Consider the following 123,575-nt stretch of genomic DNA (forward strand, 5'->3'; position numbering starts at 1 on the left):
ATTAATTGAGCAGCATCAGGCAACAAAAGACAAATGACGGGGGTTATTTGATTTCCATTAGGGATTTACTGTATAGTTTGGAATATGCACTACGGGAAATCACAGTGGAAATATTAGCTGTAGCACTCGAAATAGCACTTTAATAGGAGTACCAGCCAGAAATGAATGACAGTATTAGTGACAGTAATTCCAAAACAATCATATTTTCAGTGGTTTAGCTGTTTTATTTAGTTTAGAGAGTTCCTCTGCCGCCCCAGTACAATGGAAGTATAAATGAATATTACGTTTTTTATTAAGAAGTAGTCCCCATGAAACAGGTAAGGACATTTCTCTGGATTATAAATAGCAGTGGATTCCAAATCGGTGTCGCCATCTTGGCTTTTTGCAACCAATCAACGGAAGACTTCACGAGGTAGCCCGCTCTAAAGCATGCCTCGCTTTATGGTCTATGTGACTCTAAATGGGACCATCATTTACAAAAATGAACATCATGCTGTACTGAAGAAGACTTGAAACTAGTGATTGAGAACATAAACTCATGTGTACAATGTTTACTGAGGTAATAAATCAAGTGAGAAGTAGAGTCATTTTCTCATAGACTTACATACAATCTGACTTATTTTTGCAACCAGAGGAATTGCCCCCTGATGGCCATTAGAGAGGATGCAGGTTATAGACACTTCCACATTTGCTTCGCTTGTCAGAACCGGAGGTTGCCACCTGAGGGCAACAGGCAGAGGTGGGTGAACCAGCTGCTGCAAGGCCGGGAAGCTCAAGAGAAGTTGCTGTGACCCTATGAGGCCTACAGAGGAATAATGCTGTTCAGACCTGTTGCTGCCCAAGATTTCAGAATGAGACTTCTCCTTAAGCAGGACTTGGACTGGATCAAGTGGAAGATAAGGAAACATGTTTTATTTCTATGTAGATTCCTTTCCATGATGTTGTCAGACATGTATATATACAACAATCGTAGCCTGTTGGCAAAAACAAGTACTTTACTGAAAGTATTGTTACATTGACGCTGCGCAATTGCCCTTGCAACTTGTTGCGCAGCAGCTGGTTACAGCATTGTCCCTCAATAGTGGATCAATTAAAAAAATGTGACTTGTGTAAATTAGTCACTTAAACACACAAACATGTGAAAATAAGGTCCAGGTTGAAAAATACTAAAGGTACCAATTAAGGCCATTTTTTATCAGTATCTATTCTTTCATTCACCACATTCCCAAAACTCTTTAGCTTTAGCATTATTTCTGTTACATTATTATTATACGTTTGAGCCTATGTTGACCTTGTACAAGTAGTCTTTTTCCTTTTTTTAATCGATGATATGCAGGAGAATGGATCTGGTTTTATCCAAGAAAACATTGTCTGTCTATACTGTATATACACCTGTCTGGTGGTATGTTTATGCATGTGTGAATTTCACTTGCCCAGGTCCTTCCCATCCATCTTATGAGGCGCCTGCAAATACTGAGGAATGTAGCAAGGTCCTGCAAAAGCCTCCCTCTCTCACTCACACACACACACACAAACCTCTTCCAACTTCTTGCCCATCTGAGAGACAGCAGTTTTTCTCCACCCACCACAGCTCAACCCCATCTCACAAAACCAAGAATTACCCCCGGACAAAAGACGACAACTCGTACTCAATGGGTAGATAAGACTTTTGGACGAGCTCCTCGGACACACAGATCTGCCCATTTGTCTGCAGAAGCGATCCGGCTTGAGATGTATTGACTGCAGACTAAGCAAACAAAATCAGACAAGTAGCTAGCTGGAGATGAGGGAAGGAACCTGCTCTGTGTTTTTCCTGGTGATTGGGGTGACCTTGCTCAGTGGCCTCCGCTGCCTGGGTGAACACAAGTCTTTGGATGGCAGCATTGTCATCGAGGACGTGGAAAGGTCCATGCCCCCACACCTTATCTTTATCATGGTGGACGACCAGGGTTACGGAGACATTGGCTACCATGGCTCAGATATCCACACTCCTATGTTGGACCAGCTGGCAGCAGAGGGGGTGAAACTTGAAAATTACTACGTTCAGCCTATCTGCTCACCCTCTCGAAGTCAACTCATGACAGGACGGTAAGTAATTTCCTTATCAATACATCATTGTTACGATGGGAAAGGATTCAGTTACTGCATCTGTTCTCATATGATAGAATTATGCATGGACTTTATAGGCTTTTGTCTTTTGCTGACATCCCTAAAGGGAAATTCAGTGATGGGAAAGGCCGTAAAATAAAAGTACCACCAGTAGTGCCAAGACCAACGATTACATTGTGTATATTATCCAACCACTATAACGAAAGACACCCAAAATCTGATTAAAAAAACGTAATTCACGTTTTACTTGAATAAAATCCTGTTTTGAGGCTTAAAGGGGCAATTTGTTTGATCATGATATTAGCTACAAAAGCAGAAATTATCTGTTTCATTGACTTTTCAGTGTGTAAACTGTTGGATGTCACAGACAGCTGTCTTACATCATAGCCATATCAATCTGATAAGCTACAATTCATCTAATCTTTGCAATCCTCAATAGACGCACTGTAAAAAACACATCCTGGCAAAGCCCCTTGTAGATCTAAGTCTGTTCTGTTGTTTGATCCTGCATTTGTATTATCTCAGTAGGAAGAGTGAGCTGACACTGACATGTTCTGAGTGCAGATTAAAGTATTTTCTGGCAGAAATGTTGCAGTTAGAAAGTACGAACAATAAAAAAGTAGATTAACAACTCGTCATCATAAATTCATTCTGTAAAATCTTTTGACCATCTCGGCTTGATGATGTGTAACAGTGTGAGAGTATCCAAGTGTGAAACATTTCCTAAACAATCTGTGAAATGTACCATTGTTGTGTTATCATATATATCATGACACCATCTTGCCAGCTACCAAATTCACACTGGACTGCAGCATTCGATCATTCGATCACGCCAACCCCTCTGCCTGCCTCCGGACATCCCCACTCTGCCAGAGCGTCTTGTAGACGCTGGATATGCCACATACATGGTGGGGAAATGGCACCTGGGCTTCTGCAGGCCGAGCTGCCTACCCACAGGACGTGGCTTTCAGAGTTTCCTGGGCACACTGACTGGCAGTGGAGACCACTTCTCCTATCGGAGCTGTGACGGAGCCGAAGCTTGTGGATTTGACCTGCATGACGGCGACAGGCCTGCCTGGGAGATGGCCGGCAACTACTCCACTCTGCTCTACATAGAGAGGTGATCATCAAGGTTTTGATTAAATTAAACAGATTCAAACATACAAACAAAAAAAAACAATTTAAAAAACTTCCAATGTTCCTTTTTGTCCAACCAGAGTGAAGCAGATCCTGAGGAGCCATGACCCCAACAAACCACTCTTCCTCTATCTGTCTCTTCAGGCTCCCCATGCACCCTTGCAGGTACCGGACCATTTTCTGCACCACTATGATTCCCAGGGCAATCGCCTCAGGCGCCACTACGCCGCCATGCTGAGCTGTCTGGATGACGGGGTTGGACAAGTGGTCCAGGAACTGAAGACTAGTGGGCTCTATCAGAACTCAGTACTGATCTACACAACTGATAACGGTGGGCAGCCACTCTCTGGAGGGAGCAACTGGCCGCTGAGAGGTGGCAAGGGGACCTACTGGGAAGGAGGCATCCGTGCTGTGGGCTTTGTCCATAGTCCCCTCCTGAAGAAGAAGGGTAAGGTCAGCAGAGCACTGATCCACGTTTCTGACTGGTATCCCACATTACTGGGACTGGCCGGGGCCTTGCAGTCCCACCATGGCCTAGACGGTCACGATATGTGGGGAACCATCAGCGAGGGCCTTCCCTGTCCTCGCACTGAAATCCTTTTCAACATTGACCCAGTCTCCAGGAAGCCTGGGGAGCCGTATGACAAGGCGTTGGTACTCAATGGATTTGGGATCTGGGACACAGCCGTAAGGGCAGCGATAAGGGCTGGGGACTGGAAGCTATTGACAGGAAATGTGGGTGACGGGGACTGGATACCACCACAGGCTCTTCCCGTTGGTCCAGAACGGTGGCAGAAACTCGAGAAGCGGCGCAATGAGCTGGGGAAGTCAGTTTGGCTGTTTAATGTCACTTCTGACCCTTACGAGAGGTCAGACCTGGCGGAAACTCATCCAGAGGTCGTGAAACATCTTCTGACAAGACTGGCAGAGTACAACCAGACAGCTGTGATGCCAAGGAATCCACCAGATGATCCTATGGCTGACCCTGAGCTCCATGGAGGGGTGTGGAGCCCCTGGCTGGGCCTGGAGGGACAGGAGGGGGATAATGGAGAGAAGGACGGTAGGAAAGAAAGGATGGTGAAGATTAAGCAATGCAGAGTATGTAAATTAAAAGCCCTCTTCAAGAAGGTGGGGTCACGCCTGCAGAGGAACACCCTGTTCTTGTAAATGCCTCATCTAGCAACATTAATAACACTAAAGGTATGGAAGTATGCTTCGAATGAGCTAGGTTGTACAAAGTGTCGTCTGAACAAAGGTTTTAATACCTGGTCATTCACCAGGGGGCGGGGGTGGGGGGGGGGGGGGTTTCGTACACAATAATGTTCAATCATCTGAGAAGGACTTGAAGCATACTGACAACTTAACCAGGAGGAAGTTAAATGGGAAGAGAGATGGAGACAAATAGAAATACAGACCAGCAGACAAGCAGGCAGGTCAGATAGACACGACAGAGCCACAATCAAACATTGAGGGTCAGCAGATAAACAGGCAGCCTGATAGAAAAGCAGACATGGCTGTGTGGCCGGCTGAGCAAGCGGACTCACTCACTGTCCTGCAGCCAAACTGCAGCAGGGTGACTTTGGGCCGTCGTTGGACAGCGTAGGGAGCAATGTGTGTGTCATTTTGCATGTAGGCCTGTATTCAAGAATAGTTTGATTCATACAGATGGAGTGCGTGCATGTGGAAGTGAGGCCTGAAGAGATGAGAAGAGGAACGGAGGGTGACCTCTCGATGTCTCATCTCCTAATCATCTGAGAGGATCCTTGAGTTTAAAGGATGACACAAAGACTCCCACAGGGGTTGTTTTTGTCAAATGTCGCCTTGTTCTTTTGTTTAGAAGTCATAATGTAGCTCACTGCTCTGTCTTTGAAAGACCTCAGACCATCACGTAATGTCCAGTCCATCCGTAATGACTAACCGACAAAAGCTCGGTCGCTGATAGCATTTTGTTTCTGGAGTTTTAAATGTTACTCATCTACTGTGTTGTAAAATGCTGGAAAACTGATTTGGATCTCAATAAAATCATGAACGCAAACAATCGGCATTGACATTTCATGACTTCACACTCTGCAGAAAGACTTTTACAGGTCCGTAACTTGCCAATTTTCTAACATTTTCTAAGATGCTTCCTGGCATGGTTATAGGTAAAATAGAGAGTTTCAAATTAATACATAATTAAAATGAATTGCTGGTAGTTTATTTTAGTCAGTAGCAGGTCACCAGAACATGCAGAAATGGGAAATTTGTCTTCAGGGAAACATACAATTCAAGATATATAGAGAACATTTCAAACAATACATTCATGATAAATTAATATTAACTTGTGCTTAATCAGAACTTTCCTAAAGCGTGTTTTTCACAGGTTTCCGTGCTTGTTGTGGTACACCTGTAAAAAATGTACTTTTCATTAGAAAATGTGCTTCTGCATCTGCATGCACATATTGAGAGATACCGTCAGCCCGACCCTATCTCCAGGCAAGAACGTCCGTAATGGACAATGCCGCAAAACGCTGGATTACGTTTTTTTAAATTCTCACAGTCTGGAATATCTACGCATAGCATCTGCATTATGGTTAAGGTTAGTGTAAGGTGTGTTCGGCGTGCAATGCTCAATCAGTGAAGTATTTTTTTTAAGGTTAGGGATCTATTATGGTAATTGCTTTAAAAAAAAACTAATTAATTGCAGGTCTGAGACAAGATGCCAATCAGAGAAGTCAGATGTGCCACACGCCCATTCACCACCCCCACCATTACTACACAAAGGGCACATTACTTTTTGTGTTGGCACATTGACAATGGACCTAAAATCGTAAGTTGCAAACTCATCCAATGTGGATATTTCCTCGGGATGCTGGGCTGCAGGAAGCCACACTTTAAGCTAATGCTGTCTGATTAGGTGTGATGCGTCTGCCTGCTGGTGAAACTGCTGCTGCACTGCTGATGTAGCTTAATAGGAATGAATCATAGGTGGTGTTGCTTGGTCACATACAGCACACAGTAAACAGCGTCAGTATTGATAGGTACTGAGTGCAGAAGCTCATTCCTAATCTAAGTGTGTGTGTGTGTGTGTGTCTTTCGGTCTCATTTTGCTCCTCATCCTACTCACTTGTTTGTGCTCATTTGCAAGATCGAGTTAGAAGCATGAGACATGTTTCTGCACAGAGGTCTGTGTGCGTACAGTTAAATAAAAAGAGGGAAGAGAAGAGTTCCCCGGGGGCTGCAGGGGGCTGTCACGTCTGAAAAGCTTGTAGATCTGATTAAAATATCTTGTTCAGTGAAACTGCATACATAACACACAGCGACTACTAGGATAAAGTGAAAGTTGGGAAATCTTCAAGTTTAAAGGATAAGGCTTTTATGAGTATTGACTAATCCCAAATCCCATCAAAGGGCCGATATAAATCGTAAAAGAAAAGAAAAAATCGCAGTATTTTTTGGCTTCCCTACAGTCTGTGGCTCTCAGGGACTCATTTTAATCTCAAATTGGGTGAGCGAATGAGTATTGACACTACCAGTCACATGTCATTTGTTTTTGTTTCTTGAGAAGGCCAAGTTTCACAGACAAAACGGTTCGAAAGGGGATAACGGTGAACATTTCAATTTAAAGACACAGTTGTCGGATATAGGGGTACCAGCCAACAGGGCACCGCTATTCTGTCATGAAGTGACCACTAATGAAGTGTTGGTGTCTCGAGGGGTTGTCCCATTTCACAGGGCAAGATTTCAACCATCACCCCTTGTAACTGTTCTGAGGGTAAAGTCGAAAATGAAGGGACACTCACAACAGCGGTTGGGTAAAAATAAGAAATGGGATTGGCCCTTGTTAGTAAAGAAAGCGCGATAGAGATAGAGAAATTGTACAGGGCTGCCAGTCTTCTCTCGAAACACAATATTGCTAGAGCATTTTAAAAGTTTCACAAATTCAAATCACTTCTGTGAACTCCATCTTTATGAGAAAGACTGGAAATCAAACATGTGTGGGGGGGGGGGGCTTTCTATTCTCAAAGAATCCATCTGCACAGAGATCATGACTTATATAGCATCACTTCAAGGAGCATTGCAGCTGAAGGCACTTTGTCCCTTTCCACACACACAGAGAAAACCTCACACCACCACAACTGGACCTCGGTGATGAGATTTGATGAGACCGCTTTGGGTGAACAGTAGGAATGTTGCTCAGAGTCCCGTACATGTGAAGACAATCGTTAGATGCCCACACATCTGATTCCCAGTATACTGTGATGGCCCGCAGAAATAAGGCACCGTCAGATTATATAAATCACGAAGGAGGTGTCACACAAATACACACACGCACAAACACACACACAGATGAACACGTAGTGCTATCCAGTACGTGGGCGGGAGCTGTCATATCCACTGTTGGATAAGCAGCTGAAGGTAAGGCCAACTTCAGATCTTGAGATTCTTTGGTGAAGTCGTGAAGTTAAACACAAAAGGCTCATGGAGCTGTTTTAAATATAACTTCATTTCCTTGAGTTGGACATTGTGTTCTAGATAAGACACACTGAAAGTAGATGCAGCCCTTTCTCTACACTCATTCAGTGAGACAGAGAAGCGTCAACGACGCAATCGTTAGACTCAATCGAGAATGACAGAGGTCCCTCCCTGAGATACACACACACACACACACACATCTCAAATCCATGAAAGTCATGTGATGTTACTGGTCAGCGTGAGGGAGGAGAGGCTCTCTTTAATTAAGATACGTCAGAACATGCAGCCGTGAGCCAAGTTGAAAACATTCCTGCAGATTGAGTCATTCCCCTTCGGCCTCTGTGGCTCCACAACACTGCTGTCACAGCGTCATCGCTGCATGGACGTTCAGCTTGTAGCATAAGAGATGATGATATTTTCTATCTCATGCACAAGAGAGAAGTTATCATGTGCAGCGTGTCGGTTTTGTTGTGAAGACAATTAACAACCGTATCATTCTTATTAGTACATGATCGTCAGCGCATACCTTTGCACGACTCCAACGTGAGTACAGAGTGCAAGGCCTCTAATGTGTCATCATATTAAGCTTCATTTAACACTTTTATCATATGTTTTGTATGTAAAATCAATGCAATATTTATTTATGTACTGTATATTATTTAACATTACCTTTAAGCAATGCTGATGTGTCATCTGTCTTTAGCTGTAGACTCGCTACGCACCCACTCCTGGCAGGTTGATGCTAATGTTAAATAATGCAGTGTCATGTGATGAGGCGAGTACAGTACAGTGAATCATTACTTATGAGAGGCAATTACCCACACCAATATGAAGCCTGTTGAGCCTGTATGAGTGTGTGTGTGTGTGTGTGTGTGTGTGTGTGTGTGTGTGTGTGTGTGTGTGTGTGTGTGTGTGTGTGTGTGTGTGTGTGTGTGTGTGTGTGTGTGTGTGTGTGAGAGGAAGGACGTTTTATTTGATGTATGTTTGTCCCTCTGCTGACCTCCTCACTTTACATCTCATGTATCACTTCTTCCTCCCTATATGCACCACCGGTAGCAGATAGAGGATCGCGAGATTTATAATAAGGCGAAATAAAAAACGACTTCAGTCACACAAAATGATATCCACTTTTTCCAATCGTTCCCCTTTTCTGATGTAATATTCAGCAGCAGCGTTCCATTTTCAGGCTTCTTAAAAATAGCTGACTGAAATAAAATACTCAGGTTTAAATGGAAACCACTGTTTTGGGGAAATGTCCTCAAAGCTCATGGGGATACATATCTCTTGACAAGGGTTTTGCAAGTAGAGTGCCGCTGCACCAGCTTGCCCAAGACTCGTCTGACAGGCTCATCACCAATAAACACAGCAATTCAGCACTTAATACCTCTGCACCCTCGCTAATTAAGCTTCAGAGCGGCTCCCTGTAGTGACGGCAGAAACTGGTCGCACGGCTCCTGTGTTCACTGCAAACACGCCATTAATCACAATGCTCTCTAAACACTGTGCCAGATATACACTCACAGTTCGGAGGCAAGGCACAGAGGAAAAAAAGGAGACGCACATATATGCATTTACACATATTGAACGTGTTAAATGCATTGTGCTGACCTTTTAGTGTCCATGTCATCATCTTTCAAGAATGCTGGCAACAGGAAACAAGAACAAAATGTAGCCACACAGACAGTCTGTGTGATGATTTTATTTCATTTTCTCGTAAAACGATGGTTGAATTGAACATGAGTCAAAGACAGCATTTAGTAGCTGTTCTGGAGCTTTTGATCCATATCTGAAAGTAACAGATGAGAAGTCCTCAACGGATTGTTTTCGGCGAGTTAAGGCAAACAAGCTGTATAAAGACCACTGACATATTATCACCTTACTGTGTTGGAGTGGAAAACTCATTTCGAGTTTGAAGACCAATAGTCATGTCTCTTTTTTGGGTTCAACGTTATTTATACAGGTTTGCTGTCACAAAAATACAGAAATCCGAATGCTTGAGTAGACAGGACATGAGTTTAACCCCTTCCCCCATCACCAGGGCTGACAATTAGAATACAAAACTGCAATTACAAAAATATACATGTGTCCAAAAATAATAGTAAACAGAAATAAAATAAATATATATAAACAAAATACATAAATATATACTGAAAACAACAAAATAAATGTAAATAAATAATAACACTGATGATATTAATATGATTCCACAACCAATTTAATAGAATTAGTGACATTTATAGCTCTTACAGTCATGCACATAATCGCTGTCATAGTGCATTGCTTCTTCCCTTTAAAAGCTATAGTGCATCCATCAACAGTTGTGAAAAACTGATTCATGCTGGAGATAGAGTTTTTCAACATATGTCAAATGATGACCAGATTTTGTCATATTTCTCCTCTGATACACGTACCTAACCTTCTCTATTTACTCTCTTTTATTTGGTCACTAACAACTCCTGAGGGACATTTCCAGCTCTTTAGTTGTTAAATGCTCCACTCTGTTCACCAGCTATACTTGCTCACCAGTCTGCAGTTTGGTGTTGGGCAGGTGGTGCACGGTGGTTTTTCAAGCTTTTTTTTAAGCCGGAAGCGATGTTGATGAGAGCAGTGACAGTGAACCACAACAGTGGGCTGTGAAACCAAAGAGTGAGCTGAAAGACAATGAAACACTCCGTAGAGCTGGATGGGAACAGATGAGAAGTGACACGGTTTATATTAAAGGTAGTCATTTGACACATTGTTAATGTAAATTCATTGGAGCAGCTTTAAGAAGCCATCTGCATGAAGATCATGCGATTAGACTGAATTGCTCCAGAAAGTACTTTTTTCATCATATAACACAAAAGAAACACATGATTATTTAAAATGCAGATCAATGCAGATCTATGCAGATCAATCAACGCATCAAAAAAGAGTGTTGACATACAGTAAGCTCGTCACATTACACTGTGCAGCTGTAATCACCCACAAACACACACATATACTTAAACATGGTGCCAAGAGGATATATTAATACCCTTCATGAGATATTCATGAAAGCTCAGATAAACCTTTACAGTGCAGCAGGCCGTTACATAACGCCTATAATTCCCTGTCTCTTATACAATGATGCTCCAGTTTACAGTTTAAATCCCTAAAACTGCGTATGAGTCGGACCGAAGCCTCGACTACCTTAACAGATGTCTGCAGGCTGCTCTAGATAGTGAACTGCAGGTAATCAGATATCTGCTCTCAAACCTCTCTGAGAACTGATTCATGTCTCTGTTTTGTATTTATTTTAGGTATATGTTTTTTTTATTCTTGGTGAAATTGTGTTTTTATAAATGACAGTGGGGATGATGCACTGGTCCTAAACAAATTAGGGCGACGTTTATGATTGTGAAAAGGTACAACACATTTTTTTGGATGATGCTGATGAGAGAGGTATTCATGAAGAATCTTTGAAACAAATATCTAATGTTGAGTCTTTACAAATCCTCAGATAACATTTCAATGAATAAATCCCCAAACTTTACTGTTTTCAAAACAAAACACCATTACCAACAGCAAACTGGACCCCAGTGAAGCACATTGGCACAGTTTACACTGCATGTCTATATTGGACGGCATCTGTGTTTGAAACCTGTAAAACTATTAAAAAAAAGTTTAAAAGAAACATAAAATTGTTTACGTAGCAAGAGTTTTAACAAGGCTGAATGAACCTACTAAGAAGATTTGGATACGATTTTTGTTGCTGAATCTGAAATGGTTCATAAAAGGGAGAGAAAACAAACAGAATATGTAAAATCTAAAATCTAAATACTGAATCATTATTGTCTCGTGATGTCACATCTTAATGGTGACTGATCATCCATTTATCGGAAGCCCAGATCAGCAAATGAAACCATTTTACCATAATTCTGTGGCCATGCAGCTCATTGCTCTGTGCCGATATTAAAATATTGCGGCATCCCATCTCTCTACATGGCTTAGTCTTCGAAGGATGCCGGTCTATTCAGCTGTTCTGGTGTCAGCTTTACCTCTGCGCAAATAGGTCGAAGGGGGAAGGGAGAGACGATGAAACTGAACCTGGATCTGTAGCTCCTGGTACACCAGCAAAGATCTCGCGTGGCTTACATCCCACCTCCACTGCTGCTGCCAGAGAGGAGAAAGCAGGAGGGGGTCTCACTCTGCCGTTATCTCTGGTTTCTGAATTTTTTAATTTAGCACCTTTATCAATAATTTGATCTTTAGGTTATTTTAGAAAATAAGTTGCCCAACTAATTAGTCTTCATATCAGCATGGCTTACATGCTGAGAGACTATTTCAGCTCGTTGCACGGCTCTATGCAGATGTCGATCGCTCCACCACTTGGGTCCAAACTGAAATATCCCCACGAATTGCCATGAAATTTAGTACAGACATTTATGTTCCCTTTAGGATGAAATGTAATAACTTCGGGGATCCCTTCACTCCCTCTAGTGTCTCCATCAGGTCAACATTTTTATTTGTCCAATACTTTGGTGTATGAACAAACACCCTTGGAGTGCCTTGGATGTCTTTCTTTGTTGTAGACTCCAAAGAACACTTTTGTTCGTTGAGTGACCAAAGAAACAAAATACTTTTATTGATTTGTTTTATTTATAAAGCAAATATGCACACCACATTATTTCACCTGACTTTAATACACTTACATTGTAAAAAATAAAAAAGGAAATAAAGGATCAAATAGAAAATGTTACAGAAATGTTACATCAGGTCAGGCATAGAATTAGATGGCTAACGACTAATACAATTTGCATTTATGTTCTCTTTTCAAACAGAGTGGCTCATGATCCTAATAGAGGATCTTTGTTACTACGGCTAGGCTGCACTCTCTCCTCCCTCCCCTCCCACTCCCTGCTCTTCTCTCAGAGCTCGAGCCTCTCTTCCCCCTCTCTGCCTTCACGAGTTCTCCTCTCCAAACCTGCGCGAGGCGGCCACTGAAGCGCGAGGCGATTCCCCCCTCTCCCCCGAAACACTTCTGTCAACATGTCTACAGTTGTAACCTCGACCAGATTCACAGACGAATATCAGCTGTTCGAGGAACTCGGAAAGTAAGCGACCGCCGCTCTTGTTGCATTCAGTGTGTGTATGTGTGTGCACGTTTGTCTCCTCTGCTGCTGCCATTGTGCGCGTTTACTTCAGTGTTGACAAGGCAGGAGAGGGGCTGTCAAAAACATGGAAGGGTAGGATAAGCGCCTCAGCAACAGCACGCTGTGAGCAGGTTTCCTGTTAGCACTACAGAGGCTCGTGTTTAGCCCTGGGTGTGTGTAAACAAGGCGTATAGCTCCATTGTGGCTCCCTTTTTGTAACCCGAAAAATGTGTGAAGCATCGGCGTTGAGGACCAACTTGTTTGTCAATTTAGCTGCAGGTAGCACGCGTCGAAACCTCGTTTTGCACGCACCCCATCCTCCTCGCGCTCCTCTTCAATCATTCAGCTCTGTGTTTTTTTTGTGCATTTCTAAGCAGACTGCAGGGCTACTGTGTGTGTGTGTGTGTGTGTGTGTGTGTGTGTGTGTGTGTGTGTGTGTGTGTGTACGCACACACAAAAAAGGAAAAATACTGTGGCCGTTGCACATTTTGTCTATGCGCACCACACACATGTACTGCAATTGAGGATTCAACCATTAAAGGACACACATGTTGCAGTGTGTATCCTGGCTACGAAGCCACTTTGTAACATCTAATGTGCGTGCGTGTGGCTAATGGATCCGCTCCACCGTCTAATACAGCCGACAGCGGGACTTTAAAGGAGGCGTCTGTGGAAACAATGCTACGTTAATTCTACCTTTCAGTAGCTTCACTCTGCTGTACTCACGTTTCCTTCCTGTGAACTAATGACTGGGTCCTTTCACAATGACCCCCCCCCCCCCCCTCTCTCTCTCTCTCTCTCTCTCTCTCTCTCTCTCTCTCTCTCTCTCTCTCTCTCTCTCTCTCTCTCTCTCTCTCTCTCTCTCTCTCTCTCTCTCTCACGCACTAGTAGCCAGGACCTCTTCTCACATCTCGCACATATAATATCAGACTGTATTAATTATGCATGTGACTTCCCTTTCCCCTCTCTTTAGGTGTATGTGATTCATGCTTGACCCCTCTGTGTGTGACAAGTTCATGCACTCTCCGATTGCCACACACAGACGTGATGGAGGCTTTTATGTTTTCAAGTGATTCCACTGATTTGTTTCTTTTTTTTTTTTTGTTTCCTCCTCCAGGGGTGCCTTCTCTATCGTCCGCCGATGCATCAAGAAGTCCACCGGCCAGGAGTATGCTGCTAAAATCATCAACACAAAAAAGCTCTCGGCCAGAGGTAAGCGCAGCGGACAAGGCATTGTGTCGCTCGGCGTTTGCGGTCGAGGAACAAACGTGAAGTTATGCGAACTGAAAGCTGACGACGGCCAGGCTGCTGTAGCCGCTCGGTGGTGTCTGTTGGGCTGCGGGTTCGTGAGTTTGTTTTCCTGAAGAGCAGCGATCACAGGCGCTCCGTCCTCTCCATGTCAGCTGGGATTCCTGAAGAGCTGGAGTCCTTTTTGGCAGAGCTGTGCCGTGAGGTTCAGTGGCTCTTTGGCAGCTGTCTGCAAAACCATTTTTGGTTCGTTATGGTTACCGTTGGTGCTTTCTCATCAGCTCCACCTCAGCCTAAAATATCCTCCGCTTTCACAGCAGCTCGTAGGAAGAGACGGCGGAAAGTTGTTGCTTTAATAGTGTTGGCCGTGGTTTGTGTTGGCTGTGATAACGGCGTACTCGCACAGCTGTGCGTTTGATTTCCTTGAAACCTTTTTTTATGGGAGGGTGTAAATTTGTGTATCTGTTGTGTAAAATTCACTGCAGATAAATGAAAACATTCATAGATGTTATGTTGCTCCTTCAAACGTGGGATTTTAAAACACGCCAACGTTACTAAAAACAAGCCAAACTGAGCCAGAAACACGAGCAGTCAGAGGATCAACCCCCCCGATTAGCCAAATTTACTGAGTGACTTCCTGGTTCAACTTTGACCTACTGTAACATACTCACCATACGTGTTCGTGCACGCAGCTTCCTTTAGCTCCGTGTTTGTGCCTCTTGTTTTCGAGTCACAGATGCTTATAGATATGCGACGATGAAACACATAAATTGGGGTTACCGTAAGTATTCCGGGCAATGAGGGATTGTTGCCATTAGGGCTGCCATTTAAAATAACAAATCACGTTTGATTGTATTCAAACTAAAGTCTAAGTTGCTCACACTAATTCAATCACTACTCATGTTGCCTATTCTAAGATTAAATTGAGTTTTGGGCTGCCTGCTATTTCTGCATGTATGTGACTTTCGTCTGGTGTAATGTGGTTTCCATGTTCCGTTGCGGTCTCTGTTGCCGCGTTTGAGTGACAAGCTAACATTACAAGGCAGTTTCCTTCACAAAGTCAGCTAACAGCCAGGCAGTGCATTTGAAGGGATGGCTGAACGGATTATCACATATTTTATACTTGTTTTATCCCACTTTTAAATATTAGTTGGGATTTCTGATAACGAGTGACTGTTAGAAATGAAGCTAAACTATAACAATAAGTTGCAATAACCTGGATTTGTGTGGTCAGTTCAGAATTATGACGTTTGTATGTGTTTGCGTTCACATGCAGCAGTTTAACACATGTTGAAATATCGCCGCCTGTGCTTCAGTCTTTGTGGCAGATTTGTTGTCGTTGTCATTAGTCCGCCTGTTGCTCTGCCATGTGTGTCATGGCGTTCCTCCTGCCATGTCGCATGTGTTTGGCTTTGCACATGAATTCCATTAATCCTTCACTGTGCGTGCGTGCGTGCGTGCGAGGTTGCATCAAAGGTTGTGTGGTGATATGAAGTGCAGATCGGTGCCAGTTCTGGACCGATCCGGCTGCTCTTTTCTCCGGGGATGCAGAGGGAATTGCTCCGTCTGAACCTTCTGTTTCTCTCAAAAACCCTCATTCTTATGTTGTTTCCTCCCTTCTCTGTAAACAAAAGATTGATTTGAGGAAAGATCTTGAAACCTGCATGTGTGTGTGTGTGTTTGTGAGGAAGGCTGCGTTGGCAGTGGTCCGGAGCTAGTAACCCGGCAACAGCAGGGGTGAAACTCCTCATCCCATAGGCTGTGTGTGTGTGTGTGTGTGTGTGTGTGTGTGTGTGTGTGTGTGTGTGTGTGTGTGTGTGTGTGTGTGTGTGTGTGTGTGTGTGTGTGTGTGTGTGTGTGTGTGTGTGTGTGTGTGTGTGTGTGTGTGTGTGTGTGTGTGTGTGGTGGTCAGAGTTATCACACAAACGCATAGACGACTGCTCTTTTCTCACTTGAAGCACAGTTGCACACATTCCCTCTCACCCACTTAACGGTTCTCACTCAGCCTACGAGGCCTGTCAGTGAGTACAGCTCCTCATTGTGAAATACACACACACATTAGTTTCTCCTTTAGTGCTCGTTGTCCTTAATCAGAGCTGAAATGTGCTGGTGCTGTCAATATGCTGTTCACAAACACAAGAAGCAACCCGCTCCACACACACACACACACCATGCCTATAGATCTGAAAGAAAGGCAAGGAGTGTGTCCCTAGGACAGGCACCTTGTGTTGAAGAATGATTCTGGTTAATTATAACTCGGGTCTTCTTTTCGTAGTTGCGGTTATTGTTCTATTTCATAAACCACAAAACACACTACATCGTGATCGTGTGCGGGATTAAGCCGTATTCTCTTCAGCTCAGGGAGGGCACATTGGCTGGCGGTGAGCTCAGCGATTACGGCTGGGTCATGTCGCGTCACATGCAGGCGCTCCAGCAGATACTCACACATGCACACGTCCACATAGAATCTATCCAACAGTAAATCAGTAAAGCCGCCTACCAGCACCTCTAAAGTTCACTCATTAACCTGTTATATCTTGTTTGTTTAATCTCTACAAATAACAAAGAGTTAAAATCACAATGGCCCATTTTACTGGGGGTTCATTCTTGGCCAGTCACAGTAACTTCCTGGAGTCTCTTCCTCCCCGCAAAACGTCGAACTGTCATTTTAAACTTTAAATACTGTCTACTCGGATGTGTCTGTGTTCCTGCAGTCCAATGGTTACTGATTGTGAAAGCTGCTGGTACTGTATTACTGTATTTTACAAGTGACCGTAGCATGAGTTTACAGAAGTAGATACTGAGCGTTGTTGTGAGCTGGAAGCAGCAGTGATGGCTCGATAAGTCGTGGGAAGCAGAAGTTAAGAAGGGAAGTTATGCTCATAAGTTTATGGTACATTTACTTTGGTGGCGGAGGGCTCTCGTATGCTTCGTGCACACTCTGGTGATAAGGGGAGATTGAAGGAGACGGTCATTTTTTGATGAGCCAGGACTTCTGCACATCTTATGCAGAGGCTTGAATCCAGTTTGCACAAAGATTAAGTACCAGAAGGTTTCGAAGGTATTTTCATATCTCTTTTCTGACAGGATGTCTGTTACAGTAGCTCATCTCATTGTGTATGAACCAAACCTCGTATATCTACACGTATATTAGCAAGTCAGCATTTGCTTTTTGCCCAGTTAGCTTTCATCTGCACATTTCCATTTAAGGGAGCTCACTGTCATCACTGCCTCTTTCATCTTCTGCTTTTACTGCGTCCACTGATGATGTTGCAGTACTTTTTCGAATAAATGTTCTGGTTGAAAAAATAAATAACACAATTCAACAAATGCATTTGGTTTTTAGAGCTTTTTTTTGCCTGCTGTGGAGGGAAACGACACTATGAGAGTGAACCAGAACAGTGAAGTTGTGCGTGAACAGCCAACAATGAGCTGAGAGTCGTGAGCTCAAACCACAATTTTCCGTCCTCGTGTAAAAACATGGCTGTAGGGGTGGCCGATATATCGAGTATACGCGATGTACTGCAGCTCGTACGGATGAGCGTCTAAGAACTGACTTCAAAATAAAAGCTTCCAGTGAACATGATTCACATTCAGTGAATCAGTCAGTTTGACTGACAATAATAAATAAATTAGTAAAATAAAAATAACAAAATTAATTCATATTAAATAATAACCAACATGTGTGCTGTCTCTACGGGCTGCGTTAAAGGAGGTGTGTTGCTCCAGGTACCAGTAAGAAGATAAAACACAAGCTATAGGGAAGCCGGTTATATTTATATTGCCATGGCTAACACCGCACAGTAGTTTATAAGAAGATATGAACTGTTTTACAACTCTGCAAACAGATAACAACGACGAGCATCCCCCACCCCACATTTGTGAGGTAAACAATAGAACCGGCTGGTTCACTCTCTGAAGTAGCTTCTTGGAATATGTACCTGCACATCTGATTGACTAAAGTAGTCCCTTTCCAGATGTCACTGCTTTGCATTGCTGCGGAGGATCTGCTTCATCTTCTTGCTGGAGCGTGATGAAATGATTGAAATGAAGGTGTCTGAACACGGCCTCTCTTCCCTGACCTCTTTATCACATTATGAATCCTTCTAGGTGTCCTCTGCACGTTTTAAAATTATCTATTTGGCTGCAACTAATTATTGGTTTATTTACCAATTATTTTATCTATTAAGTGTTTAATTATTTGGTCTTCAAGAGATCATAAAATTAGATCCACAACATTTTCCCAGAGCCCATGATGACGTTTGTTTTGTCCGACTAACGATCCAAAACCCAAGAATATTCAGTGTTCTATCACAGAGGACAAACCTGCCAACACACTAATAATCGAGCCCCTACACTTGACTTTAGACAAGTTTGAATTTTTAAGCGCTGTAATACAGAAATGACAAACGCTTCTCAAGTGTGAATACTCTCTGCATTCCTCAGCAGTTAATTGAATATCAGCAAATTGAATTCAGGCACAGTATTGAATGTAGGTCACCGGGCTTTTGGCGGCGCTCAGAGCCCAACACGCATTCACTGTAGTCATGCAGTTACGTAGTAAAAGGAGGAAATTTGACTTGAAGTGTTAAAAATCAGCTTCAGCTGCAGTGTGGCCTGCTGTGGACCGCTGGATTGGTCGAAATAGGAGCGCCTCTGTCGGACGCACGACTCAAAAACCCGACGGAAACACTTTCTCTGTAGAATCGCTTCAACACCCAAGGGAAGCACTGTTGATCGGTGTGATCCATCTCAACGGTGTTTCGAGCTATTTTTAGCTACAATTATGTGTCACGTATTGTGTGTAACTGTGAAGGGAGTGTATTTTTAGTTGCACTGTTATTAGGTAAGGCCTTGTGATGTCAGGGGAGGAGAGAAGGAGGGGGAGAGGCTGGCGGCCCGCTGTTGAATTATTGAGGTGCGAGGCTGCTCCGCTCTCACTGAACATGGACACGAGCTGAGGCCCGGACCCTTAAAGTCCCTTTCTATGCTTCCTGTCTTTATCTCGTGGCCTTGCATGTGTCTCGCTCAGCCACATTTCCTATCTTACTTTTGTCTCTTTCGCTCTTTCACCACCTCTTCCTCCCTCTTTCTAGTCATCTCTTCTCCCCTCTCTGCAATGCTGCCACATTGCAGGCCATGCAGACGACGTGTGTGTGTGTGTCTGTGTGTGTGTTCTCTCAAGCTTTCGGTTGGCTTCTGGTGCGCTGGCCGCTGGAGGCTGATTGGCGGAGGGCAGATAGACGTAGCAGGAGCAGCGCGGTGAATGTTTCATGGGACCAACTGTGAATATTTGATGAGCGGGAGAGAGCTGTATATGGAGAGAGAGCGAGTGAGACGGTCAGGGTTATATGCTCCAACTCGCTGTAACACATGAATGGTGTTCGTCTTCCCACAGCATGCAAACCTCCTTTTCTTATGAAGGCTTTGAAACAACACAGTGTTGTGTGTGTGTGTGTGTGTGTTGGAGTTCAGTGTGTTTTTCCAGGACCCTCCTATCATATTCATCTTGCCCTCCTTTTCTCTCTTCTCTGCTCATCGTTGTCTCCCCGGTCCGAAGCGCATGGCATCGTGAGTGAGCCAACTTGAATAAAAATGTTATTTGCCATTTACTTTAGTGCTGGACACAGACACGGGGCTGATTGTTACTTTTCAGGGGATTCATTTGTCACCATAAAGTCAACCTACAAGTCAGTCTGACTGCAGCGAAATGTAACTAAATAAAGATTACACACACTCTCCTGTGATTATTACGTCTATGGCTGTTGTAGAGTGGATTTAGTCTGCGCTGCCTTTGTCAACGTTGAAAGGAGTAATAAAGTTTGCCGTCTTGGTTCGGACTTAAGAGCCTCCGTGTTGTTTTTTAAATATAGGTGGAACTCAACCAGTTCTGCACAACAAGATTGGTTGATGCCTTTATTGGCTCAGAAACATAAACCTCATTCCGAAAACAAATTTGTCTTTTTTTTTCCCACTGTTGAAATATTCGCACTCTGTGTGAAAGTATTCCTGACAAAAACAGCAGGTTGAAAAAATACATTGTGGTGCGAAATAATTGCGCGAAAAGAAACACCACAGGGGTGTAAAGGCCTTAAAGCTGCAGCTAATGATTGTTTAAATCTTGTATTCAGTTATTCTGCTGTGTGGGCCATAAATGGTCAGATAAGGATAAAAAAAAAAAAGTACAGTTTCTGTTGACAAAGTTGACATTAACATTTGTTTTTGTCATTTTGTCTGACGAACCCCCAACATACAGAAGATTCCAGGAGCTGTGCCAAACTACACAGACTGTGTGCAGATGCTCATACTCTTGTTTTCTGTTGTATTGTGGCTCCAACACCTTGAACAAACCTCCATCGTGTTCAGGAAACTTGCTCACTTCTGTCACCACTTTCTTTGGTTGTGAGCCGACTATACCGTAAACGTGTTGAGGAGGTACAGCACCAGAAGTGGTTAGATGTTTCTGTCGGTATGTGAGATCACACACATCAAAACTCCTGTTTAGTGGTGAGATGGATGCAGTAATTACACTTTGCACAGAGTTTTCACACCCCCACAGAGGGTCCAAATGCTCTCAGCTGACACTGAAGTGTCTCAAACATAGCAACAATAATAAGAAAAGAGCAAATACAGGCAGAGGGCCGGGTCTCTGCAGAAACAAACACCTACACACACATCTAATGGGTCATAAGTGATGATTAAGAGGCATTATTGAGGCCCCTTGCCTTAATATTCGAGACTCGCATCAAAACAGTTGCTCATAAAAGTAGTATAATAGTATAAAAGTGTCCCGCCTTTGAGTTGGAAAGCGAGGGAAACCTGTTTACAGGAATGTAAGTGAAGCAGTGCTGCTGTTCTTTAAATGGAGAGGTTTTTAGTGAGATTATTTATTGCGACAGTTGGAAGCAATAAAGCTGGGCACACACATGGGAGGCGTATCCAGCAATAATGTGTGTGTGTGTGTGTACATGTGTTTCAGCTGGTCGTCCATGAACAGAGACCGGATGATCAGATTCATATTTCCACATTTTTACCGGAACGTGACTGTTTTATAATATTATAACCAGAAACACACACCTGCACACATGGTGTTGGTTCAACCTGTCTTTGCACAAAGCCACTATTTTGTTTGACCAGCCGAGCACACACACGCGCACACACACACACACAGAGTTTATTCTTTCTTTTGTGTCAATAGTTTCATTTTAACAATTGACACGCTCTTAGCCAAGTTCAAATCGTTTGATAATCCCCGCTGAAAGCTGTAGTCGACAGCTTGTATCCCACTAAATGTGCTCGATGGAGCGTGCGGGCGGCTACATCATTTGGTTGAAGCGTGCGCTCCTGTTGACTGGCACGCCACCAACACAGTCGGTGCGTTTGTGTCTGCTTCCAAGGTTACAATCAAATCAGCCTTTCTTAACAAAAGTCTCCTCACAGTAAGCCCATTAAGGGCCTGCTGCCTTGACACAGTTGTGTGTGCGGTTGTGGGGGGACGCAGCAGGTTTTGTGAATTGAAGCACAACCTCCACTTGATCATTATGATTACAGAATGAGCTGCCACAATAACACGGGATCACCCTTTGCAATGATCCAGAACTAGGAGCATTCTAGATTGAAAAATATCATATTTTTCTCCTTAATTTGATAAAAAGTTGGCATGTATTGAATTAATTCAGTACTAGCCATAGAATGAAACACTTTTTATACATCTTATTGTGTCCCTTGCTTTCATTTTGGCCCTGCAGGATGACCAAACATTTTTAAACATGGCCTCAACAGCTGAGCAATAGTCCTGAATGGAAATATAAATAAACAATAATTGTTTAATTAAATCGCTGGCAAGTGACTATGATATATGGAAACGGACTAATCCATTTCAGCCTATGCAGCAATAAAAACAACAAACACACACACTCCTCGCAGTAAAGTGATAACAGCACACACAGCTCATTGCGTACACAAAGCGGCGTAATCCTGCCCCGTGTCAAGTCAAGCCCATTCAACGATCCTGTGTGTTGAGGCTGATCTTTGCATGTACGGGCATGTACAGGCCCGGTCTACATGTAGAGTAGACCGGGCCATTTTCAAATAATGTCATTATTTGCTTTTGACGAGGATTAACTCATCCAGGCTGCACACCGCTCAGCTGTCAGAGCGTGATCGACGTCAGCTGTCACTCTGTACACAGCATTACTGGTCGCATTAAGTCTGTGTTGAACTCTGGGTGTGTCGCTTCATGTCTTACCAAAAGGACTGGCAGTCCCAACACACAATAGAGGCCATTATCCCTTCTCTCGGGAAATAACCGTGTGTGTGTGTGTGTGTGTGTTTGAACAACTCTCAGATCTGGTCATTGTCAGGGTTGAAGCATGTCTCCCTGGAACAGCCGCTCATCAGTGATTAGTTATCACTAAGCGAGGATCAAGGCTGCACTCTGACACATCAAGGCCGGGAACCCGCACAGTGTTATTTATGTGCTGGAATAAAGGTGCCAGTATTTGCCTCCAGATCTATTCTTAGGAATAGTTTGGGTGTCATCATCATCACGCGCATTTTTCTTGAGCGTTTTGAGCCATTAGCTTGTTTACTGAGAAATGAACATGCAGTATTAGAAACACTGCTGTCATACCTTAAGTTCACGTTGTTCAAATATGGCCAGCACATACAAATAATGTTTGGTTATTAATAAAAGACAAATAAAGAAACCATCGTGGGATGGTGGAAATATCTGTGCTCATTAGTTCACATGGTAATGATTCATCACTGCGCTCACTTAACATTGTTGAACTAAAGAAAGCAGAACCAGAGATACGTGTTTTTTTTATTGCATGCACCTTACCGCCATCTACATTACCCACAATGCAACCCACTTGCATGCAGTTCAGGTGAAGATGTGTGTGCGTTGTTGTATTAGCAGCTAATGTAGCCTCGAGCCTCCAGCACAGATGAGGAGCAGGATACAGACGATGAAATTCATTCGGCAATTTGCTTTGACTTTTTTGGGACTTTTTTTTTGTAAGTTGTTTTTTTACGGTCGCTTGAATCAATAAAACGTGCCCGTCTGTAGATGATTCACATTAAACGCCGATCGCGATGGGAGGGACTGTACATTCTGAGCTCCTGGAATGCTGTTAATGTTAACCTGTGCAGGACGTGTTGAGTCTCATTGATCGGAGTTAGTGCTCTGGAAATGTACATTACACAGAACTTATCAAGACAAAAGGTAAAAATAGATGAGTTGTATTTACAGCAAATTAAAACGGACCAGGAAACAGGGAAGACTCTAGCTCAAATATAATGAAATAGTAAAGTAAAGGAGGACGAGGACTAAAAGAGTCAATTAGAAATAAAAGCCTGTTTAAAATGAGATGAGCTCTTCAGTTGGGGTAAATTGAGGCCTCTGCCAGTATTTGAGAAGTCCTGCCCATTAACCCTGACATAATCAATGAAGAAATTCTCTCTAAAACGAGTCATCAAGCCTTTGAATCTGTTCCCACTGAAGGATGTCTGAAACAAAAATAGTAACTTATTGAAAGCGTCAAGACTCTTGACTCGATGCTTCAAAAACAGCTCATCTTTAGTGAACTTGAAGTGTTTTTGTAAATATCGCCCCGTTAACGTGATGTAATAATATGGGTCCACAGCAGCTCATGCTTCTGGCTACAGAGCCATACAGGCTGCTTTGTGAAGATGAATGACTCAAACCATGCCTGTACTAAAATGGCTTCTTAATTTAGTATAAAGATAAACTTTTGAACTTTGAACTCAACCTAATGAACTCTGTTGATCTAAACTAGCGTCAGGGTCACGGCTCACTCGGCTCTGATGCCGATAAGCTTTCAAATGTGCTTAATGCTTAGTTTGGCACGATGAGCTGGCAGAGCAGTTGTGACGAATCTAATGTGCCTTTAATCTCACGACGTGTTTGTTTAGCCTCAGTGTGGTTGAGATAACGAGGAGAACACGGGACTTAAGAAGTGTGTAGGAAACCACACGTGCTAGATGTGTTGATTCTTCTGGGGATGTTGTGATGTCACTGTTTTCACGTCCACGAGTGAAAGGACCGCCAAACGGGACAGATTTTCTGATCCATTATTTTAAAAGAACAGGAAAAGGGGATGTTAATCCTTTTTTTAAATAGTTGGCCATTCATTTTCTGTTGATTGACTGATCGACTCAGCTCGAGACTACTATTAATCAGACAAAAGCAGCTGTTTGTATTGCTCTTAACGTCGGTGGATGTTCTCTCTGGTTGTTGTGTGACAGAGTTACCGGCAGCCTTTCAGGCAAATGTCAGGAGCCCCAAAATAACCTCTTTCCATCGCGATACCTTCCTCCTACTGGTGAGTGCTTCTGTTACTGCTGCCTGCGTCACGCGGCGTTACACTCCCCCAGCTTTGAGGATCATGAAGCAGAGTCCACACCCCCCTCTGCTGTCTCCCCGCAGGAGGAAGTCTAAAGGACGTGAAGCTGTTCTCATATTAGTTATCCTGTTGGTCAGAGTGAAAGTTTCTGGCAGAGACGCACAGACTCTTTTCACAAACAACCTGATGTTGGTCTCTCCCAGCAGGTCAGCTAAGATCTGATTAGGCTTCATTTAATTGCTCAACCTAACACACACACACACACACACACACACACCGACTGAAGACATGCAGACCATAATGCAGAACAGAGAACTTTATGGTTCAATAGAAGGCTGCAGTGTCACTTCATGTTTTGGTTGAGCAACTCTGATACCTTTCAGACTCACACACACTCTCACACACGCACTCATGCACTGTTATTTTTCATGCTGAATTTGAGAACAGAAAAGCATGAAAGAACATTGACTGACAATATAACTCTTCAAACTGTAAACGCGCAACTTGTGATCGGAGTGAAATTTGAAAGGACTGGGAGCAGTTCTGAGGTCCGAAAATTTAAACTTGAATGACAACATTTTGCAGACGGAGCATTGAGAGAGAAATTTGCTGTGGAAATGAAAAAGTGATTTTCCACAGCTGTGTAAAGCGGTTATGAAGCAAAGGTGAGGAAAGCCTTCTTAAAAGTAATGAAGGCGGGTTGAATTCTGCATCCCTGTATGCTGTAAACCCAAATCCTCAAGTAGCGTGTTCATCTCAACATACCGGTGTGTCGCCAGGTGAGAAAATGCTGCCGTTGGCTGCCTCTTATGCCCTCTGAGCACAAGGGATGTTGGGGATCAGTATCCAGAGAGAGAGAGGGGGCTGGAAACTGGAAGCTGTTAAGCTTGTTAGCATGCTGATGTTAGCATTTTTCTCAAAGTACCTCTGTGCCTAAATACAGCCTCACAGAGCTGCCAACATGGCTGTAGACTCTTGTCTTGTTTGGTTTTTTTGTTGACTCGGGGGTCCAGTAGAGCAGAACTGGTGTCTGTCTGTCTCTGTCTAATTAGCATACTGCCGAGCACACAGATGGAAAAAAAAGTGTCTGTTCGGGGTTGTACAAGGTGATGGTTCTTGAGGATTGTGTGCATGTCCTGACTGGCTGTAAATAGTTGAAAGATGGAGGATAATGGAACAAGTATCAGCTTACTACGACTGTGTTGTTGTTTCGTGGTTATAGCTGCAAGTGTCACATTACGGATTTCAGAATCGTGACATTATCAACACCACCTTCATCGTTCCCCTTATCGTCGTCTTCTTCTCGTCGTATTTGCATCGCTACGCTGCGGGCTTTGAGTCTGCGACACGAGCCTCAGCTTTAGCCCACTGACACCAGACTGACCTCTCTCAGCGCCGGGGCGTCTGCCTTGTTGAAAAGCTGCGACAGGACCGGAGGTGATCGGTGTCAGAAACTCACCTCCGCCTGTCTCGTTTCGCTGTACGCCTCCATGTGTCGGTCTTTCTCTGCGTCTCCGTCTCTCACTTTCTGTGTCATTGTGTCTCTGCCTCTCTGCTTGGTGATGCAGGGCGGGCCGGGTCAGTGTGATGCAGGGCTGTAAGCCGGAGGAGGATTGGATCTATTTATAGTCTCGTCTGCTCTCTGGGCCACGCTGACCCGAAGTCTGTCTGTTTTTCTCTTTCTGTCAGTCCGTTATTCATTTATCTCATATCAGTTGGTTTTCCTTTTATCCTGTTCTACCTGCAGATAGAAAGACATTACCCTCCAGTGTTTAACAAGCTCTACCTCTAATTCTCTTGCACACACACGCACACGCACACACACACTTCAATAAAATGTTCATGCAGTTTCCTTGCTTTTCTTGGGATGTGATTAAAAACTTGATTTCCCTGACAAACACTGATCCGAGAGAGATGCAACTAACATATGTACTTTAAAATTATGGATTTATGCTCATTCAATTCATGTCTATAAAATGTTGAAAATTATGCCAAATCCAATCACAAGATACTTGAGCTCACAGTAAGACACTTAACATTAACAATAACATTTGTCAGGCCAGCAGTCTAATGTAAGTAATCACAGCAATGAGAGGAAGAAAATGTATTTTAGAGCTTTTTAACCAGTGAAACTTTAGTAGTTTTAATATCTTTGGGTTTGAGGCTTGTTTGGTCTTTCGCAAGAGATTAGAGGGCATCGCTTTGTCACTTTTGGCTTTGAGAAGTTGCCATCGGCTTTTTGCCGATACCTTTCTTTTATATGGTCGCAGCTCCGTAACCCACATCAGATTCAATTCATCATCACTATCATCAAAAATGTTGTAGCTTTGGTCAGAAACGGTTCCATCCAATGTGCTTGTTTCTGAGAAGGACTCCGGAATCAGAGCGTCCAAAAGGTAGGTGTGTGTGTGTGTGTATGTGTGCTGGTTGTGTCCAACCAGCGAGTCGTCATGCTGATGTCTTGCTATGCTTATGGTGCAGGTTGCCAGGTGTGCTCCAATCAGCAGATGGAGGATGGTACATGCCAGCCGAGGTCTTTTGTTGACTCTGCTTGTTCTCCGGCGGCCCCTGAGGAGAGGGCACTTTGACTCTGACTGACACCCCGACTATCTGAAAGCTGCTGGTGGCAGTTCAAACCTGTGTTTTCCTGCTATTAACATTGCCAAGTTATCTTTTACATTTTCTTGGAAATACTCGGTGTATGTTCTTTGGTTTTTATGGAGGAAATATCTGGTTGACAGGAGGTTTGGTGCAACTGGAAGTATAGAAGAAGAAGAACACGTGCTGACACCTGCATGAACGCCAAATTCAGACTTTACAGTTATTGCGTCCTGGAACGATCGGATGACGAGAGTCTCATTTAAGTATAACCTCTGCTAATGACCACTTGTCACGAAATATAGAAAAATAATGTCAGAGATTGTGTGGCTGTTTTTGGGTTTGTGTCTTTTTTACTCTGTGCTCAGTTAGTTGGCATCTAGTGTAAAGTATTGTCTGCATCTTTCCCTGAATCTGAATCAGTTTTATTGGGCAGATATGAGTATAAATACCACCAATTTGACTCTGGTCGTTTTTGTTCTCATTGTATTCACACAGAAATAGAAATGCAGCTAAAAACAAGGACTACCTCAAACATTTAAACTATTATGTGCATACCAGTAGGTGAAAGAAGATATATATATATATATATATATATATATATATATATATATAAAAAAGTTATACATTTATAGATATTACAACAAGCAACAACATTTTCTGTAAAGTATAAACAATAACACTGCAGTGCAATGTTGCAGAGTGGAAATCTGCTGGAATACATCAAATATAAACTGGCAGATGTTAATGGCTGTACTTGGGTGGAGGAGTTGTGGATCATTCAAACAGTAGTGGGCTGAAAGAATTCATCCATCCATCAATCCATTCAGCCAGTGCTGCAGTCTGCTCAGAGTGTCTAGAGATGATGGATAAATGAATATGTTGAGCCACGCCGTCACTCATCACTCACTCCAATTGCGCTAAGTGCTGTGTGTTGTGCTTTACGGAGCAGACAATATGATGTCAGCACGTCTCTCTGGAACGCTGTAAAAGGGGGGTGGGTGTGTGTGGGTGGGTGTGTGTGGGTGGGGATGATGAAGGCTCTTTCACTTTCTACTTCAAATCCTACGAAGATAGTTAACAAGGAACTTGCACACACCAGTTCTTCCTCTTTTGTGTTTTCCGGTGTAGCCCACCGCACTGAGAACATCATTTAAATGAGATCATTTGGCAATTTTAATGTAGTTTTAGTCTTAAAATGATTGAAATGTTTTTACTTGGTACTGTGAACTTCTGTTTCAGCTTGTGTCCAAAACATTGTTGTTTTTGGTTCTAGTGAGTTGATTTAGCTCCAAGATGATTTTGGACATTGTAGTTTGTGGTGCTGTTGAATGTTATGGCATGCACAGAGACGTTTCTGTTATTTAGTTTACCCTCACTGATATAAATATGGTGGACAATGTAAGAAGTAACTGTTTCAAAACTAGTCCAACAAGATGGGATGAAGCCTCTGTTCGTTTCAGGTCAATGTGCTCAGCTGTGGCTAAATTGTCACAGTCAGCGATAGTGTCTATAATCTGAATTCCCGGCTGATAAAAGACCATCTGTAAATGTTCTATCGTGGTGCCAGTAAGTGTGCAGTAACAACCGAGTATGTATTGAGGAAGTGGATCAGATGGTTGATCGCCAGAGCAGAGACATTGCCAGAAATGTCTCTTTTATTTGAAAAGAGCACCAATAGTGAAACTCAATGGACGAATGGTGTAATCTCACACTCACTCTCAGCGACTCAGACTTTCGCTTTAACAAGACTAGCCCCCGCTTTAATGCGGGTCGAAAACTAGTATCTCGTTTAATTAAAACAGTCTACTGCGCTATTTATTGTTGATGATTTAGTCAACTAATCGATGAAGTGATTTCAATGACAGTTCCTCCTCAAATAATCACACTAAAGCACCACTTCATATCTTGTGTTTACCAGAAATGAGTCATTTAACATAAAAAAATAAGCATAAAACTGATTTTAATATTCTTTTGAAGTTGACTAATCGGTCATTTCGATCTTAGTCGACGAACCAATGTAGTTGAGCAATGTCATTTGAGGCCCTTTAATGCTGCTCTGTTGCTCTGATATGTTGTATGTATGTTTAGATTTATTATCAACTCACCCTTTGTCCTGATTGTATAAAAAAACGTTATAGTTTTGCATAAGGAAGAGTGGAGTGCTATTTTTAACAGTGGTACCTTCTGTATTTGACACTGATCATCTTCTGCTAATCTTCAGTCATTCCTCTTGTTTCTATTCCTCTTTCTACGATTTGTCCCTTTTTGAAGCCTTGTGCTTGTTCTCTCGTCTTTCTATTGAAACTCCTCAGTCATTTCTAGTTCCTCTAAGCAGCAAGCTGCCAGGACTGTCTGCTATCACAAGCATAATAAAGCCGTCATCTCAGGCCAGCACTGAAAAGTAATACTGTTTTTGCAGGCTGATCCAACTTCTAAGAATACAGGCCGCCAAAATAGCCCATTATGGCTATTGATGTCTTGATGCCTCCGTGTCCTCTCCTGCAGGAGCTTGTTGGTGGTGAAGGATTTAATAGGAAATCAATGCACAAAACGTTAATGGCGCCAATCATAATCGATCGTCAATCAATTTATGAGCTAATTGACGTCTCCTCTCATTGACCGAGTCTCACTGCTCCTAAAAACACTCTTGAAGATGTAGCACAGATCAGAACCAGCAGCAATTAGGATACACATAACATCAGCTGTATGCTTGTAATGCTAGCTGTCCACCATGAATACATATTAAATTATTACTGAGGAGAGACCACTTATGTCAGTTGTATGTCTCTGCCTCATGTTGGCCAGTGCCTTGTGTGATACATAAGCGTCGTTTCATTTTCATACATTTTGAATGCCTTGTATGCACACAAGACCACAGATTACATATCTATGCAGTAGTTTACATTTCCCGCTGCCTCTAAAGGTCCCTCAGTGTTTACTGTGAAGGAAGGAAGTATTCCACAACCAACCATTTAAATGGGCTGATAGCATTTTAAGCAGGTGGAATGTCCAGTGCCATTCCCGCTCTGTCACACACACAAACACACATACACACATGCATACAGCCCCATCTGTCCCCTGAGACCAGCAGGTGGTGGGTGGCAGGAGTGTCCAGTGTGAACTAGACCTCTGACACCCTGCAACAGGAAATGTTGTCCACTGTATCCATCTGCAGTATAATGTCCTACAACCAATCTGTCTGTCCTCAACGTCCAGCTACACACAGACACACAGACATCCTCTCCTCACCATTAGAATCATTATCTGGACGCTGATTATATTAAGGGCGGACCCACAAGACTAATTCCACTAAGTGCAAAAAGTGTGTGTGTGTGTGTGTACAGTATATAGCGGCCTGTCTGTCCACTTGTGCAAACTTCTATTAGTTGACAATCTCCGTCTCCGTCTTTTCTGTCCTCAGATCACCAGAAGCTGGACCGGGAGGCCAGGATCTGTCGTCTGCTGAAACATCCAAACATAGGTGAGTCATTTTTGAGAGCCAAGTGGATTAGTGGAGCGGCTCTGCTAATTCAGAACATCGGCCGTTAAGGAGTCACTGCAAAAGCTATTTTCTGTAGCGGCCTGCTGGAACATGTCATCGGCACAAACCCATGATTAGACGCATTTCTCATAAAATTCGGATAGGTCATAAAGTATCTAAAACAAAGTTAGGAATGTTTTTTGAGCGGTTAAAGAAAGCCTGGGGTCTCCAGTTCCAGCAGTGGCTGTTGCACTCATGAAGGCAAACAAGCTACTTTAAAACCATTAACGTCTGATTACCACAGTGTGCTCTCACTCTCTCTTCTCTGAGTCACAACTCTGTCAAAATCTGGAAACTCCAACATTATGCACATAGGTTTAGATTCAGTGTGGCTTACACTTTCCCGGTATATTATTACTATATGTCCATCATGAATAAACATGCATGCACCTGCAAGAAATCATGGAAGAAAAGATCCAAAGATAAGATAATCTGCTGATTGTTGTCTGTACGTCCATGTGTTTCAAACAGGAACTTCTAATCGATAATTCAGCTAATTTATAGGTGCAAATTTGCCAAAATGTTGCTGAGGCAATAGATTGTCAACTAGGCAAAAGGCTGTTAATGTCTTCGTACATCTGTGTTAAGTTCGAGTCTCATACATCATAATTGGATATACCAAGTGTATGTAACACTTGAGTTTCATGACGTGTGTGTGACACCTGTGTGTGTGTGTAAAATCCGGACAAAAGGCAGTGGCCCCTTGAGAAAGGAAGGAAATGGCAAAGTATCTTTTTGGCAGAACTACCAAGTGCCTTATCATAGTAGTGGCGCTCAGAGTGAGCTATACTCTCACACACACACACATGCAGGGTGTGATAACAGCATAATAGGTATGGTTTCATTCATTCCCTCTTTCTTCTTCGTCCCACCTGATTCCTGCCCCGTCATTGTCCTACGCTGCCTTTCTTTTCCTCCCTCGTCTGCTCTCTTCTCATGCCCTTCTGAAGGGGAAGGCACGTCAAATTCTCTTTTCTCTAAATGTAAGCCATCTGAAGCAAGAAGAGAGTCGTATCCAACATTTTCAGGCCTAATTCAAAGCACTCGAGCGCCTTCGCCCAGGATTTTAATCTACCTTTGAGGTGACTCGAGAGCTGCCGGTTAAAAACTGCTAATGGTAAAAGTCGTCGTTGTTGGCAGGAGCATCTCCTGTGTGAAGAAAAAAGAAGCTTTCACCGCTCTGTGTACATCGATGTTTGCTGCCTGCTTTAGTGCTTCTGTAACAGAGAGAAAACCTCAAATGAAATGACCAGTATCACATTAATTATAGATGATTAAACTATGGCAACCATTCTGTCAACTTTATCATCCAAAAGCTGATTCCTGGTTGCCAACACGCCAGGTGGCACTCAGGCTTTAGAAACCTGCTGTCGAGCCCTGGAGTGGATCATTTCTGCTCAGGGAAAGGGCCGTGTATCTCCTGACCTTCTGGGTGTTTAATATGATTGTGTGAACATACCATAATAATACTGCACTGACTTAAGAGAAGTGTGGTTCTTGTGCTTTGCTCCCACTGACCAGTGATCAATGATGCATTGATCGTCTGCCTCATCAACAATAAGTAATCATCAGGAGCTTACAAAATGCAGGTTTTTCCTCAATAACGAGCTACATTTAAACAAATGACAGCAGCGTAACCTAAGTCAAGTAAATCATTCAAATCATAAATTAAGATGCGCCTGTGTCAACAAATGGTTAAACTAGATAAAAAATATCATACACAATAATTCTGCACAATTTACAGACTTGCAAGAATTAAATTTGACGAAACGTAAGACGATAAAACAAAAACTCCGACACTTTTCCTTCCCTGTCTTGTGAAGAACATATTCATGTTATGTACGTTGCAGGTATCGAGCAGCTTGATTTGATGTCTTGGGGATGCATAAATAATATATATGTCAACTTAACACTTTATTCTCTGAAGTATTCTTCAACGGTCTAATCTGATAACTGGTTGTTTCTACAGCAGTATTGAGCAAGAAAACTCAAGCCGACCATCAAATGTCAAAGTAACAAAGTGTTACTGGGATTAGCAACTGTAATGTAATTACTGACTTTCAAACTGTAATCCCGAACCCTACTGTAACGCATTACTGTGGGATATAAACCACACACACACACACACACACACACAGAGAAGAGTCATTCCAGGTGGTGTCGTCTTGACCTAACGTACTGATTTCTAATTCAAGTCTCTCTCTTTCGCCCTCGCTAGTACGACTCCATGACAGCATCTCAGAGGAAGGCTTCCATTACCTGGTTTTTGACCTGTAAGTGACCCACATTAACACACACACACACGCGTCACAGGTTGAAGGTGGAATATTGCTCCAGGATGAATTGCTTCACCCAAGCAAAAAATAAATTGACATTTCTGTTTTCACCATTCGCAGCTGTACAGTATTTGAGCTTTTCCACTGAACTGCCATGATGGGAAAGTTCAGTCTACTCTTAAATTAAGCCCTATTTTAATCACACAAAGGTGTTCATTGTGTTACCAGTTTTTACATATTATTATAAATTTCATTCCCAGCTTCTCATCTTGTTAACCCCACAAATAGAGAAGACGGGAACAGTTGAGTCGAGCTTCCTTTTTCATACTGTGAGTTGCTTCAGGAAAAATGTGAGAGAAAACCTGAAGTCTTTTTTACATCCTCTCTTGTAATAGCACATGTTGTTCATTAACACAGAACATGATGGATCTATGAGGACGTGTCACCACTAACATCAACATAAATCAATGTCCTTTCTCAAAAGGAGCAGAGAACCAACCAGCTCTCTGTTTTGTTTGTGTGCAGCGTCACTGGAGGGGAGCTGTTTGAGGACATTGTCGCGAGAGAGTATTACAGCGAGGCCGATGCCAGGTACAGTATGTGTTATGTGCAACTGGTCATCTTTCCTGCTCAGGAAGTTTTTGTGGCTGACGCAGTACAATTTCAGGCAGGGAAAGTAGTTTGGTGAAAGTGCAAAATGTTTTTCCTCTTTAAATCTGTGCTTCAGTAAAAGAAGCAATGCTTTTGGTTTGTGGTACTTCTCTGAGGTCTATTTTTGACCGTGTGACTCAGGGCTTTTAAATTTAATTCCATTAATGACTAAGCTGTCCCCAAGTTTTGAAACATTATTTTGGGCCTGTTGTCAGAAGTTTGGCCTGTTTGTCTCTCACTAAACCTGTACTATTAGAAGCCATGCCGCTAATAAACAAGGCAAAGCTTTCACGCTGGCCAAGTAGATGTTCTCAATGGAGACACCTTAAGAGAGAACAGAAGAGAAGTCTGCTTCAAACACTTTCCTTTTTTTAAGCTAACAGGCATCATGCACAGGGGTGAACAAAGTAGAAGCATGGGCACTCAAAACTTCTGCCCACCTCTGACTCAACATGACGACGTCCTCCTCAGGTTTCTTAAGTGCCTCACCTTGCAATGGTAGTTAAAGCCACATGTCAATCACAGATATTCCTGTATGGATTGAATATTTGACGAATGAAAAGTATAGACTATTCTCTGGTGTTATTCAGATCTTAAGTGCAAAAGATTAGATTTTCTGAGAAACATGAGTTGGTATGTGCTTTTTATTGTCAATTTAGACAGAGTAATTGTGTATCAGACGATATCTGGATGTATGATTCCATCACGATATGACTCCATTGAAGGATAATAAGTTATCATATTGAATTAATGCCCAGTAAAAAACTAGTCTAGGCTATCAGGCTCTAGCTTTTGGTTGTCTAGAGGATGGACACACAGGATTAGTTCTCTTCTGATATTGATCTCTACATCAAGGACCAACTAAATTAAAGGAAAGAGGAAGGAAAGGCAGGAGAGGTATGAGAAGTGCAGACGGGGCAGGAGATACAATGTGAGTCAGGACAGCAGCAGCAGCAGTAAGTAAGGGCACTGCAGCTGCAGAAACAGGGAAGAGAATAAAATGTGGAATCCAGAATCAGCCTAATTTGAACACAGCGTCAGCAGCGTCTCTCTAAATCTGTGTCTGTGCCTCCTCCTGACCCTGACGTCACCTTAACTCATGTCAAGTTCAATTTAATGTACAAAAAAATAATAGTGCGTTTTAACTGAGCATCAGACCAGCAAAATTGCTGATATGTTTAGGACAAGCTTACATAAGAACCCCCCCCCAAACAACACACAAACACACTGCCCGCTACACATCCTTCCACACATCCATTCACATACAAATGCACCAAACTTTTCTCCCACATGCACCTCTTATCCTCTTGTGCAGCAACATGCAGATCACAAATGGTGTCCGTGTGACATTACAGGGCTCTCTTAAGCTCATGCACGAGTCATAAACATACCAGTTGTTTTTATGAGTGGAGTGTGTCGCAGTGAGCGAGAGGAATTTATCTCATGTTGCAAGTCACAGCTGGCATGTCGGAAATTTGGTGAAACAGGCACCTGGCTGCAGGGATTTGCTCCCATTCAGCCACAAGAGTATTCGGGTCGGGTTATGCTGGAACAGAAGTAGTTCATAAGAAGTGTTGTCCGACCACGTTTGATAATCAGAAGTATAGATGGCTCAAATTCAGCAGGCTGGTTGAAAGGCCACCCAAAATAGAGACGCATGAGGTACGTTATTGTTTCAATTTGGAGAAAACAATGCATATTTTCAGACATTAGTGGTGTTGTACTATGAGAAGAAAGAAGAAGAAAGAACGTACTATGTTGTTCACCTGAAAAATGACAGATATGGTTGTGTAAAAAATGACAAAAAGAAAGCTAGAGAGAGAAGTTAAAAACCTGCGTAGTTTCTCACCGCCACACACCCAGCCAGTAGAGGCGTGAGGTGGGTGTGAGTGTCGGATTGTCTGTTTTGGAAAGTTACAGAAACGGTCTGTTGTTGATTTGTCATATTTCTTTGCCTTTTCTTGTCTTTTCCTTCATTCCTTCGCCTGTGTCAACACAGAATTCCTCTGTGTTTTTGATCTTGCTGGGAAAAGTTGAACATAAGTTGATTTGGATTTTAGGAAGTCTCTTTTCTGCTGCCTTGACCTTTCATTTTAAACACATAAATAAAAAGAAACACATTCAGCATTCAAACTGTACCCAAGGGACCAAATTGTGTTGAGTTCAAACATTTGAAAAACCTCCCTCAACGTTTTACATTCCACTCCTTCAGCCTCTTGTCATCCAGCTGTTGTGGATAAACAGATGTGTCTCTCCTCTGCTTCTAATCCCTCTCCGTCCCCTGCAGCCACTGCATCAATCAGATCCTGGAGAGCGTCAGTCACATCCACCAGCACGACATCGTGCACAGGGACCTCAAGGTGAGTTGTCATACACCGGCGGTGAACACGTTCTCGTTATTGCGCAGAAATAACACGTTGTGAATAAAAAGGCATTTGTGTGGATTCACAACATGTCTGAACACACTCGTGTGCTCGCGCAGACGTCACAGCGTGACGTTAAGAACCCCTTGGCCTCATCCATCCCTCTCTTCACCTGATCTTTTTTCTATTCCCATCCTCCTTTACGTCTGTGCCCCCTCCCCTCTATCCCCTCTTATCCCCCACTTCTACTCTCGTCTCCTCTCACCTATCTGTCCCCCCCCTCCCTCTCCCCCTCCTCCTCCTGCCGAGGAGTGACGAAAGCAGACCAGCTGCTATTAATAGCGGGTCGGTGGATGAGATGACGGCCAGTGACGATTTTCCCTCGCAGCAAGTCTATTCACCCCGAACAGAAACCAACAGCACTGTGACCTCCTCAGCTGTGTGATTTCAGTTTACTAATATGGGGAATGAGGACAGTGAAGGGAGCTGAGATTGAAACACCTGGATAATTGCACCAGATTTCTTTTACTGCCAGTCCTTTACGTTAATGGTTTACTTAACAATCTGGTCTGTTACTTTTATGTGACAGTGCAAAATTAAACCATTATTCCAGGGTAAGTAAGACGAACGTGTGCGAGTGGGGTAAATGGATTTGTATTGCTTTTCATTGATTTTGAGTTTTAAAGAGACGATTATGATGACAGATGGTGGACAGAGGACAGAAATTAATTATCGGTACATTGTTAATGTACAACTCTCTTTTCATGTATTCAAACTGCGTCTGTGCTGCGTCATTCTGTGCAGCCAAATAATGTTCCGACCCAACAAAACGTATTATATTCTCATCGGGCTCCCAAAGTTTCCAAAAACACTAAATATGCCAGGTTGAATTTGGGGGAAAAGTGTCTGCAGTACATCTGGAATATTTCCCATTGATGAAATGAAGCAGCATAAAAACATGAAGTCTTGGATTTAATTTGTATGTTCATGGATTCTATTTTATATTTTACTCAGTTTAAATATTGTGATACATAACATTATATTGCATGCATGAGGCAAATGTTTTTGCCCAAATCTACTTAAAGGAAGTGCATTATTTCCGCGATGGCTTCAGTGAAGAGCTGGAACAGGCTGATACAGAATATATATCAAAACTCAGACCGACAGAGTGGAATAAGTTGATTTTCCAATTTTAAACCTGCAATAACTTGTAAACTCTGTGTTGTGTCTCAGCGCTTTCATCGACCTGGTCTCCAGCAGCAGCAGGCGGCTGTGTTCAGTGAAAAAGCTCTGATTAATCAGCGGTCCACTACCTGTCCAGCACACAATGACAAAGTTAGCGACTAGCTGGTGAACGCTGCTTACGGCTTTAATTTCTCTGAGAAGGATTCTTAGTTACCGAACAAACCCTCCAATCATCTGACAGCTAAAGAGAAAGCACCATCCTCGGGGTAAAGCTGCCAAAAGTCACGTCTGTATTGGAGCCATAAAAATGACTAATAATGCCACAACGAGAGGTGTGACCTCACACACTGCACGCACACATATTTCTGCCTCCCTGTCATCTTGGGAGGGCCACTCGCTTGGGGGGGGGGGGGGGGGGGCGTAAAAACAAGAATTAGAGAGAAAGAGTTGAGCGCTGTTGGCTGGTGGCAGGCTGAGTTGCCATGGTAACTGTAGGGTGAGGTCACCCGGCTGCTGCAGTGCCAGCGTAGGGACTCATTATGCCACCTCCCATCTATCTGTCTCTCTCTCTGTCTCTCTCTCTCTCTCTCGCTCTCTCTCTCTGTCTCTCTCTCTTCTTCTGTTGCTTTCACTCCAGCTCTCTGTCCCTGTGCAGTTCCCCCCCCCTGTTTTCTCTCTCTTTCCTATTGTTTCAGCTCTGCCCCGATAGGAGAGAGGGAGGGAGGGAGAGAGAGAGAGAGAGAGAGAGAGGTGGACCTAGTCGTTGTGACGCCACCTATTGGTTTGTGTACTGCCGTTTTGAAGCCTCGAGTTCAGCATTTTGCCGGCTGGGGACGAGTGACATAGAGACGCCGTAGTGACCTGTCAATCACACGGTAGCCCCGCCCTAAAGCATCTATTTTACTCTAAATGGGGTCATAATTTACTAATTTTGTCTTGAACAAGACTTGAAATTACAATGTTTACTGAGGTAATGAATCAAGTGAGAAGTAGAGTCATTTTCTTATAGACTTCTATACAATCAGACTTATTTTTGCAACCAGAGGAGCCACTCCCTGCTGGTGCCTTCCAACCTTCAGAACCGGAGGTTTCCGCTTGCTCAATGGTCTCCCAAGATGAAGCTGCTGTTTGGGCTCTGCTTTTTCTTATTTCTTCGTTACTGAGGAAGGGGTCATCTGTTGCCTTTAGACATGCAGCCAAAGAGGAGTCTGGTGACCTTCCAGCTTGCATTTACATCTGGCTGAGAGACAATCGTAGTGTGAGCCAGACCACCCACACATTTTAAATGCTGAAAATGATGGCAGGGGAAGTCCAAAAACACAAAAGCCGAAGGAGCATTCAGGAACATCGATCATATCTCAGAAGGCACCTTTTTAACGTCCATGATTTATTATTAAAATGTACATGCATGTGACAACATTTAAAGTCTGTGAGGCAGTATGGTTCAGGGTGGGCATAGCAGCGATCTGTCAAACCCAGGACCTTCTTGCTGTGAGGTGAATAAACTGGCCAACCAGACATTATGTAGGAAAACCTAAACCGGGTAAATCAGCTGTGCAGTGCAACTATATCAGTAACTGACCTTCTGTCAAATCACACTTGACCTGATACATTGCCTCAATTTCTTCTTCCTCTCACCTCCAGTGCCATGATATAAAGAGATGCAAATGAGGAAGCGGCTAAGAAATCACAGTTAATATGACCCTTAGCGGCCAAGACGGCGAAATCACAGCAAATATGTCTTTTGCATGACTGTTATGAGAAGGACAATGTCAAAAACGCCGTGTCAAATTCAGTGACAGCTGACTGAAAAGGCCTTTCCTTTGCTTGGCCGAATCATGCCTCATTACTACTGTCTGTCATTGAGCTCCTGCAGCTCATCCAGTCATGCGGACACATGGGACATTTCCTGGAGGAGGGTACATGCTTATCTCTTTTGCCCTTATTATAATTATTTAGTTTTCCCTATTTTTGCTCATATCTTTGCTAAAACCTATTTTCCTATGCAAAACATAGTTTGTCCAACAATACATTTAACAACCTGTTCTCATTAAATGACTTGTCTCTGAATATTAAAGAACCTTTGGGGGTTTTTGAGTGTTTGCCTGAGAAGAATTTAAATGAACTTGTCTGTATGTTTAACATTTTACAGACAAAGTAATTGACAACGGTTGCAGCCTGAGTGAAAATATTTCTCCCTAATGAACTATTTATCTGTGTGTGTGTCGCAGCCTGAGAACCTGCTGCTGGCCAGTAAGATGAAGGGAGCCGCGGTGAAGCTTGCAGACTTCGGTCTTGCCATCGAGGTGCAGGTAGACCAACAGGCATGGTTTGGTAAGAAATAACACTTCAGTAGAATGTGTAACCTTGTTATCTGTCATGATCCCACACTATTCACTTTCAGCAGTAGTGTTTGCTTCAGCAGGAAAATCCCCATCACTGCTTGTGAAATAAGGAAGTATTAAATGAGTGTCGAGCTGCTGTTTGTTTCAGTACAGTGTGATAATAAAATGCTCTATTTTTGTAACTGTGCAAGAGAACTTGGTTAATAACGGCATACAGTCAAGAGAAAGTACTTTGTATTGATACAAAGATCAGAAAGGCTTATGAACCCATAATCTTGTGTTGCATTTTCACAGACCGATTTCACACTAGTGTCTTTGTTTTTTTTCCAGGTTTTGCAGGAACTCCAGGCTATCTGTCCCCAGAGGTGTTGAGAAAGGACCCGTACGGCAAGCCAGTGGACATATGGGCGTGTGGTCAGTCAGTCTACCTTCTGTCTCTTTGCATGCTGCTGCATTCATATGCTCACTAATAGTATGATTATGCATTTGATATGTTTTTAGTATATGTTTTATAGCCGGTATGTTCATATAGAGAGTGTGTGTGTGTGTGTGTGTGTGTGTGTGTGTGTGTGTGTGTGTGTGTGTGTGTGTGTGTGTGTGTGTGTGTGTGTGTGTGTGTGTGTGTGTGTGTGTGTGTGTGTGTCAGGTGTGATCCTGTACATCTTGTTGGTGGGCTACCCTCCCTTCTGGGACGAGGACCAACACAAACTCTACCAACAAATCAAGGCCGGTGCATATGACGTGAGTACTTCTCTCTCATGATCATGTAGTTGCCTTCCAATGTGTATGAAAAACCATTAACATGACATGACCACGGTGCAGGATAAGTCAGTGTAGTGTTGTACTAATGCACATTATACTGTCTTTGGCATTACAACAGGTAAATATAGAGAAGTTTTGAGTTTGCAGTAATTGGGTAACCAGGGGAATTAGTAAAAAGGCTCCGGTTTCCTTCTGCCACGAAGATGAAGGCCACTATTTGAGATTTACAGTAATCGTTTCATCCATTAATAATTGAAAAATATTGTTTAGTGCAGCTTTGGTAAATGTCCTTCCTTTATGGAGCTCATATGTGCGGACTCATCCCAGGTCGGCTGATTGAGTGTGTGTTTTGTAAATGGATCCTTGAAGATGAGTGCTGAGGTTCGTAGAGTCTGTCAGAGCTCCATCTGTGTTCATTAAACTTGAATTCTAATCCATAATCTGAATCATCATCTATGTGAATGGGAAAACAAGTGCAAAGAGAGACAAATCATTGCACCATTCCACATAGGACGCATGTTCTAAAAGAAAATAAATTCAAATGTGTGTGTTGTAAACAGACGATGAGGACAACTCTGTTTGCTATTTGTTTTGTGCTTTACAGTAATAATATGAATCTAATAATCGTTTATTGGTTGTCCACTAGTGTGTATTTAATGCTTGATTCTTTTCATCGCCACAACCTTCCTTGTGGTTTGTGTAAATCCCACCTGCTCTGCAGAGGATTTCTCTGCAAATGTAAATTGCGTGATCTTAGTAAAGTCAGCAGAATAGATAACAAACCTCTGTTAACAGGTCTTCTGCTATTATTTGCACTTCACTAAATTTATGCAACGAGGAAAGACAGACGCACCTTGCAAACACTCGCACAGTATTTTACTAAATATACTCTTTCAGATCAACATATTATGGGCAAAGTGAGAAAAGTGCGTTTTAAATTTCTATTTCTTTTAATCCACATAATGACAGTCTACTCTGGTCTAAATACCAAAATAAGGTCCAGTCTCCAGATGTCCTGTTGATGCATGCTGCTCCTCTCTGCTTTACTTCCTGGTGTTTTAGCACATTTTGCAGATGCAGGGCTCCTCAGGCTCTGCAAACTGTCACATTTCTTATGAATAAACAAAGAAAAAACATATCTATGTGTTTGCATATGCATGCATATGTTAGGCCAGAAGGATAAAATGTTCAATGGAAGCATAAGAACAGGGATTCACGCTCTTAACACTTGTTCCTCTCTTTCAGTTTCCTTCTCCAGAGTGGGACACAGTCACCCCCGAGGCCAAGAATCTGATCAATCAGATGTTAACCATTAACCCTGCCAAAAGGATCACTGCCGACCAGGCCATCAAGCATCCCTGGGTCTGCGTAAGTCACACTCGTCCTCTTCAGAAGAAATCTTTTCCAGCATGTCAAAAACACACTGCTGCAGATGTTCCTGCCTCACAGAGGCACATTGTGAAACACGTTGAGCATTTCATTTTTGGCATTGCTTTACAAAACAAAAGCACCATCACATCTCATAGGCTGGTGTTAAAATCACGGACTGCTAAACATATTATGTCGTCGAGCAGAATTAGTAGTTTTGAGTTGAGTGAAACTCATTTTAAGCCCCTCGGGTCATTTATCTCACACTACATGTGAGAGCTTTAGACAACATTTGGATGAAAGTGAAACGTAATACCATGACCACAGGAATATGTGGTTCAGATTGGCAGACAGGCGTCCATTAAACTCAACAAACAAATAAAGAAAAATAAGAGAAGTATAGTGCGAGAGGCTGCTGGCTCTGATTGTACTCTCTCACACACATTTTATTACTCAAAATAGAGAAGTGGGTATCTCCAGAATACAGTAAAACTCCTATAAATGTATTTTACGACCAATACTTTTTATTCTGTCAACTTTTTTGTTTTTGATATATGTGGTTAGCTTTTTGAGCCTTGGCTGCCGAGTGAGAATAAAAGCATACACGGGAGCAAATTAGAGTTGTGGTGAATTCAAAACGCGCCATTGTTGCGGTGCCATAGTTGTCGAATTCATCTGAAAAGTGATTTAGATGTTTAGAAGAAACAGGATGCACAACTTTGCACTATTTTATAGGATCCCTCGTCATTTGGAATCGATTATAAAGGAGTGAAATCAGTGTGTTTCCATCTACATTGACACGGTGACCCATTGAAGTTAATCTATAATGTTCTCTCTCTTCTACATACAGCAACGCTCCACTGTGGCCTCCATGATGCACCGCCAAGAGACTGTGGAGTGTCTGCGCAAGTTCAACGCCAGACGGAAACTTAAAGTCAGTGTGGACACACACACACACACACACACACACACACACACACACACGTCCACCGTACACAAATCCTTATGCTGTATATTGTTGTGTCCCTCTAGGGAGCTATCCTCACAACAATGCTGGTGTCCAGGAACTTTTCAGGTGAGCTTTGGAAGTGGTGCGAATCAAAATCAACAATCTTCATGTGCCGACAGACTTCAGGTCCTGATGCTGTTGATGACTCATATTTGAATGAAGCCGTACAAACAAGCACCGTGATTTCGAGAAACTGAGCAGTTTTGTGACAGAAAACAAATCTGTTTTGTCATTATATTTAATAATCATAGTGATAGTGATGTATGAGCTTTATAGGTAATCACTTATTCCTGATCTGAGATCTCATTGAGGCCAAATACGAGTTGCTGTTCTTCTACTGTTCCCTAAATAGCATATTTTTTATTCTTGTTCACTTTTGCTCGTTGGCTCTGTCTGCTGTTTTGATTTTGCACTTCAGGGGTTTGGCTTGGATTTCCTCCTTGTAAGCAGTTTGGTGATCGAAACACAGTTCACTTTTGATCGAACACCCAATTTGTAGGCTAGACGATGGCCTTCAAGCTAATGCTTTCATGCGACTGGCCCTGTGTTTGTATGCGTTCATGTAAGTAAAGCAGCTCCTGTGGATCACAGCCAACTACTTTCCACGGGCAACATTGATCTTAACTGAAGAAAGCAGGCGAGCCAGACCTCTAAAATGCTTGATACATAACTGCAGGCATGTTTACCGATGAGTGTCAAAGGAGATAAGAGAAGTATGCTCGTATGATCCAAACACTTTCTGGAAACCCCTGTTTTGTCATTCTTCTGTAAAAGTGAATCAAACTTTGGGAAATACAGAAAATACAAAAGGCTGTCAGGCTTTAGTGAGCCTCTCGTCCCACCTGTGCCTCCACATTGAATCCCTCTCTGTCCAATAGTGGGACGGCAGCATACCAGCCCTGCCGCTACCACCAGCACGGCCGCAATGACACAGGAAGGTACGTCTGCTTGAGGGGGCGTTGGTGTCAGGCACTGCCAACTTCGTACTCGGGCTTTTGGAATGTGGCCTGGGCTGCTTGAACCCTTCCACCTGCTGCCTGCTGCCTGCACACTGATGAACCACTTCTGAATGGTCGTCATTGCACTGGGGCATCTTAACGCACACACACACACACACAGACAAACATGTAAATAGAAACAACAAGCAAAGCTCAGCTCTTGACCTCGCAGTACTGCTGCGTGTCTTGATGCTTTAATGAATGGAGTTCCTCTCATGGACTGGCTATTTAATTTCCTGTGTGGAAATCAACAGCCATTTAACTGCCACCCAGCATGACCCTCTGACATCCCTCCAACTACCGCAGCTGCCACACAGCGAAGCTCGGTTTACACGTCTCTGCATTAACACACCTTGTGTATGCTGCATATCTTTTCGTCTGCAGCATAAACATTTTAACCTTTTTTTTATATTACAAATACAAAAAACAGACCCGCCAGCCTTCAACCGTCTGTATCCACAGTACCCGGCTGATGCCCAGTCGATGGCTGCCTGTGCTCATGGCAACCTTCCCTCCGCATGGCTCAGGCACTAACAGCCAGCCAAGCATGTTTATGAGCGTATAGCGCAGCACAGAATGCCAACCTGCATGGGAAGCTGTATGAACAGAATGCACAGTGTCCTTTGTGATCTATTCTTCTTTGTCTCCTCTCCCCTGCCTGCTCTGTTTTATTTGTGTGAAGAGAGCCTAAAGGCGTCAGTATGCTTCAAACTTTGTAGGATCACCAAACAGACTCTAAAAACCACATCCCCTCAGAGATTTCCGACGTTTAAATTTAATATTTTAATATTTTTTGTTACTTTCTGAAACACTTGGTATAAATAAACAAACTTTATTTTCGGCTTGTGGACCTTCCATTTCACAAAGATAAGTATGAAAGACTATAAATCCACATTCTGAAACTGACATTAAAAACATAATTCTTCACATCTTTGTCACCTTTTTTTTATACAACAGTGTTATGTACGGTATATTCATTGTGAGAGTCTTAAAAACGTCAAAGCTGAGATGAAATAACATTAGAGCGATGAGATGCATTTAAAAAGCCAAAGATGAAATGTGAAGACTGGATGAAATATTCCCATTAGTTAGATGGCACAACCGCGTCCCATTGACCGATACTGTGCTCCGTTATTCATCGATGTCGTCCCGCTCCACTGAGGCAGGCTTTCACCGTCGTACAGACTAGTTTGAATGCAGCATACTGAAGCTGCTTGCTTAAAGGCCGCTCATTGAGGGATTAGGGTTTGATCGACAAGTGGATGCTGCTCCGATAAGTTGTTAATAACGGATTTATCTTGAGACTTGATTACAATTGTTCAATTTCTTTTTTTTACTGAGTTACATACAGCGTAAAATTGAAGAACTTGGTTTTGAATTTTTGAGAGGATGTCCTGAACTCTGTTTAATAACTGTTGGGAATGAATTCCTCGGCTCCTTTTTAAGAGAGACTCTGAAGTGGATGCTGCATGTTTTTAAGCCACCGTCATCGCATGAACCCACCAACTCTGTGAAAAGGATCTAAAGAATGCCATTCAACACACAGTGAAAGCCTGACGAGTGTTTGTGCCAGTTTTCAGTTTTGTTTTCCGTTCAGATGTTAAGGTGCAGGTATTAAACACATCACTGTTTTCTTGCCTTCTTCATTGCCCTCCTTCCTCCTTTATAAATGGAAGGTAAGGGAGGATCATTGGAACATGTCTAACACAAAAATGAGTGTTTGTACAATAATTTGGGTGTGCTTATTTTGAATCCGTTTGTGTGCATGCTTGTGGACATTTTATTCAGTTGTGTGTTGGTGTCATAAATATGCAATAATATGTATAACTGTGTGGTCAGACGTTCAGTTGCATGCACATGCTATAATGTGGTCATGTAGGCTAACATGGACTGGTTACATTACAGTGGGCGGTGTTTGACCTGCAGAGTGTACGTCAACAGTTTGAATGTTTGTCGACTTTCTTTTTCTAACTGGCTTGTCTAACGCTGAACCAGGATCAGTTTGTCACTTATTTGTGGTGCTGCTTATGTTGTGTACTTTATGGAACTGTGCTGAAATTTATGTTGGTGTTTTGTGGGCAAAGAGAAACGTTCAAATACATTTTCTTTAAGTTTTTTACAACCAGGAAAATGTTTGGCTGAATACATGTTCATAAAAAGAGAAAGTAAAGGGAAACAAACTCGTGGTCAATCAGGAATGTGAGATAATCGGTCAAATTATTAGATTGGACTTCCTAGAATTTTCAAACTCATGATTTTGACCATGTATCTATGCATAAGTTTAACATTTTTTATGTATCATAATGTTGATTTTTTTAATGTACTTTTCACAGTAACGCAAACATTGTTCTCAGTATATTTTACAAATTCTATTTTTCATAGTTTTTGTTTTTTTCTCTTTTTTTAGCGGGTTTCTGATTCCATACAAAACATCAACAATCTCTTTTATTGGACTATATGACGAAATCAGCAAACGTATATTTAAACCCAAACATATAAAGAAAACAACATGAATTTGCGCCAAAGCTGTTATTTTAATTGTAATAATAGAAAATGTTTCCAAACTTTTAATGTTTTTCCCCCCATTTTCAGTTTGCTATTCATCTATACAGTCATGCATTTCTTTAATCATAATTGGCCTGAGTTTGCCCAGTGGTGCAGGAACAATATGTGGAAACGTTTGTTGGACTCCTACTTCTCAGACTGTCCTTACTGTCTTGTCTCTCTTTCTTTCAGCATGCAAAACCTTACTAAACAAAAAGTCTGACGGTGTGAAGGTAAGTTTCCTGACCCGTGAGGGTTTTATTGACTTTACTGCTTCTGTCTCTCTCTCTTTCTGTCTTCTGCTGTCTCTCTTTCTGTCTGTCACCCTAACAACTCTACTAACATGTATCTTTAATATTATGAGTATGTGGAAAAGCATTATGTTCTTTTAGTTGGATTACCTTTGTGCTCTGGTGCTCTATTGTTTAAGATGTTTGTGTTTTAGGGAAATGGATTGATAAGAATAAAGGTAATACAGATGTGATATTAAAGTGAAAGTAAGCGACATAAAAAGACCGATAAGCTTTTAAAATGCTGTTTTGTTTTCTACCGCCAGGTTTTCTGCGATTCACAGCGATTCGAGCAACCGTCATGTCGTGGTGCTCACTTTGTTTTAACCGATGGTCGGCGTCAATGCATGCAGTGAAGCGCCATGATCAACAAGGGCCAAAATAAAATCCCCAGTACATACAGTAACTTAAACAATAACTAAACCCCCAAAACATTCGACAAATAAACTGCACGTTCAATGATTTAAATCCTTTAGGTGTCATTTACATATTAACTTCCTCTATTGTTTTTGCAGCTAATTCTTTTTTCTTTTTGTTTCTGCTGAAGCCCTCTTAGTGTCCCTTTCTCTCATCTTTGGTCCTGTGTAAGCTTGTGCAGCTGTTTTGTTTTTCTCTCTTTCTGGGATCAATCTGGCAGCTTCACTTTTTTTACTATTTTGACGAGTTCCTTGTTTCCCGATGACCCCTTATTCTTTTCCTCCTCTCCATTGCTGTCTGTCAGAAAAGGAAGTCCAGCTCGAGTGTTTGTTTGATGGTGAGATCGGCTCTGTCGTTTTCGTTCATTCTTTGTCTCTCTTCGTCTTTTCGAGGCTTTATTCCCCCCTTCGGTACTCCCTCTCTGTTTCATCTGCTTCTTCTTTTCTCCTTTTGGGCAGAGATGTATGAGGCTTTTGGTCTTGTTCGATTTCTGTTGGATTTCCTAACTCCATCCCTGCATCCCCTTCTGCCATAAGCGCCACCAAAACCATTGCAGCTCCTGACAAATACCACACACACACACACACCACTCACCGCTTTCCAGTGTTCTTCTTCTGATGTCTGAGATCAGGCGTTTTGGCTTACTTACCAACATCCCTGACCATCACAGGACTGAGCGACATTTTAATCACTGTAAACATCGATATACAATCATTTTCCCTTTTTTTTCAATTATTGTATATTCATTGTACCCCCATTATTTTTCATTGAGAACTTTTTTTTTTCTCCCGCTACCTGTAAATAGAACGTCTGTCTTAGTCCCCTGCAGATAGTCAACACCTTAAATTACTGACAGTTCAGGACTATGTACAGATTAACTGGTGTAGACAAAAAACGTAAAATACATTGGAATTTAAGGTCATTTGAGTATTTCCTTAGTCATTTGGTCTATTTATCTTATCTACTGCTAGAAATATAAGCCTATAAACAGTACGGTTTGGTATCTGATACAATACACAAGTTTCAGTACTGATACCAAAATGATACTTATTTAGATAACTTACTTTGAGAAATATGGTTTTTGTTTTGTACAGCTGAGAAAGCTCCCAGGGCTTTGCTCCTAACCTTTCATTTACCATTCGTCCACCTCTTAGCTTTCCTGTCGGAGTGCTGATTAGCATTGAGGAAGCTCTTCTTTCTCCTTCCCCTGCAGTTAGCCTGAGGATGAAGGGAGAGGCCAGCTCAAACCGTGTTTTCTTGTTCACCTCACACATCCCATTTTCAATCCGTAGCTACAATCTACACCTCTGTTGTGCAGCTCAACCGCTATCCTTGGCTTGCAGGTTCCAACAACACAAGACAAAAACAATTGTTTGAGTGAGCAAGAAATATAATAATACATAATACATTCCAAAAACACTAGATCACTATGACAAAAATAATGTCAACAACAACCATTTTCACAGGCGTTCAGAATAATACGAAACACTAAACTGACCTAAAATCAGTGGAGTTCCCCTTTAAAACATAAACCATGTTTTGCAATTTTTGTTGAACTCATTTTGTAGTTTAATTAAAACATGTTGCATATACTCTGGCTCAGCAACGTGTACCACTGCACGTGCAGCGAGATGTTCATTCAGTACAACAGAAACAGGCTGAAGGTGAACTTAGCAGTTGTAGTCGTGCTAAACTAGTTTTGTTTGCTTTAATATTATCCTCAAACTATATTTAGCACGAGCCAGGAGTGGGAAATAACAACATATCAGAGAAAAACCTGTCGTCAAGGCCTTTCACTGCATGCACAGACCTGAACTGGTAACAATTATTACAAACTTATTATTGCCTGACTCGCATATTTTGGCTGTGCTTCTGCCAGAAATGGTTCACCGATTTCTGGTTCGAACTTGTGATTATTTTTGATTTAAAAACAAATCCCAGCAGATGTTGATTCACCTATTTGTGAAAGTGCTGGGAAAATCCTTAAAATCCAATCTGAAGATATGTTCACTGTTTTAAAAAAAATGCATGTGCTGACTAACTGTTCTGTACTTTTACTTTTGTTTTAATGTTGTCAAATGTCTGCAAAAGTTGTAGACAGTAAATGCCGGAACACAGCAGGACGCTGGACTCAAAGAGTCCTTCAATCACTCGATACACAGCTTTATAATAGAAATATAATAAGTCAGTACACGCACATAGTGGTTTAAGCAGGACACTAATCTGTTTCTACTAGTTCCTGGTGATCAAAAGAAGATATTATTTTGAAGCTACATGCACTTAGGAGAATACAAGAACAACTGCCCTTTGTAAAGTGCACAAGGCAGCAGGGTTCAGATGATTGATGCAGATCTCCAAATAAACCCGTTTAGCATTGAACCCCACTCCCACATTGTGGCGTTTTAAATTCTACACACAAAATATGTGCATTTTATATTGGCCGTGAAATGGCTCCGTTCGTTGTCGAGCCGAGGTTCCCATAGTCTGGTTTATGGTTCAGGAGCAGTGGGAGTCATTCTGTGTTGTGTTTCTTTGCCCCCAGTCGCAGGGAAACAACAGTAAAAACAGTGTAGTAAGCAGCAGCAGCACCAAAGACAGCAGCATGTCATCTTCAGCACCAATGGTACCTCATCTCTATTTGCTTTCTCTCACATTGCTTTTTTTTTTTTACGGCATCATTTCATTGTTTACATCTTTTCAATGTTCAGTTCAGTCTCCTCCCCATCTTTTTGTGTCACACCCCATGTAAAGGGAAATCTTTTCTTCTACTTTGTCCCCTCTCTCGTGCCTCATCCTCTGCCTCTGCTTCTGTTTTGAACACAAACTGTGGTGTTGGACGTGGATTTGATGACTTTAAAATTGAACGACTGGTTTGTGCCTTGGAGTCTCTCTCTCCCGGCTTGTGGTTTACCCAGACCTCCCGTGGACACACCCATATATATATATATTTGCACAGTGCACTGACAGGTAGACGAATGGCTTTCATTTTGCGGAACAACAGCAGGCCCTTCAATCATGTTCTGCTCAGCCGTTTCCTGGTGACTCATTGTTGATGGTTTGCCTTTTTAAGAAGAACAGGTTTATGTCAGTTTTTTGGAAAGCCGAGCTCAAGAAAGATTGAACCTCTACTACATCAAAGGACATTTTGTTTTTTTCCAAATTGCTCTTTGATATGTGAATCGTGAATGCCGAGGACTTCTGGGTAAACCAGGAGCTGGAGAGGACGGGTAACAGACCACCGTCATGATTGTGTGAGGACGCAGCCCCTGTGTTCATATATGAAATGGGATTCAGCCATATATACTGTACAACATTCAATAAAGCTTGAACAATGCTTTGCCCAGGTTTCAAACATGCTAATGTAACAACGTAAAGCCAAACCTCATTTCAGTGCATCAGTAAAGTCTGTTACTCTTTTAGTAACTGGCCACTAAATGAAACACTGAGGGAAATCATTGAGCACTAAGCTGAGGATTGGTTGATCCCTCATAATTCCATATGTCATCGAAGGGGCTGGATGTTCTGAAGTTGTAGTTCCTGGATGTTTGGTCCAGTGTTGATTGTGTATCAGGAGATGGACGGACTGACCAGACCCAGTACACTGTGGGTTTGTTTTCCAAACAAGGAAAGCGGTACTTGGAGCTCTAGAGCTTGCTTTGTGCAGAACGTTTCTGTGGCAGGGCCACGGTTGAGGATGAGGAGTGGATACACACAAGCACACAGGCTGCCATGCTACATGCAGCGTTCATGCCATGTGGACTGGGAGGCTGTGATGGGGAAAGATTCATACTGTCATCACTAGGAAGTGTGCGTGGCATCAGACTACTCAGGATGGTGGTTGCTAGTGTTGATATTAACAAGTGTAATGTATGCACTGAATGAAATAATCTATTTTTATTTCTTTATTCACCAAATCTTTCATGAGCTCAGAAGAACAGCCATATTTCCAGCTTTGTGGCGACGCACCTCTTAGCTAATTCAAGAGGCTTTTTGAAAAGTGTGTTGAGTTTTAGAATTCGGACATTTTTCGCCACATAAAGGAAGCTCTTCAAACCCAGCACATCTGGAGATATGGAGGTATGAAGGTTTGTTTAGCAAAGCACAAGTAATACAACAAACTTCTTTCGTGGAGTACTTGCTCCCCTAAATCATTAATGCATGGTGTATACATCAGAGCTTCCCAGTTGTAACGTCCACTTGGATGTTGAAGCAAACATTTCAAACTATAGAACAACTTCCAGGTGACATGAACGCAGCATAACATCTGCACACACGTGCACATCCAGTCACTCACAGAAGCCCTCCTCAGTCGAGTCCCGAGCTGGTGAATCTGTGTTTAGCTGTTCCAAGTCTTCATGTTTTCCTGCATTTTGGAGACTCTTCACGTCTCCTGTAGGCCACATTGCTAAAGACAGACTGACGCTGAGCACCTTGACGTCTACAGCGACATATTAAATCCACATAAATGCTCCTCGGCCTCTGTACTGTAGCTTCTGTGCTTTGTTGTTTTGGTGTGCGCATACGCATCAGTTTTGTATGTTTGTTGTCACTGAGTTCGTTGGTGTTCCCTGGTGCCCCCTTACACCCCCCACTCTATCACCTCCCTGCATGGTAAAGTGTCTCCGACCTTCCCCCAGGAAGCCCAGACAACTGTCGTACACAACCCAGCTGACGGCACCAAGGTAAGCCTTCCTTCTCCCACCACTAGCCACTGGCCGCTAACACTCGCAAGTAACTCGTGGAGGACTTTCTCTAAATGTACTCCATACATCGCTGTCAACTGTAACTATGTTGACTCTGTGCGTTTCATTGTGCTCCTTATGTGAGCTGGCCTCTGTCGGTGTATTTCATTCCGTGTCTTCCTGTTTACCAGGCGGGTCAAATCCTGTGAACTCCCCAAATCTGGAAGCGGATGAGTGTAGCCCCTGCTTGTAGTGAGGGTAGCTCGCTTTAATCACTGTGAAGGTGCACTTTCATGGAGCCACTGGAATACATGTAGAGTTTCAGTGTTTTATTATGATCAGTTATTTGATTTTAAAAAGTATACTGTTCTGCTTATCCAGGATTTAAATGAACTGGGATAACAAAAAGGGAAATTCATAATAAAAAAAATAATATTGCAAATCCATTAAGTCCAACTGGTCAAAACAAATTCCAACTCCGTTGGTTAAATGTTGTTCTTACACATCGACACCTGATTTCGACTGGTTGGACTGTGTAGTGTGTACAAGATCATGGAGTTTTTATATTTGAAAAGGTTTGATCAACTGATTGCAATAACGTAAACACACAAATGGAAAATGTTACTTTTATTCAATTCAATTTTCTACAATATTAATACAGCCCAATATCACAAATTAGCCAGAGAGGGCTTTGTAATATGTCCAACATACTCCTCGGACCCTCACGTCGGATAAGGATGAACTCGCACACAGTGTTTTTTAAGTGTAAGGAAAAACCTGAGCCTGAAGAGCCAAATGTTCTTCAACAAAATGAAACAATGTACATAAGCACTAAAAATAAGCACGCATTGACTATCCGGTGAGGCTCCTCGGCTGTAACACACTTTGGGAAACCCTGAAAGATTATGATTAAACGCTGTAAAGTCACATTAGTTTATCTGGTGGTGTCCTTCAGATGCATCCAGTTCATTTTGAATTCATACGAAAAAGAAAATCCTAAATACACCGTCTTTACCAGCAACACGTGCAAACTGACGAGTACATCTTCAGAAAAGCATGTCGGACCTTTTACTCAAACGGGAACCCTCCACCATGCTGCTTGTGCTGTTGAGAAATACCATTATCACTAGAGATTCAAATGCCAGTGCTGTTCCACAATTATCTTTACATTCACACCTTTATCACAAAGACTTGCTTCCACTCTGGGAGCGGTTACACACCAACGTGCACTCACGAACTCCTTCCTGTCACAATTAGTCACACGATTACAGGTTGCCCACACACACTTTGCTGCTCTTCTGTGTGTGGCTCTCTGCGCTTCCCCTCGCTGCTGTCCCGGCTGGTTTGTGCTCCTGGGAGGGGGTTGTCCGTCTGTCCGTCAGGTTGTCTTTGTGTCCATATGGGCAAAGTGTCCAATGCTTCCCAACCCCGTCTCACGTTCTCATAAAAAAAACGATTTGTCTTGCTGTTTCTCTCCCCCCCCTTCATCCATCTTTATCTCTTTCTCCCCTAACCTCTGTCTGACAGGGCTCCACAGAGAGCTGCAATAACACAGAAGAGGAGGAGATGAAAGGTAGGAAAGGTACTTATCCAACTTTCACCTACTCTGCACGTCTCTCTTTGTTCACTGTATATTTTGCCACTGTGTCGATAGAGAAAGATGACAACATATTTCTTCGCTTCGTATTCGAGGTGCTGCATGGCTACTGGGTAGAGGTTTAGGGCGACTGTCAACTCAGCCTTACTCAAGGTATCGGAGGCTTGGAGATCCAGGAAGATGAGCGGTTGAAATACGACAGACGCCTTCGAGCGTCACAGTAAAGACACATTTGACGTGAAGAGTTGGATGAAAATACGCTGCTTGTATGAGGGCCGATAACGGTGTTGCATAAACTTTTGCTGTTGTCTCCATTTACACCGTGTTCGATTTCTCCAGAGCCAAATGGCAAAACCTCTTTGCCTCATTTCCATTGTTGGTGTGCATGAGTGCATACATGCCAGCATCACACGCCACTTAAGCCTTTAATTAGTCGACTCAGCTTAATGTTTGCAGGCGAATGAAGTAGGACAGAGCTACCGCCAGGAACACGTTAATCCAGTTACTTAAGGCAGCTTTCTGTGGGTTTACCAGTCCTTGATCTCATGGTGGATAATCACTGACATGCAATCGAGAGGCCGTTCTGAGTTTCCCTGTAGTTCAGCGCGCTCATTCATACAACTTCCTTTAGATGCATGGATTGCATGCTAAGTGAATGTAGCATCATTTATCTTGGCTACTCTGAAGTACAAACTCAACCGGTGCGAGGATGCATCAACTCCTCCATGGAGAAAATCAGAGTGAAGGAAAGTTCTCCAAGATGAAGCGCAGAACGTCTTTTAGATACAAACAATTCTGCAGCTCACAAGTGCTCTGCAGCTTGTTGCATCGGCTGATCCGAAGTTTGGGTGTAAATTAGCACTTACTCCTCGCTCACTACCTCACGAGAGCTTCCTCAGTTATTCAGTTTGGATCACACGGGACCTGAGGGGGTTGCTTTCATCGGGTTTGCTTGTCCAGTCTATTTGTTTCTTTCTGGTGTCTGAATCAGCTGGTTTTGACAATTTCCGTCTGTGTGTGCAGTTGGTTTCTACCTGACTGCTCTGTATTGATGCGGCTTCTTAAGCGTGTTCTGATGAGTAAATCTATTCCCAAATCTTCTCTCTGCTTTACTTTTTTTCACGTAAATTAAAACGGAATACTTTTGGATTGTGCTCGGACGAAGCATGTCATTTAAAGACTCGTCGAGCTGTGGGAACGTGTGATTAGGGCTCCTGTGATTAACAATTTATCTGCTGATCATTGTCTCAATCGTTTTGTGTGTAAAATATCAGAATAAAATGCCTGTTATAGTTTTCGACAGCCCTCGGAGATGTATTTAAATATCTTGTTGTCAGTCCAAAACCCAAAGATACCCAAAGTTTACTCTCATAAATAACAGAAAAAAAGCAAATCTACATATTTGAAAAGCTAGTACTATCAAATGTTTGGCATTTTGTGATTAATCAATTATCAAACTGGTATTTATTTTTTTACAGATTAAACAATCAATTGAATGACAAATAGGTTCACTTCTAAAGAGTGAGGACTCTTATGATAGTAAGCTCACTGCCAGTGTGCATCTGTTTGTATTTGTGTGTCTGTCTTCGGATGGGGGGGGCAGTGGCTGCCTGTGAGTCTACTGGTTCAGACAGTGCAGTGGTAAGCCAGTGCAGCGCCACTGAGGAGCAGACCCAGACCCTGTCTCCTCGCTGCCCACCACCTACCTGTAAGTCGGCAGCAGTTTACCTGACTCACCTGTCAGCTCTTCTCTCTGTGTCCTGACCTTAACCAACAACAAATCTACCCTGCAAGCAAAACAAACTCCCTTCTCCTCCACTCTGTCCTCCTGTGCTGCCATCTACTGGCACCCAGGCCTGCCTACAAGCTACTGTTCAGTCTCTACACTCAGTGTCTGGAGGCTAATTTCCTACAATAACTGCTTCGTCTACTGTGTGCAGAACAAACCATTTTATAAGCCATGCATGTGCTTATATACATGGCGTCTCAGCTTTGCTAAATATAACTTTATTTTACTGGGATGACTGTGCCTGCCTGCAGCTGGTCCCCTGCAGGAGGCTGCTAGCAGCCCCAGTGTCCCTCAGACCAGTCCAGCTCAGAGCTCCTGTCTCGGTCCTGAACCAGAGTCTGCTCTGGCGCCCCCCGCAGGCGTCAGCCGCAACCTGCAGCAGAGTAAGTGCCGGGCAGGTTGTGCAGTGCTTGTGCAAAGGTCTGTTCTAACTTTCCGTGCCACCTGATGGCACAGAGTTTGAGGATTTATGAACACGGAGGTACATGCAGGTGTGGAGGGTTTGTCAGCCGTCTTTTCTGGCTCCGCAGCTGCATGTACAGTGTGTGTGTGCATGCAGTTTGTGCATTTCTGGTGTGATGTTGTGCTAATGAATTTATGCCAAATCCTCAGAATTTCTGCTGTATCTGAGTAATTATTGGCCCGCTCCCAAAGAATTAGGCTTTTTTTTTAATTCATAAAGTGTGTGTGTGTGTGTGTGTGTGTGTGTGTGTGTGTGTGTGTGTGTGTGTGTGTGTGTGTGTGGTGAAAGATATTTAGAGTTGCAAAGAGTTGTGAACAGTTATCTTTTATTTTTGAATGGTCTTCCATTCAAACCATTCGTTTGCCCACATTTCAAGCTGTGATATCTTGAAAATAATGCATTGAGTGATCAGGTTAGTACATGATGATTATGTTTAATAATAGTGTTATTAATTATTCAACTCAGCCAAATCTAACAAGACTATGGATGGACATTGACAAACCTCACTCATCATTGGGGGCAATGCAACTCCTGCCTCAAGGTTGTTCGGCGATGGTTTTACAGAAAACACGACTGCTTGTTAACTACGACAACTAATGTGAAGAAAAACATCTTTTGTTTGTTTCTGGGTGAAACCATTAAAGGGTTAAGTTCAGGTTTCAGTGTTGCACATTCCCTTGATGTTGTGTTTAGTATGAATAGTGGACATCGTGGTGTGTTTTGTACAGGGTGACTTCAAATGTCACCGTCATTGTTACCAGAGGCAGAGCCCATGTGATGAACTCATTTCAAATGTCAGAGGTTTCAAGGAAGTTCAGGCAGAGCACGCGGAGCGGGATCTCTATGTTCAGCCTCCGAATGATTTCTGACCATCTCAAACCTCTTCTGCTTGTCTTCGCCCTCCTCCTCTCCGTCTCTCTATTCTCAGCTCGTAAACAGGAGATAATAAAGATGACAGAGCAGTTGATTGAAGCCATCAACAATGGGGACTTCGAGGCTTACACGTAAGTTTGCATATGCAATTCAAACAACACAAGTCAGCGTTGTTCGAGGCTGAGTTTTGTGCCTTTTTGAAGGCTCTTTGTCATTTCCAACACAACAAAAACTCTTAATTGATTCCCCTGTGAAATACATACATTAATGTACAATGCTTGTTTTGGGATGAACACACCTTGAAAGCTGTAATCTGTTCTGCAGGATCTTAATCTTAATTTATGGTTATGTATCTCCTTTGACAGGAGGATCTGTGACCCTGGACTGACTTCCTTTGAGCCGGAGGCTCTTGGAAACCTGGTGGAGGGCATGGACTTTCACAAGTTCTACTTTGACAACCGTAAGTTGCTCAGTGTTGTTTTTTATTTCTAAAATCTAAATTAAGACATAGAATTTGGGGGAGAATACAGATTAATGAGAGTGTTGCTGTGGAAAGGAAGAATTGACTAATTGTTGCATCTTTGACACTTGATAGTCATCAGAAGTCCATTTACAACTGCTGAACTGCACTTTTCCATCTCCACAGTGCTGAGTAAAAACAGCAAGCCAGTGCACACCACCATCCTCAACCCCCACGTCCATCTGATCGGGGAGGATGCCGCCTGCATCGCTTACATCCGCCTGACGCAGTACATGGACGGCCAAGGCCGGCCGCGCTCCTGCCAGTCGGAGGAGACGCGCGTGTGGCACCGCCGCGATGCCAAATGGCTCAACGTGCACTTCCATTGCTCAGGAGCACCAGCTGCACCCCTGCAGTGAACTGAGAACCCAGGCCCAGGTAGGGTGACACCGCCTCCCTGTTATCACACTCTGCAGTAAGAGTTTCATGCTGCATGTAAGGATTGTTGTAGGCCAGGAGATTTGATGACTGGCTGCCAATTCAGGGAGCCACCATGTGATTTTTATTATGTCTTTTTCCGACATATTATAACATTACTTCATTCGACATACCATAACATTACTTTATTCGACATATTATAACATTACTTCATTCGACATATTATACTGTGACATTTTATGGCTTTTTTTTCGCCGTACTATCATCAGATTTTTCTTTTGTTTTAATTTTGAAATACTAAACCATGACATGACTTTCAACATACTATACTAGACTTTTTAGGGCATACTGTATTATGACTTTTTATTTGCATACTGTATTATGACTTTTTATTTGCATACTGTATTATGACTTTTTATTTGCATACTATGTTTGACTTTTTTGGACATTTTTGTGGAATACCATACTTTTCAATTACATTTTTAAGACATACTCTACTATGACTCTTATAACATTTTATTGCCATTCTCATCACATACTGTACTCATATTCCTTATGACATACTGTGCCTTTTAAGTTACATTTATATAGCCTTCTATGGCCTTTTTATGCTGCTGTTAATCATTTTTTGTCGTTTCCAAAGCTTCGAATAGCACAAACAAGATTCCAGTGACTGATATCTCAAAACCTCAACATGTAAATCCTAAACCATCTGCATTTAGCTCCACTTAGGGCAACATGTTCCCACTAACCTGTTCCCACTAACCTTTGCACTCTTCCTCCTCCAGCTTTGCCTGAACTCTAAAGCTGTTTGGAGCATTTATCTCCGTGGTCGGATTGGTGCCTGGATCCTGACCAGGAAGAAGCTGCTTGGAAAGTTGTAAAAACATAAAAGTGGGCGAAAACACACATTATAAATTTAAAAAAATAAAAATAAGAAGCCGATTTCAAAAGCTTGCCTGAAAGACCGATCACACAGACCAACACCAATCCAGTCCAACCCTAGCTATGTGGTGTTCGGGCCCGGCGGACCTCAGCCCCTTCTTGCAGATGGTGCATGCTTCTGGTGGCGACAGAGGGGCGATGGGGCGATGCTGTCCTTGGTCTTTGTCTCCCATGGCCTTTATTTCCCCGTCTGTTTTGTCTGCTATCAGGAAAAGTATTAACTGTTCTATAAACAGAAAAAGTACACTTCACACACATAGTGAATAGAACGGGGGGCAGCAAGTGTAATATTGGAAAAATGTGATTTTTGTTTTGGAGAGAGCAGCAGAATGTTCACTGCTATAATTACTGTTTGTTTCACAGTTCACGGGTATATCTGGCTTGGGTTTATGGGAAGTAGAGCGACTAATATCAACGTAATATCAGAATTCAACATCCATTTTAGGTGTCAAAGTTTTAAAGGGGTTCTTGAAAAAGGATACATTTTAATCAAAATAGGGCGATTTAGTTTGATAGTATTGTGTATAAATAGGAGAAAGGGGGAAACGGGATCTATTTTCAGGGTGTAAGGAAGCCAGTTAAGCATGCGTGTTATTTTTTATTTATTTGTTTTGCCTTGAGGTCCCGAGGTGTAAATACCAACACAAATATTCTCTCACACACACACACACTCGCCCTGAAGTTGCAGAAGGCCTCCGTGTGTCTGCGCTGCAGTGATTGGAGTTGAACACTGAGAGGCGCCATCCATCAAAGTCTAAAGCTCCGCTCATCTCTGAACTACCTAATCTGAAAGCATGGACGCACTCTCACGGCAACGTTGTACTTTTCTTTCCTCCGTTTTTTGTGTACTCTTGACGTGAAGCTTGAAATATTTAAACTATCTACTGGCCTGTACTGTTTTTGCACAGACAATTAGGACTCGATGCTGTTGTGTTCGCTCTCCAGAGGGAGCGAGCCTTTCTGCAACTTCAGGTTGCGCTCGCTCAAATTTCTTTTCCCTCGTCCACCCTCCCTCTCCCCCTCTACTTCCATCATTCCTGCCTCTTATACTCTCCACGTGCTGCGCTTGGAGCCCTATTACTGTCCAAGTAGCAACTCGCCGTGTAATGATGATGTCACCCTTATGCCTGTCTCTCGTTCTAAAATGTGTGTGTTGTCCGTTTTGGCTTGCTGTACTTCTGTGTGGAGTCCTGGAATTATCAAAAAAAAATAAAAGCATGTTAAAAAGGGAATGCAGCTGAAGGATTGAGACTAAAAAAGGGCATGATGGGAAGAGGGCTCTGCCGGCTGCGGGACCTTCGCTGATGGCAATCAATGGATTTGGTCCTTTTTGTCACCGTTTGTTGTAAATGTAACGGTTGTTAGTGTTTTGATGTTGATATTTTTATAGTTGTTTAAAAGCCAGATCTGTAAGAAAAATATGGGCGACTGCCACAACCCTTTTTTACCGTCCCTATTGCCCCCTCTCTCTCTCACACACACACACACACACACACACTGAATGCTGAAACCTTAAGACCAAACTACTTATTACACACCTGTGGCGACTTATATTGGAACTCACATCATTATAAGCACATGAGATTCTCCCTTTAAAGAGGACAAAAGATATCTCTGTGTCAATGGTTAAACTTCACAGCACTGTTTCTTCTCTGTGTCGTAGAAACGTTGAGTGTGTGAGTGTGTGCCACGCTGCTCCATAGTAACTCGTGCTCGTCACGACGATGCTCCAAAGCATCGCACACCTTTGGCTTTGTACGTACACCGAGACAGTCGAGCAGATTTTTAAAAATATATGAATAAAACATTGTGAATCACATGCGAGACCCGTCCTGCTGTATCAACCGGCTGTGCTTCTTTCGGAGTGCTGTCACATCTGACATGCCATTTTCTTTGTGTATTTCCACACAGTCACGGGGATGTTTTTGAATGGAAAAGTGAGACTCAGTTAAACTTTACGCGTTACCTTAAAGACGGGAAAGTGATCTGAGGGAACAACCAGCTCCATTCTCAGTTTGCCGAAGTATTTGGACGGTTGGATCAAGTTGAAAATTGTATTTTTGATCGATCAATATGAAGCCAGAATCGATCTTCACAGCAGACATTCTGACAAAAGAAGAAAAGCCCAGTTGTAAAAAATGACTAACTTTCTGGGATAGTATGTTGTTAGTTACACGCGTGCTTTTCTTGCCATGAAAATTCAGACTTGACAGATTTTGACCAAAGAACAGGCTGTTGATGCAGTGAGCCCACTCACACTTTTCTTTTTTTTTAATAGCTGTGGGACAGTGATTCCCAACCTTTTTGGCTCATGACCCGTTAAAATCAGGCAGTATCTACTAACAGCTGCTCACCACATGTCAGATGAGCAGGTATCATTTTAGAGGCCTGAAAAAAAACGACCACAAATTACATCAATATTTCTTCCTAGCCTATTACAGGCACACTGTGGAGTTGTTAGCAATAGATGGAGCAAAGTTCCTCAGTATTCCTGCCAAAGGTCACACTATTCTACTGATCTACAGACAGCGACAACACGCAAGGAAGCGATGAGTCATCAAAGGCAGTAGAAAAGACACCTTTCAGACGTAAATCATCCAACGTGTTTGTTTGCCCTCAAAGATAAAGACAATGCAGAAGCATTGTTTGCAAGAGAACTCCACAGAGCACCTTTAATCACCTCCGATTTATCTCGGGGGGGAGGGGCCATTGTATTTTGTTATCTCCTAATTGTTAAATTGAATTACTACAGAATTCCTAATTTTCTGATTTATATACATCAAATACTTCATAGTCTTTCCAGGTAAAAAAAACAACAAGTTTTATGCCACAATTATATGTCCATTTGCTCCTAAAAATAGAAAAGCATGGCCGGACGACAGAGTGACCTCCCTGCTTCAGCTAAAGTCTCAATGAGATCCATTGTAATGTAATAGATTATCTAACGTGACAGGGTATCGACTTTTCAGTCTCACTAATGTAAATGGGGAACGTGACCAAAAATCAGATCGCCTTCACACAGTAACCATCGTTCACAGTAGATCAAGTAGCGGGCCGTCTGTTGTCCTGCTTCATATACATTTGAATAACTCCATAGTTAAAATACTTTGGCAAATGTCATTGGATGCAAACAGAACCTGACTGACCTGAGGGGAAGAAAACATCATTGGAATGTTGAAAAAAAGGATCATTTAAAAACCACAATCTTAAACATCAACACTATATATGCAGTTCTACAAATGGAGGAAATATGCACGTCTACTTTCTGGTAATTCACTGTTTTCTTGATAAAGAAATGGAAATCTATGTTACTTGCATCCTCGAGGTTATGAAATGGCTCCGTCTGAGAAATTGAAATCAAGCGATGTTATCTCACAGTAAAATGCATCAATGATTAGAAAAGAGCCTTCGCTTGTATGTAAGTGCGTTTATTGCATCGTAGCCTTATACTAAAGGGGCTACGCGTGTCTATACTCTGAGTTTCATTTGGATGCTGGATTTTTTTGCATGATCATACAGTAAATAAACATACATTAAAAACGATCAGGTGTTTGGATGGTTGTTCTTCATAGCTTTAAAATTTGTATTTAATAAATATAGCATTTCAACTGGCGTCCGTTTCTCATGTTGCAGCTTAAAAATGTCCTTGTGTGGTGAATGCGGTTATTAAAGTATAATTATTTACAGCCGTTTGAAATTAAGCATAAAGACAATATACTTACATTACATATTTGAATGCTATATATCATAAGATGTGTAATATTGTCTGTTTAAATTAAGAGCAAACGTAAGGTTTTATTTTAAACGTGAGAATGTACAAGACTGGAATATAGTGCATATTATAAGACTGGACTTAGTGCATTCAGCATAGACTGATGTGTGATATTTGAAAATTGAACATTTGTCATAATATATTGATTCATATCATTTGGCATAGCTTGAGTGAGAACATTTGTTTGGTAAGAGGGGGAAAAATCGTCTTTAAATGTTTATTTTAAAGTAAGATTGTCCCTCTTATGCTGAGGATTTTCCATTCACACAGAACAATATTTTGTCATATTCAGACTTTATACTTCACTATCAGTGCAGTACTGACAGTCACCTCGAGGGAGTGCCACAGACCAACCTAAACCTCACAAGGCAAGTGGCATCTCATCAAACTTACAGTGAGCATGTTCGCAAAGCAATAGAACTTGTCTTCTCTTTAAAAGGTGTAATAGCTTCATTTTTAAGTCTGTCCTAAAACAATCCGGTGCCCATTTATGCACTGAAAATTGGTTTGCTTGCCGTAAACATTCCTCTTCATGCCGGCCATTGACAGACCCCTTTGTAAGTGATGGCATACAAAGTCCTGGAAAATGTATATGAAAGCGAGACAAATCAATCTGGTATCTTCTAATCTGAAGTGGTGTTACTGCAGAATGTACTAATGTAATTGTACTAAGAAGGCATTGACTTCAGGATCAATGACTGTAGATGTTGTCCAACGTGTGGACACTGGCATGTGACTATGGTCTTAAGACAGACTGTGAAGAGTGGTTTTATACCCGATTCATGCCGATCTCTTTCCTCCCTCACTCAGACAGGACACGGTGTGGAACAAAAAAAAGAATACATCCGATTCTGCTTTTTCTAACCATCTTATCGTGACTGATATTATAGTAGTGCAAGGCTAAACAGGGGGAGTACTCTTAAGTACTCTTCTTTAACTGGGCTCCCTCATCAGACAATTAGAAACACCTGGTAACACTATTAACACCCCGAAGGCCTCAAAAACGACCGTAGAAATGAATCAACATCTCTGACAATATAAACAAAGACCCAACAAGGTAAGCTGTTGACATAATAGCTGTAGATGGTACTGCACAGGTGTACACACAGTGACTGTGTATTGCACAATAAGTTCCTGAAAATAACATGTTCTGGGCGGGTTCAGCATACAAAACACAAGAGCCAAGCGGTAGTCTTGATGAATTTTAATTACATCATATGGATTTATGTAAAAAGTGGAAAAGGAGGAAAAACACTGGGTTTCATCATCACCATCATGTTCAACACAGCAACAGAAACCTGCACGTACTGGGCAGGTTACAGGTCACCTATGCTGCGGAAGCAGGAAGTAGATACACGATGCTGCGGAAGCAGGAAGTCCACTTTAGTGTACTTTTACCGGTTTCCTTCTCAGAGCAGGATGGGAAGCGACAAATGAGATGGTTTAGTGAGACTTCAATGATTTAAGCTAAGATGAACAGTGTGTAGGGTTTGTGTGTGTGTGTGTCGCATTAGCCGTGGCTGCCAACTATAGGTGACCTGGAACACTCCCATGATTAGTGTCTCTCTCAGGTCACACAACCTTCACTCATGATTGGCAGTCAATCACACAGCCGCCATGGCTTCATGTCCAAGTCCATTCGGCAAATCCCCGCTGATCGCTGTCCTCTCTGATTGGACAAAGGAAGGAAGTGGGGTGATTGGCTGATTGATTGCCCCATGCAGATTGTGATCGTCTGAAATGTTTTGGTGCCGACATGCTTTGAAAAATGTTTTGTTTGAGCCTGACTGAATGTTGTCCATGCTGCCCATTCACAAAAAGACGTTTTATGATCATGGCGTTGGGCAGAAGAAGGTCCGGCTGAGTTTGAAGTTGCACAGAAGATCCAAAGCGGAGTCATCGGTCTGCTTTAAGATGTGTGGACATTGGCACTTCATCTTAGTCCGGAGAGACTAGCGCACATCTAGCAGTCTGTCACACTGAGGGACGCGTGGCAGTGCAATCTGCCACAGCTTTAGTCCTTATACAAAACAAAAACTGTCAAAGCAACATTTTCTAGGATTTTTCCGTTTCCTTGATTCAAGGAAGAAAAAGAAAACAGAGAAGGAAGCCACGTTTCTCTACTGTAGTGTGCTGGGGTTTAAAACAAGAGGAAACTGGGATATACAATCTTTTCTCACTGTAGACGGTCTCAGCAGATTAACTCTACTAGGCTTCAGACACACAGCTCCAAGGCCACCGTTCTCTCTGAAACCCAGGCAAGCAAAGAAGAGTGGAAAGACTAGAAGAAGAAGAAGTAGACAGATTAGAAAGTAAAGAGGAAAAGTTGAAAGAAACACAACACAGAAGAAAAAGAGAAGATTTAAAGTCAGAAATTGTATCAGCAGACAGTGAAATCTGTGAGGAGACAGAGGGAAGCAGCCAGCCTGGATCTACATGCATCATCAAGGGAACACGAAGGGGGAAGGATTTCAGCGCGACACTGAAGCCATGCAGCAGCAACGAGCAGCAAAGGGCCAGCTTCTGTTTCACCAGGAGGAAACAGTCATCAGTCACCTGCAGCCACAACACCAGGAGCACCATGGAGGAGGGATACGGGGAGGTACCGCAGAACTCCTCTTGTGGGGGGAGATTTGGGGACACAAACAGGCAAAGGCTTCATCCACTGAGAGCGACATGGCTGAACATCCCATATGCCATGCAGACCAGGGTCCCACCAGGGTCCCATCAGGGTCCCACCAGGTCCCATCAGGGTCCCATCAGGCTCTGTGAACAGGCGTTTGGCACCACGGGGACGGTGGAGTGACGGACAGGACAGTGACGGGGTGGGGGGGGGCTTACAGAAGCAAAGCATGGCAGGATGGACGACATCTGTTACACCATGTTTTACGTTCCCATGGAGACAAGACCGAACCCCCACCCCCCACACCCCGAACCCTATTCCTCCCGCTCGAGCAGCACTCACTCACCACGCGCTCGCAGCATGGTAGCAGACAGACGAGGGTTTAGCAGCTTTGCTGCGGCTCCCCGCTCCTGCTTTTAGACTTTCTGCCCTCCACATCTGTAGGACAAAGGCAATGTTTATGTTACATCTGTAGACAAGAGACACCAAATGTACCTTATACCTGCATGTAGATAAAAAAAAACACATTAAAGCAACTTCAGACCAGCAAGTCCAGAGTACAAAAGCAGAAATAAATAAAGGCTGGAGAGGCAGACGGCTCTGCTGGTATTGGCACAGAAAGCTGCGCTCGTCTTTGATTATAACTTAATGATTACAACAATCTGTACAGTCAGCCAGTCGAAAACACACAATCAGATATTATCCAGTCTCAATTTGTGGTGCGTCGGGATGAGTAAACAAAAGTTTCCAGATACCAAAAAGTAATGATGTTCGCTTCATTCACAAAACAATCTGAGCACTGAAAACTGTTCTTACTGTATTGACTTCCTGTTTCAATAACTGATAAAGGGCCGACAATAACTGAAATATGATCATCACCAACGTCATCCTCCTTTACCGTCACCGTCAATTTCCCCTTAACCAGCTGACCCTTCCCCTCAGATTATTTTAGGAATGAAGCGTCATCATTTTGTCACCAGCCCAAGACGTGAGTTAAGACCCACGTGAGCAAAACCTGCAGCGCAAAATGCTCCGTCAATTAATAATATCAGACAAAAAACAAAATACAGAAAAAAGGTGTCAAATGTACAGAAACAGACCAAACACCACGTCAATACGAAACAAAAAGATAAACATGACAACCATTTTGATCACAGCAATCAAAATGAGCGTTTTAAGGTTGGACAGAACAAAGCCATGCAATTTAGTGGATGATGTTTAAAAAGCAGTGAAGAAGACACCCAGTCGCCCAAATATCATCGAGACATCATCATGAACAGGAAGTGGAAAGTGAATCGATTATCTGACACGTTGAAAAGACATTGCAGCTCTGTGACATTAAGATTTTTTAGGTATTTGCTTGAATGGATCCTGGTGACAAGTTCCCTGAATCTCCGTTATTATACTCACTGTTAACTGATATAAATACGAAGCCTCAACTGTGATAGAACACGCCCTAAACGGCAGATAATAGTACAGTGTTAGCCAGTGACACAGGTCTGATGAGGAAACAATAATATGGCTGTTGGATGAAAGAACATTCATCAAAGTCCCACCTCAGAGAAAAGAACCAGGCAGAAAACAGGAGGTGGCGAAAAATAATAACAAACCGATTCACTAATCGGCACCACGGCAAACAGAAAAGAACAAAAACACCACGTAGAGATAGGGCTCCAATAAATACATGCAGAGGATTCATCCATCCTTCCTCTTTCCCCTCTTTACGTCGAGTTTGGTAGAAAGATCGGCCGCAACCTCCCCGTCATTCACACACAGCCGTACTCATACCACAGGGACTGCTCGTCCTCTGGGCTCAGTGACTGGTCCAAATCATTCTCACAACTTGGACCAACGGCCTCGCTGGACTCTTTCAGACTGGCCGGGCTGGATTGCGTCTGGCCATTTGAGTGGCTGCAAGGATCCGGGTTTTGGGTAGAAACATGGTCGGGGATAGGAGGAGGGTGCGTTTTATTTGTAACCGGAGGCCCACTGATGTTGCTGACTAGGGTGGGGTTTAGAGACAGGAAGGGGAGGTTTTTGCCCACCGACTCACTAAAGATGGAGTCCATGAACACAGACTCTACGGTGAAGGATGGGCCGAGGAAAGACTCGAGGGTGGAGAGGTCGGGATCCTCCAAGCTATGGCAAGGTAAGCTGAGTGACTTGGGCAGGGGGGTGGCGGTGGTAAGGGGTCCCTTTAGGTTGGTGCTGTTGGGGTGGTACTCACTGGGTGTAGGCTGGGAGCGCACCCCAGCCTTGGTGGAGGCAAGAGGCGCAGCAGCGTCGATGGACACCGGCTGCCGGTTGTCCTTTGAGAGCAGGTCGTGGATGCTGGTGCGGCGCGAGGTGCCCTCGGCGGTGGAGATGACGCTGCTGGCACGCGGCAGCGTGGTGGAGGAAGCCAAGTCCAGGCGTCCGGACACGGACGTGGCTTTGCTCTGCGACGCCAGGCTGGAGCGGACCGGGACGGAGCCTCTCACGCGGGTGCTCTCCGCCTTGCGCAGGGTCGGGCGGCCCGGTAGTCCGGCGGCTCTCGGTGGGCGATCGGAGCTGAGCGGCGCCGCCTTCCCACTGGATGAGCGCAATATGCCTCGGCTCTTTGTGGGAGGGCGTTCTTTCTGCACGTGCTCAGAGGCGGTGGAGAGGCGCGGAGAGTCTACGGTGAGGTTCTCCTGACTGCCAGACTGCAGAAGACACAGCAAAGAAACGGTGGCAAGTTCAGCCCCCAGTTGAGCCGCACAAATATATCGTTTCATCACCGACACCATCTTAAAGTGTTTTTCTTTTGAATAATTTCTTATTTTGCTCTTAAAGTGGACCAGATAGATGCATTTACCTTTAAAATGTAGCCTGCTAAATTGAGGGTGAATGAATATTCCTGTATTATTTCAAGAGCATTTTAGATTGCAGAAAAAAAAACGAAAAAAAAAACATTCAGCTTCTGTCAAATATGGTCATAAAACAAATATCTTTGGGTTCTGAACTATTTCATCTGGATGTTTTCAAACAAACAAAACCATAACAGCAACATTCCACATCAGTTAGAAACCTCACCTCTGCAGGATCAATACCCTCATCCAGGAACTGCTGCAGGGACAGCACCTCCTTGACTGGGGATCCCGTCTTCGTGACCTGGGTCGGGCCGGTGCCGGCGGCGGCGGCGGACGGGTCGAGCGACCTGCGCAGCTGCAGGGGGCTCTGGTGGCAGAAGCGCGAGGAGGCGGGCTGCTGGACGGGGCTGCTGCCGCTGCTGGACCAAACCTCCTGGTCCAAACTCAGGCTGAACTCTCCGCTGCTCTCACTGTGAGGCCGGCTGAGGCTGCCGTTCAACGCGCCTGTGAGAGGGACAGTCCAGTGATTAGAACACTGGGAACGTAATCGATGATCTTTAATGACCTTTTTCATTCACCACTAGGAACTGCATCAGGATCACTCTTCTACACTGCCTACTCTTTCACAATATATAGCAATGATAGAATTCATTTTAAAGCAAAATGTAAAATGCACACCGTAATATACTGCTTTGTTATTTGCTTTTGTCATAACTGAAGTGTGTTATAGCTTTATTGCTCTTTTATAACATCTGATGCCTTGGAAATGAGAGAAAATAAGCAGATTTTAGGAACGTGTTGAACTTTCAATAAGCTGTCAGTTGTAAGTACATCAAAACCTACATTGAATATTAAATAGATCCATGACGCAGGAACGGTGCACCTCCCACCCATGTGTCAGTATGTCAGTGAAACATAAGACTAAGTGTAGCTAGCACCAAGGCTCTGGATCATCCTGATATATTGATTTTGAATAAGAGAATGATTTTTTTTTTTTGAAGTGGAGAGAAAAAAGTAACCCTTAACTTTTTTAAATCAGGATGAACGGACTTCACAGGAGGACACATTGAAGTAGGTTTGAGTAAAGGCATGAAAGAAAAAGATAAAAGGGAGCAAAGGAGGAATGTTAGTTGAGTTAAGGGAAGGAGCAGCATACCTTTGCCCTCCAGAGGAGAAATGAGGTGGGAGTTATTGTTACTATTACTACTGGTGGTCCTGTTGCTATGGAGACTGGTGGGTCTGCAGGCTGGGTAGGGAACACACACACACACACACACACACACAGTTAGACTATATATACATGCACGAACACAAAGAGTAACACGAAGGTGCTCGCTGACGGTTTGACAGAACGTGTCCTGCTGGGGCAGCAGATGGCACATGCCAGGCAGAGGGACAGGAAGGGTGGCTCAGTGCCAGGCTGCAGCACCAATATGTCCAGTCAGCAAACAAAGAAGCTGCTGTGAGCGGACATGGACGCTCAGATCCAAGGACCAAGCCACCTCAGTGGAAAAAGGGACCCGGTAGAGATAATACTGATTAACAGCGGGCGGCAGAGTAAGATTAGTAATGGAAAGAATAAATGGGCGGCTTTATGTGAAACTGAGGGGGAGGAGTTGAAAAGGAAGAAAGGAAAGAGAAGAAGTGGTGACATTGCTCTTCACAGGGACAGTTTCAGCTGGAAACCAAGCACCGCGAAATCATTTCCTCAGGACACGGGTGTCACCGAATTACCATTTTAAATGAACGATTACGTCACTGATCATTGTCACGGTTCTGTTCATGTCTAGGAACCAGCACATTGTGGCCGGGAGTGGGATTCAGTGCCGAGTAGTGGTCGCTTATAACACACACACACACACACACACAACTCAACACATGTGGCACACGACATGTTTGAAGGGTGCGTCACACTAACGGGGTTTGCGCATATCTCTCTCTCTCTCTCTCTGGTGCAGGAAGGCAGCCCATAGATTAGCAGTGGGACCGATGATTCCTTGTTTGAAAGGCCGGCTGGTGTTAAGAAGCTGCTGAAATGACCTTTTTCTTTACTAATGTCAAGTCTTACCTTGACTCTTGGGGTCATCTGAGGAGCCGGCAACATCTTCACAGGAGGCATCATCTGTAGGGACACAGAAGAGTGGTGCTACAGCGGCTTTCTTTCACTTTGATGTAACACAATGTCACCAGCTTCATATCAATCTTCACACCAATGAGTCCAGTCTACTGAATAAGGGAATAAATAAATGTATAACAGATCTGCAGATCCTTTTATACCTGAAATCTGGTAAAAAAGACACTCAATATGGCCGTTTCTCCCTTCCCTCACAAAAAATAAAACCAGCATCCTGACCTTTGACCTGAAGCCGGTGCTTGGCCCTGCTGTGCCTGGCACTGGGCAGGGTGAGGGCGGCGCAGTCGATGGCGTTGGTGGAGAAGGCGAGCTCCTTCATGCGCTGCCCGCCGCGCCTGCTGCTCACGGTCATGCCGGCATCTCCGGCCTCGGCGCCGTCCAGGTTATCAATGCTGCTCGCCCACTGAGCCCCGGGTCCGCCCGCCACCGCCATGGTCTGCAGCAGGTCATTCATGGCTGAACGGACCAACGGAGGGATGGAAATTAGGCCCAGACAGGAACATCAGCCATCCACCTCAGTTCATGCTCGTTAAGCTTTTTGTACCCAAAAGAAGTGTTAACTTTGACTGAACGTGATGGAGACGTTTGTATCTCTTTAAAGATAATCACTTGAGGGTGTAAAATGGCTTAAGGGTTAAAGAACAGTTTCATAATCACTAGTACCCTCCTACAGGCTACTGGAGTAGTTTCCACTCCAAACGTAGATATAAAAGATCATAACGGTTAGTTCAGTGAAAAATGTATTTTGTAGAATACAATAAAATCAAGTCTAGCCTTTTTGGAAATGAAGGCCCGTGCAAGCAAACAGTATTAAAAAAATACATTTTAAAATGTCACTCAAAGTGCATAAAGATGGCAGCAGCTTTGGCATCCTGCAGATACTTTTTTTTAAAGGCGATAGATAATATCTGAGAAGGCCACCGTCTTTGTGCACTTTGTTTACGGAGCCGTATGTGATGGTGGAGAAGCATGGAGGCATGCAAAGCTGCTCTGAGCAGCAGCAGAGTGAGAACAAGGCGAGTCCATGTCAGCAGAATAAGATCTGAAATGCAGCACACCGACAGAGGGAGAGAGGGAGGGGGAGAGGGAGAGAGAGAGAGAGTTACAGACAGAGTAGTGGCTCCATTTCAAGTCCTCCATGGTGAGTGCGAGTTGAGGCGATCAGGCGGTTATTATTTTCTTTTCAAGCCATGCTGTCATCAAAGATGGAGGCAAACGCACCACAGGCGCATGAAAGGCAAACCCTCAGTCTCTCTCACCTGACCACACACCCTCATACACACACCACACACACACGCACACACACTATCAGAAACAAAATGAAACCACAGAGCACACAAAGCTGCCCGACAGGTCGCCTGTTGCATAATGATTCCCACAGTGACCACACTGAAAGATGAGGCTTCGGTAGATGACTCAGGACCAAGAGAGATGAAACGGCATCACACAACAAGAGACACATCTACAGAAAGACGAAATTCTTGCTGTCACATCCGTTTTTGCACGACTGCTTTTTTTGAGGTTAGCCCTGATGTTTTTTGTGCACCTTTGCTTGAAGACAAAGTAAATAAAGTGTGTGTTATTCGCTCATCTGCCAATAGTGGGAACAAAGTGGCACTACACTGGTGAAAGCAGAGACTCTACAGGAGGGAGTGGAGGTGGCAGACGCAGGGCGGAGGAGGTGACGGAGAGCGAGGGGTTACTGGACAACAATCAGAAGGACAAGTCACTGAGGTCACCAGATGCAGCAGCATGGGGCTACAGTGACTGTGGATCATATTTTAAACTTGAATCGTTGGTAAATCTCGTGCAGACGTCTCTAAAATACATCAGATAACCGTCAGATAAATGACTGCAGGCATGAGTAGGTTTAAGAGCTGTGACTGAAACCTGAGACGGCCATACGGCCCCCGTCTCGCCCCGTCACACTGCAGCCAACCGTGAAATCAGTGACCGTTCCTTCTTTGTGTCTCCGAGTGTGGCGATGAGAGGGAGAGGAGGCGGAGGAAGGCTAGCGCGTGGCGGCTAACGGGGAAGTCTTACACATGGAGCGCCGGTAGATGGCCTTGGCCTCGTCTTTGTCCTTGGATCTGTTCCTCATGAAAGGCAACCTTTTTAAAGCTGTCGGGAGCGCAGCCAGAGACAGACGGACGGCCAGGGGGAGAGAGAGAGAGAGAGAGAGAGAGAGAGAGAGAGAGAGAGAACGAGCCCGGGTGAGGAAAAGAAAAACAAAAGAAAAAGGAGGGCAGAACAGAGGGATGTGGTTAATGTTCTCACGAAGAGAGCCAGGGGGGAGATGCAGAGAGAGAGAGAGAGAGTTGAGCCCTTGGACACTCAACCGGACAATAGACAGACAATGCAATAGACACAAACACTACAATACATGACTCAGAACTCGGGGTGGATCACATGATTACGAAGCATATTGGATTTATCATTAAGGTGTTTTAAATCCATAAAAATACACTTCCTTCTTCGTGTTTCATGGAAATACCGTTTATATAATACAGCAGCAATGCTACATTAATGTAATGGACTTATGGAGCATTATTATAAATATATAAATTATAATTCAGTCTCCATTTATAATATGTAAATGCTTGTTCAAGAGCTTTTTGGATGGACTGAGATCCCTCCCACACACCTCTTTAAATCCTGAATAATACATTTAAGGGCAGACTTCTGTGCAGAGACACGTTATGCAAACAAACATTATTCAAACACACTTCAGCACATTTTATCTGCACACGACAACACACACACAAGCCACTCTCTCGTGTTAATGGTCATGACTCACGAGCGTTGTATTCTGCATTACATACTGTACACAACTGTCAACACATCACCACCGACATGAAACACGGAGGATGAAGAATATTAAACGGTGCAATCAGGAGAATGCAAAGGTCAGAGGGCAGCACCAGGGAGGACTGCAGTGTTTCCACAGACATAACTAACTTCATCATAGCTTAACTGCGTGTGTTAGAGTTCACTCACTTATTATACTCGCTTTTTTTACACTGGTAATTCGATGATGTAAATACTAGCCCATGTACAACCTGTATCCTTTATTGCATTTGTTCTACCAAATCCAGACAAGCAGGATTTTAACTTGCATCGGCTGAAAGTCAGCCACAATGCATTGCACCTTTTAATAGCTTGGACGCTACGCTAGAGGGCCATTCTTTGTTATTTACAGATGAACTGCACAGATCAGCAGGTTGAGCCTCAGATCTGTTGGGGAGAAGTAAAGAGTGTTTTACAATATTTGAAGCACATGAGATGCGCTTGATTATTGACATCCAAACACTGTTGAAAGAGTACTCCTCCGATTCAGCGCCGCACTCCACATGTTCTACTTCCCTGCCAAACGTGGCCCCTACATTACCCACAATGCAAATCAACTGCGGACAGGTCGAAGAGTCAGTCTTGTTATGTTAGAAGCCGTCAGTAAGATCACTTCTTTCTAACTCCACACCACCACATTTTCTTTCATTTTGTCATCTGCCCCAATGCTGAATATCGTGACATAAAGTAAAGCAATATATCAGATTTCACACAGGTCCCACTGGAGCCACTAAAGGCTTTCTCACACATGCAGACCTGTAAACAGACCCTGATGTGTTAAAGTGGTGGAGTCCCCGTTTAAAATGTAGTGTCACGAACCCATACACGCTATTCTTAGGACTAAAATTAAGTGTTTAATGGTCGTGTTACATAATAACATCAGGCTGCAGAAATCAAGCGCACCCACTGTTCAAACACAGGAAATGCCTCCACTTCTGGAGATTGAGAGTCAACCCTGCGGTGCTGCACAGCTCGACCGTAACCTCCAGGACATCGGAGTGAAACAGACAATGGACTCACACAAACATGCCCTGTGAGACGCAACAGTCGGGTCACAAACCCCGCCCTCCCTCCCCATCCGCACCATACCATTGGTGGAACCTTGCACCTGGGCATTGGGCTGCTGCCCTCTCCTCCCTTTGCAGAGAGAGAGATAAAGAAGCAAAGGAGCAGTTAGGGGAGGAAAGAAGACCCATTCAACCACTCAACCAGTACACAACTGTACAAACCAACACACACCAAGTGTTTTGTGACGTATTATTATGAGTCTATTCAACTAGTTGGCAACTACTTTCCTCACAGCCTTCTTAACATGTGCGTTTGTGTATGAAATATAGTGTGAGTATTTGATCAGAGGGACTTCTATGGTGCATTGTTTGGTCGGGTAAGTGTTTGTTTCTATTGGTCTTTATCTTGAGCAATGCGAGACAAGTTGCTTCTGATTCGTGGGTCTACATCTGTGTGTGTGTGTGTGTGTTTCTTTGTACTCACTGCTCCTCTTTTGTGTCAGTGTGTCGTCCAGCGAGTTGGAGCCAGAGCCTATGGACGAGCTGTCCTGGCTGTCCTGGGGAAACATCAGGAAGCCGTCGCCGGACTCCGAACGAGAGGGGGTCAGCGTGAGGGAGCGCATCCTCTCCCGGCTCTTCGGCTTGATCAACTTCCTCATCTTCAAAGTGATCCAGTTGCCACGCCTACAACGGGAGAGACGAGACGCCATTTTTACATTGAGATGTTACCAGTCATGATCATGTCATGGACACAAAATAACTTAACCGATCTCAAACATATTATTTTACTCATGTAACGAGATGAAGCGGTTTTTGTTTTTTACCTGCGTGGAGGTGAGGGGTCGTAGAACTTGTACTGGTCCATGATCTTCTCCTCCAGCTTCTCCTTCTGTCTCCTCAGCTCATTCAGCTTGTCTCTGATTGGTGGAGAATGAAGAGATGATCCACCAAGACAGACAAGAACGAAAATGCATGCAATGCAAATATGAATGCAAACAATTAGTTTTGAATATCCCATAATCAAAGATTTTTTCATCCGTCCGATTTTTTCGTCCGTTTTAAAAAGGAAACTCATCAGAGGTTTACATGTATTGTCTTTGCTCTACGTGGTACAGGTCCTTGCTCTCCATGGTCTGCTCCAACAGAGTGCGATTCTGTAGCATCAGAGTCTGGATCTGGTCCAACAGGTGACGATTCTCCTCCTCCAGGTTTCCTTTCAGCTGGCTCAACAACTAACACACAGACATCGATAGATATATTCAAAGAGACGCCAAGAAGCAACAAATACGATTCATCAAAAGGGGGCACAGCTGGCTTAAGAAGTCGTCTCTACAAATATGACACGTTAAAAGAGGTTAACCTGCCAAAGGACAGCTGGCTTTCAAAGTAGCACAAATTACAGAGACGATAAGATAAATGGGCGACTCCTCACCTCGCACTGATTGGTGAGCTTGGTGGAGGTGATGTCCAGCTGCTGGTACTGCTCCTTCAGTTTAGAGAACTCGGCCTCCAGCTTGGTCTGGTCCAGCTTGGCGCTGTTCAGCTGGGTCTTCACGGTCTTATGGTCCAGCTGGAGATTGTCATTGTCCTTCACCAGTTGACAATGGGTATTATTCAGCCTGAGGAGAGAGCAGAGGATTCCTAAATATATAGACATGCATGTGAAAGGGGCTAATTTAAGGAAAATATCACGTCGTTAAAATGTTGCAATATGTCTGATTCATACATTTGAACAGTGTTTAAGGTAAAAAACTAAATATTGATACAGGTTGAGCTCACCGATCATTTTCTTCTTTGAGCAGTCTGTACTGGTCAGCTGTGGATCGGTGCGTTTGATTCTCCAGCGCCATTCTTTCCTGCTGCTCCTTCAGATTTCTCTCCAGATCCTCCAGGTCTCCCTTCCTCTGCAAGAGCTGCTTGTACCTGCATGCATTCATTCACACACACATTCAAAAATGCTCAATCAGCTCATAAAGACACATATTTGAATAAGACAAGAAGGAATACGAAGCACATGTATTATTATTATCATCCAAAGGGGACCTACAGCTTCCCCTAGTTGCTCAGCATGGTTGTTTTTGTTGAATACTGACCTCATAAGACAATGTTTAAAAGGTCAAAGTAGTGTCTAAAGTTATGAGACGTGCCCATCCCATGCTCCTAAACCCAGCCTCACTTGTCCTCCAGGTCCCTGTGCTGCTGCTCCAGGCTCTTGTGGGAGCCCTTCAGACCCCCGTGCTTTCCGATCAGGGCTTCATACTCGGCCGCCTGCCTCTCGTGGAGCGCCGCCAGCTTCTCGTGATCGCGGAGGAGCAGCTCGTAGGTGGACCTCAGCTCCTCTTTGTCCTTCAGGGCTCCCTCGCGTTCACCCTCCACGCTGCTCTGCTGGCTCTGCAGCTGGGCGTTCTGGGCCATGAGGGCTGCACTCTTGGAGCTCAGGGTGGAGTTCTCCACCTGCAGGACAGGGCAAGGACGGAGATATTGGATTAAGATGAGTTTTGTTGTTATTATTGTGATCTGTGACGTGTACTGGGCTCTTTAAATCAAACATCAGAGGACGTATGTGTCATGTAAGTAGAGGTTGATGCTGTTTGTGTCTACAGGGGGCACTGTGTCTCTGTTCACTTTGTTCTCCCCTTCGTAAACTCCATCTACACAACATCAGCAGGAAAACCGTTTCTTTTCAAGTTTCCTTTGTGATCGCGGCGGTTTCCTGGTCTCAAGCCCCTCTTCAATCATGACTAGCGTGTGTACTGACACACACACACACACACACACACACACACACACACACACACACACACACACACACACACACAATGTCCAGGTGCTGACACACTTTCTGTACCTTTAAACAGTGACAGCTTTTCAACGGCAGTACACACACACACACATCAAGAGACACAGCGAGACGCTACTGCATGGTCAGTATAAACCCTGTCGCCCATCAGCAGGGTTTGAAGTGCTGCCAAACAGGGAGTACAAGTCTAAATCCATACCAGGGAGCTGAGCAGCCTGGCAAGGCAACTGCACGAACAGACCAATGTTGAAAGAAGGCAGAACAGCTTCTCTGTTGTTTTGCACGACATACATTGTTCAACATATCACATTATGATGCGTGTTTGACATCTTGATGTAAAATCGACTCGTCCGCTATCCTTTTCTGTCTCAACTGAGTGTTTCTAACCAAAGATTGTAGTCTGTAGTGTCTTGTGAGTGTGAGGCAGATTATTTTAGCAGTAATATGAACTTGTTACAGTCTGCTCACATTTGTGGATTTTTTTTCTTTTCTTTTTTTTAAGTTTTATTTGAGTTTGATACAAATATGTATTAATTACGTGCGTGACTGATTTCTTTTCTGCATGTGTAGTGTAATCCTCTGCGAGGACCAGTCATCCACGGCCTGCTGAACCCTGTGTTGTGTGGAGTGTGTGAAGGATGACCTGCAGCTTGGCGTTCTGCATTTGTAGTGACGTATTGTTCTCCTGTAATGAAGCGGTCTGTCTCTGCACGGCCACGATCTGAGCCTGCAGGTTGGAGCTTTGAGTTTCCAGTTGTTTGAGCTGGCACCTCAGGGCCGCCTTCTCAGCCTGCAGCGTGGCATTCTGGGAAAAAAGGGATACATAATATAAAGATATTGGATAAACAAGAACACACAACCCAAAACCATACATTTTTGTCACACAAGCCATCCTGATATTGTGCCAACTTACATTCCTCTCCACCTCAATGAGTCTGTCTTTGACTTTCAGCAGTTCTCTGGTGGCTTCATGACTTTCTTTCTCCCATTTACCGAAAGCCTGAGGGTCCTCCCCTCCCCTAGGGGGCGAGCTCTGCACCATCCTCTCCTCCTCCTCCCTCTGACGCAGCGCTTCGTAGTTTTTCTTCACCTGGAGAGAGACACGCGAGTCAACACATACCTCAAAGTGGTTTTCCAACATAAATATGTGAATCCCAGACAGCTGGGAAATGAAATACTGCTCCAGGCTCGACAGTAAAATTACTACAAGATAAAAGGAGACTACATTAGTAGAACATGGCATGAGTAATGAGTACAGCAGCAGACAGGATCCATTATAGGTTCACAGCTGAAACTCAGAGTCATCTACAGAGGCTTCAACTTTTCCACTCGGACCTTTAGCTTTGATTCAAAACATACGCCGCCCTAAAGGAAAGCAGACATCCTCCGCTCCATCTCCTTCACAGACTGCTGCCGCCTCATGAATAGATAAACTGGAGATGGAAGTGGAAGAGTGGACGAATAAATAATGTATCAGCCTTGAGAAGCCCTCAGTGTTTTGGACTGCAGTGCAAATATGTTGGCGTTTTTTGGCTTGGTGGGAGGAATGTGATGTTCTACTGGCTCCTCTGTACTGTGGTTGAGCTAAGCTTCTGCAGGCAGCACATCCAACATGTACTTCTACGTTTAACAGCATGGATCTGTGCATGTGTTACTGACTGTCTTGAGCTCCTGGCGTAGCTGCTGGTTGAGGTTGGAGGACTCCTGCAGTCTGGCCTCTAGGGCGGCGATCTTCTCCTCTTTAATCTCCAAAGATGATTTCAGAGTCGACTCCAGTCTGGTTTCCAGGAGCCTAAACCTGAAAATAAATACTCAAGTTAGCACTGTCTGTGCATTTACATCTTCAGTCTAGAGTGTGATCACACATTTGTAATCCTAAACACAGATAATGCATTATCGTCAGTGCCACAGCACAGCAAGGCCAACTGACTTCTTGGCAAAGGGTGTAGCAGGAGCGGGATGATTCTTCAACAGACCCAGAATGGTTAAAACTTCAACACCTGATTTAAAATGGGCCACATTGGGGACTTATTTGGACTGTACTGAGTTCTTATTTTAGCTCTGGCTTCTCCGGTGTAACAGCCATCACAGAACAGTGAGCTTTGCTGCTTGCGTGTGTCTTCGTGAAATGATACCTGTCGCTAGAGCTCTCGTCATTCAGCAGCCTCTCTTTGTTCAGTCCAATCTTCTCCAACTCATGGGTCAGTTTGTCCAGATCATTACTCATCTGCTGAGTCCGCAGCTTCTCACTCACAAGCTCCTAAACACACGCACACAGTTATTCATCAATACGCTTCCTGCACCGACAAGAGACGACGGATAAATCTGGAAGCGTGTGAAGCGAAGTCTCAAGACATGTTGGAATAACTGTTGTTTGCAGACTTCTTACCTCTCGGAGTGCGTTGAGGGTCTTCTTGTCAATGGTGCTCAGTTTGACCAGCTCCTTGTTCTCTCTCTCCAGGTCTTTGACTCTGGTGCAGGAGTCCCTGAAGAAGATCATCTCCTTGCCCATGGTCCGGTTCTCTTTCTCCAAGGTGGAGATGCGCTGGTTGTCGTCGTCCAGTTTGGAGTCGCGGATCTCGGCCTGCTGCCTCAGCCGCTTGTTCTCCTTCTCCAGGAACTTCTTGTCTTTCTCTAGCTGGGAGCTTTCCTGCTCCAGAATCTTGTTCTGTGGGATAACAGGACGTAATGCAGAGCAGACGGATAAAACATCATCTCTCTTAGCCTTGTAAATACATGTTTGGCAAAAAGGGCCAAAAATCTAATTTTGACAAATAATCTGGGATAATCCAACTCTGCTGGGTAACGCGCTGCAGTTGTATCAGAAGGAACTAAATGAGTGGCGGTGCTGCTCAAGTGCCAAATAACACATTTTCACATTATTTATCACAAAGACTCTCTCCCGTCGGCCTCAACTACAATTTTGGGCCAATCTGACCTCATTCTGCCAGGCAGACTCAATCCATCCCAAAAACAAGTCACAGAAGCAGTTTCAGTAAAACCCGTACAGCTATCCAAATCGATGTTGATCTTGTTCTGCTCCAGAGACGAGTGCAGCCCAAAAATCGGTATACTTTTTTTGAACACAGACTCAAAATTCAGTTGCAAGTGAAAGAGTTTATTTTCCTACCTCCTGTTCCAGCTGCTCCAGGCGTTTACTGGAGATCTTGAGCTCCTCCAGGTTGCGTTGGAGGGTTTGATTCTCAGTCTCCACCTCTTGCAGCTCTTCCTCCAGCTGTTGAATCTTTTTGCTGCTGTTCTCTAAAGCCTTCTGCAGGCGCTGGTTCTCTGTATCTAGGCCCTGGTAACTCATCTGGGACAGGAAAAGCCAGATTAGGATATTAAAAGCATCCATGAACTAGTTGCGCTGCTCCCTGATGCCATCATATGCCCGATCCCCTGCAACTTACCTGTAAAAATATTCATCTATGATAATAAAGGTGCCATTACCTCTACAGCTGTTCCGCACATCACAAGTCGTCTCTGTTAAGGACCATTTAACTCACACTGGTGCCGTTTAAACACTTTAACTAGCAGTAGTCTGCTTTTTAGTTTTCAAAGAAAGCTTTTTGCCGGTCATGGTTACATTTTAGCTCCGTCTTACTGCTGTCCAACAACAGAAGTACTCGCTGTATGACTGGCAGTTGCTGAGGTTTTACCTCTAATCGCTCCGTCTTTTTGGACGAGGCTTTGAGCAGTTCCATGCTGCGCTTCAAATGGCTCCTCTCACTCTCCAGCTCGCTGTTCTCGGCCTCCAGCTGAGCGGCCTTCGCGCCCGCTGACCGGAGACTCTCGGCCGAGCGCCGAAGTTCCAGGTTTTCATACTCCAGCTGGGAGTTCTCCTTCTCCAGAGCCTCCAGCTGGAAGGCCATGTTCTTCAGAGTGTCCAGCTTCTTCTTCTGACGACGGCCCTCCGCCTCCAGATCCGTGTTCTCCTTCTCCAAAGAAGACACCTACACAAAGAAGTGATGATTAGAGATGAGGAGTCCAGTGTTTCTGTCTGACCAAGTTAATCCTGATCGTGTTGCGTAATGGCGGCCCAAAACTCTCTACTTTACTTTACTGGCACAGCTTCAAATGCATGAGAAAATAATGCTTTAATGTTCCATATAAAGGCATTACATGTTTTGCAGTAATTTCTCATGTCACAGCTACATTTACCTGATTGATTTGGAGAGTAACTAACATGGAACAGAGGCTATTGAAGTTGGACCATCTGGGGAAACTTGCACTGACTGACTAACGGAGCATAAGACATCATACGTCATCGCAAACTACAAACCAGGTAGAAGACGAAATGCACCAGACCTTTTCACAGGTGATTCCAAGACTGGCTACTTTCTTCTGCAGGCTCTCATTGTCCCTTTCCAGCTTCTGCATCAGAACCTCCAACTCTTCAGCTCGCTCACCTTTCTCCTTCACCACTTCAAGCTCCTTACCTGCATTAGAAAATACAGAAGGAACAACCAGAATGTCAATCATGTGAATTCAAAATGAAAGAAAACAAAGAAGTTCATTTATAGAAAGGAAAAACTGTCACAACACCGATTGCAATGAACCACAAAAACAGTTAAAAAGCATGTCACTTACGAAGCTGTTTCCTTTCAAACTCGATCTTATTGAGTTTGGCGGTTGTCTCGCAGATGGACTCGTGGAGAATGCGATTCTCTTTCTCTACATCCTTGACCCGGGCCTCAGTACCAACCTGGCAACGCTGGCGCAGCGACGACACCGTCTGGCTCAAGTGCTTGTTCTCCTGCTCCAGACCCTTCAGCTGGAAAACAGAGATCAGCGTTTTAAAGACAGCGTTTCAAACCAACTGGATCAAATTGAACACAGTAATCTGCGAGTGCAGCTCGTCGTGTTTTCTCCGGCTCATCAAAGCTGGATTTTACAAATCAGACGGTGAAACAAATTAAAGGTGTCAGATTCGGGTCCAACAGCTACAAAGTCCTTGCAGACACAGCGAGCGACTGAATCCGGGCCACAGGGTACCAGAAATCTCTGTCGTCAATAAAACATAGCGGCAGTTCCACCTCATAGTTCTTTCAGCCAAATGCAAATCAATTGCACAAAGATTGCTCTCAAAAGAACTCCGTATAGACTTCAGTAAATTACACAGCTTAAGTCATGTTCTTGGAGCTTCCTGGAATGAGAATCAATGATGGTTTTGTGGAGAGAGCAGCGTCTATGACGCACAGTCTCAAAGCTCCGTTTGTCTGAATGTGTTGGTGCATCCGACCAGAAGCTTGTCCAGGATACAGACCATGACGTTAACGATGATATTCCAAAGCACGTGAATGCTTGATGTGATGACAGTCGCTCTCAGAACAGTCGGTCTGTATAAGATATTAGCTTGTTCTGCACAATGAGGGAATAATTATTCAACAAAAATGTGGCATTCAGGAAAAATGCCATTCAAGTAATTTATCACTCAGAAGATTGAATACACCGACATAAGGGTGTGAATCTTTCGCAATCTAAAACGATTCTCGATTCAGTACATAGGGGTGATAGGTTCAGGATCTACGCCGGTCCGCTGTGCGCAATAAAGGCAGTGTGACACATGATGTCATAAAAGCAGAGTTAGATGTGAATAAGATTGTTTTTTTAATGTTTTTACAGATGAAAAGGTTTTATAAACTAATTGCAATAATGTAAACGCACAGAATGAAACATCTATTCATGCTAAACTTGCACAAAGAAACACGTTTTACTAAAAAGTTGACTATTTCTAAATTAATATCGATTTCAAGTATACCAAGTTCAAGTTATACAAAAGAAATTAAATGCAGCCTGTTACATAAATACAATTCGTAGGCTTTTATTTCTCAGAGATTTGCCATTTTCAACACTAAAAAAAGAATGGTTTTGGGATAAGCTTCCCAAATTAAACCTGTGTGTGTGTGTGTGTCTGTGTCTGTGTGTGTGTGTGTGTGTGTGTGTACCTGTCTCTCAGAGTTCTCTCTGAGTGTTTCCAGAGTCTTCTCCAGTAAAGCGTTCTCCTTCATTAGGTCAGTACTGAGTGACTCAGCGCTGCGGAGCGACTCTCTGTCTGTTGTCAGTTCACTCCCCAACTGCTCCAACTGTAAACAATGTCGACGTAACATTTTGAGAAGACACAAACTGTCTAGATTGGGATTTAATGTCCGTGACGAACACTGATGGTGGCTCTGTAACAAATGAGCACATATTTCTAATATAATATGTGATTGCCAGTCACATAGAAGCCGATGCAATTATTAGTCCATGATACAGATATATAACGCATCACCTCATTCTGTCACAGCTCTGCAGAAAAACACACACAAGTTAATGTGTGGACACACTCTACCAGGAGCTGCATTCACATTTGAATGTGTTTTGGCTCTCAACCTCAAGTCACTTGGAAATAAATTTCCCACTTTGGATTCTCCCTTTGTGAGAGAGAAACACAATTTCATGCTTTTTATTCAGAGGGCACAGAGAGAGAGAGGCTTATGTTTCTGAAAATAGCTGAGACACGTCTCTTAGCGAGGGGCGTTTGGGTGTCAAAGACCGGAGAGAAAAGGCACCGCAGAGGTTGTGTGGATTTACAGCTTTGTTATTATCCTCCTATCCACCCCTCTCTATACTCTCTTTCTCTTTCCATTTGTCACTATCGCTGCGTGAAAAACCCTAAAGCCAAGTGTTGGGGTGATATATTATGGATGAGTGCCGGTCCAATATGCTAACCATGGTGGTGACCGTGATGAGGGGCAGAAAATTAAACTGCAATTCCAACCGATGGCGTAAAGTGAAATGTAAAAAAAACTAAAAACAATGAAGCCCTGGGATACCCCACAAAGGAATAGTATAAAAAAAATACTTTGGACCGATACAGTATCAGATGTCATATTAGTACGTTAATGACGTTTCTCCAGAAAAAATGAAAAACGGGAAATTATTAAGAACTTTTAACCACAGAAAAAAAAAACACACTGAAATACACAGCCCGGCTTACTTTCTGGTTCAGTCTGTGGTTTTCCTGGTTGATTTTTGCCAGTTTTGTCACAGTGTCCTGACTGGCGGCTCCTCTGAGCTCCTCCACAGTCTTCAGCAGGGTCTGGTTGTCTTTCTCCAGCTTCAACAGACGGCTGGAGGTCAGCTCATTCACCTCCTCACCCAGAGACTTCTGAGGGGCTGAGCCAATGACAGCACGAACATGTGCATTATACATCAACAATTTCACAAATACGAATAAATTAAATCAATGTTTGGTCTCGATTTTTGGTGTCAAAACCACAGTCCATTAAAAAAGAAATAAATACAAGGCCCCTGGGACCAACTTCAGAGGTCTTAAAGCTTTTAAAGTGCCATTTTAACAAACACACAACACAAAGTCTTTATCCAGATCCCTGGCTAGTTAAACCTCTTAACAGCTTTTATAATCCAAACGCACAGATTACCCTCCAAGAGCCACTGAATAGTAATTACAGGTCTTAATCAAGTGGAAGGAAAACCCAGTGGAGGCCGGCAAATGCAGAAGGGCCATGGGGATGACGCCAGGGCAAAGAGCCAATGAGCAAAGCCTTCAAGCTGGTCAAATCAGGTGACTGTCAGCTGCATGATACTTGGCTTCATCTTCTTCTTACCGTCAGTCAGTTCTGGTGTCTTGGATAGTTGCTCCAGTTCCCAGCCCAGATGCACGGACTCGTCCATGCTCTGTTTCTGGGCCATCTCAAGCACAAGGTTCTCCTCCATCAGCTCCTCCATACGTTTACGGTCCATGTCCCTCTCCTGGAGATAATAGAGATGGACGGTGTGTTGCGATAAACAAATGCTCAACACTTGACTGCTTGTCTAGCGCCAAGACTCATCACACTGATCTACAAATCATCTCACCATCTCCAGGTCATGGATCTTGGATTTGAGGTGCAGATTCTCTTTCTCCAGGAGGTGCAGTTTGTCAGAGCGGGTCCGGCTCGCATCCAGCTGCTCCTCCAACATGCTCTTAGTCTCCAACAGGACCTGGTTGTCCTCCTTCAACTCCTACAGAAACCACCCCATCAATTTACAGTAAAAAAAACACTTTCATCATGAGATTATGCTGCATGGACCTTTTATTTGGGTCACATGTTGCTTGCGTGCTGTTCACAACATGGCCAGTTTGAACTAAAATGATGAAGTCATGTTTATGTTTCAAGCAACAGCTAGTTCCCTGAATGTCAGCAACACGATGCTAAATTATCCCCGGGGTTGTCTTTTACCAAACACCCTCATCGTGGCTTGAGGTAACGCTGTGCGTGGGCAGTTGTGTACCTCGACTCTGGCCTTGTAAAAATCGATGTCGTGAAGCCTCTCCTTGTATCGGCTCAGCTCGCTCTCCAGTTTGTCGACACGGATCGCTTTCTCTCTGAGTGCGTCCAGCTCGTCGCGGTACGCCCGCGCCGATCGAGCGTCCGACACCAACTGGTAGCTCTGCAGGAGTTGACAGTCAAATATGTAGAGCATAAACATGTGGATATGCACATCTCTAGATGAGGAATCACGTGAACAAAGAGGTGAACAGATATACAACCATGAATCAAAAGCTACGGTTGTTTTCACCAGTCAGTGGACTGTAATCTTGTATGACAGACTGTTATTTATTCACAGATAATCTACCAAAGGCTTGTCTGTTACATAAACGGATAAAGAACAGAACAAACTCTACACACTATCAATTACCACAGGCACGCAGACACCTACGCGTCCTCCGTGCCCTGAACGTATCCGCCTTGTTTACAGCATTTAGTTTGTCAGCCTGCTGCCCACTTCAGAATCAAAAGCCGTGCGAGGCTGTTGCGAGACTAAAGATAGCTCTAATAGCCTGTAATGAGCTACGTCACGAGCTAGCTGATTAAAGCCTGGCAGCGCTGCAGACATAAAGTACTAAACAAAGAGGAGGGAGCAGCAGGCGAAGGGGGGATGAAGTCATATGAATGTTTGTGTGCAAGTAGGTGTGCGAGGGATCACCGTGACTAAGTTGCGTTACCTCTTGCTGAAACCTCTTGAGCTCCACTTCCATGTTGTCAAGCTCCTGCCTGGTGTCCAAAAGCTGCTCACTCTTCTCCTCTCTGAAAAAAAAGAGCGCGGGAGGGAGAGCAGTTAAACAAGGAGAGCACGGGAAAAAAGGTTGCAGGATGTAACCTAGAAAGAGGAAAGACAAAAAAGCAAAAAAGGCAAGAAAAAGAGGATGTTTTGTGTCTCTGCTCCTGTGATTAACATTAAACTGTACACTGACAATCACGGACCAAGTTTTCCTCTGCGTGCCAATTCAGAGTATTAACAAGGACATTCCTTTGGGGCTGTTTCCATTTCACAGCTAAATCGTTGAATGGTAGCAGCCTATTGACATACTAACACAGAAAAAACACATTTTACATAACCTGCCAAAAAAGCTTCACCATCTTAACTTTACTGTTAAGTATTTTAGTGTCAGTCGGTAGGCATTTTGATAATAAATTGGGTTGTTTCCGTAAACGATTGCTGTTAATAATGCAATTATGCATTCAAACATAGCATACGCAACATCCCGTTGGGCATAATAGGCCTTTGTTGAAAGACAAAAATATAAAATTCACCCAATAACCCATTCTCTGGTGTAAAAATAGCCTATTGTGTCCGGTGTGTTTGAGCTGTGATGGTCATGACATCATGTCTTTCCTGTGTCCTGCCTTGAATTCAGCGAATAATAAACAGCCTTCTTCATCACACTCAGCATAACACACAGTGACAAACAGTGAGGGGAAAGACAGCGATAATAAAAACTGAAGTAGGTCAGAGTCCTGCGACTACTTCAGGGGTCAAGTCTGGGGAATCCTCGACAACAGAGAAGATCAGAGGAGGAGAGAAGAAAGTTTTACATCCGATTGCGCAAGTGTTGCAAAACATGGAATTAAATGAGTCACTCTTTCACCCTCAATAGTAGGGTCTCACTCGCCTGTATCCATTTATTTAAGTGACAGCGAGTACGGCAGCCTGACATTTGCAGTCTATGTGAGTGTGTGTGTGTGTGTGTGTGTGTGTGTGTGTGTGTGTGTGTGCGTAAATTCTCACGGCTCCTTCCAACCATCGAGGGAGAATGTGTCACACTGCTTTGAAGAAAAACGACTGCATTCCTGAGATGCTCTGTGTGTGTGTGTGTGTGTGTGTGTGTGTGTGTGTGTGTGTGTGTGTGTGTGTGTGTGTGTGTGTGTGTGTGTGTAGGTGTGTAGGTGTGTGTGTGTGTGTGTGCATGAAACTACAACACTGAACATCTGATGGCCTATTTGATTACAGCTCTCTGGAGACTCAGGTTGCATCTCAATAAGCATAAGGCATCCTTCTTTTCTTTCATTTATCTCCTTCCTTACACAGTTCACGTTATTTGGAAAGCATGAGTCGACATGCAGGTCGGATTTTCCTTTACACAGTTCTGTTTTTGTTTCATCAGTTCAGCCCCTCCACCTCCTGCAGCCCCTCCCCCCTCCACAAACACCTGTCAACCTTAGAATGGAAGATTCGCTCTGGGCTCATATTACGGCTGCAGCTGGCTCTGACGCTGATGTTAATGGTTTAACACGAGCTGCATCTGCGCACCCACAGACACAAACACTTTTATGCACTGCTGTCTTTGAAAAGCCAAGAAACAAAGGCAACCTTTTCCAGCCCACTCCATGTCTAACTGGTAGTCTTCCTCATCTTAATATTTCCATAACCCGACAACCCTACATTTGTAATACTTTTGAACTGTTTCTTCACTATAATAGCATGCCAAGGAACAAATATCTCTGACTGTGCTGAGAAACAAAAACAGGTACAATACATACATATTCAAAGCTCGCACGGGACCTTTAGAGGTAAATGAATGGAAGCAGTACGAAATACACTTTTTGCCTGGGCATCAGGTTAACACTCACGCTGAAGAATAGCATCTCCAAATACGACCCTGTGTTTCATACTGTAGCTATAAACTCAGTGTGTGTGTGAGCTTGAACAGGAGGAGGGAAAGCAGCAGCTTTATCTAACATACCACTGAACCATTCATCCCCCCCTGGCTCGAACCTGGTCTCCTTCTGACACACAAACACAACCCTAAACAGTGTACACACAATTCTCCATTTGTATGCAGAGAGACAATATTTGTCGATGTGCATGCAGCCAGACACAAGAAACACTCCTCTGCCTGGGAGAAGAAACTGCATCATGTGAGCAGACTACATCAGCGTGCACTGACTTTAAGCCCTTTTTCCCTGTCTGGCCCATCACAACAACAAGTAACACCATGGCAACCAACAAACAAAATAACTCATTGTCTTGTCGGGTGATGCTCTAAAGCCCTATTTAGGTCTACTGACGAAATCATCATAATGTAGGTCAAGGATGTATAAGAGAGACGTCTACAGTGATGAATCTCAGCACACGAACGAGGAAAGATGCTTTTCAGTGTTCATGTGACCAAGCAGAGGGTGAGCTGCACTCCATTCTGAATTACAACCAATTGTTAAAGAACAATAGAGTCAAATAGACAATGGCATGTGTGTGGGCTGAATGCAAAGGAGACAGAAAGAGATCTCCTGCAAACTACAGGGGCAGAGTGACTCGGCATTCAAATACGATCAAAGGCCTTTTCCAAATCATGAGGATCGCTCGGAGATAAAATGAGGAAGATGACTTGTTTGAATACGTTTTTCAACATGCTAAGGTGATCAACATTCTTCTACACTGGAAGCCACTCAATCATGCAAATGATTCCCTTGAAGTAGGACCGACGCATTATCTGACATGAATTATCCGTCATTGAAATCTAATCCATGATTAGTTTAAATGGGGATTTTAATCTTGAAAACAAAGAAAGACTGAAGTACACAATACCTCAGGTTCTGTCAAAGCACTCTAACAACAGACTTGAGGCCAGCCAGTCTGATAAAAATGTTTGTGTAACATTTAAATACTTCCCCTTGTCAGAAGGCGCTCCCTTTCTACTGGTCTGTGTTGACCATTAAGCTTTTGTCTGGCAAAGGATTATAGCACTTTAAAAAGGAAGCTCTATTATTCATAGGCAGAATTTAAAAGGCAAAACAATTATATAGGTGTGTGTGTGTGTGTGTGTGTGTGTGGTGCAGTATGACATCTTAACAGCCTGGTCTTATGTGAGTAATGGAGATGTAGGGAGGAACTGAACCGCTGGTCTCTATGACTCTGCCTCTCTGCATAGTCACCGTCTTAAAGCATCCTGTTTGAGGCTCGACTGAAGTCATTAAAACTCATACACTCAGTGCGCTCCCGTCAGGAATGTGATGAAGAATCCCATTCTGCTTAAACTATAGCCTTTCCATGACCGAAACATTTTAGAAGTTCCTGATATTGTTGCGTTAGAGGATGTAACCAGTCAGGTCTTCAAACAGATAATAAATAAATAGTAAATAGTTAGGGTCTAATTCCAGCAACTTATCCTTTTGTACGTAGCTCTTGAGTTTGTCTCTGGAGGTATAGTTCCTGTTCTCCTGCAGTTGATCACCTTTGCCCAATCTCAGTATGTTTTTTACATCTAGCTGATGAAAAGCCGTGGCACTCACAGTTCCTGTCGAAGGCGTCTGATCTTGGCCTTGGCATCGGCCAACTCCACAGAGAGGTGCTGGCGGCTTTCGGTCCGCCTCATACTGGGAGAGTCACCGGGAGACTGGGTCGGACAGGGAGTCAGTGGAGACAGCTGCACACAGTCTCTCTCCTGGGTTAACTCCACTATAGTCTGCATGGAAAGAGGGAAAAAAGAATGAACAGGTAGTGAGATTTCTAGCTGTGTAGGTGAGTACAACAGTGCGTTAATGGAAGTCAGTTTTGACTTCTCAAAACCAGACTCAATAAGAGAACATACTACAAATAGTGTTAAAACAGAAATGTAATTTCTCATTTGTATTGAGGGGAACTCAGCATCATTGCTATGTCCTGAAACGGCAGCAGTTAGAAGTAGAAGTCAACAATTGGACAAGCATTGACAACAAAGAGGAGAGTTGATCCATGGATTCACCCAAAGCACCCCGACTACCTACAACTAGAACATAGGCAAGAGGGCAAAAAGTAGACCCAAAGTCCCACACAGCCGATTGTGATCTATTGCCCCAGAAAGGAAATGGGATTTTAATTGAGAGCGGCTGGACTACACAGTGATAATCTGGAGGCTATTAGAGCCCCCGACACACACAAAGATCAGCTATCATCTGCACCCTATGGGTTGGAAACTAATTCAATGACGCATATACTCTAAGTAAAAAGCACACACACACTCTCCAGCCACGAGACAGTTAACAGCTTCAACCCTTCCTTCCTGAGGCTGCTCTTTTGTGGCAATGTAAAAAAAGGGAAAAGTTTCCACATAACCCCGACTAGAAATAGCCCACCGGTTTCACTATCAGAGTTCTGTTCGAACAACTGTAACGAACATCCAGAGAAACCCACCGCACGAAACCTCCCCCCACATACATAGAAAGAGAATATAAAAGCACACAAACACACTCTTTACTAGTTTCCTGCACTGACGTTGCTTTGTTATTATATCAGCACACACACCTCCAGCTGTGTGTCCCTGTCATCCACCAGGCGTTTGAGGTGGAAAGCCAGGTTTCTGGAGAGGCTGTCCAGGTCCTCAGGAGGCATTTCCCCACTTTCCAACCACTGCAGGTCCACCACGTTCTCCTGATTATGAGTCACCTAAAACCACAAACATTCATGACACTTTGTCAGACTTGGCAAACGTTTAAAATGAACTCTTCCACCATTAGCAAAGTGTACATTCGATGAGTGGTAACAAAGCTAAATGAGGTCTGGGAGATGAAATATCTTAATGGTTTTCTATGGAGGAGAAATACCTCTTGGATGTGGGATGCTATGGAAGCTTTGGTGTCAAAGTCCAGAGTCTGGATACACTCGATGTACTCTTCCTTCTTCTCGCACTGTAAACAGAGGTGGGAAGAAGAGAAGAAAGACATTGATAAGGTTACAGTGTGAGGTGGGTCAGGCGCCAACTGGAGGTTAATGGAGCGACATTGCAGATACGTGACAGACACTGATCAGATATATATTTCCAGGAAGTTATATTTATGAACGAAGTCTAGTCTTCAAACATGACTTTATCTTCTGGATCAGACAAAGATCATTTTCCTCTTGTTGGCAGAAGATGAGATAAGAACAAAACTCTTCAATGTAAGCTTGAAGTAGACAGAATATTAAGTCAGAGTAACGCGCATGAATGCAACTCGTGTCTTTTTGCTGAAACAATAGAGCGTGTGAAAGGTCGATGGCCTTGTCTGAATGCAATCAGAGCTGAATAGGGCTTTGCCTCAAGACAGGAAAGCCATTATTTACAAAGCATTAGCTGTACAAGAGAGTTACATCATTTCATCAAAAGGGAGCAAATGGCTGTTATCAAGGAAGGGTGAATCAAACGGAGACTGGCTTTGAAGTTAAGGTCCATACTAGAGCACGATTACTGCCTTCATAACTCCCGAGATGAACCGCACCAGAGTTTGATTAAAACGGACTAAATGTTGGCTTTTGAAAGCGCCCTTTAGTGTCTAGCTGGACTAAACTGGGATCTTACCTGGACAGCGCAGCCTAGTAGCAGCAGCAACAGTTTCTTCACCTCCTCCAGACCTTGCTCTGAAGAAGAAAAAAAAGCACACAAAGACAACAAACCATCAAATCTGTCTCGTTTCTATTTGGTCTCGTCTGACATTCTGTTGAATCAGCTTTTGTGGTTTTGTGAGGAGCAGCCTAACAACCCACAGAGGTGAGTGAACTAATTCTGCTGATAGATGTTTTATTGAGAGCGATCAGAAACATTGCCTCGAGCATGTCACCTCAAAAATGAGAGATCTGGTGATTCATGGAGGGTGTTAACCGACATGATTACATTTGTAAAAGCCTTTCTTTAAAATGAAGTCCTACAAAGTACTTTGTAATAAAACATTGCCTTCAGTTAGAGCTGTAACATTATCTCGGTTGTAGCAGGTGTTTCTTCGACAAATCTTATTCATCTGCCTACTCTTGCACATATTCAAATGTATTTTCCTATAAAATAAACTAATCAAGATTTAGCTGGGAAAAAGCATCCCTACATCTCACATTTACTTGGACAGACCAATTAACCAAATTATTAGTTTGTTTCAATTCCCCCCTAATAAAACCCCCCTCTCTAGAAACAGCACCACAATGTTTCCCACGGTGTGGATCGCTGACAGGATGAACTTCCAGTCCTCTTCCACATGTCAGGACATAGCGTCAGAAACGGCTGAAACCAACAAACAGCTGCTCGCATGCTCAACAGGCCTGAGCTCATCTGAGGGATTTACTCCTGAACAACAGTAAACCAGGTGGTGCCTGTGTGTGTTACACGGACTGAGAGGTATACATGCAAGTTGTGAATCTATATTGATACCAGGACTATGAGTTTCCCCTTTTAGAGCACTGCATGCGTACGTGTGTGTGTGTGATAAGCTAGCTCATCGTGTGGCCCAGGGGGTAGTGAGTGCGAACACTGTCCGGCTCGAATAATAATAAATCCAGATTAGTGACCGCATGGTTTTTGTCGAGGGTGGTCTGTTTGCCGCTCAGTTGAATGGGCCAATCATCAGCTAAATGGCAGGCATACAGGAAGACAAGTATTATCTGCGAGTTTACAACTCGTGAGACTTTCCAAATGAATTTAAATTAAAATCTAAACGGATGAATAAAGCTACTTCTCAACATTATCGCAATTTAGAGAGCGGCAAGTAGACAAGCAAGCAGTTCCTTTGGGAAAGCACAGAATCCCAAAACAGAGAATCTATCCTTCAACTTTACAGAATCCTCCTGACCACCAAGTAAATCTCCATCCTCTCATTCTTCTTGACTCAATAGAGACACACAAGTCAATGCGTTATTGAGCAATCTAGACCTCGACGCGGTCTCGAAGTTGCACGTGAAATGATCATCTTTTAAATGCGAGACCGACATTATACTCATGAGGATTAATCCTTGATCAAAGGCGCAAGCCAGCAGTTTAAAAAGGACAAACTATCACTGATAAGAGAAAGAAAGCTGCTGCGCTGCTCTCTAGAAATAAAGGTTGTACTTTGTGCTACGTCACAGCGGGTTGTTTTGCATTACAGCTGGTGGAAAACTAAAGCTTTGCAGCAGCCTTCTTCCCCCTGTAGGTTATTTCACTGTTGATTTGCTCATTAAGGCCGGATAATGTTTGGATGTGTTCATCGTGGAAATTCAGCTGTAATTACATTTGTTCTGTACTGCAGCCAAGTAAAGAAGTTGAATTTAGTTTTTCTATGTCCAAGGGGAATTTTCCAGCTTTGGGTAGAACATTACAGCTAAATATATTACAAATGTACTAGTCTGTACCACCTCCCACATCTTTCAGGCGTCAGGGATGTGTCATTCGTCATTCTTTACACAACTATGTTGTGTGTACAACCGAGTGCAACACTATGAATGGCTGAATCTAAAACTATTATCCCCATTTCTAAAAAATGATTCTGTTTCATTCCTCTCTCTCCGACAGCAGATTTTTAAACCCACCTTTACTAGGAAAAGGTGTTTGTGGTCGTTACAAACAGCCGTACTCAAACTAGCTATTTTCCAGCTCACCTGAGCCTTAAAATGATGTCACTCCTGCTGCAGCCATAACTAACTTGATTAAATAACTGCAACTGCGGAGGACTGATTGTACCAAGTAGCACCCAGACATAAATGACACGGCTTGTGTTAACTGGGACACCGATGGAAAAGCTCAAATGAAGACTCGAGTTCCTTGCCTCATTTCCATTCCTGCTATTATGGTAGTGTGCTATCAGTCAAGAGGATGTCACCGTTTTATGCTGAGTCAGTACTAGAAAACCCGTAATCAGCACCTGCATTCGGGATAAGAGAAGAAATATTCGGCGTTTGAAGAGAATAAGAGCAAATTTGGGCCTGGAAGGATGACGATAGATAAAACTTAATTCTCAAAGCTGCAGGGCTTAACGGTGCACTATTAGAGCTGTAGGAACCCATTCTGCTCGGGGAATGGATTTAGCTCAGCAAATCTACTGAAGCAACATAGGAACGATAAGGACCCTCATAGGATAAATAATGTATACAGCTAGAGAGGGGGAACAGGAGGGAGAAATGGTAAGAGTGAGAGATGAAAGGAAAGGAGACAAAAGAGGGAAAGAACCACAGCGCACAAGCAACACAAACACATGGGAGGGATGTAGAACTGGAGACACCCAGAGAGAGAAAGAGAGCGGGAGGGAGGCAAAGAGGCAAGGTTGAAAACAGAAAAGAGAAATCTCCCGCTAGCAGCAGCAGCAAGGAGGGTTCAAGGAGGCGCTGCCATCTCTCTGCTAGCCTCCTCTTTTCTCCCTCCCTCTCTTCATCCATCCATTTATTCTCTGCAAGACGCACCCTTCCTTCCTTCCTTCCTTCCTTCCTTCAACATTGTTACAAATCATCTGCGCCTCCCGAGTGTTTGCATTCACTCATCTCGGCTTCCTTTTTTCGCCTCCTCTCCTTCCTCCCTGCTTTATCCTCCGAGCAGGAGACAAGAGGTCAGACGGACAGTGACTAACCCTTCTTCCTGCAACGCCATTGTTAATCTGTGTGCGAGGATGTGAGTGAATAAGAGGAAGAAAGAAGTGTGGCTGCCTACATGCGCAATCAATTGCTACAAGCCTCTCTTCTGCCATGATGAATAGAGTCATTCAGGACCCGATGACTTGCAGTTCAGTGGTGAAACTGGTACAAGCAATCCGATATTGCTTTGACAGCCTGCCAGAGTATATTCAGCCCATCTCACTGGAGCAGTGGATGGAGTTGGCTGAACCGTATTTTCAGATTATTTCAGGGGCACATGCATTTTATGAGACAAGATCGAGTGTCACGTGACATAAGAAACAATGTCCGAACAACCCGGTCTGCTTTTACACAAGAAGCACTGACCCTGCTCATCATAAAGAAGCAAATGATGAAATACAAAAATGCGTATTGGTCAAATTGGCATTTTCTTCTGTTTAGCCATCCTCGTAGCTTTTAACGCCAACCCAGCACTTACATCTTCTCAGTCGTACACACACAAAAACAATTCAGTCTATTCTATGGAGACACCACAACACTGTGGAAACAGACTGCTGAAACACCAAACATTCGCCTACACACATGGAGCACTGTTTGGTCCAGAAAAAAATTAATCAGGCCTATTTCTGCTAGAAAAGTTACTCCTTTGCGCACACACACACACACACACATAACCTTCAAGCCCCTCGGTTAATGCTTTCTGTCAGCTGTCAGCAGCTGCCTTTCCTGTTGTTGCTACTGTTAAAAAAGAGGTTCTGCTCAATGGGAGGAGCTTTCAGCTACAACCATGTTTTTGATCCATCCACATGTTTGGCCATATTTACGGAGGGAGGATATGATGGTTTTGTAGTCAATCACTGCAGACTGAATTCATGAAATATCGAGAACATAAATGACTGCAAGTGACGCAGCTACAGACCAGCATCGGACATTTTGGGGTGACAGAGTAACCAAATATATTTTGAGGGGAAACACTTAAGTTTTCATAAGATCAGTCCAGATCACTGCTGAAAATGCACAGGCTTTAAGATAGACTAAACAAAGGAGGCACTGTGTGTGTGTGTGTGTGTGTGTGTGTGTGTGTGTGTGTGTGTGTGTGTGTGTGTGTGTGTGTGTGTGCGTGTGTCTCTCCATGCAAGCATATGTGGTAAACACAACATGCATGCACAAGGTTAGTGTGCGTCTGCGCATCTCACTGTGCATGCATACAAGGCAGACTAAGGTAAATCAGAGCCTGGGGGTACTACAGTGCATTCCCACTGTTCACAGGTTTTAAACACACCCCTCCCCCACCCACGCACTGAACACAAGTGCACGCACTCACACAGATGCAGAGTCGTCCCCTGCCCCCTCATGAGAGCATAATAAAAGCCACATGGCCAATGACTTTCAGCTGGCAGACGTTGAGCCAGAGAGCCACCGCTGGTCTGACTGACTGACTGATTATCTGACAAGCTAGAGGGTAAAGGGCAAAAGAAACCCGGAGGAATGCAGTCCAACGCTTTCTGTCTGCTCCGGTCCACTTGCTCGGAGCTGCCCTCCGGAGATGTACACAAAGGCTGTGAAGCTGTGTGTGGACACACTTTCCCAAAAAGTAAAAATCCAATGAATGTAGTAGTTTTAGCTCTGGGAGCATTTTTTCCATCACACAGTCATGGTCTTCAACACAATCCTTTTATTTCCACACCCCGCACAGCAGGATCTAAAAGGATGGCCTGCTACTGGTCATCTTATCTCATCTCTTAGCTCACAGGCTTCATCGGGCTCACGTTGGGATATCAAGTCGCAGTTGGGGCTGCAGAGGTCAAGCTGCTCAAACGTGTTTGCATGAAACACAAACACTCGACACTGCGCTACTGTTGCGTCAAGGCTGCTCAGGCACATCAAATGTCTGTGGTCAGTGTAGGTCAGAGCTTTTACTGCAAAATGGTGAAATTAATTGAACACCTCAGGTGATAGAAGTACACAGAGTTAGCCTGCCTTCTTGTATCTGTCTTCTTCGAGCTTCATTAAGAGACTAGTGTTAGTGTGTCCATGAAACCAACCCATTCATCTGTCCATTTCCCATCACCTCAACAACACAATCAGCACTGTTCACCAAGTTCCGTGAAGTCTCTCCTAATTCTGCCATCAAGTCATTTATTTAATGAGCGTGGGTTATGAATGGCAGTCCAATAGACGGCTCATTATCGGGTTAATGGAGAAACAAAGAAAGTAAGTGGCTGGAAAATGAAATCGACATCCAGAGAGAAAGTCACTTGAATCCTCAAAGCAATGGATAATTAAAAGAAGACTGTTGTTGCTGATGTCTTATTGGAATGCATGTGTGCTCCTTGTGATCTGTACACATGCTTGCTGCTCAAGTGATTCAACTAGAGGAACGTCTTGAAGCAGATGTGAATATTTTTTCTGTTTTGATTATGTTTAGAGGCCAAGAGACACTTACCAGACAGAGGGTTGCGGCCCAGAACCAGCACGTTTGGTAAAGGCATCATCACCAGCTGCTGGAGGGTCTCCTGTTACACAAAGAAATAAAAAAGGAAGTCAGGAAGAGAGATCAATGTTTAGCATTTAAAAAGAATTCCAGATATGATAATGCGGAGATACAATTTGCACGGCCCTAACCTAGCTCAAACAACTTGATCTAATTATTCTTATTAACATAAGGAGTTTTTAAGAGTTTCATTTTGTCACAAGGAGTGTGCTTGAATCTTCCATTGACACTTACGGTGTCAATGGAAGATTCAAGTATATCTTTTTTTTCTAATCTTTACCTTAAATGAATGAGCATTGACGAGCCCCTAACATAATATTTACAACCATATATTACCATATGCATGTATATACTATACAGCAAAACTAAATCTTAATATAAATTGCAAACTCCTTGGTGATGGTTTTAAGAATGTTAAATGTGCACTCTCTCTCTTCCAAGGTTTTCTTCAACACCATGTTTCAGTTCCTCTTTTCTCCCATAAAAATGTGTTTGTACATAATGTGCATGTTGTTTGAAGAACCTAAATGTGCGCCTGGTTCCTCATGTCAAGGCAAATGTATTCAGCACAGTTGCAAACACAACTTCAGATCTATCCTCCTTATCGGGAGCTTGCAGCAGAGGCGACTGTCCCCCGTGGTCGTCTGAACCTTTGTTGGCTGCTTGATTTGACGCAGACAGAAAACCACTGGTATATAGGGGAAGATGTGAAGAATGTGGGGGGGGGGGCAGATTTCCAGTACATCACTCACATCTGGTTTCAAGCAGATAGCACAGAGTGACAAATAAAAAAGGAACTGCTACAAGATGTTGCGTATCATACTGTACTGTGCAAGTCTTAGTTGCATATTTTTGCACATCCCCGTGTTGATGACTGTTGGTTCAGGGTTTGCAGTTAACTCATGAAGTGGGATCCATGAAATGTGTGGTGAAAGAAGAAACAGTCATTACCACGTTTTCATTTGATCAAAATGGTGAATGAATGTATTCTTACATAAAAAAACGAATCGTCTTCAGAAGCAGCTTCTGTGAGGTGAAGATCTAAGTTTGGGCTGCACTAATCGTCAGTCACAGTTATTGAATTAGGAGCATGGTTGTCACGTTTTCTCTGTCATGGTGATATCAGCACTGACCCCATTTGCCCCGTCCGTACATCTCTCTGTTTACACTGGGGTATAGGTCATGCAGGGTCACTGACAAAAAAACTAAAAAAGCCAAGCCATTTTCAAACCAACGGAACAGAAATGAGACTATTCCCTTTTCAGGTTTGTGATTAAGATATTATAAAGTGAATTACCGGTATGTTGGTCTTGTAAATCGACTCGGCCTTTAAATTGACAACAAATACAGTGGTGCCAAAAACACAGTAAATAATTCATCAAATCCGATGTTATATGGTGACCCTGACTCTAATGATGAGTCATACTGTGTCAGGCTGTTCCAGTCAGGAGCGGTCTTTTTGTCCGATGACTGAGACAGATTGACTCAACAAGCGTCAGACAGAATAATCAGCGGCGCTCGGACGGCCACAGTTGGTGTCTCACAGAACAGCATTTGGTGTGCCTGGAAGCCAATCCACCGTGTAGAACTCATGACAGCCGCTTTGGGCAGAATCCAGCCAAGACTATAAAAACGGCAAAGAAACCTAAATCTGCTTCATCGAAAGGAAAGTGTGGAGCCTGGAGTCACCCTCATATCTAAAGTTGTTCTCCCTAGTTGTGTTTTAAATCAATCTTCAGAGAGACAGAGAATTGACACCAGCAGATTGAACATCTTGCTCTTGTGCAAACTGCCAACAGTACTTTCAGCTTTGCAGAGAATGATGAGTCACCACAAAGAAGAAACACAATCACCCCCACACACACTCCTTCTCCACAACCACCTGTCCCACTACTGACCACTGCTTTCCATCAACACATGCTCACACCTCTCCCCCCCCCCCCCCCCTTCAATGGCAGCATGTGTTTGCTGTGCAAGCGCGACATCTCTGGCCAGGCTTTTATTTTTCCCTGTCATATTTTTTCAAAAAATGTTCACACTCACTTTATCACAACAAGTTCCCGCTGCTAAGAAGTAAAGAATTGATCTTTCACTGAACACAAAGACAAGGCGAAAACGACATGAAGGGCTTTAGTGCGGGTATCGGTTAAAGAGTTTACAATGGAATGACCTGTACTGTGCTGAGTCATGAGCTTATTGCAACACTCTGCCTTTTCAAAACCACTTTTCCTCCCTTTCCTTCCATTGAACCGTTCTTACAGTCCGTGTTCCTGTGATATGCCCGGGAGTTAGCTTAGAGCTGTCTGAAAAAAAAACGTTAAAAAAAAAAACCAGCTTCTAATGTTTTTTCCTCTCATTTTTTGTCTTTGTTCGGTATCTGACTTTAGAACAGTAAACACACAGATTGTAGCACTATAGGAATAATGCAGACTAGATTATTTATAGACGTTCAGAGTGCGAACACCACTGTGTCTTTCCTGCAGCGCACGGTGCAGCACAATGTCTATATTTTATGCCGTATGGAGAGGAATATTAAATCACTAGTTACAAACTATAATGCTCCGACTGCTTAAGGAGCTGGAGATATAAGGAAATAACGCTTGCTTTGGTTTTATTGGTCACCACTTTGTTTTGGTGGCACTATATTGATGCAATGGAAGGATGGATGGACACACTACTAATACAACACCGTAAGTATTTTGCCAGTTAAATAGTGCATGTACATAAAGGGCTGTGTTTTTGAAAGATGGTGGGTTATAATAACATGCTTTGAGGATTAGCTGCAGGCTAATGAAGCTAGACTACAGTAGACTAATATGCCTCTTGGATTAGCTGGCGAAGGCTTAGCTCTCATACATAAAACATGATGGACACTGCAGGAGGGAGACCAGCCACCACACTGATCATGTCACAGTGATGAGCGACAAACACCGACAGGCATGCAAGCGCACGCACACACTCTCTCTCACTCGGCTTTCAAACAGAAAGCCTGACTGTGGCAGCAGAAACGTCCTTCGCTCAGTCACTATGTCACTATCTAACCATATCCAATGCACACATGGGGAAGAGTCACTCATTTATATATAAAAAAAAAAAAAAGACATTTACATAGTGAGGAGGAGAGAGTGATGATGGAGAATAAATGAGAAATGGAGAGTGGGAAGATGAAGACTGAGAGAAAGAGAGAGATGCAGCTTTGATTCCAACACTTCTCACTCCAGGCACGCAACGCTGAGCTGCCTCCTCTTCTCACCACCCCCCCCCCCCCCCCCCCATCCCCCCTACCCCGACTCTATATTGCTGTATTATTGATTCCAGCAGGATTCACAGCTCCTCTTCCATCCCACGGAGACATTTAGCCGGGCTGATAGAATGAGGCGTTGGTTAAAAGGAGAGCTTGGTGAACACAATGGGATTCGCTCATTCAATATGTTTTGTAAGAAAAGAGATGTGGTATTGGGCACGTGCCTTTATGTCCATGTGAGCAGCTCAATACAGTCTTCAAATTAGCTCTGCAGGTCTGTTAAACTCACATACCATCACAAAAATATTGATCTGCCTCATCCTCCCAGGGCTGTTCCAACATTTCCTCTGGAAATGAAATCCCCGACATCCTCAATTCAAACTTAGAAAAATATATACTGAAGAATATGTTTTTTAAAGAGCATTATGAGGCAGAGATACAAAAACCTAAATGATTTGGAGGTCTGCATCCTGCTCTATTGTCTTAAGCTAGCTGTGGGCTGAATGGAGGTCTGCTGACAATTGAGATAATATTCTGCTGATCCATCAGTTTGGTAGATGACGGGGACACACACACACACACACTAAAATAAATCGTGCATGTGCTCTTACAGTAGGAAGGTGTGTAAGTTTGTGTTAAAGTGGTGACAAGATTACAAGGCTGATGTGTTTCTGTCACACAGGAGCCCTGTCTGTTAAACTAGCCCTCCCCAACACACACACACACACACACACACACACACACACACACACACACACACACACACACACACACACACACACACACACACACACACACACCTCCCTACAACTCCTTCACATCCATCCACCCAAGCACAACTTCCGCAGTGGCACAGATTTAATAGGGGACTAATTGTACTGCCAGTGTGTGTGCGCGCGTGTGTGTGTATGTGTGTGCGTGCAAATGATGCCTGAACCCTGAATCACACCCATTCTGCAGACATGGAGTGTTACCATAGAAACGAGGGGATGGGTTTATTCTCCCCATGCTAGTGAGTCTGACACACATGTACAAACATGCACACACACTCTCTCCCCTGGGTAAGGCACTGCGGACTTCCCTCCTGCTGAAAAACTGCAGCGATTATGAACTTGAAAAGGTTATTACCACCAACAATAGGAAGGAGTGTTCTTCCTCTTTCTCTCACATCTAACAAACACACACACACACACACACACACACACACACACAGAGAAACAACTAAACACCTGATATCACTCTACAGGCCCATGAACCGAATCACTGCAAGGGAAGCTTGTCCTGCTGTTCAGCACTATAAAAGACCCATAAGAACACAAAGGGGGATTTGCGCACTGCGGTTCAATATCCCTCCAGTCGCCTATTCAGACAGACTAAAGGCTTCCTTCTGATACTCTTTATTTTATCTGAGGAAAACAAAAATGATCTTAGTGGTGGTCGTCTATGGATGTGAGCTGGACGTTTTAATCAACAAGGGAAACTCATAATGTGTACAAAGCTACTACTTTGGATTTCTTTCAATCTAGAGTTTGTAATAATGTGTGCAAATAAGGTTAGAACCATTTTCTTTAAAAGAGAAGCCTGAATGACAATGTCAAACATCCTCAAATGTTTTACTTTGCCCTGCAGAAAGACAGAAGTGCTCTGAACTCAAAAAACTGAATAATGGAGAATTAAGAATGACCCTGTAAAAGTAATGATATTAGTCATCACGCAGTTCCTGGCTATGTGCAAATGTGATGAATAAAGAAGTGAAATAAAGCTAATTGTTGAACTACTAATGAATTAAATGTGACCTGACAACAGTTGCTCTTGGCTCAACAGTGGACTCCAGTGAAAAGGACAGCAGCCGGGGTCTCCTGTGGGCCAGATGGACGGATCATCTCTTACACGAGGAGGAGGAGAGAACGAGCCATTAGTACCCGGTTCCTTTTGTTCTCCGCTGTTATCTATCGGCTAGAGTGCTTTTTACAACAAACCCCTGAGGCTGAACGAGTGGACGGGTTGATCCTGCTGCTCGTCTCAAAAGGTGGAGGCAGGTGGGCTGGGGAAGCCCAACCCCTCCACCCTCTCCAAAACATTCAGACTACTTCAATTTTTTTGAATTCTAAGGCTGGATGTATTCTATTTTTTGGACATGCTCTTGTTCAGTGATGGAAAACAAGAACACAGCTTCCAGCTTCCCCTTAATAAAGCAACTCTGCTAGTGCCTAAAAAAAAAAAAAACCCCGCTTTCAGCATATGGGAACCTACTCTACATCATAACTGCTGCAAAGTCCCCTTCACATGTTCTCTAGCTCACTCGGCACATGGACGGACAGACTAGGTGCTTGCAGAAATGTACGCACACGCCGTGTTATTTTGGTAAGCCAACATTGGGTTCCCCCGCGAGGCTGTGGTTATATGATGTGACTGGTGAGTGGTTCTGGCTGTAAACGGGAACGCCACTCGACATGAAGGCCTTGAAAGCTCAAAAACAGTGAGGATGTCTGTGTACAAATATGTCTCAGAAGAAGTGAGTGTTTGTCTGCAGTAAGCGGCCAACAAGACCGCCGACTGCAATAAATTACATTTAATAACAAGAATACTTCCCTTGTTTTAAAATTGGAAAAGTACTCGCAGGGCTCGACAGTATGCGTTGCCAGGTTGCCTTTGGGCTCCATGTTGAGAAATTGGCAACACATTTTTGGACTTTGGTTGCATTCAGTGGCAACCCCGTTTTAACTTGTGAAGATAATGAAGGCAAACAGCAGAACGTGCACCCAAGTCTCTTCAGCTGCATTTGATTTAGCTGTCTCAGCAGAATCAAGACAGATTGGAGGTCATCTCTGAAAGCAGAGATGATGGACAAGCTGATGTTGGCGTCACTTGAAGGACCCACAATCCACCACTTCAATGCTGAAGGGCCAATAGATCTGTGGTGGGAAACGGCACAAAGATTTAGAAAACTAAAATAAGAAAGCGAGACAACGGCCGAACAAGAGGCCAGTGACTTGCTGAAATGGAGAACAGCGCTGCAAAATGAAGCATATGGCTAAAGAATAGTCAGAAATGTGTTTACATTCGTCGTCATTTTCTTAAGTGATCCAGCATTTTTTCTTATTTAGCTGCCAAACTTTACAAATACTTAATCCAAGCACCTGTACGGTTTTAGGAACAGAACCAAACACAACGGGTTCAAAGCTTTAACTTCATTTATAATATTTATTCAAGGTTTACTTCAGAACTATACTCCCTAACTCTACTCCTTTAAGAAATGTCTGACAGCCAGTGTGATTGTTCAAAAACCTAGCTAGCTAGCTAGCTAGCTGCTACGCCATGGTCAACAGGACATTCAGACGAGCTAGCGTGCGAGTCTGCATGACAACACACATTGACCTGCAGCGACAGGCATATGCCCGAATAAACCGATTTGCCCATGAGTGATGCTGAGAGGAGCAGCAAGACAAGAAGTCAATAGGGAATTCCAGACAAACAAAACAAACCGATATTAAAACATATTTACATATTTGTTTGTTTTGACTGGGTTCAGGTTGAAGGCAATACAAATAACTGCTGGCTTGAGCCAAAAGCTGTAATAACAAGGATGAAAAAAGAATGTTCTTTTTTTATATTGAGTCAAAACCAAACAACCACACAGAATGTTGCAGCAGATTTTGTGTGTGTGTGTGTGTGCACGTAAACGAGGGTAAAAGAGTGTACTTTGTGTGGCTGTGTTTCAGCTTCACTCTGGCCCAGCAACAGAGCATCTTTGTGAGGCTTTCGTGAAGAAGGAAAAAACCCAAACCAGGCAACAGTCGAGTACGCTGGATTCGTCTTCACCTTAAGAAATACTTAACTGACTTATACGTTCTCAGGCTGGTTTCAACTTGGCCTACGAATGATAACTCATGAAACACATCAAGAGGGCCAGATAACTTACCCTTTATTACCTATTTTGAGAGCCTTGCCAAAGAACCTTGCAACGCCTCGGGGCCCGGCCCGCTCAGCATGAATGGTGCCCTCTGTCACTCTTTAAACCGTCAAAACAGAGCTCCCGGCCTTACGTTTACGCCACCCCCCAAACCAAAGCAGTGGCATGTAGAGGACAGAACTGCGCTTATTTCCAAAAGTAACGTCTTTAGATGGGAGCAGAGAAAGATGTTGCTTTTAACTTCCCAACAGGGCTCAATAGACTGCAATAAAACTAATCAAGATTACATAACATTCAAGGGAGCTTGAATATTCTTATAAAACAAAAATGTAAAGCACCCACATTTTTCCAACTGGAAAAAGGTTTTGCCATCCCACCAATTTGAATGCGTAGTTTTGACATTGAATGGCACCAGATGCTCTCCGAGCCTGGTTTTCATAAACCAGGACAAAGGGATTCACTAAGCAAGCTTTGAGAGAAGAGAGTAAAAGAGAGTAAAAAAGGACTTTAGTTCAGCTGGCTGAAGCTCCGTATTACACCCCGCTTAAGAATGCCAAACCAAGGCCACAAAATGAAAAAGGAGGCCTAGTATATTTGGACTGACCACCAGAAAAATGAAACCTTCGGTTGACTCTGCTGTACAGAAATGACCAAGCATCCGGAAAAGTTAATATCCCACTCAGGAAACGGAAATACGATAATTGCTAACATGCACATTTACCCTCACTTACAGTTAGGAAATATCTTACTACAATCAACATGGCTGCTAATGTGCAACATTAAAAATGCATGGTACTTTCATTAAGACAAGCACACACATGCTTACAGCTGTTCAGCATTAATCTGTTCACCAGATTCTGAAGCCTGTCTAGACATTGACCTCCTCCTACACAATCTACTGCACCAGAAACACAACACAGACTTTGATCGCAGACACACACTCTAGCTCAGCCCCAGAGAGCTATGAAATGAAAACCATTATTATTGAAATTCTTGTCTTGCGTCAATTCACATTTCACAACCTCTGCACAAAGTCTATCTTCATGGGATTCCCATGTGGAAAACGACACACGCACACACAAACACTGCTAGGATTACATCTCAGAAGTCAAGGGGCAGGGAGAAGGAGTGAGAAAATAGTGAAGGTAAAGGGGGGAGGACAGGGACAAAGGGAAGTCCCAGAAAACTGTCCTCAACAGTCTACCGCCGATGGTTCAGGAAAGTTCATGAATTAGTCATCTCTTGATACCAGCAGAGCCTCAGGGAGGGAAGAAAGAGAGGAAGACTTTATTGAATCGGAGCCCTTGCTGACCCGCCAGACGCTCTAAATGAAATAGAGCTTTTATAAAAGAGACAACATATCTATGGACACCACTTCTAACCGGTAGCCTCCGGGTTAGACAATCGACTTTATGCGAGTGAATTCAGCCACCGTTGACGCATTACTTTCAGGTTTGTCCACTTTTGGTCCATGAAGAAAACACATAATGACCATTTGCTCTGTTGACTTACAGCGATATCCTTACCTAGAGTGGTTTCTAACCGATTCTGGGACAATCTAATTAAAAAGGGTCTCAAGCGAGATCAATTTATTGAATGAGAGGAAGCAACCAACCATACAAGGCTTCCACTCACTCCATGTCCTCTGTCAAAGTGCTGAGTAGTACAATAAACTGAGAACCTGCCAAGTCCATTAGCCTAGGACCTGAGTAGTCCCGTCTTCGTCCATATGGTTCTGGAAATCGTAACCGACAGAACAACCACAGGAAAAGGAGACTACTACAAACCATACATCAAAGACAATTTTCCTCCTCATTACCCCCAAGAACTGGCTCCTTTTGATTCTAAAGCAGAAACTGTGTGTGAGTGGGTACAGCGTTTCCCACAGGATTTTGAGAGACTGTGGTGGGTGGACCTCAGAACCTCTGGGGGGGGGTGTCCTGGGGCACGCTAACCTGAAAGGAAATCTTTTAAAACCAAATGCATGAATCTGCTGCACTTTGACGGCAAGATTAAGATTCTATAAAGAACGTTGTACTCTTGTGAAAGATGTTGGTCTCTGGCAGCGGTGGTGTACTCAAGTAGTGTACTTAAGTGCAATTTTGAGGTACTTTACTTGGGCGTTTCCATTTCATGTAACCTTATATTTCCCCACACAAATGAGTGCACTTCTGCTACATACTCCTCATGGTTGTCTCTCGTCGACGGACCAGACAACAATTAGAGGAAGGACCGGCTGTACTCGTACTCCTACTTCGTGTTCTTGCATTTTTAAGCCGTCTTCTGAGCATTAATAATCTGAGTCAGTCTCTTTACTCTGATTAAATACACACTATCCAGCCTCTTGACACTTTTAGTTGATTAGCAGCTGCAACGATCGCAGCAGTAAAATAAGAACAAATTAATGTCTACTACTTGTAAATCAAAGAGAGGGAGTTAAAAAGGAACTGCACAAAATAACTGAGAAAACTCGAGGAGCAAACAATCAAGAGGGTCTCATGACTTTCTCTGTCATCCAACCTCAAACTCTTAGGCGTGAAACACTGATATCCCCATGTGAACAAGCCACTGATTATTTTTCTAAGAACCACATTGTGATACAGTCTGACTTTAGTCAAAATTACGGTGTAAATATCAATTCCGTGGGTTGTTAAGGCCCTGAACGGCCATAAAGGGGGCAGAAAAACACACAGCAAGGAGGGCATTAGTCATCTGTGTCGGGAATACTTAGCCCGTAGGTGGTCTATGTGAGGCAGAGCCTGCAGACACAAGTGGCTGAACAATAGTGTGACCAGGAGGTCAACAGAGCGATGCAGCAACAAACGGAGAAGATTAATGAAACACCACAGACGAACAAGTGTTTCCTTGTTGCCTTACAATGTCCTCCAAAGCAAAAACAACTCTGAATAGAATGGGTTAAATGCCCTCAAAACATGCAAACACTGCACTTCTTGCCCTGCATTTAGATCTCCAAAACAGCACCCGTTTACTCACAAATGCTAAGTTGAGATATCGGGCCGATACCGACTCAAATAGTTGGATCGGGTATCCTGACAATGGGCCGATCTGGTGTTGGATACCATCATTTTAATAAATAACAATTCAGCACATTTATATCCATGTATTTGTTTGTTACATTTTGCTTTACAAAGTAAGGGAAACCATGTTTAATCACGCCTGATGCCTGATACATAAATGAATAAGCTGAATGCCTCACTGAGTGGAAGTGACGGAGATCATTCTTTCTGGTATCTGACCGGTATCGACAGTTACCCAAAGCTGTATCGGGACTGAAAAAGTCACATCAGGAATATATACTCCTTAACGAACCCATTTTTCACAAAGAGATGAGAATCCTCACTTTGAATTGAACAATTTGGCCAAATGGACAGAAGCCGACTCAACTTTTAGATAAAACAATGATTTGATTCAGTAAAACTTAAAAAAGGAATAAAAAAAAAATATATATGAAACTAAAGGTAAATAGATTTTGCAATGTTTTTACAAAGTTTACAATGTACACATTCTGTCATTGGCAAAAAAATTATTATTTCATATTTTCAGTAATAGTTTCCTTTTTGACAGAAAAGGTGGGAAGTATTACAGTAAAATGCTGGATTCAGGATGAAAATGTGAGTACCTCCTGTCGGTAAGTGAGTCACGAAGATGCTCTTTATGTCTTCAACCCTTCCCGTCATCTCATCATCCACCGACCCGGCTGGTCACTACTTAACTCCTGCAGCTACTAACACCGATAATAACACTGCTGTCCATTAGAGGCGGCCTAGTGGGGCTTTTGTCGGCTTATAACGTCAACGTCTACACAATAGGCTGATTGTTTAAATAAGACGGTGAGTGATGAACAGGATGTTTAAGACCAGGCAGACTAGACCTAACAAAGCAATTATCCAGCCACTGACACTCTTCACTTGACTTCTGGGGCTAAATGTAAGAAGGAACTTCAGACACAGAAACAGCAGATTAAAGAACTATCTAAACACATCAAAACAACAAGAACTATTTAGTCTTATTTAGTACCATCAATTTACAACAAAAAAAATAATTACAATGAACCAAAAGTGGGCCTTAATATACACACTGTCTCCATTTCATCCTGAATAATACTAAATTAGGTGACAAGTAAGTTCCCTGAGGATGTGGGTCACGGTCCGGAGTCTGAGGTGTCTGTCTGCGTGTCTGCTTGGACATAAACATTCCTAAACTTACTGCACTGTCGCAACAGCATGCTGGGTCACGCTCGATTCCTGTTCATGATAAACACGGTGGAAACGCTGTTGCAGCAATTTATTGAATCATATTATCTCTGGATTGTTTCAATCCGCTAAACTCACAGGTTTCACAATTGGATCAACATTTACACACAGTTAAGAACTGACACTGCATTTAAGCAATACTGTGTGACAGAAGATAGAAAAAAAAAAAAAAAGATTGTAACAGCAACTTGACATTTTGTTGTGTACCATGTTTGTTCCGATTTGTGTTGGTAACAGATCATGTGCTACCAAGCCCAGACGGTTTAGCCATTTCCAAGATTTGTAGGGTCCAGTTCGACGATTCAGGCCCTCAGGTCATAGTCAGACCTAGTGTATTGTATCTACATGAATTCATAATTATTCACAGTCTCAGCCGTAGAGAGTGAAATAGATTATAGCTTCGATTACATCGTCAACTTTTTGGCATCTAGCCACTGATATGGTCTGAAAACTCTTTAATCAACCGCTTAGCATGCTATGTGTGCGTACTGCAAAGTTGACTGTGGTTAAGAGATGGTCCAGGATTTGTGTCTATAGACATTTCCCCCCCGACTACTTGTATATCAATGCATTACTCCCTCCTGCATTTACAGCTTTCCACATGTGATCGTATCACCTCAAAAAAGTGTGAGGCTCATTTTCTGATATGTTATCAAGGAGCTCATCTTTCCTCCATCTTTAACTCCCCCTCACATCCTCCACCACTTTCTCTTTAAAGTCTGAATCATTTCCTTTTGGGACATTTTAAGATTAACTGTGGGGGACAGAGTTAACCAACTGTGCGAAGCAGGAAACACAGACAGAACATGAGATAAGACTTCACTACATGTGACTCGGTGTGCTTCTATCACCGTCACATCTCTCTCAATAAAGCTTCTACATCTGTCTTGCAACGCTGTGATAATGCTGCTTTGTGTAGTTTCATTCTCTTTCGAGGACACCTCAGACAAACTGAAGCTGATTTATCAGGTCATGAAATAAAAACAGAAAAGTTTTATAAAATAAAACAGTTCGCAACGTGAACACTGTTCAAGCAAAAAAGAGGAACAGGTGATATCTGACTCTGCAGCTTGTTCAGCAGAGAGAACTCACCTGATAGTAGCCTTTAATCTGCCTGATGAGAATAGAGAGGTTCTGGATGCGCAGCGTGGGGTCATTGTTCACCTTCTTGTTGGTCCTCTGCACCGTGGCCTTAGGATTTCTGTGGGGAGAAAAATGGCAGCGTGTGTCACTATGTTGGTCTATGAGATGGAACCAGTGTGTGTGTGTGTTTGGCTAAAATCATTAGCAGCACAGTGATAATGGACCCTTGTCCAAGTAGGGTCAGTGACACACGCATGTGAAAGAAAGCACAGACACATTCAAAGACCAATTCAAACATCTCTATGCGGCATTTAAATGTTCAGGCTACATTGTCAAAGCTACAACAGACCCTCTGTAGACTGCGCTTCAAACGACTGAGACAGATTTCATTAGCACGGTAAAGGGAGCATGTTTCTGTAATTCTGACCATTTCATCTGTCTGAATCAAAGAGAAGAAGTGTTCTTCTCGGTGCTCGCAGGATACAGAGCCCGTGTCTTTATCTGACTGTGTTGCCCAAGGGACATTAAAAGGAGCATGCACGACGACTGATGCTATCACGGGTGGCAACATGTTTTAGTGAGCCTCGGAGACATTCCACAAACTCACCTCCCCAGTCGCTGTTATCTAACAATCCACACTGCTATTTTGCATATCTATGGTGATTCCTTTAAAATACCAAACCTCATTTCATCTCAAAACCTTGTTAAACCACAGTTACCGGCATGTTAATTGGTGTAACTAGTTGATACAGAGAGGTGAGTTTCTGAGCTATTTGTGTCTGTCTCTTTGGATGCTTAACATGCCATCTGCCAGTCACATGGTCAGTACTCATCAGCAATCCATGCAGCTCATTTTTAATAATTTCTTTCTCGCCGATAGACGACCATCGTTAATCAATCATTAACTGGTAACCGACAACATCAGTGTTTTGCACGCAGGGGTGCTGTGGTTGAAGTGGCTAACAAGCCGCTCAGCAGCAGCAATAACCGATGCACCAGTGTGTTGTTGTGGATACATGCAGCCACTTTCCCAGTCGGCCTCCATCCAATCAATTCGTTTCGCTGCAAGGTTGTCAGCTGTGCGCCTGCCTGGCTTACTCTGTCAGCGTTTCCACCCGTTTATTGTGAGCCTGGCGTAACGTTAGCGAGTCTGGTCGAGAGAACAAGCGTGCGTGAGACGATGAGTATGAAGTTAGCAGTAGCGTTATAGCTGTGAACGTAGCGGTGCAGCGTGTGTACAGTTTGTAGGTGAATAAATGCTGTAAGTCCTCAAGATGTCAAAAGCATCTGTCGTCTACCATGCATCAAGCCCAAGAGGAAAAAGTAGTAAAATCTCCCCCACCCCCCTAAAACAACTACCCTGTAAATAATTCACAAGACATTTGCCTTGGGATTGTCTGGGAAAACAACGCTTCTCGTGTTCGTGATATTTGTAGAGCCTCACACCACCAGTACTGAAGGGCAGCTCTCTTTTTCATGATATGCACTTCAGACTTCAAAGCATAGATCCCATGACCTATATATGAGGGTCAACATGCTCCAAGTAGGGGGGAGGACAGTCCTGGCTGCTTGTGAACACATGCATGCATGCATGCAGTGTGTAACACATATGTAGTCATGCATGTGTGTGTGTGTGTGTGTGTGTGTGTGTGCATGCCTGCATCTGCGCTCTAGCACTCCAGAATAGCACGTCTGTATGGGTGCATGAAGCTCAATCCTGAAAAAACATTAAGACGGCATATACATCAGGATTTTGCTCTGTTTGAAGAGGTCAAAGGTGAAGGATTCTTTATCTTCCTCAAGGACGTTCAGCTCGGTGGATGCTTGGATCGGTGGATGTCACGGGGGACTTCTGGTTGAATGGCTCTTCCTAATGACTTTACCATGCTGCTGCTCTGTTTCTAAGACTGAAGACTGATTAAACATAGATGCATCTCATATGAAACCAAATCCTACAAACCTGTCTTGTACTCAGAAATATAAATATCCCAAGTTCCCAACAATCGTTTTCATAAAATTCACATGTTGATGACAAAGAGACAATGTGCTCATTGGAATATGTATTTAATGCTTGAGTAGCTTAACTCTTAAATAATATTCTCACATAATAATAAGCTAATTGTGCCACACAAAGAACAAGGGCAGAATGTCTTTCCCTTAAGTCAACCGGCTGCAGTGTGGATGTGTTAATTAGTCTTTTGATCAGCCTCCGCCCTGACTGACACACACACACACACACACACACCATCATGCTAATCAGAAGGACACAGGGTTCTTTTTAATACTGGTCTAAATGAACAGTCATGTGACCTCCCCCATCTCCCCCCTCCACACACACGCAGCCCCTTTGGAGGTCCATGGTAGGGGGTCTATTTAACCCGTTAATTAAGGAGCACAGGAGGCTGTAATCTTGTCAGGGCGAGGAGGGCGATGTGGTGAATGAAGTGCTTGCGTGCGTGTCAGAGAAAGAGATTGAAAGATAGAAAAACAGCAAAAAAAAGGGTTGCCCAGTCATATTTTCCTTCACCATCAGAGTCAGCCAAGAACATGGCGGCCACAACATTATAACCGTGACTACTACACACAGTACATCCCTTGTTTTTTTGGGCTCTGATGCCACAAATAGGAGCACGCGACAGGCCGACACCCCCTGTGGATCGGCAGCCGACTAAACACAGGGACTTAGAACGGTAACGGAGGTCAAACATCCCGCTTATTGCCTCCCTCCCTGTTCCTGCTGATACAGTAAACCTAAGGCTTTAAATAGAGAAACACATAAGGTAGGCAGAACGCCAACTAAACAGCCAGCGAGGCAGACAACTAGCGAGCCAGACGGCCAGACGGCCAGACGGCCAGACGGCCAGTCAATAAGCCGGTCCATCGGTGCTGTCGATGGGTACTGCAGCCTTATGTAGAGCCTAGGGCCACTGCGCTTTCTCCTCCCATCTCCTGCCTTTGATTGGCTGGGTAAGTTAGAGAGTAGTGTTAACCTATATATGACAGGCTACATCACAGTCAGCATGGGCAGCCAGGCACGCACACACACACACACACACACACACACACACAAAGTAGGCTAAATGCACACACACAAATAAAAAAATGCAGGCTTCATTTGGCCACGTGTTGGGGATAGAGCTTATGAGCTGTACTGTCCAAACACAGCAGGGGAGTGTGTATTTGGGACCGTGTGTGTGTGTGTGTGAGACACTGACACACACACACACACACACACACACACACATACACACGAAAGAAGAATCAGGGGGGTGAGCAGTTATTAGCAGCCGTGCTAATGTTAGCAGTCCAGTTCAGGGCAATTCTGTGGGTCTGTTTCTGTAACATCGTCATTCAAAATTAAAACTTGTCTGAGAGGAAGATGAGTAGTCATCCACTCACAACAAACTAGAACATGAAATCTAAAATGTCAAACTTACAACATTTTAACCAGTTTACCCTAATACCCCTCAGAACATGCACTTCACTCAAACACTACTAACTAAACAATCAAGAAGTCTCATTAATTAGTTGTTTGGGAAGTTTCCTAGTAGCTGATAATTCACATATTGAATGAGTTTATAGGATTTGGGGTTGAATTTCACGGAATACCTTAACAAATATTGCTATCCCACATCACTCTGTGACATGCACATGGCAGGAGTTGGCTAATTCATGAGAGCAATAAGTGATAAAGCTCTGTAAATCAAATGAGTACTCAGAATACAGCAAGATGACTTGGTTTGAACATTTACACGGCAGTTCCAATAATTGGAATTCAAATCTTGTTACCTGAGTGCATGTTAACACACTGACTGCCTTTCCAAATGGAAGCTTGAGAGTACAGTCGGCACAAACAGGCAACAAGCATAACCAGTACTTTTACGAACGCAATTAATCTCAAACTAGTGAAGAATGAAGCAACGACCTCAGAACATCAGATGTTACGACGGCACCATCCTTCTACTTCCATAGGAGGCGGTAATGCATGTTTAACATACAAAGTAAAAAAATACTGTGCTTGGAAAAAGCATGAACCATCAGTCTGCGATGGGAAGATATTACAAAACATAATTGCAGCCAGATTTGCCAATATTATACATTTTGCTGTGACGCAGAGTCGGACCCTGCATTATAGATGACCGCATCCCAGTTTGCCCCCCAGCCTTTTCCCATGAGAACAGAAGTGTATAAAAATCCCAGTGAGGACCTGACCATTGGTATGTGGCTCTCATCATCACCCTACTTCCTCGTCATGGACCCGTTTCTCTCCTGTCTTTGTCTTTTCTGCTTCCACGGGGCCTCTTCCCATTCCTCGGCTCTGCCGTTGTATCCATAGGGACTGCAGCTAAACTCCTTCCTGCCGAACTGGATGTGATCTGATGCATTGCTTTGTGCTGGACTACAATGAAATGCAATAAAAATGTCTCAAATAACAGGTAAAATTGCTTGTATCATAATGGCTTACGAAGTAAACCAAACAACACGGCCATGCCGCACTGACTTCTCTGCTGAGTTCCTCTTTTTTTAACAGAAGTGTTGTACTTGGTCACTGATTAATTCTACTGTGCTGGTAATTCTCAACGTTAAGCTGCTGTTAATCAACAACTCAACACTTCCTGCAGATGCTTCACAGCAAAAAGTCTTCCAGCGACCAGAAGGGATTTTGCCCCCTGAGCTACTGGTAACATGAAGCAGATGGAGGAAGTGTCGAGTTTGCATTAACAGCAAACGGCAGCAACAGCTAAATTAACTAATTTGGACGAGTATGATTAAATATAAAAGTCTCGGGTTAAATGGTAATATATGACATTACCTGAGAGATGGTGCAGCACAGAAACCCCAACTAATCCTGACAATGCATTGCTTTAAATGCCGATCCCACTAAAACCAGTCAGATTCTGAATTGCTAGGGCTGAGAAACCTGTGCTTAAAATCCTAAAATGGTCCACGTGGGGTTCAACGTGTCCTCGGTTGTGGAGTGCCTCACATTAACACAGCCTTGTTAAAAAGGGCTGTCCTCTCAAGGTCACAGCTGCTGCTGCTTCCTGTCTGACTTGATATACGTCCTCCTGCTAGACCGACACAGCGACGACGGCATGACACGAGCATGATTATGAGAGATGACAGATTGATGTGTGATTCCACACTCATTGATGAGGAGGGCAGGAGACCCCACAGTCCAGGAAGCAGCAGTGGGAGAATCGAACAGACCGACACCCCAGCAGCAGCTCTGCCTGCCTCTTTTCTCTAGTCCAGCTGGAATCCCAAATATGTCTGCTGTACCTAGCACCAGAGAAAGCAACAAAGGCTTCAACATGCTGCTCAAAGTAAACAGAGGAGGAAGAGGGGGAGAGAGAGGTGAGGCATGGACAGACAAGCAGACAGAGATGAAGGAAATGACTCCAGCAGGAGGAGCAGAGGGGGAAAGAAAGAAAGAAAGAGCAAAAGCTACAGCAGCAGTAGGTGCTGAGACATAACGAAAAAAAGAGGGATGACAGAAAGAGGGAGGTGTCACGACAGAGGGACGAGAGACAAACAAGATGAGTGTCACGGCAGTTTTCTAGAATCCAAGGTAATGTCTTCCAATGTCTCGTTTCATCCAGCGGTTATTTTACTGGCATGACGAAAAGAATTTGGAATCTGTTACATTTGAGAATCTGGAAGCAGCACATTTCTGCTAGAAAATTAACTTAATAGCTCTCATTAACTTATCAATTAATTGCTGCAGCTCCAATGGTATCAGATGAATACAAGGGAGAAAGGAGAGAGCGTGTGGGAGAGTTATTCAAAACGGCATATTGAAGATCCTTAATGAATTTCATTCATTATGATCAATTTCATTCATTATGATCAATCATGTCATTTTCTTGATTGGAGTCGGTCTAAAAGGGCAACATAAACAGGAGTTTGTTCAAGGTAGGATACTTTATGCACTAAAGTTTCCCCCTATGTTGAAGAAAAAGATGACTGTAATTCAGCCTGTATGTGACCATTTCTAGATTCTGCCTGTAAATAATAGACAAACATTGCCAGATGGTTGGTAACCTCAGAATATTCAGATAGAGCAACAAAGCCATAAAAAGCAGAGCATGAGCGGAATGTAGCCTCTATATGTTGGTACGACAATAAGCAGAGAATCAAATGATGCATCTGATGGTCTACAACGAAAGACCAACTGGGTCCAAACACTCGTCATTCAGCACCGAGACTCTTCTGCAGAGCTCATTGGTCGAGTGGTTTGTTTGTGCATGACGTGTCGAAAAGCCAATTCTGTCCTGAAAGGAAGGGATGACAAGCGTGGTGAGGACATCCTGTGACTATGAGCCGACAAAGAGAAATTACCGTAACGTGGCCTTGAGAGGAAAAAACGCTTTCAAATCTGCATTCAGTGTTCATCGATTCATATTCCCTGACTCACAGGTTTACTAGAAAGCAGAAGCAGAAAAAAAAATATATGTAAATGAAAAACTAGCAAAATAAAAATCAGTTTTCAGACTGATTTCCAGGGTCACGCAACTTTGCAGTGCAAGTTTAGATCTTTAAAAAGAACCGTGACAAATGATATGTAAAAATCAAGTAGGACTCTACTCTAATTTCTGCAATTATTAGTGCTACTACTGCTATTACGACTCTCATATGCATCATATCTGTCATATGGACTGACGATGTTGAGTTTTTCTTTTTCCGATGCCAGGGTCATACAGTATGTACATATTGTAAAGCCCTCCGTGTAAAATGTGTGATATTGGGCTGTGCAAATGAGATTCAATTTAATCAAATCTTTTTTATTTTGGTAAGTGTCTCTTAGTCCGTAGAGGCCCGTAGAGGCGAGACTGACGGGTTCACCGAACAGGCCAATGAGCCAGCACGGGTCTAAAACAGAGGATTCAACTGGACAGTTGTCACTCTGACAAAACTATAATTGGACCCCTCTTGAGCGGGAAAAACTAATTGGTTTGACAGCCCGGAGGAGGCAATCTAATTGGCCAGGTAATGTCAGTCACAAGAGGGCGGGGGGGGGGGGGGGGGGGGGGGGGGTGAGGTGCCATCTGGGTGTCAGCAAACCGTTAGATAATCCTGGGGTCTCTCTTCTTCTCCCTCCATGCTCTCCCATGCTGTTTCGATGACAACTGCTGCCAGCCTGTCTGCCATGTCGGCACTAAAGCCGCGCAGAGACGTGCACACAGCAACGCCGCAGCTTACACTACGACAGCTGACATCACCAGCAGAAATGTTAAACGCTCAAGTTTCTCCAGCCAGAGGACCGTTAGTGTGACTTTGTGAGAGAGAAAGAGGAAAAAGATTTTTAGGTAAATCAGTTGAACCATGTTAAACAACATACTAACGTGTTTATCCTCCACTCGGGAAGTCTTGTGTGTTTCTTAGCAGCAGAGACCATTTTATTAAATGGTGCTGAACTCCAATTGTTGTTTTTTTCAGTGTAAACAGTACTGACTGGAGGGAACAGCAGCGGAGCCTTTTTTTTAGCAGGAAATGATCAAACGCAAGCAGGGCAATGCCAACCAACATTCACTACGAAATATATCAAGCTGTCAAGAGCAGAGGGGGTGAGAAAAAACAGAGCGAGTAAGTGAGAGTGTGTTTGTAGGAAGCCAGAGACCTGGAATGAATACAATCCCGTTAATCATCGCCTACAGTCCCTCAAAGAAGTTGGAAAACTGTCCTGTGGTTGAGCTACTTTTAATGAGTGACGGTGAGAGAGAGATGATGAGAGGGAAGGAGGCATTTCTCAACACTCGTGTAATTCTTCCAGCCAGCATACAGCAAGAAATGTGAATAAACTTGAGGCCTGTTTCAACTACATTTCTGTCTTTTAATACTGAATTAAATCATGCACAGACACCAATATCGGGCTAGGAAAAGCAAGTTAGGAAAGCAATGTTTAAGTCAAGACTGATGTTGCCTTACATGCAAAAGAAGAAAGATCCCAATCACTTCCACACAGTGAGGAACACCTACAGGTTAACAACGCAATCCTGTTATGGGATCAGTACTCGGTATTGGCTGACACCCAAAGCCACCACGGTATCTTTATCGGGACGAAAAAAGTCAGATCGGTGCACCCCCAATAATAAGTTTTAAGAAAATCGAACAAAGCGCATGTCTTTGAGGAAGGCCATCATCTAAAACTCCTTGCAATTGTGGCTTAGATGCATGTATTTTAGCTTATTACAGTGTATTTCGGTTAGCTCAGCTTACTGGAGATGTCCACGTGGTGCTGGTAACAGTGGGAGAGGCAGACAAAAAGCAGTCTCGACAACGTAACGTCTGACCGACACTGTGGGCCTTTTGTGTGGGAGGGCGGCTGGGCAAGACGACTACCAACAGCTGCCTCAGTCCAAAAGAAAATGCACAGGAAAACAAAACACCCACAGATACACATACTCCCACGCAGACACAGAGAAGCCCCACAGAAAAGCACACACACAAATATAAACAGAGCTGGCAGTGACTGGCAATCCTCGCCATCCTGTCAGGCGATCACTAAGCCAGTCACAGTTCATTTCAGCTCCACGCTGGCTGCTCCGTACAGGAGCACGCCACACAAACTTCCCGTCCAGCTCATTCCACTTATTTGCAGACAGAAATCCTACCGAGTGCCTGTTGCCAACCATCTCGGTCTTGATATGTAGATCTGAGGCGTTGCCATGTGGCAAACCGCGGCTTGAATTTAGGTTTTTTTTGCATGTTGCCCTCTTGCTCTTTTTTTGTGCATCGTTGCTGCCGTGTTTAAGGTTTTCAACCATTTTGGAAATGTCATTTTCTGTCTCCCTCATGCTTCCAGCCCTTCCCCCTCGTATCCTTCCGGTTGCTTTCCCACTATACAATCTCCCAACGGGGGAAAATGCTCTAAAAATACTGATGACTTGTTAATCGTTTTCAAGAGGCCGTGTGTGGAAGAGGAAAGACGCCCTTGTCCAACTGAACCTGCAATGGCCTCCTTCAACACCTTTCTGATTTGAAGGATTCCTCTGAGGAGTAGAGACACAGCCTGGAGGACGACGAGTAGGAGGACACACGAGCATGGGAAAGAGAGGTCGAAGAGGTAGTTGAAACCTGAAGGTAGGCGGCTTAGCGGAGCGATGCAGCCCAGCGGCAGGAGGTCGAGGACAGAGGACGAGGGCCGAGCAGGAGGAAGAGGACACCAACCAGAGGCAGGAAAAGGCCACTCGGCGTTAATCAGCTCCTCATGCACAACACAGCTACAGCTTAACCCTTATAAAAACAATTCACTCTGAATACACTGAGGTAAACTCTGCACATGTAGGAACACAGACACACACTTGTGCAGAAGACAAGCGTCCCCTCACAGAGACAGTTCTGCAAATCAAACCTTGGAATACGAGCGACACTGAAGGCGACGCAAGACGTGCGGCTATGGAACTACATTATAATCTCTTCTGAGGTGAAAATCAATTCCACTGGGATCAGGCAGACAGGCGGAGTAAATGCTGACAGTGTAGAGTGTGGCATTAGTGGAAAATGTGATAAAAATTGCCCTGCAAGCAGGAAGTAGCAGCCCTAAACCAGACAAAGGAATGGAAAGCTGTCTGCTGCCATGCTATATGTTCGGAGGTGACTGGAAAATAAAGAGATCTTCCAAAGCATCCTGTGGAAATTGAGCCTGTTCCACAGCGAGGAGGCCTGACCACGTGTCCGGCTGCTTTGTACAGTCGACACGCTGCAACAATAAATCTACCAAAACTGGTTTACGATTAAAAGGAATTTAATCCCACTGATGCAAGTACGATTACAGTTACACAATGGAGTAAATTACTCTGAAGAAATATTACAATATTAACCCACTTTGGAAAAAACTACCTCTGGTCCCAGGACACAGCCGTCCCAGGCAACCACACGCTAATAAGAGGCAGAAAAACACTTCTATCTCCCGCCCTCATATCCCTTCGCAACTCCTCCCCTTCAGTCTATCTCAACTTCTATGAGCTAACTTCCCTGTGCACTTCTGTAAACGCCTGTCTTCATGACTCTCTTTCCCTGAGCTCCTCACACATTCAAAGACAGTCAGTTATTGCTTAATCCCTTCTATGATAATCCTTCAGGATAAACGTTAAACTTCTGCAACTTTGGCAAAAGCTTCATGTCTCAAATTCTACTTCTAGCTGCTTATCCTAAAACACTTTACGCTTATCTTACTATGCATTTCCAAAACACTTATGTTTATGACGAATTATGAATTCTTAATTATGAATTCTTAAACACTTTTATTATATCTACTAGACACACAGTTCTACGCTCAAATGTCTTACAATCCACTTCCCATTTACTTGAGTAACAACAAACATGTGTCCGTGCTGGCCTGCTACATGAATGAAGGATCTGCATCGCTGTGTAATCTGCATCCAGATGCTGCACTGCTTCCAGTGTCTGTCCGCTTACGGCTATACTATTTCTAGTTGTTAATCTGCAGCACAGCAGGAAACGTCAGCTCTGCAGCCTCCAGGAGCGATGCGTCTCCCAGAGTCAGCTGCAGATGACAGTCTGCTGCGACTGGAAAAAACACGCGTACACACACACACACACACACACACACAAGGCTACTGGAGGCTGTGGAGCTGCTTGCTGCACGGATGCTTGTGAGAGCAACCAGACACAGCTCCAAGGGATGCTCACAATAACTGTCTGCAAAGATTTTTTTGACAGCGTGACCCATGATTGCCCCCAATACAAGGTCCCGTTTGTGCGTAGCCTACATTCACTTCAGCAGACCAATTTCCAAGTGCTGGACAGAGGCTGGCGCTCTTGAAGAAATGCTTCATTTGGTCATGTGGGGATGGCCACACCGAAGGCCCCAGGGTGTCATTTGTTGTCTCTCGTCCACTCCCAAAGACCAAGCAAAAACGACATACATCTACTTATCTAACTATTAATAGTGACTCCTATATCATGCAGGTTTTTGAGGTGTGCACATCATGCATTTGAGATCCCAAGCAAAGGTCTGCATGCTCTTACATGACCAATCCTGGTGCAGGGGATGTTGGTCTGTAGCATTTCTGAATGTGTGTCAGATTACTTACATCTCGAGCATTATCTGGTTCAGGTAAATCCCATCCACTAATTCAATATATTCCGATAATTGGGTGCCATCGGTCAGAGTCGCCTGCCCGACTGTCTTCACCTGCAAAATAAATGGGACAACGCAAAGAGGTGTTAAGACAATCAATGAACACTTTCACAATAAAAGCACGGGGTGTTTAATGAGTGAGCTTAATACACATGTGAATAGTGAACGAGGGCGCTCACCCAGCAGACCAGAGGCGTGAGCATAAACTGCTCCAGCAAAGGCGTGAAAACCTCGCTTTCCATATTTCACCAGGGCGCCGTTTAAAAAAAAAAGAAAAAGTGCACTCCCGGAGAGAAATATGCGTTTGTTTTGACTCCACTCATGTAGTTGATTCAATTAAATCGACGCTCATTTTGGCCACTCAAAAAAGCGGCTCCGTGGTTTCTTGGAGAGGTATTCGGGGAGGTGGTGGGAGGAGAAAAAAAAGATATTAATCCACAATCTTCTCGACACGACACAGCTGTTTCAGATGCCAGCGGCTGGGCTGGGCTACCTCATTTGAAGGAGAATTAATGACATTGTTTTTGTTTCAGCCATTAGGGAAAGATGTTCTCTATTTGTAACATGCACTACCTGACCTGAGCCAGGTACTATGGCTTTATGCTGGCTCTGGAAGAAAAAAGGGTCTCACAGAGGCGAATTAACGTCAAGAGAAACATTCCTCCGACATGATTAAATGAAAGAAAATATCCAGTGCGGCGGGGGGAGAAAAACAAGTCCAGAATTTTAAGTTCCTGTTTTCAAAATCGTCTGTTTACTCCTCAAAAAAATTGGCTTTTGAAGCAGTTACTGGTCTCTCCTCCCTGTCTGACTCCGTTGAAATGCAGCATACGAATGAAAGGAGGGAGGCGAGAGGATGACTGGAGGACACTCAGTACCGCCCCTCTCCTCTGCATCTCCCTCCGCCCCTTCTGCTCTAAAAGAAAAATAGGGCATCGATGAAAGTATCAATTTCCATAAAGATTTCGTCTGTTCGTCAAAAAAATAAAATTGTGAGTCATCTATTAGATGTATTTGAAGAGCAGTGTTGGACAGACGTGTTTTTAGTGAATGATGCAGACATAAATGGACAGGGAATAGGTTTAAGTGCAGCTGCAATGTATATGCAATGGTATGCTAAACATTTTTCTGCTTGTTTTATTTCTGTGCAAGTAGAAAACACCGGGGATCCATGCATACCTTTTGTCTGCATTTACAGCATGCAGTAGGTTACGTTAAAGCAGCAAGCAAGACGTCTACTGACACCTAGTGGACAATGAACAAAGAGACTACTGTAAAATGTAAATTATGCCCTGAGCTTTATAGTAAAACCATTGTCCAGTCAAATAAAAAACGCACATGATGCATTCCCCTTTTGTGGGAAATGCATCACATGGCATTTTGCAGAATAGAGGGACAGTCTCAACAGTGTATAATGCAGGATTAAATACTCGAGGAAACTATGAGTAACCTGGGACACACAGTGAAATGACACGAGAGCTGAAACGATTAGCCGATTAATCGAACAGAAAATCTAGTTTCAACTATTTTGATAATTGCCCGATTTGATAATTCCCTAAAAAAAATGCAAATATAACTTATTTCCAGTTTCAGATTTGTTGATTTTTCTGTTATATTGTAAATTGAATAATGATATATTATGATTGTGTATCAAAGCTCTTGCAGAATGCGCTGATTACATCAGCAACCAGTTATTTTAAACACAGTATTTCTTATCGCTGTATCAGCAGCAAGGTAATGAGTGAATCATATACCACAGTCATTGCCTATTCAGGAGACACCTCATCAACAATTGATGAATGACTCTGTCGGTGTGACGAGGGAGCAGGGGCCGTGTGACCAAATAGCCAATGAAAACACAATCACTGATTTGGGAGCTGGGGACCTGGGTCACCTCTCGGGAACAAATAGATTATTGTATGTTCCCCTAAAACTTATAATAAGCACATTCCAGCAGCAGCTCTCCTGGATAAGCAGAGGCTCTCATTTGCATTTAGAGTAACGGTTGTTGTGGTTGGTGCTTCAGCTTGAGGCTGTACAGTATATGAGATCCTGACTAGACCTGTTGTCTCTTGTTTTCTGTAGAACGTGTTTGACTTGAGGGTTGTAAGCTCAGGGAGTTCACATCGGGAGGTTACAGCATGCCAATGTAAGCCAAAATCTGTCAAAATAGGGGTTTTATTTTCTCTATTTGGCTGTCACTGTCCCAATCAAGTCTACATCTTTAGCTAGACATCAAATATCAGGCTGCAGACAGCAAAAATGCTCATTAGATATGGCATCAAGGTGAAGAAGTCAAAGTCACATACGTTTTTTTGTCTGATCGTATCTTTGGCCACCTGTATACACAGGTAAGCTTGTTTGAGGAAAGATCTGACGTGCTTGCACTGCAAAACTGCCATTTGGAGAACACTCTTCACTCCAAATGTGTGACGAGTCTACCAAGATACTTGCCACGAGTGGCAACTACAGGAGAATGGAGCTTAAATGCAGTGTAACAGCAGCACAAGGAGAGAGGGTTCATGAAGTCAGCAAACTGACATGGAAAAGTGCTTGAAAGGCAAAAGCGTATTAAATTATGGTAGAGTGTGTTTTGTTGCTAATGAATTCAACTTTCCGTTTGTAGGAAGAAGATTGTATTGTTTCATCTCATATGTCTCTCAAACATTTAATACTTAGTTCTATTTTTTAAAGCCTTTTAACCGTTAAGAACTCAGCTAATCTGCTTAATCAGGACTGTGTGATTGTGGTTTTGTCAGATTTGATTGACAATGTTGCTCAGAATAAGAAGCTGATTGTGTAAAAAGGTTTTCAGGGCTTCATTCCTTGCCCATTGCTCCCAATGATTCAATTTCCTGAGAAATCAATAAAGTTGATCTTATCTTAATGATGTGAAAAATAAAATGGGTAATTTGCTTCAGGGTCTACTCAAATCAAATTGTTTCAAATCAACGAAAGCCCTTTTTCTGTGGCAACCCACTCACGTCTAACCCCGTCACCCCGTCACCCTAAACACTGACGCGGTTAATGAAAACCTTTCATGGCTCGTGTACAGTGCCTGCTGCGCACCAGAACACAGCAGTCTGAACACAATCATGCTCTGCTCTATTACTGTGGGGGGTTCGGTGGATATTTTGTACAGCTCAGCGTGTTCATTGTGTGTTAGGATTTATTCAGTGTGGGATTCATTAACCTTGGATTGAACAGGGTGCGTGCTCCTGCCTGTTTAATTAAAATCTATTATTCATGATGCTTTTAAGACCTTTTTTCACAAAGTGCCGTCCACCTCATGACTCAGGGATTGTAGAGACCCACAGCAGCATTCCTCACACACACACACACTTAGCTGTATGAAAGCAGGCAAAACCACATAGAGGAAACCCACCGACCGCCTCTTTTGGCTCAAACTCGACAGAACCAGTTTGCACATGGAAACACGTGGAAATATTTCCTCTTGGTATTAATCCGGCCAAAGAATATGAAGGAACCATGAAGCAGAGCTGCCGTGAAATCCATAACAAATTAAACATTCTCTCTCTGAACAACCAGCTCCTCTCTTAGATGAAACTGTCTTTCTGTCTTCTTTACAAGACTGCAGTTTCCTGTTAGTTATTTCACTGGAATTTACGAGTGACCACAAGAACTTTTGATTTGGAGCTGTGCTGATCTCATGTGGCCTTGAATGCAGGGTGGGCTGACAGAATAGCTGTTACCATTTCATCTTTCTTTGAGAAACATAGAACTGGTTTTGACTTACCCTAATATGGTAATAAGAATAATATAAGTACAATTTCATGAGTCAAATCCAAATGGCATATTCTGAGTTAAACCGC

General features: G+C 43.4%; 3 protein-coding genes across 26 annotated transcripts; 2 read left to right on the forward strand and 1 right to left on the reverse strand.

The window, feature by feature from the left end:
- Positions 1 to 1,909: 1,909 nt before the first annotated feature.
- Positions 1,910 to 4,413, forward strand: LOC306786100 (arylsulfatase I; the record flags this gene model as incomplete). The annotated part of the gene is made up of 3 exons (XM_079280742.1): positions 1,910 to 2,088; positions 2,897 to 3,229; positions 3,327 to 4,413. The coding sequence occupies 3 exons, from the start codon at positions 1,910 to 1,912 to the stop codon at positions 4,411 to 4,413; spliced, it is 1,599 nt and encodes a 532-aa protein (XP_079136868.1).
- An 8,196-nt stretch (positions 4,414 to 12,609) lies between these two features.
- Positions 12,610 to 61,570, forward strand: camk2g2 (calcium/calmodulin-dependent protein kinase (CaM kinase) II gamma 2). Of its 20 annotated transcripts, none has more exons than XM_079280234.1 (23): positions 12,610 to 12,776; positions 13,933 to 14,027; positions 30,453 to 30,512; positions 32,791 to 32,845; positions 33,374 to 33,439; positions 35,787 to 35,859; positions 39,279 to 39,381; positions 39,723 to 39,806; positions 40,039 to 40,133; positions 41,400 to 41,522; positions 42,373 to 42,456; positions 42,555 to 42,597; positions 43,410 to 43,469; positions 46,266 to 46,306; positions 49,323 to 49,403; positions 51,418 to 51,462; positions 52,990 to 53,044; positions 54,663 to 54,767; positions 55,100 to 55,231; positions 56,240 to 56,315; positions 56,550 to 56,644; positions 56,831 to 57,082; positions 57,871 to 61,570. In XM_079280234.1, the coding sequence occupies exons 1-22, from the start codon at positions 12,712 to 12,714 to the stop codon at positions 57,061 to 57,063; spliced, it is 1,869 nt and encodes a 622-aa protein (XP_079136360.1). In that variant the 5' UTR covers positions 12,610 to 12,711; the 3' UTR covers positions 57,064 to 57,082; positions 57,871 to 61,570. The 20 variants fall into 20 exon arrangements, with proteins under 20 accessions (XP_079136360.1, XP_079136371.1, XP_079136378.1 ...); XM_079280245.1 differs by having other exon boundaries at positions 52,990 to 53,035; XM_079280252.1 differs by lacking the exon at positions 55,100 to 55,231.
- A 1,418-nt stretch (positions 61,571 to 62,988) lies between these two features.
- On the reverse strand, positions 62,989 to 120,540 carry ccdc88ab (coiled-coil domain containing 88Ab). Of its 5 annotated transcripts, XM_079280372.1 has the most exons (37): positions 119,922 to 120,540; positions 119,696 to 119,796; positions 108,645 to 108,753; positions 96,074 to 96,143; positions 90,623 to 90,681; positions 89,892 to 89,975; positions 89,593 to 89,733; positions 88,602 to 88,774; positions 85,037 to 85,118; positions 84,322 to 84,480; positions 83,905 to 84,051; positions 83,655 to 83,799; positions 83,024 to 83,202; positions 81,990 to 82,127; positions 80,632 to 80,815; positions 80,350 to 80,480; positions 79,701 to 79,994; positions 79,172 to 79,354; positions 78,431 to 78,709; positions 78,177 to 78,301; positions 77,701 to 77,839; positions 76,955 to 77,131; positions 76,685 to 76,846; positions 75,418 to 75,695; positions 75,021 to 75,164; positions 74,674 to 74,860; positions 74,328 to 74,473; positions 74,066 to 74,158; positions 73,726 to 73,925; positions 71,431 to 71,508; positions 69,607 to 69,843; positions 69,322 to 69,375; positions 68,410 to 68,499; positions 67,477 to 67,757; positions 66,650 to 67,106; positions 64,769 to 64,860; positions 62,989 to 64,080 (listed from the first exon to the last, which is right to left on the reverse strand). In XM_079280372.1, the coding sequence occupies exons 1-36, from the start codon at positions 119,982 to 119,984 to the stop codon at positions 64,805 to 64,807; spliced, it is 5,625 nt and encodes a 1,874-aa protein (XP_079136498.1). In that variant the 5' UTR covers positions 119,985 to 120,540; the 3' UTR covers positions 62,989 to 64,080; positions 64,769 to 64,804. The 5 variants fall into 5 exon arrangements, with proteins under 5 accessions (XP_079136498.1, XP_079136497.1, XP_079136494.1 ...); XM_079280371.1 differs by having other exon boundaries at positions 62,989 to 64,860; XM_079280368.1 differs by having other exon boundaries at positions 62,989 to 67,106.
- Positions 120,541 to 123,575: the final 3,035 nt, after the last annotated feature.

This window comes from Melanostigma gelatinosum, assembly GCF_949748355.1.
Source record: "Melanostigma gelatinosum genome assembly, chromosome: 12".
Classification (NCBI taxonomy): domain Eukaryota; kingdom Metazoa; phylum Chordata; class Actinopteri; order Perciformes; family Zoarcidae; genus Melanostigma; species Melanostigma gelatinosum.

Bases quoted from the DNA above. Each gene is read 5' to 3' on its own strand.
- ccdc88ab (XM_079280368.1), bottom strand. From the start codon at position 119,984: ATGGAAAGCGAGGTTTTCACGCCTTTGCTGGAGCAGTTTATGCTCACG. The intron at 74,861-75,020 runs GTGAGCTCAACC...CTCTCTCCTCAG, and splicing joins CTCAAAGAAGAAAATGATCG to GCTGAATAATACCCATTGTC. The intron at 68,500-69,321 runs GTAAGACTTGAC...TTCCCTACCCAG, and splicing joins AGATGACCCCAAGAGTCAAG to CCTGCAGACCCACCAGTCTC.
- camk2g2 (XM_079280234.1), top strand. From the start codon at position 12,712: ATGTCTACAGTTGTAACCTCGACCAGATTCACAGACGAATATCAGCTG. The intron at 39,382-39,722 runs GTAAGAAATAAC...TTTTTTTTCCAG, and splicing joins AGACCAACAGGCATGGTTTG to GTTTTGCAGGAACTCCAGGC. The intron at 46,307-49,322 runs GTAAGTTTCCTG...CTTTGCCCCCAG, and splicing joins AAAAGTCTGACGGTGTGAAG to TCGCAGGGAAACAACAGTAA.